The sequence below is a fragment of the Poromitra crassiceps genome, assembly GCF_964638095.1.
Source record: "Poromitra crassiceps genome assembly, chromosome: 1".
In the NCBI taxonomy this organism is placed as follows: domain Eukaryota; kingdom Metazoa; phylum Chordata; class Actinopteri; order Beryciformes; family Melamphaidae; genus Poromitra; species Poromitra crassiceps.
In genome coordinates this window covers 81,718,439-81,862,617 of record NC_139623.1, presented here as the reverse complement: position 1 = coordinate 81,862,617, position 144,179 = coordinate 81,718,439, and the positions used below count along the sequence as shown (strand labels likewise).

Here is a 144,179-nt window from a genome sequence, read left to right as displayed (position 1 = left end):
CTCCTTGGTCTGTCCCCCCCCTACCCTTTGTCACTTGCTGCAAAAAGCATCTGCGGCCTACAACACCCGCTCTGCAAACCTTATTCTGTTGAAAGCTCCGAAAACAAATACTGCACTTGGTCTGTTGTCTTTCCGGTCTGCCGCAGCCAATGACTGGAACAATCTGCAAAAAACACTGAAACTGGACAAATTGATTCCCAAATTAGCTTTTAAGCAATTGATTGTGGACATTCTTGATGATACATGCAGCTGTTTCCCGACCCACTAATATCCCAGATCCCTGGTTGTAGTTTGTTTGCATTTTTGTTCTTGCCTTGCTTTGCTGTGGCTGTTTTGCTTTTTGCCTGTTTGTCTTGCTGCTTGCTGCGACTCTGTTGCCCGATGTTGGTCTGCTAGCTAGTTTTCTGTTGCGTGTGTGCTAGATTGTATAATGTTTCTTATGTAATGTCTCCTGTCACTCATAATACCTGTAAACGAATGGATGTGTTGGATATGTGCTGTTGTCCTTTTAAATGTTTTTTTTTTATTTCTTTTAGTCCCTACCCCTCTCCCTCAAGAGGCTTGCCTTTTGTCAGGTCGCCATTGTAAATAAGAATTTGTTCTTAATGACTTGCCTGGTTAAATAAAGGTTAAAAAAAAAAAGGGAAAAAGACAGCAATATAAATTAAGCACAAACCGTGTTTTACACAGCGCTAGCCATACCATCATCATGATTTAGCCACTATCATCTAGGTTTTTATGAATAACATGATCTGTAAATAATCACAGATCGTAATGCCGATATAATAAAAAAAATAAAAAAAATAAAAAAATAATTGGCATCCAAGACAAACATTACATTAAAAAGTTCTTTAGCTGAATTGTCGATCCCTTAAAGCAGCTACGAGCAACTTTTTCGATTGTTATTAAACAGTATAAATTTAATATCAATGCATCACATCTTACCTCTAATAGTCGACGATACCAACGCAGAGTAGTCTCGCTTGAACCCCGAGTGAATCGGCCAGTGTTAGTGTGTCTGTAGCCAGGGCAGATCAGGAATTGAAATGAAACGGTTTGCAGCAGCCACTTCGGCCATAACCACAAAATAACTTCCAAAAAACCTGTTAGAATATAACGAGAGATGTTCCCGCGAGTATGCGTGGCGTTCACATTGTTTATGTTATGTTGCTAGGCAGCGCAAATGGCGTAAAAAGGCAGCTGCGTTTCACTTCCTGGTTTCACTTCCGCGTTTCACTTCCGGGTTACCCGGTCCGGTCGCTCTAGAGAGCCCCCTGTTGGCGCGAGTTTAGACAGACTATAGACTTAATAATCACCTAAGGGAGCAATCTCAGATACACATGGCTTTGGTCTCGTCGACTATTAGAGGTAAGATGTGATGCATTGATATTAAATTTATACTGTTTAATAACAATCGAAAAAGTTGCTCGTAGCTGCTTTAACAGTTTAAATCAAACATATCAGAACAGATCACAACATGCAAATGGTTATATATAGCCATCTACAAAAACCAAGTCTGTATCGGAGAATGCTGTAAAGCTGAACACATTTTCACACACTTTTGTTAGCTACACTTGAAAGTAGCTAACAAGTGTTATGCATCTGAGAACATAACTGTGTTCAATAGGAGAATGTTTGCCTGATAAATGGCTCTAGGTAAATGGCTGGTTACATCAGACAACATCTTAACCATACATCAACTCAACAGTCATGGCACTCCAGTAATTAGACTACTTTGCTTGGGCTTGGATCATCCGTTTGAAGTCTTCATGTAATCATAGTCGCACAAAAAATCTGGGCGATAACGTATTAAAACGGCTTTATACATGGCAGTAGGTCTTCTAACCTTGAACTACGTAAACAGATGTAACGTAAAATACCTTCCTGGACTGTAGTTCAAATTTATCTGGTAACACTTTATAATAACGTTCAGTCGAAAGTCATTTATAGGCCTTTAGTTAGTTTTTTGGGGGCGTGATTGACAGGTTGCTTTTCCACTGATCACACATCACAGACCAATAGCAGGCCGTGCTCTGTGGGAAACCCCTGGAATTGTGTCGAGATCCAAGATGGCAATGGCCAAAATGCCATACGTGAGACATCAAAAAACAGAAGTCCACAGACCAATGGGTCGCCCCCTGCAGGTCATTTGAAACAGTGCAGGTTTAAGTGCACTTGCACATTGGCTTCAATTTTGACAGAGCTAGCTACCCCCTTGTATGAATGGTTTACACTTTAGATTAGGGGATGCAGAAAGCCTTGAAAATTAATTGTAAATGATTTACACATAATTTATAACAGGTGAGGAACACTTAATTTACTAAAAGTTTATAGATGACTTACAACGCATTTGTGATATGTTAACATAGAATTTATTAATAATCTAAAAATGTATATTCACGTTTTGTAAATGATTAGTTCATCATTAACTAAAGGCTTATAAATGACTTACGACTGAACGTTATTATAAAGTATTACCATTTATCTTTTCAACATGTGTCCCATCCCCCTGAAGATTTGACTATGGGATGGGGATCGAGACCCAGTATCGATAGGTATCGATTGATAATTTCTCAAAACCTGAAAATCAATAAGGTCCAAGCTTATCAAAACTATGCTATCAAGATAGCTGTATAACGTAACGTTATGTCTCGAGAGACATAAGCAATAAAACATAAGCAAGAAAAGCAAAACCAGTTCCGTTAAGAATTTATTGATGTCTCGTCTTTCCACCAAATAATAGATAAGTATCGATAGTGCTATTGATCGCATCGTTAAGCAGTCTTGAAAATGGTATCAATATCAATAAAAATAAAAATAAAAATTTACGATCCTCATCCCTAGATTTGACACTGTAGATTTTGCACAAATTAAATTCTCATGGATGGTCAATGGCAAGGCACTTTCTCGAAAAGTCAAATCGTTTACGTACCATTCCCAATTTTAAGCTGTGCAGCCGCTTCTATATTACATCTGTGTCCGTTTGTAGCATGAGATGTCTGCTTGTAGCATGAGGGGGTGTGGTTAGTGAAGAGGGGCCATAGCTAGGTATTGATCTTTTTCACAGCAGCCATTTTGTTTCCAAAAGGTAGGATGTAACACAGGTGCAAGTAAAACATTAATGAGGGTTTACAACTTCCAATCCATTTGGTGTTCCAGTGCCCGGGCCCTCGTTAATGTTTTGGTTGCACTTTCGTGCCTTTGAGAAACAAAAAGGCTGCTGTGAAAAAGGCAAATAGGAGGTGGTAGAGAGTCGGGATTCGAGGGGTGGGTAGGGGGGAGTGACTAGGAGGATGTGAGTGGTGGGGGGACATGGAGGAGGGGCTTTCTTAGGAATAGAAGGTCGTAGAGGTCACACTTTTTGTACAGGTAAACAATATATATGAGAAATAATCTGATCGCTTCCACAAAGCATTTTCTCAGACGACTGTTCCTAAATCTGCACCACTTACTGAAACACCTGGGTGTGATTTTTTTATCATTCGTTTTTCTGACTCAACATTTCATACCACGTTTGGTGTTTGCCGTTAATTAGTTAGTGGAGATTTCTTGTCTTTCCCCAGGAAACCAATGGGCGCACTCCACATAAAATCATTGCTTCAAGTGCACGTCTTGCAAACTGCAAGCAGCATGGTCACGTTTACCAACCAACTGCTCTGTGATGCTTTATATCACAGGATACCAAGGATCTAATGTCAGTTAATACACTTTTCTCTGGACGGAGCACTCACTCACTCACTGCTGCCTCAGAGCCATTTTTGTATCTCACTCTTAAATTTCAATTTGTCATTTACTATGGCAGAGAAGTGTCCATACCCGACACTGGAACCACATTTAGGCAATTAGTGTGGATGGGACACTCTACTCTAGTCCCACTTTGTGGTTTAGACCAGCGGTTCTCAAAGTGGGGTCCAGGTACGCCCAGGGGTCCTTGCGGGGGTCCCCAGCCAAAAGGGGACTAATTTATTTTCACTATAATTCCATCCATAAGTAATGCAATGACAATGTATGACTATTTTGGCCATGGGTTGCATAGACTTTCTGTATGAAACCCTGCTGGGGGGACCCTGGGAGAAAATCTATCAAATGGTGGGTCCGGTCTAATTTGTGAGAGTTTAGAGGTCCTTGACGTGAACAAGTTTGAGAACCACTGGTTTAGACTGATAGGATGGCTGTGTTTTATATACAAATCTTTCCTTATGGATCTTTAAGTTAATGTCTGAATCCAACCCACCCAGAGAGTAAAAGACTGAAATGTAACAAGAAAAAAACAACAACAAAAGCTACCTGCAAAGAATCCCACCACCCCTCAACAGCACATCATTGATTTGAAAACAATGATTTGACAATATGAGCCGGCGGAAAAGCTTGTGACCCCGGGTCCTGTGAAAGAGCAGACGCTGGAGGTGTTGGGTGAGTTGAGACGGATGTAAGGGAGAGATTGAGGTGAATGCGGGTGGAGGGCAACAGCCATGTTGGGTGAAGCCATTGTAACCTAAATGCAGGGGAAGTGGCCGTGACACAGCGGGCCAGTGTACGGTTACCATATAGACCGGGTCTCACCATCTCTCGTTAACAGCATTTGCAGAGAGAGAGAGAGAGAGGGAGAGAGAGAGCTGCTTCATTCACGGGGTGGACAACAAGAAGACCCGCAGTAACCCGAGCATCTGACACCCCTTCTCTTCTCTACTTCAGGGTGCTCTCATCTTTCTGCCGGCGCGTCCTGACTTGAGGTGAGCGCACGGTGCCTGTGTGCTAGGGTTGTCTCAATATTATTTCACCTTGCTATCATGCCTCGTGTGAAAAGAGAACGGGGTGAATGACAGTAAAAGGGTGGAAAAGGACTGCTAATGCTCATTGCAGAGAGAAAACACATTTGTAATGAATAGACTCTGGTCCACATTTACTAGAGGGTTGCATTAGTCTGGGCACCTTTCACCCTGCTTTTTGTCATGGGGGTGTAAACCACAGAACCAGAATGAACACCGGAAGGAAGTGCGCCAAAAAACGTATTTGTTGCCGCTAGCTTGACGTCTCTTTCCTCGATTAATTGTCTGATGTAAAGCTTCTGTATTGGCTTATAATATGTGAGATTGTGAATCCACAATGTTTCTACAAGAACTTCTTCAAAAACTTCGTTCGGTACGTCCATCTTTTGTTTTGTTGTTTGCCGTTCTGATACTTGTCAAATTGTCAAGTTAACGTAAAAGTTGACGAGCTAGAAACGCTGCCCTTCCTGTCTAGGGCGGGCTCTAGGCCGGAACCAGGTAGGGTGACAAAATCAATTGTGAACGGAAGCCAGGCTCTTTCTTGCCGAGAAGAGCCTGGTGACGCGAGGTTAGGGTTGCATAGAGAAGAGCACCTTCAGCATCTTTCACCAAGACAAAAACTCTTGATTTGGGATTTGGGGTTTTGGTATTCAGTTCAAGAATTTGAAAATGCTATAGGGTTAAAGAGAAGCATAGAGTAGATCCAATAGGCCTGAAAGCTGTGCACCATGTTTCCACTTACATGATAGGCTTTTATTAATTAGAATTTTATATGGACTTGCATCATTGGATTGTTTGTTCATTAAGTGTGAAATAGGCTTAATGAACTCTTAATGAACTCTGTGCTCTTAGCTCAAGCAACTGAGGCACAATGCAACCTTAGCTAATCTGGACCTGTGTTAAAGTGTAAAGTATGTGCACATATACAAAGCAACCTATAAAGAAGGAAGAGACATTACATCATAGCAACGTTCTATAGGTCCAGACTTTAGGGCCAGTTCTATTGAAGCCTATGAGGGCAATGCATGGAGGGGCACACCAACACTACCAGTTGAAAGAACACTTTCGTTTAGTTGCTTTTGGCTCCAAATAGTATCCAAACATGATTATAGACATACCTTACAGAATCAACAGCAAATAAACAAATGACTTATTCCTGTAGGCTCCTGCACACAATAAGGGTGTGCCATATCATATCATTCACGACATCGGTCAATTCATATTCATATTGTAAAATAATTAATATTGTGATGAATGAATGAATGGATTCATTTGTGACAGTTGTTTAAAATACACAATGAACTGATAAAAACCCATACACCAGTATTAAAATGGTCCCGGAATTACAACACAATAAAGTCCATTGTGGTCCTCATTTCTAAATAATGATAATAGCAATAATGGCAATATTCCGACTTGTTGATGTAATGTCACACCGTTATGCAGCCTGAACCCCCCCCACCCCCCATTCTTATCCCCCATTAGTGCGAATTACATTTATTTATCCTGGGAGAGCCGAAACTGACTCCATGCTTCCTCCGAGACATGGGCAGTAACCAGCCGCTTCTTTTCACCTGACAGGGGAAGCTTCACCGGTAGGACATAGCACGTGGGAGGGTCACGCTATTCCAACGAGTTCCCCTCCCTCCGAACAGGCGCCCCGAACGACCAGAGGAGGCACCACTTCAGCGACCAGGATATTGCATGTTTTTTGGTGAGGGGTTCCTATATGAAGGAAACCCCCAGGGGGCACGGGGAGAACATGCAAACTCCACACAGAAAGGCACTTTTGACGAACCCACCCGGGCGGTGGGCACTCGAGGACATACGGACGGGTACGCGCTCCTTCATCGCTCACAGCGTCCCAGGTGGGAATCGAACCCAGGACCTTCTAGCTGTGAGGCGACAGTGCTACCAGTGCGCCACCAATATTTTTCAACAATATCGTTATCGCAGAAATACGCTGAAATATCGCCCACCCCTGGTGCACCTTAGGAAGAAACTGTCAGTTCTCTGAAGTGTGTTCTTTCATTTGGTAGAGGTATTTCTTCATCAAAGGTTAGACAACATAGATATAGAATAGAATTGGCCCCACAGAACATTGGTATGATGTAATGTCTTCATAGATTCCTTGACTTATACTACACACTGTATAAACTTGACTTATACTACTCACTGTATAAACTTGACTTATACTACAGTACACACTGTATAAACTTGACTTATACTACACACTGTATAAACTTGTTCAATGTGGTGGAGGTTTCTGACCAACATCTTTACATTCAAGGCTGATGAAATATCACCTTTTTATGATATAAAAAGGTTCAACACGAAAGCTTAGTATCCAGTGGGTGTTCATTCTCTAAAATTCCTGAGGTCCCTTTCCCCCCCATTCCACCAAGCCTGTTGACTCAAAACTCTGAGGAGCTGCAGTGATGTTTGAGTTTGGGCACGACTAGTATCTCGTCACCGTCCCGGATGCTGTAGGAATGGAGGGCTCGACAGCCGTACTTCATCTCTTCGGGCCCCAGGACCGAGCACATCTCCCGGTTGATGTAGAAGAGCCTGGTCCCATTGGAGGGAAGCTGCAGCAGGGCTTTGAGCCGTTTCCTCAGCTCTCCCACCGTCTGCTCCAGACGCAGGTTGACCGCCTCCACCCGCTCGCCCCAGCGGACATCCACCGTGGCACTGCGGGGGCTCAGGTCCACCTCCGCCAGCGGGGCCAGATGGCCGTACTTCGATACGAGGATGTGGTACCTGGGAGAAAGCAGGGCTCATGTCTCGTCACAGGTTTATGCGGTGCAGAGGAGCACTAAACAACAAGGGGAAGGATAACAATATGTTGTAAATGATTATTAAAGGACTATGCGTGCTCATTTGAGTGTAGGGGTAAATGTGTGTACGTGTATGTGTGCGAGTGTTTGCGAGGGAGCGAAACACCGAGTTCTCGGCCCCTCGCTTGCCGTGAGAAAGCTCTCTGCCACCTCGGGGGAATGCGTGCTAGAGATAAGGGCCGAGGAACGATTAAATAAAATGGAGGAGAAAAGGCCTGTGCTTTCAAAGCTACTGTAACAGCTGGGCCAATCAAAGCAATTTCCCTTCCCTCCCCAAAAGCTCCCCCACAAAGCAAATCCCCTGGCCTGGGGTTTCAGGCCAAAACTCCCGCCCCACCCTGGGAATTCTCCTCTAAGGCCACAGTGCACAAAGACGTGCCATTCTATGAGCGGCCATTTAGCTAAAAGGCCTCATTTCACCTGGTAAGCATGGTGATAACAAGCACACATTCCAAATAGCTTTCCCAAAATCTTTGGTAATTGAGGCAAAAGGTAGCAGCGCCAAATGCCGAAAGTATTGCGGCTAATACAGATGCTATCTAGCCCAGGTCTTTGCCAGCTTCTCCTCTGGCGTTTCATCCTATCTCATTCTCTCATTTCCTGCTCTCCACTTCTCCAGGTGAAAGTTGTTTATTTCCCCATCCCACCCACACACACTTTGCCCTCAACATCCACCTTTTCCAGGCCCACTCCCCTGTCAGTCCCTCTCTACTCATTCTAAGGCTACTCCAACTCTCAGATTTCTATTCCAAGCCAGTCTTCTCTTTCACTCACTCTTTCCTTGCAACTAATCCCTCCTTTCCAGCAAACCCATTTCTTTAATTGTCTTCTGTTTCTTTATTGAAAATACTGGCAACTTGTCCCTCAAGATGTTTTGAATACAGCTAACCCCCCTACCCCATTGCCCTACATGTATATCCACTGATCTAGCTCCGACCATTTTGGAAAGTGCTTTAGACATGTCCCATGTCTGCAGTCCGAGTGGCGGTTTAAGGCTGAGTTTATGGTTACTCAAAGCCAGGCTGTGTCAGATCTCTGTGTGTTCACCTGAGAGGCTGTGACCCACCCTGCAGGCTCTGATCTCTGGGGGTAGTCAGGCCACGGCCCCATCCGAATCGAAAGGGGATAGCAGTGTGTCCACTGCTTAGCGACCGTGTCCGACACCCCCCATAACACCCACACGCAGTCACGCCGATCCCTAACCCAGGATCTACACTGAGAAACTGGCTGGGGACCAAGGCCATGAATATGCCATTTATAAGGAAGAAGCGATGAAACGAACAGGAAGAGAAAGTTAAACGTGAAGACAAGTAAATGCCTGGAGGGCTTTGGATGGTTGCAGTGCAGAAAAAGATTCACAAAAAAATGAATTTCCCGCCTCGTATAGACGGTTTTCACGGAATCGTGTTGAGAACAGTTGGAAACTGAGCTTATTTCCTCTCAACTATTGTATTCGCAAACGCAACAGGAAATAAGCTAGGGACTATTTAGAATGTTTATGCTTGTCAAGTTAAAACCGTCTATACATATACAGTACTTGGCCCCCTTGTCTTTCACATCCAAACGAGCACTTTGTCATAATTAGGTAGACAATTTGTGATGAAGCAGAGCTATGCCAGCTTCAATGACATCAGGAAACACATCAATCTGTCAACTCAAGGTTTGGAGTTGACAGAGGAGGTGTATACATACATACAAAAAAATCAACCCGCTACCTTGTGTATCGGTTTTCCAATCAGAGAATTCCCGGCACAAAGGACTCATTGAGTGGGGAGAGACTGGTGGCATTGTCTCCCAAAGGTTAGTTTCCCCCAGTCAGGGACCGCACCTTCCTTCAGAAATCCCTCCCCCACATTCTGCCCAGGTTAAGTGGAATGCAGCAGGGGGAGAGTGCGGGCAATTATTTTGCCGCACCAGGGCCGTAAAGCAGGCCTTTCCAAAAATGATATCATATAAATATATTGAAGACATGGGTTCTTGCCATTGTTCCAGGTATGACTTGGCAGGTATTCACAGAGCAGTCTTCTACTGTATACAGTAGTAATTGGGGAGGGAGTGCGCAATGTTTTAAATGGTAAATGGACTGCATTTATATAGCGCTTTTATCCAAAGTGCTTTACATTGTGCCTATGTTCACCCATCCACACACCGAAGGCGGCCAGCTGCCACGCAGGGTGCTGGCACAGCCATCGGGAGCAATTCGGGGTTCAGTGTCTTGCCCAAGGACACTTCGACATGCGAACTGGAGGAGCCGGGGATCGAACCACCGACCTTCTGATTAGTGGACGACCCGCCCTACCTCCTGAGCCACAGCCGTTTTACTGTATCTTCCACTCCAAGTTCTGATATATTCCACTAATATTGCATATGATATGGGGTTTTGAAAATCAATAGCAATATTTGTAGATTGAAGCTGCGATAGATGATATTCTGTGGCAAAAATGACAAAATTTTCATGGCAAACACTAAAGAATTACAAGTATTCGGCGTTTCCTAATGCCCGAATTTTACCGGCAGGATGGAGAGCTTCTGAAGCTCTCCACAGACACCCAGCAAGCAGCAATTACCTAAACTAACTAACTATACAATTATAAAATTCCGTGGCTACTGTAGGGAAGTTGTGTTGAGTTACGCTGGATCCGTTAGGTAGGAACTGTCTTTCAAGCTTTATTGAAATATCACAGGCAGATGTAAGGCAGAAGCAACAGATAAAGAGAGGTAAGATAGCATAGCAGAACATCGCTTTTTATACAATACACATTCGAGGTATGACATCATTGATGACCTCACAGGGGCAAGTCTGACATCCTCACCGATGATGTCACCGCAGTGACATATGTCCGTTTTGCTATGTCACCAATTAATACAATACAATTGTGATTCAACCTATATTAATTTTTTTTAAATGCTTTTACTCCCGAACCCCCCCCCATTCTCAACACTGATGCGTAGATCTTTCCTTCAACCTATACTCCCTTCAGGAAATTATGTTAGTCACTACAACCTATTTTATTTCTCTCTCTGTCTCCTGGACTCAATGAGCTCACTGTTATACTGCATTGACAATAGAAACTTGGGTACAATGGCGGGTAACAGGAAGAGAAAACAGACTGGTGACTTGTGAAGGTTACTGGAACGGCTGGGAAAGAAATCTGCGTAGGGAACGTGAATGAGTGATGCTCTTCTATTCTTCGTCGGCAACTACTGTCAGCTAAGTGTCCTTTAAATGCTAAGAAACCTTACCTGGGTGAGTAAAGATAAAATAAAACAAAAAACTACTTAACGGGATGTCCCAAAATGTTCTATAGCTCGAACAAGGACAAAATTGAGGCGCATGTCCAGATCAAAGCACTAAGAAGGTAAATTTCTGCTCTCACTTGGCTTAACAAGGGCAAATTCGGCCCAGGACCACGTGCGTCGTGTGGCAACCGCGGGGTCAGGCATCCCTAGGTTGTGGCTAGATGGAGTACAGCCACGGATGGAGTGACGCAAAATCATGGCAACTATTATTCCATTTAATGTGTGTTCCTTCTTGTGTAGTGTCAAAGATGCAACAGGGTGAGATAAAGGATACATCCCCCCAATATTCAAGTAGCCGATGATAGTGTGTGTGTGTGTGTGTGTGTGTGTGTGTGTGTATGTGTGTGTCATCAGTAGGGCTGGATTAAAAAAATCGATTCTCAGATTTTGAATCGGTTTTTATTTTAATCCTTTGATATCGATTCTTATGTCCAGAGATAGATTTTTTTATTTTCGTCCGTGAACGCACCACCAGCCGCCGCTTGTTCTTCGTGCGTGTGCAAAGCGATCTCAGTGAAGTCAAAACAAGCAACATGGTGGACGCCGGCAAAACTAAAGGCAGATATGTCTGGAACAATTTCGGATTCAAAGGCAAAAACGAGCTTGACAAATGCAAAGCGATTTGCAAGATCAGCCGGCCCAACCGGGTCCGTGTGTGAAGTGTTGCGGAAATACAACAAATATCCAAAACCACCTGTGACCTGATGACAATGAGACATCACCCAGTGAGCCAGTTCTCTTGCTATCTGAAGACAAGTCGTCCAGACTGAAACAAAATCAACTGAAGGATTCATTAGAATTACCAGCCAACTCTCCACGTGCCCAAAAAATAACCAAAGCTACAGTATAGCAACTTTGGTATGCAAAGATATACGCCGGTATTCCGTTGTGAAAAATTAAGGCTTCAAAAGGCTCCTGAAGATACCCGAACGTGAACTAACGCTACGTTAACTATGTTATGGTGCAACTCAAGCATCTGACTGTAGACATAACCCTAAACATGTATAAATCTGTGAAACAAAGCATCAAAATGAAACTGCAGTCAGCAGAGGGAGTCGGCGGCATCACCTATGACACCTCGACATCCAATGGAATCGTACATGACTGTTACCTCTCACTATATAAACAATGACGAGTGGAGCCTCATCTCGTTTTGATATCGAGTAGTGACTGACTGCATTACTAAAGAAAGCACTGGTGGTGGTCAGTCATGCTGACTGGAGAGTCTGCACAACTTGCAGCACTACAGTATTGTGTTGTTCAGGGCTGTAGTTTACACTGCAACACGTGTTGATTGTGGGCCAAATGGTCATGACAAAAATAAATTAAAAAGTACATTTGTATTTTGTAACTGCTTTGGGCGAATTCTTGATGTAATATTTTTTAATGATGCACCAGGTTCCTAGTACAATTTACAGCTTTTGTTCTGAGAATCTTTTTCATATCCAAGCAAAATCTTTATTTTAACTTAAAGCAGCTACGAGCAACTTTTTCGATTGTTATTAAACAGTCTAAATTTAATATCAATGCATCACATCTTACCTCTAATAGTAGACGAGACCAACGCAGAGTAGTCTCGCTTGAACCCCGAGTGAATCGGCCAGTGTTAGTCTGTCTGTGGCCAGGGCAGATCAGGAAGTGAAATGAAACTGTTTGCAGCAGCCACTTCGGCCATAACCACAAAATAACTTCCAAAAAACCTGTTAGAATATAACGAGAGATGTTCGCGAGAGTATGCATGGCGTTCACATTGTTTATGCTATGTTGCTAGGCAGCGCGAACGGGGTAGGCAGGCAGCTGCGTTTCACTTCCGGGTTTCACTTCCGCGTTTATCCGGTCCGGCGGTAATAAGGAGAGAGAGAGAGAGAGCCCCCTGTTGACGCGAGTTTAGACAGACACAGACTTAATAATCATCTAAGGGAGCAATCTCCGATTCACACGGCTTTGGTCTCAGCTACTATTATGGGTAAGATGTGATGCATCAATATGGTAATTATACTGTTTAATAACAATACGACAAAAATAGCGCTGCTCGGTGAACCATTTCCACGCCGAATTTAATAGAAGGCTCGGATAACTTGAAATCAATTGACTTACTTGTATATCCATGCTGTCTGTAGTGGAACCGCTGCAGCCGAGACAGTTTTCTGACATTGCAAAAAGCCCAGTATCGCGCAGCGCAGCACAAGGCTCCCGCAACTCGAAACTCGTTTTGGGTCCTAATCCAATGCAACGACTGTCTGGCTTGTGAACACTTACTGATTGATAAAAAAGTAAATAAAAATAAGGGGGAAATATAATATGCTGCTACTGTCTCAGTAAATGTCGTAAATCCTTCCTGTCAGGTCATCACAGGCAGTGGATTTCACTTCCTACTTGATTCAGCGTGAGAGACCAGTGGATAATACAATGTCAATCAATGTCAGCAATCTATCCAACCAACAACCAATTAGATTTCACCTGGTTTCACCAGGCTAAGGGCGTGCTCCCTTCCAGCTCAATCTGATTGGTTGGAAAACACATCACTCTCACGTGTTCTCTGTGAATTGCAAGTGTTTTTCAACCAATCATATTTTTTCATTAGATAAATTACCAAATAAATAAACGCCCACAGGGCGAATGTTTTTTTATCTGCCTACCCCACGCTGGGACCAGGGCCAGAGTGACTCGTCTGCATGGAGCTCTCCTTTCCATCAGTGCCCTACACAGGTCACTGTTGTTGAAGCATTTTAAGAATATAATGAATGAAAAAATGAGCGCCTGTACATAAGAAAAAACACATTTGATTGATATTTTATTATTAAAAAAAAAATGAAAAATGAAAAATGAAAAATGAAAAAAAAAAAAAAAAAAAAAAAAAAAAGATTTTTTTTTAATATAAAATCCCCAATCTAATAGAGGAGGACCATCCTCCTATGCCTCACTGGAAAAACCTCCTCTGATATATATATATATATATATACATATATATATATATATATATATATACACACACACACAAGGGCATTCACAGACTAGTCGACTAGTAAAACCACTAGTCGACACTGTGCTTAGTAGTCGACTAGTCGTTTTAGCAAAAAGAAAGAAAAAAAGTTTCTTTTTTCTTTTTCTTTTTTTATCTTTAAGAAAGAACATGAGGTATTTACACGACATACATGGACTATCATATCCCATATCCCATATCCCCCACAAAGGACATCAAAACACAACAAAACAAAACAAGAAAATACACAATAATAAGATACACAATAATCCAAGAACAAACAAGACTATTGGACAAACAACCAAACAAAAACAATGCATTCAAAGTAAATACATAGATCTTGCCCTGTTGGCAGCTAGGAAATGCATAGCTTTAAATTGGAAAGCATCCAATCCCCCAGCTGTAGTTCACTGGTGGAATAAACTCTCAAGCTACCATACGTTGGATAACATTTACTACAAGAGCAAAGGCAGATTCTTAGACATCCCCAAAATATGGCAGCCACATACAGAGTTTGACTTTAAGAACTTTTTACCCCAGTGTCTTATCAGGATATAAGGATAGGATCTGAATGCATTGTTTTTGTTTGGTTGTTTGTCCAATAGTCTTGTTTGTTCTTGGATTATTGTGTATCTTATGCAGTTTTCTTGTTTTGTTGTGTTGTATTTTGATGTTCTTTGTGGGGGATATGGGATATGGGATATGATCCCTCATGTTCTTTCTTGAAGATAAAATCAAAACAATTTTTTTTTTTTTTTTTTGCTAAAACGACTAGTCGACTACCTTTAGGTATGACTAGTCAACTAGTAAAATCTGCTAGTCGTGAATGGCCTAACACACACATGTATATATATATATATATTACATACATGCACGTACAGTAAGGAACGTACGTGAGTCCACGTGACCATAATTTATTTCAATGTCCGCTAGCAAGAGCAGTTGGTTAATGAAATCACTGGGCTGGACGCAGAGTGTTTGTGGTGTGGGAGATTTGAGCTGTCAAAAGGGAACAAAAGGCTCGCTCCTGGCCAATCCCGGCGCTTGACTGCTGCGTAGACGGGCGCAAGGTGTGGTCTGCCCAAAACCATGGTGGGTTCCATAATAACGCCTCAGTGACTGCGGGCCCTCATACAGTCAAAAAATACTCAGAGCTAATGGAGCGGTTGTGTGTTAACGCAACACTGTATAATAATGTTTACTTTTGTTTCTATGTGAACCTCTCAAAGGCAGTGGTGGAACGTAACTAAGTGTATTTACTCAAGTAGTTTACTTGCCGTAAGTACCAGGCCACCCGAGTGGACACTGGCTGAAAATGTACTTTCTTTACGGTTCAGGACCTGACATTCCCCCCTTACATGCTTCACATAAGGGGGAATTATACACTTTGGGGGGCGGGGTGTACTACGTGTGTGGTGGTTCTCAACATGGGGTCCGATGACCACCAGGCGACCACCACTCCATTTCAGCAGCTCCTACCTTGAGTTCCTCCCTAGTCTCGCTAGCCAGACTCTCTCCCTACAATGGGGAAGAGTCTGCCTGCTAATACCTCCACTCTAGTATAGGGAAAAAGGCTATGTTTACCTTTACAACCATCCACCGAAAGTATCAAGCAGGCCTGCTTTATTGCACAATCCAGATCCAAACATTTTCAGCATGTAGCAACGAGCTAGCATTGTTGATGTTGGTGTTTCACAATGGCACACGCATTTGAGATAGACAGATTCGTCACGGCACCCAAAAGTGTCTTCATACATTATTCTAGGTGCTCTGGTTCAAAAGTCAATTTTTCAAGATGTCGCCAGTGGCCATCTTGGATTTGGCCATCTGGCAAAAAAATTCCAGGATTTTTGGGAGGGACCTGGGGGCTATTTCATCAAAAGGTCTATATAAGTCAAATCACCCATCAAAACATCTTAGCCAGAGAATGGTCATGGCTTTGAAGTTATAGCATCGGTTATCATATACTGTCATTTCCTTCTCAAGTCATCGAATTCACCATTGATTAGTCACTTTAACAGTTTATGATGTTCTATATGGTATCATTGTAATCCTTGACCATGAAAACGTTGGGATACCTTTTCTGTGTTATCATGTGTGGTTTAGGAGATATGATGCAAACTACATAATTTTTGCAATGGCTCAATTTCTGAAAATGTTCAGGGCCCTAAACTATAAGCGTACCAAGTTTCATGCTTTTACAAAAAAGGGAACATAATTTTCACATATCATCTGGACTAATACACAGAAATCAGGGTTTTGTCATTTATATGGGAGTAGGATTGTTTACAGTGATAACTATCAATAAACTACCAGATTGGCAGGGTTATCATACCAAAATATAAACTAGAGACATGTAGGAAGACAAAAATACAAAAATTGTGTGGTCCCCTTAGGTGGTACCAATTTCACCATTGGCCCATGCACTATGGCGGGTGTAGTTCGGTCAAAAGAAAATAGTTCCTCCATGAAACTGCTCATAACAAGGTCTGTGGATTATCTTGAGTAACGGGGTCATGATTTCTGGAAAGAGACATTGCTGTTGAGTTTATCAAATGTATTTCTTTGGCACAGTTCCATTGTATTGGAGAGAAGGCAGAAACTCTGCGGCCGATATCTCCAAAACTCAGGCAACTAACACGAAACGATATAGATGGATAAATAGCACAACAGGTATTTTGGATTTTAGGGTGAGCTGTTCTTTTAATTATAATTTTTAACTCACCCTGTTTTTTTTATATATTGATGCACCACAAAGCTTTATGCGCTGAACAGCGGCCTGGAAACCACGAATACGGGGTATGTACAGTGTAATGTGTGTATTAAATACGTCCTGTAAATAGCTTATTTTCTGACACGCAGCGGGTCATATCCTTATTATATCATAGCGACAATGGGAATTTCCTGCATTATAAGTGCTAGATTTGCAGGAATTGATGAAATTATGCACAATACTCGCAATCCCGTGCTGAAATTCAAGCCCTGCAGTTAATTACTTTAAATTGTCTTTTCATTGTGTCCAACGGAACCCAACCCTGCACTCACTCACTTTCTGAGTGTAGAGCAGCATTAGAATTGTCCGATTCAAAAGTAAAAATCACACCCAGGTGTTGAAGTAAGCGGTGCAGGTTTACGCAAGTCGGACTCTTCTCCCCCACCCCACTCTCTCTGGCACTGTGTGTGCACAGGCGTGTGCTTCAGCGGCTGTCTCGCCATCACGAGATTGCCCATGAGGAAGTGAATTCTCCTTTCATTTCCAGACGTTTCTTAAACTATGCGTGCATGCGTGTGTGCATGTGTGTGTGTTTCACCGGCTTTGAGCTGCTATCAACCTCGAGATGCTCTCTCTCTCTGTCGCCCGGAAAGCCGGGGGAGGGGCATAGGCTACAAATCTCATGCTCATTCCGACATCCCGTGCTACAAACGGACACACAAAGTCACTTATAGAAGCAGCTGCACCGCTTAAGAATAGACTTAAAAATCCACGACGTGGCCCTTTTTACCCAAAGTAGAGGCTAGTCATGTGTCTGAGTAAAATAATATCAGAACTAATAACTGAAATAAGTCAGTCCAGTTTGAACACAGTGCCAGCTGTGCGCATTTGGCAATCTGAGTGCATTTGACGAGCTGAGTGCCGGCTGGTTCAAAATTTGTGTGGAGTGCCGATAATGGAGCTATAGCGTTTTACAATTTAAGAGTGAATCACTTGGCGTAATTTCCTAATCGAGACATTATTGATTTCCCTCTGATCAAGTTTGTAGGTGTGACTTGCGTCCTACGTCATATGGTTAGCAATACGCACAGACAAATATAACCAGCCTATGTAGCCGTATATCTAGTCACTCCACCACGGTATAGTTGCCTACACTAACACATGCAAGTTTGGAGAAATTGTTTTCAGAACGGGAGATGGACTGTCAGGTTGGGTACAGAGCTACTGGATCACCAAATGACAGAAATGATGTGATGCGCACATCAGACGCATTACAGAGCATTTAGAACAATTTCTATACAGTGATTAACTGTTTATGTCATAGTGGGCATAGTCTCGCTTGCCGGACTCTCTCCCTACAACGGGAGAGAGTCTGGCTGTACTGGCTGGCACTCTGGTATATCGGGGGGGAAATGCTCCGTTTACCTTTACAAGCAAACACCGAAAGTGCACATTCTGGTTCCAATCGTTTTCAGCGTGTAGCAACCATGGTAGCAACGAGCTAGCATTGTTGATGATGTTGTTTCACAGCGGCACAGGCATTTGAGATCGACAGATTTGACACGCACAGTAGCAGAAGCATTTGAGATAGACAGATTTGACACGCACAGTAGCAGAAGCATTTGAGATAGACAGATTCGTCAAGGAGGGAGCGGAAAGGAAATGGTTGGAGCCGGTCAGGCAAAGCGGGTCGGAGCCAATGGCAGAGACTGCAGGGAGAGGAAAGGGATTTCCTTCCGCTGCCGACTGAAATGGTCGGGACCAATGGCAGAGCTTGTACCAGCAGCCTGTTTCCATGCAGCCAGACTTCACAGTGTATGTATTGGAAACAATGGCACAACAATCTACTGGTTTATTTCAGAATAAGAGCGTTATGGAACGTGGTCAGTGCGTCTGCTGCCTGGTGACAGTCAGTTCATCTGCTGAAACACAAGCTCCGGGGAACAGCTGTCCCGGGTCAAGAGGCAAAGTGCAAAGAGTCAATCGCCTATTTTTAGCGGGTTTACCCGTTTAGAAAACCTGCATACACATGCTAATTTAGGAAAAAGTAAGTCATGTAAAAAGGGTATGAGTTGATTGGTTGACTCTCTACTACACACTACAAACCAACCATGTTCTCATTGGCCCATTTGAGAAGCAACATTTTTATAAATACAACTCTGGCAAAACTACAAATAGTACAATTGTAACATTTGTACTGTGAACAAGAACAATAATTATTAGAGAATCCATTTCTAAAGACCCTTCCCACACACGCACGCACGCACGCACGCACGCACGCACGCACACACACACACACACACACACACACGCCTTTAAAATAAGTGTATGTGTATTGTAAAAGATGTGCACGTGTTGGAGTACCTCTCAGGAAGCTCCTCTTCCGGGCCGTGCTGGTAGTGTCTGATGAAAAACCTCTCGGCATCCTCTCTCTCTCCAGCCGTCACAACACTCCCGTTCAACACCGACACTGATGGCAGCCTGCATGGAGGGGCAGCAGTCAAATGCTGTGTGTTTATGTGTAAATGTGATGATGATGCAAATAAATGTACATTCAAGTATATGAATGCATGTATGGGGGATCATGTTTAACGTGTATGTGCAGACTCACTGTGCTACAGTGAGGCTACGTCTCTCCTGGTTGGTGTAGGGCTGCAGTAAGGGAATCCCCATTGCCTTGACCTCCTCCAGCTTAGGGAGGAAATTCAGCCTCCCAATATCCTCCCATTTGCTCAGCCCTGAATCACAGATACAACTCCATAAGTATTCAGTCGCTCCAGGATTTTGCAAGTTTTTTGTGTGCGATTGTTGTGATCAGAAATACTGATTTTGCAGAGGCTTAAATTGCAATGCAATTTGCAAAGTTTTATGTGATTTTTTTGGCGGTCAAATTGCTGGAACTATACTAGACACCAGCTAATCCAATTTAAAGTCGTTCACCGTCTTCACTATTTTAAGCATAAGTTGCATAATATTGACCCTTCTGTCTCACCACTGTGTGACAGGTGTCAGAGGGCACTCTGCCCCATGCCTTCCGGTTCTGTCCGTCACTGATGGGATTCTGGGCCAAAATATTTGATGGGCACTCAAAGGCCTACAAAATAACCCTTTAGCCGGAGGCAGAACTCGCCATCTTCGGCTGCTCGGAGTCCTCTCTGAACTTCAGCTGTGCAACGGTCTCTGACACAGGGGACAACTGTTGCCAAAAAAACTCATTCTGATGGAATGGAAGTCCCCCTCTTCACCTTCATTTCAACTGTGGTTGACGGACATGATCTCTGTTATACGGATGGAGAGACTCAGGTTCCTGAGGACCAACTCACTTGAAAAAAATTCAACTATTTGGGACCCGTTTCTAGCCTACCTCGATGAGGTTAGCGGCGATGGATGACACCGCCGACTGGTTTCTCATAGACCCCTTGCGTGGGATCCCATGATGCACAACATCTCTTACAAGCACATATTAGCACCTTATGCGGCTGGTCGCACTACGTTGTAATATTGAATGTTGATGATGTATGCTTTTTGCTTATTTTATTTTCCTGTGTCTGAGCCTGTTCGTTGAATTTTGAAAAATTACGCTATAAAATAATATGTTACAAGGCAAAAAAAGGAGCTATTTGGAGTTTTGAAAAGAATGTATTATTTAATGAGAAGTAATTGTATCTGCGTACTGCAAAGAGTTACAAACCAGAATACATCTTCAATTTGATACGGGCAAACACAAAAACGCAACGCAGCGTTTCAACCGTTGGTCTTCGTCAGGCTGTGGTTTGTAACTCTTTGCAGTACGCAGATACAATTACTTCTCATAAAATAATATATTCTTTTCAAAACTCCTTTTTTTGCCTTGTATTCTATTTTGCCTGCTGAGGTGCTTTGGTCCACATTTTTTGTGCTTCGCTATAAAATATGTTACATGAATAAAAATACAATAATGAAAAAAAAACAATAATAATAATACTTAAGTTGAAGTAGTTTTCTTATTTTGCCCAGTGAATGTGTAAATTTTGAAAAGCATTGCATTTATGTCTGCATCTGCCAGTGGGCCATCACGATAAGAGTAGACATAATAATGTGTTAATTCCACTACAGGAGAGACCTGATGTTCTCTGAAATTAGGTGGAAAAAAGGCGTGCATATATCGGTATCAGCAATCAGCCAAAAGAGTTGGGCATGTCCAATAGGTTGAGGGGATGTCTCGTCATAGACGCTGGGTTAGCTGACTCAGCCTGGTTGGGGGCGTGGTCAGGGTGGGGTCCCGTTCTATCCGTTCAGCAAAGTTAGAATTTAGCTGAAAGCCCAGCCCAGGCAGACACGATCGGGGATTTAACCACTGCAGTAAACGCACATCTGAGCATACATCTTGTGTTCTGCTCTAGAACCCCCAAACCTGTAGTTTAGAGCCGCAGCACCGTCCTTTGGTGAGTCAGCCCATTGAGATACTGTACATCGGCGGTTTTACCCCACTCGCGCGACAGCCGTATAACATTTTGTGGGCGTTCCCACACATGCCGACTGTCTCTATATCCAAATCCAATATGGTGCATTCCTATTCAAATTGTTCTAACAGTGTGAACATCTAGACCTGTGGCATGGATGAGCCACTAGAGGGTTTCTGGGGTCATGTAAAAAAAGAAAAAAGAAACAAATCTCAATCGCTCTCTCTTCAGTTGTTTCTACTCATCCTACTGTAGCTGCTATTATGCCTTTATCAACAGTACACAAAAGCAGGGCAAAGCTCAGACCTGAGTTGTTGAGGTTGATGCTGCGCAGGTTGGGGAAGAGGTGCGGCAGTGTTTCCTGAGTGTCGTCCACAGACCTCAGGCTGTTTCTGGCCAGCACCAGTGTGTCCAGACTGGGGTACATCCATCCAAACTTCCTGACATCTGCCCAGTCCTGGAGCTGGTTGTCTGTAATCTGTAGCAGGCGTAGGGATGGGCAGGACATCCGGGACTCCAACACAGTGTTGTAGCTGTTCAGGCACAGGAAGAGCTCCTCCAGCCTGTAAGGTGAGGTGGGGCTGAGTTAGGAAGGTTTGACCAATATGGGTGTTTGAGGGCCAATACATGGTACAGCTGGGCGATTTGGACAAAATCAAATATCACAATATCTTTGACCAAATACCTAATATTGATATTGCAAGCAGAATATTGAGGATATTGAGCAACAGCGGCAGCAGTCTGGGTCCGGCTCAACTAGGCTTATCACGCATGCATTTTTCAACAATCGGGAGTCAGTCAGTCAGTAAGCCCCTGAGATGTTTCTTGGCCGGCCCGTTCCGGGTCCAGTAAAAAAGATGGCGACAGTCAAAATGCCCAACTTGAGGCTTCAAAACAGGAGTCCACAAACCACTGAGTCCTGCACCGGGTCGGGGTTCCGCGAAGCCCCGCCAGGTACCCGCAAAAAAACACGGGCGTGGGTCAAAAATACACTTCTGTAATTTACTGGGTTGGGCCGTGGGTAAAAATTAATTAAATGTGGGCGGGGGGCAGGTAACAACATAGAGCCATGTATGTTTTTCTGTTGCATGAGGCAGGGGGTGTGTCTGGCAGCTGGTCTGACTCTGATGCAGGCAGAGGGAAGAGGAGAAATGTTTCTGATGCACATTTTCCACTTTGTTTACATAACCGGCATCGTTTCAAATATGTGCATACCATGCATTGTGTGACGCTATATGGACTGCACAAAACCGCAGTCGGACAGATACTGTAGTAGGCTAACGTTAGCCTCCACTACAACCATACACACTGGCTGTTTTCATAGCAACAGGCAATATGGATACAAGTGGAGAGTTTGTGAAGTTGTAAAAGTGGATTTACGTTACTGCAACAGCGATCATAAAGGCAGTATGGATTGTACCGGACATATTAGAAATAGCTGGTAAGTCACTTTGCTTGCTGTACAACTGACTCTGTAGTGTCTGATAGCAGAGCTATCCAGCTGGTTAAGTCAGCTAGCAGCTGCTAAAAGCTAATTAACGTACATCAGCTGAGAGTCTCGGCCAGAAAGACTGCTGTTCCCCTCCCGTGTGAAACGGTGGCAGGTTCGTTAGGGTCACTACAAAATGTTTGCACTGCAGATTAACGGTTATTATATATATGCGGTTCCCGGGTCGGGGCGCGGGTCTCATGTTTGCGGGGCGGGTTGTGGTACCGAGTGGTCATATGTGCGGGTTTGCGGAGCAGGGTTTGGTATTGCACGTCGCGGGGCTGGGCGGGGCCGGGTCTTGAAAATCAGACCCGCGCAGGACTCTGCGGTGGCTACGTCCATATTTGTATCTAACCTACTGAACACTACATGCGACGATGTAAGTGAGGAGGAGGATAACAACACCACATATCATTTTCATCACTTACTCCAGTGTGCATTGCGTGAGCATGTGCACGGTGTCCCAGCTGACGTGTGTGTTGATGAGGACGAGTCGCCGAACCCTGGAGAAAACCTGGGCCAGGCTGGGCTCCAGCTCCACACCGCGCAGAGGGTTCATGCTCAGATTGAGGAAGTCCAGGTGGGGGATGTTGGAGACGATAGTGCAGATCTAGCAACCCAAAAACAAGTGGAAAGGAAAACTAAAAAAGGCTTTCATTTCTTCTTTTTTTACCTATCCCTGGTATGTTGTTTTGGCATGTATGTTGTTCAGTGTTGCAAAACCAAATCTGGGAGAAATCAACGCAAACATATGCTAATTAAACCAACTGCCAGAGCCCCCCCGCCTGCAGTCGATGGAGCAGAGAACAGAAGCAGAGAGAACAGAAGCAGCGTGGCGAAATGACAGCAAAACGGGTTTTTTTTCTTATTGTATGTAAATTGCCACATGCATGTAAACACAATGGGCAACTATCGAGATCAGAAAAGAGTGAAAAGAGTGCCGTTAACTCTGGAAGGAGTTAACGCTGCTCACTGTACGTTCAGTTGAGTTGCAAGCGACTGCGTTCAGCGTTCACCAAAATATGAGCTTGTTCAATGAACAGCCCTCTTTTAGTGCGTCCATGCACACTGTAGAATAATAATAATAATAATAATGTAAATAAATGATAGATATATATATATAGTATGAATAGTATGAATAAAGGACTGAGAGGTTGATATGTTGCTTATTTCCTTTAGTTTAGTAGTAGTCGTTTAGTTACTTCTCCCATTGCATGCATTGTGCATTTTCTTTTCAAAATAAAAGCCCCGGGATGCAGACACTAAAATAACAGCAGTTCAAAGCTCACGCCAAGGTACAATGTGCACTGCAGTAAGCAAAGCAGTTGGACCTGGCAGCAGGGCAGACTGTGCAAAAAAGGGGGAAAAAGCTATTCGATATTGTGAAAAAATATTGCTGCAAATATCACAATATTCCATATTATCGAAAATCGGCCCAAGGCACCCCCTGAAAACTGTGTTATGGTTATAGCAGATCATTACAAGTGCACATTCAAAAACAATCCAGCACCCTACAGACTTTAGATTGTTTGCCATGTAAAAAGTTACTGCAACCATACTTTCAAATTATTTAAGCAATAATAAATGCCTTTCTCATCCAGCAAGTAACATAAGCTTGAAAGAAAATAAAAGGCAACAACAGTTGGAGGTTGAAACAATGTGATTTATCATACTAGGCTCAATTCCTGCAGCTCGCATACGCAGCTCGGCTGCCTACTTTGCTTCACTGATGACATCACTCACTGATGACATCACAATGATGTCACAATGTCGGACGATGTCACAATGCCTATGGCATCATCAGTCATGTCGTCAATAATGATGCCACTGATGACATGACGACCATGATGATGTCATAGACATTGTGACATCAGTGGGACAAAAATTGAAACTGAGGGGCCCTTTACACAAGGACAGTTTCTGAAAGAAACGACACAATAGCGTTTCCTTCACACCTTTTCCTTCACACCTTCTCCCTGTTTACATGAGCGCTGTTGAATTTTTAAAACGCCGTGATGTACATGCCAGGTCGCTAGGTGGCAGTGTGATCACCTTATTCTTTGCCCATACAAGGACGTTCTGCATGACGTAATTTCGTAATCGTCTTTCCTGTTTTAAACGCGGAAGTAGAGTAGGCTTTCCGCAGTCATTTAGACTTGCCAAAAAGCTTTTTTCAAGCAAAAAAAAAACCCAAACTGTTTTAAAGTTTTAATATTTGTCGGGTGAGAACGTAACATGTATGTGACCAGTTTATCAGAATATCGCCTATTGGAAATCTTTAATGAGCAGCGAGGACCGGGAGCGCAGACTCTGCTGACACCGGTCGGAGTGTCAAACCCTACTGTAGTTAGGCTACTGGCAGTGAGAAAACACTGTCGATGTGCTTTTGTAACTAACGTTAAATGCCGACCGGGTACAGCCATCGGCTCCTCGCAGCAGTAACGTTATGAACATGTAACTGAAGTTGGCCGCAGTGTAGCTTAATTCTGAATGTTGCCAAACTTCATTCACACTGACGTTTTATTTGGTTGTCAACTCGTGCACAGCTATGGCGTATCGCGTGTGTCGCGTGCAGAGTTGGGGGTAACGCGTTACAAAGTAACGCGTTACTGTAATCACATTACTTTTGTCGGTAACGAGTAGTGTAAGGCACTACTGTACCTAAGTGCAGTAATGACATTACAGTTACTAATCAAACGCTTACCTCGTTACATGCATACTAGCAAGATAAGTATAGAGAGAAAATATCTCCGTTTTAATAGCAGATCTTGTGTCCCATCAGACGGGTCATTTAACTGCACAGCAGAATCACTCATGGTGCCAACATTTCAACTTTGTATTAGCATGCAGAACAGCACTATTAGTCGACACATAGCTTATCAGATAACTAACATCATGCATATAGAACAATAAATCATTTTAACCTCCAAAACACATTGACAAACAAACAATTGACACAAAAACACAGTACCCCAAGGGCATGCTGGGAACTCCGCCCACTTTCCTCTTCCACGGGTCAAAATTTCCCAGAAGGCTTTGCATAACTTTTTACACTCTGTTTTACAATTAAATCAGGCTAAAGAGTGTTAGATATAAATAATATGTATTTTAACACAACATGCAATTCTGGAATATCTGAATATTGGACAAAATTAAATTAAATTAAATGTAAACGTAAACCATAAGTGAAACCCACATACAGCGATGGGGTCTGTAAATACCCCTTGTAAATACAACGTGTTCTAGGGAAGTGGGCGCAGTGCGTATGTTCCGTAATACTCTGCCAGCAATCTGCCAAAAAGCGCTGTCTTCTACAACAAGTTTTTGTTGCGCGGAAGGACAAGAATGTGAAACTGCAAACGCCCTGGACAGAAGCAGCTAGCTACGGTAGCCTACGACATAAACCTCTCAAAGCATCTGCAGTGGAAACATGCTAACACAAAGCTGGTTGCAGACCCAAGCTGAGTCGCCTGCCTCGACTCCAAGCAAGCAGCAAAAGCTTTCTTTTCACCAGGTAACATCAAAATCAGAGATGGACAGGCTTGTTGCCTCCTCCTACATGGTAGAGGAAATGTTGCCAGTTTCAACAGTAGAATGAAATCACCATTTTTCAGAAACATATTGAGCAAAATACAGATGGCAGGGAACGGACAGCCACCATCAGACAGGAAAAGTTTTGCAACCTACCTTATTACAATAGAGATTTGTGCTAATATATGGGCATATATGTAAGGATTAATGTTGTATTGTTAACTGGCAAATTACGTGACAATGCATCTCAGGCGATGTTACGGAGTAACGCAAAAGTAATGTAACGAGTAGTGTAACGAATTACTTTCTCCAGGGAGTAATCAAGTAAAGTAAGGCATTACTTTTTTTGAAAGTAATGTGTAATGTGTAATATATTACTTTTTTGAGTAACGGACCCCAACTCTGGTCGCGTGTGCAGGCACGTCAGAGTTTCTGAAATGTGCCGTTCCAAAGTGATTACATGGAGCCCTCAGCCCCGCTCAGCGGGAAGCGTCTCTAAACAATTCCACTCTGGAGGGTGGTTTTAAAATGTGTCGTTTCCTAAGCGCGAATTCGCCGTCGCCGTCTTAACGGGAGGCACTAACGATAAAATAATTCCCCGTTTCCATAGGAAACCGTCCTCGTGTAAAGTGCCCCTAACAGTGCCCACTTGAAACAGACAGTGCCCACTAGCTCCCTTTTATATAACTAGCGGACCCCCACCCCCCATTTTGCTTAAAGCAATCATATAGCTAGCTTGTGACAAAGGTGTAGGTGTGATTTTAACATTGGTAGGGACACATCCCTAGGCATTTATGATAGATTTCTGACCGCCACTTCATGTCATCTAGAGCCATAATTTATACATAGTTAAAGGATGGCTTTACCGGTTTTCAACCAGATTTGTATCCTTACAATGTCAATAGTATGAGTAGATGGGCAGCCTTTACCTCCCCTCACTCAACCCTCTTGGCTGTACTCCCTTTTCATTCCCATTCACAATGCACCGCTCGGACGCGTTTTACGTCACGACCGCGTCAGCGGTGCATTACACATGCGGAAGGAAGGGCTGTAGATTATTTAGAACTACAACTCTTTTGTGTGTGTGTGTGCCCGCCTCTAGGGGGCCTCCACGGGCAGCGTCACAGCTCCGAAATCAAAACACTCCATCAGCCATCTTTTCTGCCTGCATCGGTCTGCTAGCTAACTTAGCTCACACTGCTAAAGCAAAGCTACTACTATGACTGAACCATGGCTGAAAGAAATATTCCTGATGAAATTGAAGTTTGATATGGATGAAGACGATTTCCAAAGTGTGCTAATAAACTCTGACATTCAGGGCTACTTAACGCCATATGAGTCAGAATACAGTGCAGAGGAATTGCGCCGTATGGAAGCAGGAGAGGCAGTTGAGCAGGCCGCCGGAGAGCCCGGCCCCGAGGCTCCCCGTGCCGGGGACAAACTGTCTGACTGCCTAATGTGTGGTGTGCAAATTAAATCCCCGACCCCATCAGTAAAGTTTTTATGCCGTTTGCCGACATGCCTGGGAGCGGATGCTTCCTTTTCCTTGTGCCTGAAATGTGCAACTCTACCAATAGTCTAGCAGCAAGTCCTCAAAAAAGGCTTTAGTTTTCGAGATACCCCTACCCGAGGTAGAACAAATGACAACAATAATTTTTCTTATCTTTAGGGTCTCCCATTAATGAAATTGATTCTTGGCAAACAAAAAAATTTGGGGAAAAAATGTTTTTTTGGTTGTTCTTTAGAACTACCCCAATCCCTGAAAAAGAGCCAAATTAGGCCAGTCCGAATAGGGTAAAGGTGACAAAAAGCCCATAACTTGAGAATGCTCACTCTTTTCCTCACCAGATTTGCTGAGGTATGAACCAGGTGGCTGCCCTACATCACCAAATAGTCAGAAAATTATTTACCTAAAAAGATCATGAATTATAGTCCTGTAAATATAGCTTTAGTTTAGGCGGAAATTGTACTTTGTGGTGATAGGAACATAGGACTCCATCACTTTTCTCTCATTTATCAGAAAAACAGAAATCCCTGGAAAATATACCATTACTGAATTGTCTAGGGTGCTATTGAACCCTGACCAGTAGTTGTATGGAGATATCTGGTACAGTTCTATTGCAAATGAGATTTCTTTAGACATAGACCTACTACCTCTTCTCTGAAACTGTCAAATTAGGTCATTCTGAATGGGGGATAAGTGAAGTGGCATAATAGCCTATAAGTTAAGAATGCTCACTCTGATGGTCATCATATTTGGAGAGGGAAATACCAGGTGGCTGAACTACATCACCAAATAGTCAGAATGTGGGTAAACCAATGAAATAAAGCTGATCTAAATTACAAACCACCTGGAGCGGCTGTAGCTCAGGAGGTAGAGCAGGTCGTCCACTAATCGCTTTGGATAAAAGAGGTCGGTGGTTCGATTTCCACCTCCTCCAGTCTGCATGTCGAAGTGTCCTTGGGCAAGATACTGAACCCCAATTGCTCCGGATGGTGTGCCAGCACCCTGCGTGGCAGCCTGCCGCCATCGGTGTATGAATGGATGAATGTACCTACTGATTGTAAAGCACTATATAAATGCAGGCCATTTACCATTTACCATAAAACATAGAAATACAAGGTGTAAATATTGGAAGTTTTATTGAAACTGGAACATTAATCCAAGTATAATAGTAATCATAATACACAATCACAAAAACAGACTAGAAAAACGGATTAGAAAGCAAAATAACCAAGGCAAAAATAAAACAGAACAGAGAAATAAAAAGTGACTGCTTTTTTGTCCAGGTATATGGACACTTTTTTCACAGCCAAAGTATCAGGCCTTTGTTGCGTATTATGACCCAACCAGATTATTGTGCCAGTGTTTGGGAGTCTGGGGCACATTCACAACCTTATCCTCCATGGACTGCAATTGTAAGGATTGCAAAAGAGTGATGCAAACAAAACTGTCTAAATATTGTTCAGTCTGGAGGCAGCCTGTCTATCTGGAGACGATAATGTTTAATATACTGTATCCTTAGTATCATTGTCCATTTGTCAGATTAAGCTATCACAATGTTACATTCTTCCCTCTTCTGTGTATCATATTGTAACCTTTTTCCAAAGTATTTGGATCTTGCATTGTTGCTGCACGTACTATATATAAGATGTTGGAAGGGCAACAGAGAGGCACTGGCCCTTTCCACTCTCTCCACAGTTTGCATCTTTGCAAGTAAGTAATGTCTCTCACTTCTGTAGGTGCTGGGGGTTTCCTAAATAGAGCTGGTCAAATGGCTCCATCTCTGACAATCCATCCCTTGACGACAGGACTCCATAACAGGGGTTTGGACATGTGACTGTGACACCATATCACTGTCTGATACATTGCTCTTGCTGTCTACCAGCATGTCATGCACTCACTGACTGTGACACAACAAGTAGTTTGTACAGAATAGGAAAGACAACAGCATTCACCAAACTCAAGACCCATCTCAGTGAGCTCAAAGATCTGGCCCATTTTGGACTCTTCCAGCTTGGAAGTCTTTGCCAGTCGCAAGAGAATTTGCGCTTCTGCTTTACGGAAAAAATAAAAAGGAAAATGGACTGATGTGCACAAACTTGGATGAACTGAGGTTCATAATTGCATCAACAACATATGCAGCCTCTGCAAACCTGCCACCAACAGAGGATAAATTTGCACAACATGTGCAAAGAGCAATGTACTGTATCAGACAGCGATATGGTGTCACAGTCACATGCCCAAACCCCTTTTATGGAGTCCTATCAGAAAGGGATGGATTGGCAGAGATGGAGCCATTAAACCAGTCCTATTTAAGAAACCCCCAGCACCGACAGAAGTGAGAGACATTACTTACTTGTATTGCAAAGATCCAAACTGTGGAGAGAGTGGAAAGTGCCAGTGCCTCTCTGTTGGCCTCCCCTGTACGGAGTTCTGTACCTGGTGTGTAGAATGTCAAAATGTGTCCCCAAACGTCTCTGAGGAACCTGACATTTGACATTCTAGTATCTATATACTTGACCTCTCACTGAAACACATCTTATGTACACGCAGCAACAATGAAAGATCCAAATACTTGGGAAAAAGGTTACAATATGATACACAGAAGAGGAAAACATTTAACATTGTGATAGCTTAATTTGACAAATGGACAATGATACTAAGGATATATTAAACATGATTGTCTCCAGATAGACCGGCTGCCTACAGACTGAACAATATTTACACAGTTTTGTTTGCATCAGTCTTTTGCAAGCCTAACAATTGCAGTCCATGGAGTATAAGCTTGTGAATGTGCCCCAGACTCCCAAACACTGGCACAATAATCTGGTAGGGTCATAATACGTTCAACAAAGGGCTGATACTGTATTTCATATTTGGATATTTGGACTTTGGCTGTGAAACAAGTGTCCATATACCAGGGCAAACGAGCAGTCACTTTTTATTCCTCTGTTCTGTTTTATTTTTGCCTTGGTTATTTTGTTTTCTAGTCTGTTCTCCTGTTTTTGTTTATGAAATTAAATGAAGCACTGAGATTTGGGGCTACCATAAAACAAATGTATTATTATTACTATTATACTTGTATTATTTCATCATGTCAAGACAGGAGATACTACTGATTTATTATAGTTTGGATTAATGTTCCAGTTTCCAGCAAACTTCCAATATTTACACCTTGTATTTCTATGTTTTAGAGGCTTGTAATTTTGATAAACTTTATTTATTGGGTTACCCACATTCTGACTATTTGGTGATGTAGTTCAGCCACCTGGTATTTCCCTCTCCAAATATGATGACCATCAGAATGGGCATTCTTAACTTATGGGCCACAGTACCCATCTGACCTGAACCACTACTGTCCCAACTCCAACCTCCCCTTCATCTCCAAAACTCTTGAGAGGGTGGTTGCCGCCCAACTCCAATCCCACCTCGACTCAAACAACCTCCACAAACCATTTCAATATGGTTTCCGCCCTAATCACAGCACTGAAACAGCCCTGGTAAAAATAACTAACGACCTCCTCCGTGCAGCTGACTCTGGACTCCTCACCATCCTCATCCTCCTTGACCTCTCCACTGCTTTCGATACCATCTCCCACCCACTACTTCTGGAGCACCTGGCGAACATTGGAATCACTGGTGTTGCAATTCCCTGGTTTGCATCCTACCTCACCGACAGACAACAGTTTGTCCAACTAGGGAACCACACGTCCGGGTGTTCTGCCGTTTGACCCAGGGGTCAGTATTGGGCCGACTCCTATTCATCACCTACCTCCTCCCCCTGGGTAAAATCCTCCGACACCATGGTGTCCGGTTTCACTGCTACTCCGATGATACCCAGGTCTATATCTCCACCAAACCCACCACCACTCTTCCTCCCACCTCCCTCACTGCCTGCCTCCAGGACATCATGAGCTGGATGAGCAGGAAGTTCCTGAAGTTAAACGCCAGTAAAACCGAGGCCTTGCTCATCGGCTCCAAAAACACCCTCTCAAAAGCTCATAACACCACCACCCCAAACATCATCATTGACAGCTTCCCTGTTCCCTTCTCCACCCAAGTCAACAGCCTCAGCGTCATTCTGGACAGCACCTTTTCCTTTGCACCCCACATAAAAAACATCACCCAGTCTGCTTTCTTCCACATCCGCAACATCTCCAGACTCCGCCCATCCCTGTCCCAATACAGCACCAAAGTCCTCATCCACACATTTCTTACATCCCAGATTGATTACTGCAACTCTCTTCTCTCTGGCCTACCCACCAAATTGCTCAACAGACTCCAAATGCCTGGATCATCACCCGCACTAAATCATCTGACCACCCTGTTCTCATTCAACTCCACTGGCTTCCCATTCACTACCGGATTGACTTTAAAAAACCTTCTGCTCACTTACAAAGCCCTACACAACCTATACTAGCACCCACCCATCTCTCTGACCTCCAGGAATACACCCCTTCCCGCTCCCTATGCTCTTCCTCAGCTGGCCTCCTGACCGTCCCCACCTCTCGCCTCAGTACCATGGGTGCTAGGGCCTTCAGCTGCTCTGCACCCAGACTCTGGAACTCCTTGCCCCCACACATCCAACAGTCTGACTTCATCATCACATTCAAATCCCACCTCAAAACCCACCTGTACAAATTGGCCTACTCACTTTAATCATATACAGCTCTTAATCTGTTATTCGCCTGCCGTGTTTATCTCCTGTCTTTTCTTATATGTACGCTCGTCATATTTTAATGATGCTGGTGTTTGCCATGCCTGTTGTTTTTATGTATGATCTTTTAGAATGTTATGTCTCTTATGCACTGTACAATGACCTTGGGTGTTTTGAAAGGTGTCATCAAATAAAATTATTATTATTAGAAGTATACCACTTATCCCCCCATTCAGAATTTTGACTGTTTCAGAGAAAAGGCAGGGCTATGTCTAAAGAAATCTCATTTGCAATAGAACGGTACCAGATATCTCCATACAACTACTGGTTAGTGTTCAATAGCACCCTAGACAATTCAGTAATGGTATATTTTTCAGGGATTTCTGTTTTTCTGATAAATGAGAGAAAAGTGATGGAGTCCTGTTCCTATCACCACAAAGTACAATTTCCGCCTAAACTAAAGCTATATTTACAGGACTATAATTCATGATCTTTTTAGGGAAATAATTTTCTGACTATTTGGTGATGTAGGGCAGCCACCTGGTTCATACCTCAGCAAATCTGATGAGGAAAAGAGTGAGCATTCTCAAGGTATGAGCTTTTTTGTCACCTTTACCCTATTCGGACTGGCCTAATTTGGCTCTTTTTCAGGGATTGGGGTAGTTGTAAAGAACAGGCAAAAAAAACATTTTTTCCCCAAAAATAAAATTTGCCAAGAATCAATTTCATTAATGGGAGACCCTAAAGATAAGAAAAAACATTGTTGGCATTTGTTCTACCTCGGGTAGGGGTATCTCAAAATCTGAGGGCCCTTTCTGCTAGACTACAAAGACACAAGACTGGCGAGATGGATCACAGCATATAGCTACTTCCATCAGTAGACACTTTCCTATTTTTCTTCTCTGCGCCACTCTGAAACACTTCTTCTCCCTGTACTGGTAGTGTGACAGTGCTAACTGCTCCTCGCAAAAAATAAAAAATAAAATGCTCTGGTCTGCGAGGCCCTCTAGTGGACGAGGCCCCAGGCGACCCCCGGTTCTGCCTAATAGCACAAAATTCTGCTCACTCACTCACTCACACGGACACTTCTCTAATCTTATTATAATTCGAGAAGTGTCTGTGTGCGTGCGTGCGAGCAGAATTTCGTCCGGCCGCGGCTGTGCCGCTTTTGGGCTGAAACTTTCAGGGGTTGTAAAGAGCACTGACAGAGGTGACCTGACAGAGCCAGATTTTTTAATTAGGTGATTGCCCTGATTACCTAATGATGTGATGTCATCAGTGATGTCAGTGATGATGTCATTCTTCCTGGCTCAGGCTAATTAGTTCAGTGATGATGTCATCAGTGATGTTTTTAGTGATGATGTCATGCTCCAGACCAGGGAGGCCTAACTCACAGCGGGGTCCCCACAGGTCCACTAGTTATAATAAGAATCCTAGGCTCAGCTGCTGCATGGCCTCGCCCGCCCTGCAGCTCAACCGATGTTCAGGCTCACATGCTCTTATGGTGTCACTGATGATGTCACAACTTCGCATCACTGATGACATCACAATTGTTCTTATGACATCACTGATGATGTCAATGCCTATGACGATGACATCACTTCCAGTTGGGTGACATCACTTCCGGGGCACAAATCGCAGACAGAGCCCACTTGCTCCCTTTTATAGATATAAGATACTAACTGAAATAATCAAATCTATCAGGGTTCAACAATAAGAATTCTCTGCATGTCTCAGATGACTACTTTCATTAATTAGAAACCTGAAAGGCGTTTGAACAGGTAATAAAAACTGTCTACCTGCTCAAAAATACTTGATGTTGAGCCATGATTACTCTGCAGTTATTTGTGTTTAACTCATTGAGTGCCAGCCACTTTTGGAAAACGGATGCTCCCAGTGCCAGCCCTTTCAGAGCGTTTTCAGTGATTTCTCGAGGCCCACAGAATATTGTGTGATATTACTATGTAAACACCGAACACGCCCAAAGAACGATGAGACTCTATTGTATCATCAGCAAAAAAAGGTTTATTGATATCATTTTCCGTTCTTTAGTTATCAGCAGTAGAAGATAGGTTGTTTTCACCAAAAACAGACGTTTCAAACTAGAAGCTGAGATAATGAGCCTTTTGTGAAATGAAGCATTTCAAGCACATCACTGACTCTGAAGCTAATATTTTCTGATGTAGTGACACCTCAAAAATAATTTCCTTCAATAAAACAGCGAAAACAAAGGAATTTTGTTTGGCAAAATAATATTTTTTAGCTGCAACCAGCAGCGCTGGCCCCTGCGTGCGCAGACCCTACACCTTCTTGCTGGTCTTGATTTACTGCTGGTGGGCATCAGATATTCTAGCTTGTGTTTGCCAATCTGTCCATCGAGCCTGCTGTCTGGGTCGGTGTTGTATGCTGCCCTGCGTGCCCCACCCCCCTCAACTGCAAACCCCTCCTCCATGGGAGTGTCTCTGGTGGCTCTCTGCTGCGTTTGCTCTGCACTGAAAAGTGCGCTACACCCAGCTTTTTCACAGCATTCCGCCGTTTTTGTCGCCGGCTCCCAGCGCTTCCAGCTGAGAATAATGTAACCTTTTCTGGCAACTAATCATGTGGAGGGGCTATCGCAGCGGAGACGGAGGGGCTCAATTGTGGGAGCAGATTGGCTGCTGCAGGCACAGCTAACGTTATGCTTCATGCATATCGATGCATACCGATGCGGTTTCCGTTTCCCCATGACTTCTTCTCTGTTTTTTCCTCACCTTTCTCTAATCTGGAGAGCACTGTCGCCACCTAATGGGTCCGTAAAATAGCTTATATACCTTCAACATCCCCCATATTTTTACAGGAGATGCATCAGGCTTTGATCCACGTCCCACCGTCAAAAAAACGCAATTGACGTCTTTAGACGTCATTGGCACTCTACGTTACTATTTGAATTGACGTCTTTAGACGTCATTGGCACTCAATGAGTTAACTGCTCATTCATTCACACAATTAGAATAAACAATCTTATTTTCAGTCTAACATCTTTGAGGCCACCCACCTCCCCCCAGTCTTTAAGTTGATTGTAGGACAGGTCCAGTTCTACCACATGGGCACAGACAGTGGCCACCTCTGCCCTGTCACCGGCTCTGCTGATTCCACAGTCATTCAGCACCAGCACGCTGGGCAGGAACAGACGATCTGCAAACAAGGAAACTCCTGTTAGTTCTATGAGAGACCTTTAATAGATAGATAGAGACACTCTAAGGCGGCATTCACATTTGCTTTTTTCAGTAAGAACGCTATGGAAATCATGTTGAGAGCGCTTCCATTCACACGGACGGTAGCCAGCTGGTTTTGTCTGTTTGATGTTGTTGACTGTCAACATGAAAGCCAGATTATTGCCAATTCTGGGAGCAGGGAGGTTGAGGATCCCTCTGGGAGGAGAAGAGGTAGGATGAGTGAAAAGACGAGCAGGGCGCTTTTCCTCCAAATGTTTAACTTTTTTCAGCTTAAAACGCCCAGAGCACCCTGCCAAAAAAACTAGACGCCACCTGCGTTTAAACGGCAGGTGCGTTCCTTGAAAGAGGAGCGCGCTTAGCGCGTCCTTACAGTACATAGAGAATGAATTGCAGAAAGATGCTGGCAGCTCAAATGATCGCGTTGTGTGTGAACGCCGCCTATGGCAGTGTTCTCAACTGTTCTAGCCTCACAACCCACATGTCTTAGGTCTTCTAGTTTCATATGGTACCAGTATCTTCTGGCTGTGGACACGAGCATCCTCAATGAGTGGAACGTTTTTTCACATGCACACATCCGCGACCCGCTCAAAACGGCCCTGCGACCCACCAGTTGAGAAATACTGCTCTAAGGCCTACAAAATAACCCTACAGCCGGAGGTAGAACGTGCCATCTTCGGCTGCTTGGAGTCCTCTCTGAACTTCCCTACAGCTGTGCAACAATCTCTGACACTGGGGACAACTGTCGCCAAAAGACTCATTCTGAAGGAATGGAAGTCCTCCTCTTCACCTTCTTTTCAGTTGTGGCTGATGGACATGATCTCTGTTATACAGATGGAGAGACTCAGGTCCCTGAGAACCAACTCGCTTAAAAGGTTCTCGGTTATATGGGACCCGTTTTTGGCCTACTTCGACGAGGTTAAGAATGACTAGAGACTGAGGTTAGGGGTGACAGACGGCTCGTCCGGCGCAGGGATCGCGGAACCGCCCGGGCCACCCGGGCCGCGGCCCGGGTACTTTTCAGTTCCCAATTTTTTGTTTTTTGTTTTTTTTGTTTTTTTTGTTTTTTTTACAATTAAACCTCATTTACTTATTACACTCGACTGGTTGTTTTTCAGATGTGATGTGAATCTAAAGTGAACTAAACAAGTCAGATCCACTATAAATGTTTTTCAGTAGATGCTGTGATGTAGCCACAAGAAAGGTGCAATATTAATGTTTTTCAGGAGATGGCGATGTTGCTAGCTATAGGTTCTAAACAAGAAATGTGGTTCAAATGTTTACAGTAGTTTTCCTTTCTTGCTGCACTACAATGTTACAATGCTGTGAGACAGGCCCGGCGTTGGAGGGGGGCCTGGCCGGGCCCCCCCATTCCCTAAACTGGCCCCCCCATTCAATTTTTTTTTTTTTTTTTTTTGTGTGTGCTAAAAACGTTTTTCCGTTTTTCTGTTTTAAAGTTTAAAACGGAATCTGGCTGTCATTAGGCATTGATTAACTGAATGCTATTGCTAACTGTTACTTTGAACCTCCATTTGCAATGATTCTGGCTGGATATTAATTAACTATTGTAAATTTGTCACAATGAATGCAATTTGTGCACAATGTGTAAATACATTTAATATTAATTGTTTAGGCCTATTTGTAAAGTCACAACACATTAGAGATGTGTGTAGTTCCTCATAGATTTAGCCTCTTCCTTTTGCTCTCAAATGCACCAGTTTGACGAATTTTACTTTAAAATGTACAAAATCTTCTTCCGGGGGAGAATCCCCCCCCGGACCCCCCTTGGCCCCCCCAAGCTAGGGGCAGGCTCCCTCTGTAATTTGGTTCTGGAGCCGGGCCTGCTGTGAGACGGAGCTAAACACAAAAGATGCAATATTAATAGTTTTTCATGAGATACTCAGTATTTAATATTAATACTAATACTAATAATAGAAAAGGAGAAGATACTGAATAATGACATCACAACAGTATAATCCTAATCCTAATCCTAATAATCCTAAATCCAAAAAACATAAAATTTTCTTCGGCGCTGCCGAGATTCGGGGGGGACTCGCCCCCACGCCCCCCGGCCCCCCCAAGTTCAGATGCGTTCCGCTATCCCTGGTCCGGCGGGTATCTAATGGACCCCTTGCATGGGATCCCATACTGTAAATACTATCTCTTACAAACACATAAGCACCTTACACGGCTGGTAGCACCACGTTGTAATGTTGGATATCGATGGTATGTTTTTTTTCTTTCTTTTCCTGTGCCTCAGCCTGTTTGTCTTGTTCGTTTGTTGTTTTATAAAAACAGAAAATAAAATATAGAAAAAAATATATAGACACACCCAAACTTCCAATCACTTCCTGTATCTGTGCTGGTCAGTCAATCAAGTTTCATACCAACGACAGACAGCCAATCACAAGCTGATAACCATGCCCATTTAGGAGACCGGAAGAGTAACATTTCTTACAATTAGCGGCGCCTGGAGAGGGGGTGTCTCTATATCTAATAGTAAAGGTCTCTGGTTCTACCCTTTAATTAGAAGAAACCGGACGGAAAAGAGCCTGTCTTTATTTCATCACAAACGACACACCACGCATGCACACACAGCGCCGTGAAATGTGTCCTCTGCGTTTGACCCATCCTGGCTCGTCCTCCTCCATGGTTCAGGCCAGGAGCTGTGGGCAACTGCAGTGAAGCACCCGGGCACCAACTTCTTCCAACCGCTGCTCGTCAGACGACAATCTTCTGCATGCTTTGAGTGGGGGTCCATATTGATGTTAGATGGAGGAAACCCCAAGGCAGCATGAAGAGAACATGCAAACTCCACACAGAATGGCCCTTTCCACCAGATAGCTCACCTGGGCACCAGGAACCGAAGGCATGGGGGAGACATACCACCAGTGCCAACAGCGTCCCAGGCTGGAATTGAACCCAGAACCTTCTCGCTGTGAGGTGAGAGTGCGAGGCAAGAATGCTACCACTGTGCCAACATGCCCCTTCGCCACCGTGCCACTTTGCTTTCAAGCCAAAATGTTTGTCAACACACATAACAAGTACGGATGTGTCGAATGCCACTAGCAGAAAACAGTGACAAGTGACAGAGAGATTTCTGTCCACTGGGCTGTTTTTGGAACATTAACATGGTGGATAGGCAGAAACACAGCAGCATATTTGCTCATAAGAGAGCTACTTCAGCAGCATACTAAAGCAAGGAATCTGTATGTGTGCGTCCTTCACATATCTCGAGAAGCGTTCTGATCTACTTCAAACTTGGTGGGTGTGTTGTGTTACATGCAGCTGCTCTACTTCACACTTGGGTGTGTTGTGTTACATGTGTTACATGCAGCTGCTCTACTTCACACTTGGGTGTGTTGTGTTACATGCAGCTGCTCTACTTCACACTTGGTGGGTGTGTTGTGTTACATGCAGCTGATCTACTTCACACTTGGTGGGTGTGTTGTGTTACATGCAGCTGCTCTACTTCACACTTGGTGGGTGTGTTGTGTTACATGCAGCTGATCTACTTCACACTTGGTGGGTGTGTTGTGTTACATGCAGCTGCTCTACTTCACACTTGGTGGGTGTGTTGTGTTACATGCAGCTGCCCTACTTCACACTTGGTGGGTGTGTTGTGTTACATGCAGCTGCTCTACTTCACACTTGGTGGGTGTGTTGTGTTACATGCAGAGAAGTCTGATCTACTTCACACTTGGTGGGTGTGTTGTGTTACATGCAGCTGCTCTACTTCACACTTGGTGGGTGTGTTGTGTTACATGCAGAGAAGTCTGATCTACTTCACACTTGGTGGGTGTGCTGTGTTACATGCAGAGAAGTCTGATCTACTTCACACTTGGTGGGTGTGTTGTGTTATATGCAGACGTCTGATCTACTTCACACTTGGTGGGTGTGTTGTGTTACATGCAGAAGTCATGTGCTTGTAAATGGATGAAACGGACATCCATTTTCAATGTTTTCAAAAGTTTTCTCAGTGATACAAAGTGATTCACTGTATCTCCCGTTTGTTTCACTATGGAGCATAATGGAGGGACATCATCATTTCCAGTAACTTGACAAAGGGGCGTAGGTTTATTAGCGGCCGTACTCGCCGCCGTTCAAGCAACTATTTTTGACAAGGAGGTCGCAGACAATTACGTGGTACGTGGAGATCTCCCATAGACCCTTCTCACGGGGGCCATTTTGTGTCGAAGAGGCAGGATAAACACAGGTGCAAGCAAAACACTAATGAGGGTTTCCAACTTCCAATCATGGAAGAAGGAAACCCTCATTAGTGTTGTGCTTGCACCTGTGTTTATCCTGCCTCTTCGACACAAAATGGCCCCCGTGAGAAGGGTCTATTGTCTGGGAGCAGAGACTAGACCTAAATGATCTCTCACCTTTGGTGGGTGATCCTGGAGGGCTGGGCAGCACCACTACCCCCATGCCTTGGCCACGGCAGTAGGGGAAGTTCTCCGGGTCGTACTTCTCGGCGATCGCTTGGACGAAGGTGCGCACCTCCTCTTCATCGGAGGACAAATCCATTGTTCCAGCCCTAAGCACTTCTGCAAAAGAAAAGCAGTCACACCAGTTCAATGCTGGTCCATCTTACTGCTGAACTCTCCAGGTCTGCTTTGAAGCACTCTAAAGTTTAAGTTTGTCACTTCATGTGTGGAGAACATTTCTGACCAGTGACCATATCCACCAGAATTTAATTTGGGCAAATAGGGCAAATGGCATCTCAAATTATGTAAATACAATTAATCTAGCTTGATTGCTGAGCCTGTCAGCCAAAAAAACAAATACAATGTCACCACATCAGCGACCAGGATATTGCATGTTTTGGTGTGGGGTTCCTATATGAAGGAAACCCCCAGGGGGCATGGGGAGAACATGCAAACTCCACACAGAAAGGCCCTTTTGACGACCTCACCCGGGCGGTGGGCGCTCGAGGACATGCGGACGGGCACGCACTCCTTCAGCTCTCATGGCGTCCCAGGTGGGAATCGAACCCAGGACCTTCTAGCTGTGAGGCGACAGCGGTACTTACCACTGCGCCACCGTGCCCCCCCCAGTAGAACCAGTTTGATCATTTTCTTAAAAACGTGTGGGTTCTGCACTTTCTTGGTTTCAAGGGCAGCTTGGTCCACTCTGATGCACCGGAATAAGTAAAAGAGTCCTTACCCATCGTGGTTCTGAATCTGTGAAAGTTCAGGTTAGCAACCCTGGCTCTAGTGTTGTGATTATGGACTTCATCTGTCTTTTTAAAATAATTATTAAAATAAATGAAATAATATGCCATAAAGGTTTATTGAAACTTTGGGGAGAGCAGGAAAAAAAATCTAAAAGAATCTAAAAAAAAAGAAATCTAAAAAAACACACAAAAAAAACACTGCAGGGAAACACTGCAAACCAAGGACCAGTTTTAATGCCTCTTTTCCAGGTGTACATGCTCACAGGTACCTTAAGCCTTTACTGCGGCAGTGGGAAGAAGGCTAGGCCCTGCCAACTCTCCACGGCGCTGGCCAGGCAGTGGGGTATCCAAGGTGGCAGTGCCAGGGACCGGTAGTCTATGGCCCTGATGGTTTATAGAGGAGAGAGGGACAAGTGTCACATTGACCACAAAAGTGACACTGTAATCCAAGCACAATATGACGTCAACTGACTGAAACAACAATGACCCAAGAGAGGAACGCTTTGATTCACTGAACCTACCTGGGTTTACAGTTTATTCTACATTAGACAGCCTTTGTTTCAGACCGCACGGCGCACATTGTGCTGATAAGCTGAATATATATAAACTGTAACTCCAGTCCAGCGGTATCACTCCTATACATATACATATATATATATATATATATATATATATATATATACATAACACGTAACACGCACATCCTATATTCCTGCTCTCAGGTTCTTTTGTAAAAGTATTACTTGTAAAATTTAAGGCATGTATGAAATGCATTGTGACCTACATGAGTCAAATGCCCAGTATGTGGAAACTTACTTGGCCTACTACTAAAATAAAATAAAATACATATGGATCCCTGGGGAGGGGGAATAAATCATATTATATGGGGGTCAATGATCATGTGCGTTTATTTGGACATCTGTGACATAAACATGTTTGAGAACCCCTGACGTACAACACTGCAATGCAATTATCGTCTCATGCTGGTGTTAGACAGACTGCTGGGTGTGCCCCCCAGAGGAGGCGTGAAGGAACTGCAAGGTATGTGGTTGAAAAGATGGGGGGAGAGACAAAAGGCCAAAGCTTCTAAGCAGCTTTGTGGTACAACCCGGGGGCTTAAAAACTAACACTATAATGACACTCAGGTGGTGAGACAAGGAGAAAGGTTTTGTGGGACTTCATGCATCTGGCATGACAATAAATACTAGATTGATACGGCATACATCAAATAAGATTATCAGCCATTCTACAGCAGAGCGAAGACTACACAGGTAGTCAAATAATAACAATATCAAGATTTACAATGCAAGCTGGTCTATTTTTATGTGACTGAGTCAAAATCTAATTTAAGACCAATTCCCCACCCAAATAAGTCTAAAAAGGAACAGCAGTATTTGAATGCAATGTGAAATACATCGAATATTTACTGATTATTATGCTATTTTTTCATGTTAATTACACATGCCTTAGATGAGCACTTTTCAGGAAAATGATAATCTCTAGCTTAATTATTTAATCAATATTAATGTCCACCAGCTACAATAGAGTGGAGCATCTCTCTCTCTCTCACTCACACTTTACTTTACTTTTATTTCACTTGGCAGACGCTTTTATCCAAAGCGACATACAACAGAGATAAAAAAACAATACACGCAATATACAGTATACACAGTACCAGAATAATCTAAAACAGTCAAATATAAGGTGCTATTGGACGTGCAATCAGTGCATTGAAAAAGTGCCTGTGTGATGAATTTGTGCAAGTGCGTCACTGCGGAAGTGGACCTGAAATAACTGAGTCTTAAGTCTCTTTTTGAATGTAGTAAGGGAGTCAGCGGTACGGACAGAGTTAGGTAGTTCGTTCCACCACCGGGGAACAACAGAGGAGAAGAGCCTGGTGAGTGAATTGGGTGGTGGGAAGTGTCAGATATCTTTCAGTAGCGGAACGTAGTGGACGGAAGGGGGCATAGGGTTGGATGAGGGAGTTTAGGTAGGTTGGGGCTGTATTTGTCAGGGTTTTGTATGCACGGGTGTTAGGGCCTTGAACTGGATTCGGGCGGCCACTAGGAGCCAGTGGAGGGAGATGAGGAGGGGTGTGACGTGGGTTCTGTTTGGCTGGTTGAAGATGGTGCGTGCTGCTGCGTTCCACACACACACACACACACACACACACACACACACACACACACACACACACACACACACACACACACACACACACACACACACACACACACACACACACACACACACACACACACACACACACACACCATATATCAGCTATTTATCAATGGATAATGAATTTGACTTGTGTCTGGCTAACGGCTTTGTTGTAATGTTATCATGGTCAGTTTGCTTATCCATGATAGTAGTAGTGTCATTAATGCTGGTTGCTATCCCGTGACTTTGAATGGTCAATTTTCAGTCATTCTCCACATTTTTACAATAACAAAAGAGAATGTTTTATGACATTTGTAGTATAGTACATTGTTGTGATGACATCATTCAGACATGTCAAAACAGATGTAGGCTATAACCCCTCCCTACACACAACACCCAGGGTCTCAGATCTCTTGACCGCTGATCAGCCCTATCAGTTTCAGACAGCCAGAGGGGGTGTCATCATGTTGACCCATCACTACATGAGGTGGTTGGCTTGGCTTGTCAAATGGCTGGACACTCTCTGTCTGGACCCTGTCAAAGACAGTTTCCCATTTCACAGATAACCTGGTTCTTACCTCTGATGTAACAGAGACCAAAGGAAAGTCCTTTTCAACAACACATCAGATCAAATGCCTCGTTTTCCTGCGAGAGAAAATGTTGATGAGCACTCTGGTGAAGCAGGGAGAGAACTAGGGGTGGGCAATATTATCAATATTATATCGATATTGTGATGTGAGACTAGATCGTGTAAGATGTTGGATATCGTGACATGGCATAAGTGTTGTCTTTTCCTGGTTTTAAAGGCTGGAGTACAGTAAAGTGATGTCATTTTCTGAACTTACCACACTGTTCTAGCTGTTCTATTATTGGCCTTTACCCACTTGGTCATTATATCCACTACTGATGATTATTTATAAAAGTCATTGTGTAAATATTTTGTGAAAGCAGTCAAAGCACCAATAGTTATAACTACAATATTGCTGCAATGTCGATATTGGGGTATTTGGTGAACAATATTGTGACATTTGATTTTGTCCATATCACCCAGCCGTAGAGAACCTATAAGAATGCTCCTATAGGTGAGAGTCTCGAAAGTGCATTTGGGGCAAACTCTAGGGAAAAATAAGTGACTACACAGAAAGACAAAAGCACCGAGACTTCAAGTACAAAGAAAGGTACATGTAGTGACAGCTGGGTTCCCTGGCAGGCAGGAAAACAACTGACACAAGATGGAGGTATAGCTGTGAGGGGGGGGGGGGGATCAGCCCACAGCTGCTATGACAACATGTTTGTTTAAAAGCCATTCCTTAACAGTTGAAAAAGAGGGATGATTCAACGATATTGAACGATTCCATTGTTGCAGAACAGCACATAGAGAACAAACGGCCACATAACGTTCTCTTTTGAAAGGAGAGAAAGTTCCTCCTCAGATACTCTCATTCACATTGCATGTACAATACTGTATGTACTTTTAGGCACTTTTACAAATCAGTAGCAGGAGGCATTCAATACACTAAGCAGCAACTGCCAACTTTTAAAACTGAACACTGCTCTCTATCGCCCTCTGTGTATTTATTCTGTTGAAAGAAATGTGGCAATAGGAACCATTTGACTGAGAATTGGTGTATTTGGTATGCTGAGCGGTCTGAAGTCATACTACCTGCTGTATGTAGGCTACACTTGCCGCCGATAAGCAAAGCAACAAACTACATAAACTATAGATTTCTGAATTGACTTTTCCTTCGTGCCAGAGAGACGGGGCTGTTTGTGCCAGAGAGGCCTAACTTTATGGCACTCAGAAACGAAAAACCAAGAGACTAACGTGAATTAATAATAAGCTAAAGACTTTGGACAGAAGTATTGTAATAATGGCTTCGGCCAGGTCTGAGCCAGGCCAATTTACCAAAGTATTGACATTTCGTGGAAAAAAGTGTCACCCACTCACGTTAATTTGTGTTTGAAGTAATGTAACAGGTTGTCGGGAGTGTAACGACGTTACCTTTGGATCGGTAGCTAACAGATTGTTTTCAATGTCAAGAAAGACTTCCTAAAGTCACAAATTAAGATAATGAGAAAATGTTCATGCAGAGGTGCACAAAGTTTATACGAGTGAGACTTCTGCACTCACCATACCCCCGGAACCTCCTGGGCTTATCTGTTTGTTTTTGTTGTCCTTCGGTTAGGTGACAAGAAGACCTGCCCCCTTTGCCGGAAGTTACGTCTTTAAAAATTAGATTTGAGATTTCCGCTTGTCGCCTTCAAAATAAAGCGCCTACCTCGTCTGATTATCAAAACGTCTGAAGAACCAGATTACAGATAGCCTAGATTATATATCAAAACAGTGTACCGTGTCCTAGTTCTGCTAAGATTAACTATAATAATCACACAACCATGCAACATCATTCCAGGCCTGTATGTGGTTAGCACTTTGTGACACTGAATCAATTCACTTTTCATCAGCAACATAAATATGATATCATGTGATATTTTTAAAGTGGGTCCCCAGAAAAAAAGGTTTGGGAAACACTGCTCTAGTGGACACAGAATTAAAGGGGGATTACACATCTGTATGCTTCTCAGTGCTTTTATATTTAGTCGTCAGATGAGCTCCTCCATAATGTCACTTACACTAATTGAACACAATATCCCACTGTCCCTCTAGGAATGAAATATTAGTGAAATTGAACTATTCTTCCCTTTGGGCCCCTGGAGACCCTTCAAAGACCGCCATGTTGTGTTGGCGAGCGATCATTTAACATCATCATCATCATCATCACTTTATTTGTCAGACACAAGGTCCATTAAAAAACACACAATACATATAAAACAGGTAACAACACAACAAGAGCACTTAACAATTCTACAGTAAGGCACTGTACCAGTGTTTCCAGATGGAAGACATGTATCTCGTGTCACTGAGATTGGGTTGAGACAGCAACATAATGAGCATATTCTGAGACATATTCAGACGACAGATAAACTTATACATCAGGTTTCTCAACAGGGCATGAAAGGTGTTAACTCCTGCTCCACAAAACATTTCACTGGCGCTGCTACACCTTGGCTTCCTAAGAAGGATCCTCAGGCAGTCATTATAAGCAACCTGGAGCTTTTGAATGTTAGCCTGCTTAAACTTGACCCACAGGGGGGCAGTATACAGAGGAGTACAGTAGGCTCTAAACAGGTTTACCTTTACATCATCTGAGCAAAAATAAAACTTCTTCCTCAGCATGTTAGGTTGAGCATACAGTACACACCAGAGATGGGGACTTGAGACTTGGACTTGAGTCAATTTGAGTCCCTGTTTTGATCACTTGTGACTTGACTTGACAAAAACTGAATGACTTGAGACTTGACTTGGACTTGGAAGTTAAAGACTCGGGACTTGACTTGACTTGAGACGTGATGACTTGGAGGACTTGTTTGTGTTCATCAGTTTAAATATTAAATAATAAATATTAACTTGTTCAACGTGTTCAAGTGCCCATGAGAACCCATTCTCATTCAAAAATCTTCAAGGGAGGTCAAGGGACGTCTTTGAGAATGGCAATGCAATTTTTTTCCCTCGCCAACATTTTGCCTATAACTAAGTTTATTTTCTTTCTTTTTTTCCTTCTTTTTTTCTTTTTGTTTATTTGTTTCTTTCTTTCTTTCTTTCTTTTTTTCTTTTTCTTACACTTTCATGTACAGCATGAAGAAAGCAGAGCTAACAGACTTAACCTTGTTGTTCAGTGCAGTGACCCTCCTTATCTGTAACATACAGTGTTCACTGTGGGAAAGTTGTCAGTCAGCAAGTTAATGAATTGTGAATTGTAAACTAATAAATGAAATGTGTTGACATCAGACGATATGATGATCTGATTCTTATCTCTGATCACAAGATCCTTGTGCTGATGGCACGGTGACTCAGTGGTTTACACTGTTGCCTCACAGCAAGAAGGTCCTGGGTTCGAACCCCGGTTCATCCCAGGTCATTTCTGTGTGGAGTTTGCATGTTCTCCCCATGCTTGTGTGGGTTTCCTCCCACCATCAAAGACATGTATGTTAGGGTTAATACTCCTGTCAGTGCCCCTGACTAAGACAATGGTAAAAGAACTGGAGTTGGTTCCCGGGCGCTGCACTGTGGCGCCCACTGCTCCTAGATCTAGAAAGGTTCCTAGTAGAGGAAGGGTCAAATGCAGAGGATGAATTTCTCCATGGGGTTAAATAAAGGATAACTTAACTTAAAGGCCGGCTTTACCGTGGGGAATATGAATATATATTAATTCTTAAAAAATCTTAAATTTTGAATCCGTTGAAATTTTTGAAATTGCTTGTTCACAGCCAGAGAAAAAAAAAAAAAAAAAAATTGGGCCAGGTGACGCGTTTCGCGTCGAAACGCGTCACCTGGCCCATTTTTTTTTTTTTTTTTTTTTTTTCATTTTTTTTTCTCTGGCTGTGAACAAGCAATTTCAAAAATTTCAACGGATTCGAAATTTAAGATTTTTTAAGAATTAATATATATTCATATTCCCCACGGTAAAGCCGGCCTTTAAGCACCAACATACTAATACTAATAATACTACCGTAATTATTATTTTGCATAGCCAGCATGAAGGAGTTCATACACTATCTAATCTCATGTCAGGGTGCCCTGCCAGCAGTAACCATATAACCATCAGACAAAGCCAAATACTGTAGGTAGCACTTTACAAATTAGCATGACGGTTGTTACCAATGGATGCATTTGGTCCGGTCTTCTAGTTTCATAGTTTCAGTATATTATTATTATATTATTATAAATGAGTCTGCTACAGTCTCTGAAAGAGTCATGTCGGCCGCAAAAAGGGCACTTCTCAGTCAGAGGTTAAAAGGGCAGCAGTTTTGGCACCACCTGGGGGTCTACCTGTGCAGATCCCTGTGCGAGTGCAAGCTGGAATTGGCATCGTCATGATTGGATGACTCAATCATGCTCCTCCTTATGGCATTGTCATGATTGGATGACTGGCTGTCAGTCACACGCCTCTCACTGGATTTTTTTTTCATGGAGAAGGCACTTACATTAGTAGTTATTTAAGCATACAGTTATTTGACTTTTGTTTGGTTTGATTTCATTTATTTAATTATAATACAAATTAATTCATTTGTCATACTTTTTGAACAGGTTAGATAAATTGGTCAATAATATCACCACAGTATTAGACAGTTAGGTGACTAATACTGTGCCTTGTCTTTTCTCTGTATAAAGGAAGGTAAGACTGTAGTATCTTGGGCGGGGGGGGGGGGTGACTTGAGACTTGGGACTTGACTTGCCTTAACTAAGGACTCGACTTGATATAACCTGTGACTTGACTTGACTTGCAAAAAACAAAATGACTTGGGACTTGCTTGAGACTTGGACCAAATGACTTGGGACTTACTTGAGACTTGGACCAAAGTGACTTGGTCCCATGTCTGGTACACACCTCTGTCTGTACATGTCATCATCATCACTCATTTGATCAGTTATAATATGACCCAAATATTTAGTTCGACAGCAAACTGCCAGCACCATTTAAGAAGTGAGCTAAGCAGACTTGGTTCAAAACATGTTTATTTTATTTTTTCTTGACGAGAAGAAACCAAAGAAGAGCAGACTTGGGCTTTTGGTGGAAAGGTTTTATTAGTTTTTCAATCTTCAACATGATACAGTTAATATATTACAATTACAAACCTTCCATACTTCCGCTTCACTATTGATCATCATATACAACATTAAAACAAAAACAAATGTACACTTCATATACACAACTATAATGTGGTTCTCTATTGTAATCCTAACCCAGTGTTACAAACAGCTATAGGTTAGGACATTCTGCATCTCAAGGTGCTGCTGACTCTAGTCAAAAATTCACATTTCTGTCTGGAAGACGCATTTTTGAAATTATTATTATTATTTCTCTTTCAAAGTAAGCATTCAAATTAAAGTTGTATAAGGCTGAAAGACCAAAGGAAACTTACAACAATTTGAAACTTAAATCTACACTGACCTTTTGGGAGTTCAATCCATTGGTCTCCTTAATATGTGTAGATTCAACCTGGTCTCATGGCAGAATAGTCACGAAATTGTAATCTAATCACAAAAAAACTACAAAAATAAAATAAAAAAAGAATTAGGCCCCCCAGATCCAAGGCCCGGGACAACTGTACGGGTTGAACCCCCAAACGCCCAGCCACTAAGCGCCCCCTCCCCCCCCTCACACACCCCCACCATCCCTGATGCCAGGCGGTGACCAATAGGCTAAACTCCCAAAAAGTTGGGGCAGTCTTTTAAAGCAAAATCTATTCTTGAAGGTCTTCTATTCTTATGCCTTACCCAAAGATAGTTGGATATTAAAGAACCGTTTCCTGCCTCTTTAGACTACATGCGAATACAACTGTCACTGGAGGTGCTGCCTGCCTGTCAGCATGGCGTCTTTTCCATTATGCCAATATGTCACTGTTATGCAGTATGTCATCACGTTACAATGCATGACAAGTCAACATCAACTTTTCCCATGTTCATATGCAGTACTGCATATGAACATTGTCAACACAATGATGCTACTATGCCATTATGTGCAATATGGCAACATGCAGGGCAAGGAAAATCAAGATATGGACTTGCACTATGTCAATATGCAGTTAAGAGGATATGTGCAATATATTTGTTATACATATTGTGTATGGGTGTTTATTGCTGACACGCAGTGATTCTCAACCTTCTTCTTATCAGGGACCCCTAATTTAGTCCACATTACGGACCCCCATTTGCTGAGATTTTGTCTCTCAAACGCAAATATGAGAATATATTTATTGTTAGATGTGATTTTGTCCAGAATACCCTGACTATCTGCATTATATGTAGATAGATAACGGAGAAACTATGGCCAAAAAAGTCATTATTATACATTCTCTAATTGTATTAACTTATTGTAAATGAAATTATGTTGAAGTTTAACGATTGATAAATGTTATGGGGACCTACTAGAACTCCCTCAAGGACCCCACGTTGAGAATCACTGGCCTACAGTGCCAAATGTTGGATTATACGGGAGGCAACTTGTTTAAAAAAAAATCTGAGCAATAATCCACTATTTTCTTATGTTGTGCATTGTGTCTCAGATATATGTTGCTGCTGCTGCGACAATTCAGTTTAAGTACTTATCTATTTATCTATATTATCTCCAAAGCAGGCATGACACATAACAACCAAGCTTTAACATTTGTCATTTTCTATTCTCTCATCAAAGTGTAGGCGATTAATAATCACTGATTATGCCTATTCGCCTATTCTGTAGTGGTTCATTGTCCAGAGGAAACAGCCAACTAGTAAACTGATTTAGTTGAAGGCAGGCTGCAAGGTAATGCCTTTTTCCATGCTGAGCTCATTCATTGAACAGACGTGTGTTGTGAAACCTCCAGTGGTGAGCAACAGTTTGACACTCAGGAGGATCCTCCATCTTAAAAAGTAATACACCAACCGATCAATACACATTTAAACAATTAAAGATTAAATTACATTCCAAAAAAGAAAAATACATAACACCTACATGGTTTAAAGTAAAAATCTGCAACTTTTTCCATATTAAATGTCTGTCTATCACTGAGTGTGTTTACATGCATACAATAATCCGATAACTGGGATAATGGCAATAATCTGATTGAGGCATTTACATGCACTTGAGTAAGTAGCGGGAATGCGCCTCAAAGTCCGTGAGTGTGGACATTGAACTTGGGCCATGCACTGAATAATACATAAGAGTTAGCAAAAAGCTAGTGTGTTTATCGGATTTCTCCTTAATCCCATAATGGCCTTTATCCAATAAAGCATATTGGACTATGCTGTTTACATGGCCACTTGAATAATCTGGTAACTCCATAAATCAGATGATTGCTTTATTAGTGTGCATGTAAACGCACTCATTGATTGATAACACAATAGTCATTCAACCAATAGCCAGTTGATGAAAGCTCTTACTTTGTTATTGTTTCTGATTAGTTTGGATTAAATAGAAGAAACACTGGCTGGTGAGCATGAGCAGTGATAGCCACATTGGCTGAACAAAAAGAGAGAAAAGAGAGGGGGGGTTGGAAAAAAGGCAACAACAACAACAACAACCACCACAACAAAAAACGCCTTTTTCCGTTTTCCAATTTATCTATTTATTTCCTCCGAATCAAATGTTTTATGGCCACAATTCATCTTGTAGCTGGAGGGCCTGGTTTCAGCCTTAAAACTCTTTATAAGGGTTTTCTGAAACGTCAATGGAGGAACAAATGGGAAATTCACTTCCTAGAGCCCCGAAAAAGTGGGCGGTAACTGTAGAGCTCTATTCTGACATCAGGTTGAGAGTTAATGAGCTCACTAAAATTCCATCCACAGTGCACACAAAGTCAATTTCAGTGAGCCTCAGTCAGCTTGTACATACAGGAGCGTGACCCCCATTGCATTAATTTTTGCCCAACTTTCCAGAGCTACTACTGTATGAGTAACAGCATGCATTGTGCTGAGAAATAACTTGACCAATCAACATCATCATTGGTAAGTAGCAAAATAGAGCTAAGCTTTAAAAAATGTGAACTATCCCTTTAACACTTGGAGACAGTAAATAATTATTGAGCGTGGGCCTGAAACTACCGTAAATTCCGGACTATAAGCCGCGGCTTTTTTCCCGTTTTTTGGCCCCTGCGGCTTATATAACGGTGCGTCTTATCTATGGATTTTTTCAGAAAAAAAAAAAAAAAAAAAAAAAAATCTCTCTTTTTTAGCACTCTTTCTAACTATAAATCCACTTCTGTTTTAATTTCCTCTCTTGCCCTCTTTTCACCACACCGCGGACACTGTGTGCACTGTAAAAATAAACAACGGTGGTGTTGTGTTATGTTGTTTTGTTGAAATGTTGTAATACGGTAAATGGGAGCTTCCTCAAACAGCCATCTCTTCCCGACAATCCCCTCTGTGCGTGACCACTTACATATGGTAATTACGGTAAGCAAACGGCCACTCGGGCAACAACTCCCTCCCCCGACTACCAGGAGAAAATCACAAACTTCGGCGAATTCACACAAAGGAAGATCAAGGAATATTCACAACAAGACGAGCAGTAGAAGCAACACTCTCACTTACCATGGGGAAGGTACGCAGAAATTCACACGAGGCAGCTTTCAAGTTGAAAGCAGTCAATCTCGCATTAAAAGAGAGCAGCCGCCGATCAAACAGAGCAGCCGCGCGTAACCTGGGCAAAAGGGACTGTCCGTCCGGGGGAGAACTACTGAACAACTCCCTCCCGACTATCAGGAGAAAATCACAAACTTCGGCGAATTCACACAAAGGAAGATCACGGAATATTATAGGAGTGTGAAAACATCCACAATTACCAACGGGTTCCAAAACGCTGGACTGCTGCGGGATGAAGAGGATCACCGCCACGGGGACTGCCCCCTAGTCCGATACCTCACGAGTCCGATACCTCACGAGTCCGACACCTCATGGTTTTGGGTTAGGGTCTGGGGGAGGTTAGGTTTAGGCGTGGGGGTGGGAGAGGTTAGGTTTTGGGTTAGGGTCTGGGGGATGTTAGGTTTAGGCGTGGGGGTGGGAGAGGTTAGGTTTTGGGTTAGGGTCTGGGGGAAGTTAGCCTCTTTTTTCGGACTCGTGAGGTGTCGGACTCGTGAGGTATCGGACTCGTGCCATGGCACCTGAAGGAGAGAGGAGAGTGGTTGAAGCCACCCTGAACCTGTTCGTTTCCGACACTGAAGATGAGGACTTTGGTGGTTTCAGTACGCAGGAAGAAGAGGAAGACGAGGATTAGTGACTTGACTTCTCTGGTTACAGGTTTGCTGCACATATACGGTAGCCTATTGTTGTGTGATTTTGTCTGGGGATTAGTGACCTGACTTTTGTTTTGTTTTGTTGAAATGTTAATAAATGGGAGCTTCCCCAAACAGCGATCTCTTTCCCGACATTCCTCTCTGTGCACGAACCCTTTCATATGGTAATTAAACATCAAAACACCCGCGGCTTATAGTCCGGTGCGGCTTATAGAAGAAAAAAATAGTCAATTTTGGTCCCGCGGCTTATACACCGGTGCGTCTTATAGTCCGGAATTTACGGTACTGGATCGCACACTTTTCCCCTTATTTGCCGCTATCTCACCGCTTCCCTTTAACTAAGGATGCACCATGATATCGACACGTCATCGGTATCGGCCAATAAAGGCTTTCAAATGAAATATCGTCATCGGCTTGAAAGAAACATTTCTGCTGATGTGACAAGCAGATAAAATGGAGCTTTACTTATGCCCAAATGCTCGATGCTTGACTAAAAGCTCGACGGCATCTGGCGCTCCAGCATGCTTTTTGCTTTACATAAGCTAAATTGAAGTAGTTTTCTTATTTTGCCCAGTGAATGTGTACATTTTGATAAGCATTGCATTTATGTCTGCATCTCAGTGGGCCATCACTAACATACATCTCAAACTCATCACATACAAACTGACAGAGGACAACATGTAGTCTAATAATCTTGTGCTATCAAAAAATTTACATATTTACTGAGAGCTGTATGACTGATATATACTGTATCTCTACACCCCTAGGAGTGTGACTTGTGCAGAAAACACCTTCTGTTTAATTTAGTTTGCATGTTCAGTGATCTTATGTGTACAAAAATAACCTTACACCAACCCGCTCACTAACCCATCAGGATACTTATGTAATATATTAATATACTGAAGGTATTTCAATGGCTTACTATGCTCTAGTAGATGTAGTTATTAGATCGTCACTACCACACTGGAAATATCTACTTGGTTTTGCAGCTATGTTTAAGGTATTCTCTTTGTGGAGCGTCAACACCCACACGTTAATGCACTGCTACAAGCTGGAAGACAACCTGTGCTGAACTATGCTGGAGGATGACCCCCCCCCCCCACCCCCAAAAAAAAATAAAAAAATAAAAAATCAAGTACCGGTATATAAATAATAATAATAATAATAACATTATAGGTAATAATAATAATAATAATAATAATAATAAAGAAAATCACAAAGGCAAATCAAAGAGAATGTGGAAAATAAGATTTGGTTTGGTGGGGCGTCGGGGTAGTGCAGTGGTAGATTCCCTGCACTACCCCGACGCCCCACCAAAAATAATAAAACATGAGGTCAAGGTTCGAGCCCCCATGTTACCTCCGGCTTGCTCGGGCGTCCATACAGGCACAATTGGCCATGTCTGCAGGTGGGAAGCCGGATTAAGGGTATGTGTCCTGGTCACTGCACTAATGTCTCCTCTGTCCGGGGGGGAGGGGAGCATGGGGGGCATAGCATGATCCTCCCACACGTTATGTCCTGTCGGTGAAACTCCTCGCTGAAATATTATAAAACAATTGTCAGCATACGAGACTGGAACCAGCGGAGCATCGGTTCCAGTCTTCAGAAACAAAAAATATATACAAACACATACAATGTTAAAAAGCAGAGCTATACAAGGGATGTACTTACAACTGGCCATTATGTCTGGATTGACTGTTGAAAATAAAATAACTGATACAAAATATAATAATAATAATAATAATAATAATAATAATAATAATAATAATAATAATAATAATAACAACAACAACAACAACAACAATAATAAATACAATAAAATAAAACATCTGCTTTTGGGGGGGGGGCAGCTTTTACAAAACAAAGAATTCATAAGCTGGCCCTTGCACTTCATGGTTTATTGTTGGTCTTCCCTCCATCTGAACATCACCAATGTAAGACTTGAGTGATGTTTGACTCCAGATCTGAGAGCACAGATAGATTGAAAGAGGGAGGGAAGAGAGGTTAGGGGCACCAAGGGAACGTGAAACTGCAATGAAACATAATATAAAACATTTTTTTGTCCAGACTTTTTCATATCAAGGACCCCTAAACTGACACAAATTAGACCAGGGTCCCCCATCTGATAAGATTTTAGCTTTTGTGAAGACCATCCCTCTCCTGTCTTGCAGATGCCTGGTGTAGGGATTGTTAGGCTGATTGGGTGCACCTGGGCATGGTGAACTCATTGGGCTTAAGAAGACCTTCAGACCATTGAGGCCATGTCCACACGGAGACGGAAGCGATCTTTTTTTTTTTTTTCGTTTAAGAAAAGTTTTCCATAAATACGGAATCGTTTCAAGAAATGTGTGTATCCACATGAAACCACTGAAACCGCTGTAGAATATATGCCAGGCCGGTAAGTGGCGCTGTAAAGCTGCCACAAAGTACACCAAAAACAGAGAATAAGACAATCTCGTCAATAATGGCATTCAACCACTAGGGGCGCACAGTCTATAATGTGTATCTCACTGTAGCGAGCAGCCCTTGGCTTTGCGGGGAGGTTTGCCATGTCGATGAATAAATGCAGAGCTGTTCAGCAGGGCTGATAGTCTCCCTGTAGCCTACAATATAGAACGTTAACTATCGGTGACGTTCCTGATATCATCCACTTCCATGATCTTTAGACATATGTTGCAAACACATCCCAGCGTATTGGCCGCTCCTGCACATCACAGCACAGGCTAAATGATGCAACATAAATATACATTATATAAACTTATGGCATAAATGTGTTTTTATTGAAAAAGTGGCATCAAGTAAGCTAAAGTCTTGTTGGAGTGGACACGAGCGGACATCACAGTGCAACCGTGTGGTCGTCAAACCTCTCACTTCCCTATTCACGTTGTATTTACGAGGGCTATATATAGGGCAACCCGAGTATGTCGGTTACACTCAGGGTTTACATTTCATTTCATTTTGTCCAATATTAAAATATTCCAGAATTGCATGTTGTATTAAAAATAAATATTATTCCTATCTAACACGTTAAGCCTGATTTTGTTTGTGTTATTGTAAAAACTTAGCCGCCGCTAAGCCTTCTGGGAAATATCCGATGAAGGGAGGGGAGGGGTGGATGGGAAGAGGCAGCTGTGGAGCCCTGAGGATGTTGTACGCTGTTCTTCGTGTCCACTTGTTGCTGACGGTGGTAATAGAGGAGCATTATATTTTGCTGCAAGAGCCCTAACAGGCTCAGTAGCTGCTGTAGCACAAAGCTAGTGCACTGTAAGCCACCATGATTGTTATTGCTGGCGGAGAGAGGTGGGGCTATGGCGTCATCGGTTCAGGAAAGATGCGTATGCTTTGTAAACACGGAAATGCAAGGGTGGCGTCTTCAGATTTATTCACTCTGCGACCCGGTTTCAAAAATTAGCGTATACTCCCAGAAGGTATACTCCCAGAACGCTGGTTCCATCTGGACGAAACGTCTATACGAGAAAAAACTTTAGCGGATACACCTAAACTCGTCTTCGTGTGGACATGGCCTCAGTCTCTCTCCCTCCTCACTGATGCACCTTTTATTCAGCCTAATGACCCCACACCAGGCTCATGCAAGATAGGGCCAGGAGAGTGGGAGGGTCATCACACTTTTAGATATTTTATTACAGAAACATGACCAAATAGTCAAACATTCTGGAACCACTGCCTGGACCAGAAAACATATTTTCTCTCTGACCCTGTATTTATGAGTCAATCAAAAGGTTTCAAGGGTCCTGGTACAACTATTCAAGTAATACATTTCCATTCATGTAATAAACAATGAATAACAATCAGTAATTAATAGTGTAATAATGCTGTTAACATAGTACATTTCCTATAAAAAAATAATTACCTAATATTAAAGTAATGAATGTCTTTCTGTTAACGTAATTGCATTACTGGGTTTAGTTACATTACAGTTACATTAACACAGGGGTTCCCAACCTTTTTTGGCTCGTGACCCTATTTTGACGTCGCAAAAATCTAGGGACCCACGACATTCAAATTCCGGTACACCATCGATAATGTCATCAGTGACATCATCACATAGTATGCTTCTTTTCCCCTGCAGAATTCTGACTTTAATCTGAGAATTCTGACTTTAATCTCAAAACTCTGACTTTATTCTCAGAATCCTGATTTAAAGTGTAACTTAGTCCCAAAACACTTTTTTTCAGCTTTTAACAAATGACTTTGGGGGTGGTGTGTGAAGAATTCTGGTCAGAATTTCCACATTTAAGACCATACTGTTACCATTGTACCATTTGTATCATTTTCAGCCGCATAATTGCCCTCTATGGGTTCATCCCTGCTTTTTTTTTGCCCTCAAAACTGCACAAAATGTGGTACAACCTGATGTCACGATGAACCAAAGACTATGGGATTTCAAGATAGTACCGGTAACTCCCATACTCCCCCGTACCCGTTCCCGGCTCCTCACATCCAAGCCTATTCCCATGATGTCACAAGCATTTTCCTACCAATATGATGCTACAATACACACAGCTCATACGAGGGATCAGCGTGACGTCACTTGCCACCCAGAAATGCGGAACCTCGCGGCAGTTAATAGTATGAGTTGTGTCAAACAAACGTTAATATCTCAAAAACTATACATCACATCGCTTATATTTTGACATTCTAAGTGAGAGCAGAAGTAGCTCAAGAGTTGGATGTATATGCATGTCGTGTTAAAGTTGTGTGAACTGTCGCAGTTTTTAAAATGTAAACAGAGTTAACTGGCTAGAGTCAGACACTCACGCCTCGTGCCACTTGTGCTCCATAGGGTTCCATTGCCGTTGCCACCCAGTGAAGCGGTTTGTTTACCAAAATGCTGCTCGGCTGATCCCTCGTATAGGCTGTTTGTGTCACTTGACCTGTTAATCACCTGTAAATTGATTACAATCACCTGTTATTTTCCTACCAAGATGGCCATGTGGTGATGTAACAGAATACTATCAATAAAAGCCACTATAATCATAAATAGAAATAAAAGGAAGGAAATGGCATTGTGTTGCTGTAAATCATTCCCAACCTTTTTCATATTAAGGACCCCTAATTTAGTTCACATTGGGGCAATGGACCCCCATATGATGAGATGGTCTCTCAGATGCAAATCTGTTTTTTTTAGGTTTTTTTAGCCTAGATATGATTTTGTCCAGAATTCCATATATATTAGGTTGAGAGATAACAGAGAATCCTGGAATCCTCTCAAGGACCACTGGTGGTCCCCGGACCCCACATTGAGAACCACTCAAACACTTTGATTGTGCAGAGAGAGAGAGAGAGGAGGGAGGGGGGAGAATGTTGTTTGTACTGCGGCCAGCTGCAGCTACTCCCCTCTGGTCGTGCGCCCGAGAGGAAAAAGCAGAGGGTGATTCTTTCATGGCGCACTGCACCTTTTGAAATGAATCACGAAAACTAAAAACGGAGTTCATGGCGGACTAGAGGACAAGTTTGACAAGTTAATAACGTGCAGAAATCTCCCATTGTGATTACATTAGAGCATGTTCAGAGCGGGGGGTTTGTCCTGGGTTTGTGTGCTACTGCGGCCGCCGGCGATAACCTCGCGTTAACGATCGTTACATGGGAGTCAATGGCAATAAAGTAGTTTGCCACTGAATGACCAAATTTATATAACTTTCAACCATTTTGAGCAACGCTGTTTCCATACAGGCCACCAGCGTTGGCTAGTTGTTGATATTTATAAAGATTATGTAGCTCTCATATAACTTTTTTAGGCGGTGGGCAAACTGTCATGGCGTCGATTTCCGGTAAAAAATTCCTGTTTGAGCACAGCCAAAGAGTATAGTGAGAGAAGAGGAGACATTCATATCTTGGTTTTTCCCATAGGTTTTTTCAAATAAGCAGCATGCCGTTTTGTCACATATCTGGGGGGGTAAGTCCCCCTTTAAAGTTATAATCTCAAAGATTTGCATCTAAAAGAATAAATAAAAATAAGAGTCACTGAACAATGTTGATTGAGGCTATGGTCCATTGATGGAAGCCTTTGCAGTATATAGTGACATTATGTGACATTAATAATGTCACATAATGCAACACTGTGTGGATTGCACCTGCAATTACCACTCATTGCCATAGGTGTCACCCAAGAGAACAAAGCTGAAATCTTAGAAATTATCACTTTAAACTCAGAACTAAAGTATTGAATTGGGTCTGGTGGAATTTCCTTTTTTTTTTTTACCCTATTCGAATTCCAGGCGACCCCACTTAGGGTCGTGACCCTAAGTTTGGGAACAGGATAGTGGACATTTACAATAATCACCAAAGACATAGTGATTTGTTCCAGTGGTAGCACCATAGTTATTAAGCAAATATGTGAATATCTGTGTATTAAAAAAATTAAATTAATTTATCATTACATTTTTGAAAACTGAACATATCTCAACCTTCCCGTTAATAAAAAGGAAAATAAATGTATTACATTCATGGTAAATTGTCATGTAGAATGTCAACAGGATTATTACATGATTATTACATTATTACATGAGGAGCTGAAGGTTCAAATCTCTTAAAAAATGTAGGCAACCTAACATTTTTTGGGGTATGATGTAAATGCTGTGTAGAATGGAGATATATGTACTTGCCTATACGATATTTCCATAAAAGAGATGTGGGTAAATTAAACTGTAATAAAGGACATGATTGATTAACCAGCTTAGATATTTTTCTGATACCAATTGATTACATTATTTTATTACAGACAAGATGAATGTAGTTTTTCCAATTCAGTTTCTCATCAATCAGAATTCTGAAGAATCTAGTAAATGAGACCTAAATGAGTTCATTCCCATTGACTACAATTTTGGCACTATTACTAAAATATTTCTTGTTATTTCCAGTGAATATCATGAAGTTAGATTTATTTTTTATATTTAAACACAGTTCGTTAAGCTGAAACCATTCTGCATTTTTTCCCCCATGCCCTTGTTTACTTCTGATATAAGAGTTCAGCGCTTACATGAGGCCAGCTCTACCAATGTGAAGGTAGGTAGCTGTAGCCGGGGGCCCCCTGGGGCCGGTATGTGGGTACAGTCACTGGAGGCCCTCCAATGTGCTGGCTGTGCTGGGGCGTGGTCAGCAGGGTGCCTGGGTACCACACACAGAAACACAGGGGGTCAAGTGTCATCACCTATGACCTGTGTGAAGAGCCGAACATGGGGGGCCTGTCTAATTCTCAAGTGAACGAGCAATATAGGTGGCATTTCTAGGTAATTAGGCTGTCTGAAACCAGTTTGATACATAAGTTCACTGAATTTGCAACCTTTCTAGGTACCTGGTTATGGATAATTTTCGAGGAACCATACCATGCACACTTTGGTGGGTTAGGATATCCCATAATACCTTGCACCCCTTCCAAAACGACGAAGAAGAACGAAGCGAGCCCGAGCGAGCTCCTAATGGCGACGCCCACAAAGCTGACCGCATCAGAAAAAAGTGAAACAACGTTGGCTAAATAACAATAAAATAATCTGTCACTTTCTTTTCATTTTTATTCTAGAATAGTCAATAACGTCAACCTTTACTTAATTTCAGTGCAGTCAGATGTTTGTACAGTGTCAGGAAAGTCACTTTTGAACAATAGTATGAAGCATCTTACCTGACTCTGTTGTGGACAGCAGCCGGCTAGTTAGGTTGCTAACGTTAACGTTAGTTTAGAAAACCCGCTCCGCGTGCCCCAAAGCAGGACTACACTGTACAGCCAGGAGGATAGCAGCATGGCAGACCTTCAAGTGTAAGTGGAGTTCGTTTTAACCGTGCTTTATTAAATGACAAGCTGTCATTGCTTAATGTCCCTGGAAACCAGAAATATTTCTTTATTATTTAGCATTTTGAGTTCATCACATCACAGGACCCTATGTTAATAAGCCACCAGCCAAATTTGAACGATGATGAACGTCGCAAAGTATATAAATTTAGGTTTGACAGTCGTGGCAAAACTCATCAGAATCAATTATTTTTTAGAGTGTATTTTCTCCCGCGGACTGTGTGGGCGTGTCCCGTCTGCAGCAGGTTTTCCGAGAGAGAGAGAGCGCGAGACAGAGGGGGGGAGGGAAACGGAGAAAGAGATCGAGTGGTGTGTGTGTGTGTGTGTGTGTGGGTGGTAGAGAGAGAGAGAGAGAGAGAGAGAGAGAGAGAGAGAGAGAGGCACAGAGTGGGAGGCAGACAGAGAGACACTGAGGGAGCGCTGTCACTGGGGGCAAAGAACGGACAAAAGGAGGGTGGGTGCGGATTGCGCGCGTGTACAAAGGTTATATAGAGCTTATGACGTCATAAGCTCCTGCGTTTTAGCACCTTGCGCACTGCTGTCTTCAATGAGGAAGTACTTTGTAGAATCTTGTAGAAAAGTGTCGATTTTAAGGCTTTGGGTTGAAAGTAATGTATAATAATTTCGGAGGCACAAAATTACTAACATAAGACCCTAAATAACATAGTTAGAACGTTTTTGTGGATTTTGGTTTCCAGGGACTTTAAGTAACGTTACCAATTTGTTGGTGAAATGCAATGTTCTCGTTAGCTTGGTTTCACGCTTTTAATTTGAAGGCCGAAACGGGAAATGGTGTGATCGTAGATTGAATTAGGCTCGTTTGAGATGAGCAAATTCTGCGCAGATTCGACCAGCGCCTTGCTTGCCCCGTTGCATGATGGTTAGAAAGTTGTCCGACTTGCTCCGTCCTGCCCGACTGCGTGAGTCACGTGACTCTCGCGAGAGCGAGGCGGGCGCAGATTTGGAGCGAGGCGCCGCAGTTGCTCCCCACCAACTGCGTCCGACTGTGGATGACAGAGGATGACGAGAAACGCATCAAGCTGAGCGCCCATTGGTTCAAAACAGGTGCATCACAGACCCACAGTGAAGTGTAGAAACTTAAATTTTATATCTATTCCAAGCTGTCACTCCATATTTTACATAAATACCACCTGGAATGCCTACATTAAAATTAAAATAAGGAATCTGAAGGGCTGTGTTATTTGAGCAGTGAGTGTGGGTGGTGCTAATGCATGTTTTAATTTGTTTACAAACCGCTGTTAAACAAAACTGTAGAAGAAGAAAAGCAGCAGGAAGTGTGCCGTCGGGGGTGTTCGACTTGTTGACGCCTCGCCTGACTGTGCTCGCCTGCTCTCGTCTGCTTTCCAGGCGAGGCGGCAGTCATCTCAAACGAGCCTATTGACACTGGTCTGTCAATTCTATCATTTCACACGTACCATTTCCCTTCTTCGCCTTCAAATTAAAAGTGTAAAAACAATGAAACGTTCGCCTGTGAAGCCTCGACCTGTTTGGATTATAATAACGTTAGAGAAAACAGCCATCAGCCATGCAGTTGTATCCTAATTTGTTGCCAAATGCTTTGGGAAACAACTTCATCAAGCTTGGTCAGAAAAGGTCTGTCTATTCAATGGAAACAGCACCAGTGCGACCTGTCGTGTGCGATGCTACCTTCAAGAATGAGGACGTCTGAAACAAGTTATTTTTTAATCACCTATATTAAAATGAGATACCTAATTAAACAATCATCTAGTTAGGTAACTAGATGATATTAAGCTTCCTTGCATTACAGACACAACCGGGGTTTCTGGGTGCATGACGTGCAGTACAGACACCAGAGTCGGGAACTGTAACCAGGAAGTAGCAGCGACCTCTTGCGGTCTTTAAAGCAACGACTGATCTTGAAATAGCTCGCTGACAATTGAGGGTGAAGGGGTGGGATTGGCAGACCGGTAACGTCCTCGTCTTTCAACTTCCTCGTTGTGAGAGAGCCGGTTTGCCTCCTGACGTGTTCCGTTTTGAACAGTAACCCAAACCCAAACCACAACACTAACCTTATCCAAGTTGTTTTAGTTGCCTAAACATAACAGACGTTTAAACATAACAAACATGATGTTTTCAAATTAACAGACATCACGTGTCCCACGCGAGGTGTATCACCTGCACGCACGCTTTCACTCACATTATTTATTTTGGGAGTGGTTACTGATTTGATAAATGTTTTGTTACCTTCGTGATACTAGCTAACTAGCATGCTAATAATTGCTAACTATTTACAACTCAGCACACCATGGCGAAATTCTCAAATTTGTGCGTTGAGATTACATATAAAGTCGATGCAAACACACGAGCAGATGCCGTTTTGCCTCAGGCGGTGTGAATGAGGCGGATGAAGCAAAATCTCATGGCGCGAATGGCACCAAATTCCCGAATAAGTGGCGCAGTCAAACTCGAGTGAGTGAAGCTTTTTTTCACCTTGGTGTGAGACAAAGGGGGGGGGGGGGGTGACATTATCAGGTTATGCAATATACAACAGATGACAAAAATCTGACAATGTGATGGATTTACAACATAGATACAGTAGAGGATGTGCAAAGCATGTGTCATAGCATCCATTATAACTAGATTATTAACTGCCATTAATCCAAGTATCTGTGGATTTCAGTGTTGACTGTAATGAACCCGCTCACCAGCAGACATGGCCATGGTGGTGCCGGTCACCATGCCCAGGGCCATGGCGTTAGACCGGGGCCCCGCAGTCTGCAGCGGGGTCGGGTACAGAGCCGACGGGATGCTGTTAGGTTGTACTACGGTGGTGTGGTGGATGACGTGAGGCTGCGCTGCGTACATCGGCTGTGTGTAGTACGCACCCTGAGAAGGGGATAGAGGGACGGATGTATAATTAGGGACAGATGACAGGTAGAGACAGAGAGGGAAGCGGATTGAGTGGAGAGCACAAGAGAGAGATTGCTTTTTTGTCACAAGGAAATGTCATTGTCATTAAACGAGGTCTCTGCTACATGTAAGCTGTCATTGCAGGGTGCAAAATGTGTGGCTCAGCAATTTGAACTTTTCTTCTACAGTTAACATTATCACTGCCTTAGCTCCTGTGCAAGTTCAATGGACTGCATGCTAGATCCGCCATGGCAGATTTATTAACATTATTAACACATTTATTAATCACTTTCACATGTTTAAAAAGACAATGATGCCACCCTATGACACAATCAATCTAGCCTAGGTAAACCCAGCCCCCACGTGACCTGCTCTCTCAGTTCCCAGTCACATAGTGACTGAGAACAGGTCTGAGAGCAGGTCACGTGGGGGATGGGTTTACCCAGGCTACAATCAATCCCCCATATTTCCACACATTGGAGGCCCCAATAGGCAGCGATAACGTGTTGAATTTTGTGAACTTGAATACATCAGTAAATGCACACAGCACTCACATGTTCACCAATCCTGCCTCCTGGAGAGTGGTGGTCTTCCTGATATGTAACATTACCTGAGGTAGCCTAAAATGCCTACAACTTTAGCTCTGGTAGGCTCAGCAATTGATGTTAGCTTGCTAAGCTATACCTATTTTATCCCATCCAAACAGCTGCAGCCACTTACTAGCTGCTAAGTAGCTTGTAAAGCAGAATATCAAGTTTACATTTTCCGTAGATATGGATTATATTTGGGCAAAATGAAATGAAAACCCCTGCATGTGGAATATTTACCTCAATACTCAATATTGTCAAATTAATTCACCAAATGCTAACCTCACTGCAGCCTGGGTTTGCCTGTAAACAAGGCTAACAGTCATTTCTGGACTTTCAGCATTTTTCTGTTCTCTTGTAAAAATGCTTGCTCAATTGCTAATTACTACAAATGCCATTTGCCTCAAGTTTATTCCAGTTCCTTTAATCAGTTTGCATTATGACACTTCTTTGTCAGCTCTTCTGCAGACACATTTGTCTCTGCAGTTTGCAGAGTGGTGAACAAATGCAGTGGAGACTGAGTTGATGTAAAAAACTACTCAAGGTGTCGGCAAAGTCATCAAGTTTCACGTACTACTGTAGTAGCTTTAGGTAAATGGTCAAATACAAAATGGGTCCCCATAAGTAATGCTAAACAAACTGAGAATTCACACATACCCCCAAAACAAAGCCAGATAAAGTGGTTATGCTTGGTCGACCTCTTCTATTAGTGATGCATTCTCAATGTATTGTGGACAAAATGCAGAATCAGGAGGATGTCTCACCTGGGCATAAAGCTTCTGTTGTGGGTAGACACTCCTGATGGGGTACATACCTGGGCATAAAGCTTCTGTTGTGGGTAGACACTCCTGATGGGGTACATAACTGGGCATAAAGCTTCTGTTGTGGGTAGACACTCCTGATGGGGTACATACCTGGGCATAAAGCTTCTGTTGTGGGTAAACACTCCTGATGGGGTACATATCTGGGCATAAAGCTTCTGTTGTGGGTAGACACTCCTGATGGGGTACATACCTGGGCATAAAGCTTCTGTTGTGGGTAGACACTCCTGATGGGGTACATACCTGGGCATAAAGCTTCTGTTGTGGGTAGACACTCCTGATGGGGTACATACCTGGGTATAAAGGTTCTGTTGTAGGTAGACATTCCCGATGGGGTACATACCTGGGCATAAAGCTTCTGTTGTGGGTAGACACTCCTGATGGGGTACATACCTGGGCTTAAAGCTTCTGTTGTGGGTAGACACTCCTGATGGGGTACATACCGGGGCATAAAGCTTCTGTTGTAGGTAGACACTCCTGATGGGGTACATACCTGGGCATAAAGCTTCTGTTATGGGTAGACACTCCTGATGGGGTACATACCTGGGCATAAAGCTTCTGTTGTGGGTAGACACTCCTGATGGGGTACATACCTGGGCATAAAGCTTCTGTTGTGGGTAGACACTCCTGATGGGGTACATACCTGGGCATAAAGGTTCTGTTGTAGGTAGACATTCCTGATGGGGTACATACCTGGGCATAAAGCTTCTGTTGTGGGTAGACACTCCTGATGGGGTACATACCTGGGCATAAAGCTTCTGTTGTGGGTAGACACTCCTGATGGGGTACATACCTGGGCTTAAAGCTTCTGTTGTGGGTAGACACTCCTGATGGGGTACATACCTGGGCATAAAGGTTATGTTGTGGGGAGACACTCCTGATGGGGTACATACCTGGGCATAAAGCTTCTGTTGTGGGTAGACACTCCTGATGGGGTACATACCAGGGCATAAAGCTTCTGTTGTGGGTAGACACTCCTGATGGGGTACATACCTGGGCATAAAGCTTCTGTTGTGGGTAGACACTCCTGATGGGGTACATACCTGGGCTTAAAGCTTCTGTTGTGGGTAGACACTCCTGATGGGGTACATACCTGGGCTTAAAGCTTCTGTTGTGGGTAGACACTCCTGATGGGGTACATACCTGGGCATAAAGGTTATGTTGTGGGGAGACACTCCTGATGGGGTACATACCTGGGCATAAAGGTTCTGTTGTGGGTAGACACTCCTGATGGGGTACATGGCTGCAGGGTACGGGGTAGTGGATGGGGAGTAGGGTGGGGGTGCCCCATTGGACTGGGTAGGGGGAACCTTGTAAGAGCTCCCAGCTGTATATCCTATAGGACAGAGAGAGCAGAAACTTTATGGGCCCTATCGTCGTACGGCGCTATCATTTGCGCTGCCGTTTGCGCGCCTCTTATTGCTATCTTCCCTGCGTCTTAAGCTATCGTCTGCCTCTACCATCCAGTTTTGCGCTGGGATCTAAGCGCAGACAGGGTGCGAACTACGGGGGAGCTGGGGGGGCTTTGGCTCCCCTTAAAGAAGTAGTAGACCCCCTGAAAGGCTGACTTGTGAAATTTGGGGGGGGTCTCTAAATTATTGACTAATATATATTACCCCATGTATTTTCTATTTCTTTTTCTGTACCTTCATAGTGAATAATGCGTAAAATTACGCTATTTTAATCGTATGATTCAGAGTGTGCTCAATCACTGTCAAATTCACTGTAAGCCCCTATACCGACATGCATGTTATTCTTATCATCACCACATCGAAGCGTGGCGGCGCAGGTGCAAATCAAACGTCACTCACGCGGGCAGGTCAGATTTAAAACAACAGCAAGATGTCAAAAAGAAAACAAGGCAGTTTGACAAACTTTACATTCACGAAGAAATGGAAGCAGCCGTCAGTTGAACAGCAACAAGTCGCTTCTACTTCAAACGCAGATGTGGAAAAAGTGACGACGAGGTGAAGCTGGAATAGCCTACCTCTGAGTCCTCCCGCATATGGAGGACTGTTTGTGAGATGGAATGCGTCAGGAACTTCACAGTGAGTGGGACATGTGCGTTATGGAGTGGATAAAAGTGTTGGGCAGAGATATCATGTTCTTGTGAATGTGGATGCAGTGTATATGGAGAGCAGTGCGCCCGTTTCGCCTTTCTGTGCTCTCTCACCCTCCCTCCCTCTCTGTGTGCGCAGCGCGCTTTTCTCTCTTGGAGAGAAAAGTGGAACAGACAAGAGCTGTATCCGTGTCTTTGAGCGTGCTGATTTAAAATGAGTTATACCCTTAAATTGGCCTTCAAATTGCCTCAAATTTCTGTAGTGTCTGTAGTGCCCTTTTATGAATTTGAGCCCGTCAAAAGTCGGCTCCCCCGAAAGCCACAGTATAGTTCGCACACTGAGCGCAGACACAGGTGTAGGCGTGGCCCAGGCGTGTCCGTGGGCCTCTAGCCTATCATCTCCCTCCTGCAAGTGTCATTTTGCACTCTGGCGAAGATACCGTCGCTATGTTCCGAGCGTAAACAGAGGTTTGGGCGTTCCCTGTGCCAAAATAGGCGTTCCAGCACAAAGGCCTTGGGTGCTCTCAATTTTAACGCCACCAAATAGCTGGTCTTAGCGGAAAAAAATCCTCTACGCCAGGCATATGCCTGAGCGCAGACAGTATTCTCCGCGCAGTGCAGGAAATCCTCGCTTGGATAGGCCCATTACACACGGCTTGTGCGCTGACACACTTCCCTCCTCAGAATGCCACGTTGATTTTCAACTAACCTACACTGCAGAAAAAAACACACCTTGATTTAAAAATGAGAATTCGTTTGTCATGGTTTTGTGCGTTTTGAATTGGATTACCAGGGGAACGAGGGTCTGGTGGGTCGGGAGTCTGTGTGTAGTGCGGGGAGGGGTGCTTTTGTTTTTGCTGGTTCTGCAGCTGTACAGCCGCGGAGAGGAAGGCGCTCCAGAGAGTCGTCAACACCGCCCAGAAGATCGTCGGCTGCCCCCTCCCCCCCCTGGCTGACCTGTACAGCTCCTGCTGTCTCAGGAAAGCCCACAGCATCCTCAAATACCCATCCCACCCCGGGCACTGCCACTTTGAACTGCTGCCCTCGGGCAGACGCTACAGAGCAATGAGGGCACGAACGAGCGGGTTCAGAGACAGTTTATTTCCAAGAGCCATAGCTGCGCTCAACATGCGCTAACACAGTTATCTTAGATATACTGTATGTAGACTGTATACAGTATATAGAATAAATATATACATATATATAGATATATATAGAATATATAGAATAATAATAAGAATATGTACATAGAATGTTCAAAAATGCACACACAGAACCAAGTTCAATGTCGATGCTTAATGTATATAGGACTGCGCAAGACGCTAAGGGGAATGTAATTGCTAAGGGGAATGTAAGTGGAATGTATATAGAGTGTACACAGAACAAACCTGACACTAGACACTTTTTACTTTTTATTTTATTACCTCATACTGTGATACACTAGACACTTTTACCCTTTATTACCTTGTTACTTTTATACCATTATCTTTATTACCTAACTTATTGTCTAAACGCACCTAGGGGATTGCTTCAATTTCGTTGTTCTTAAAACTTTTTTTGTGACAATGACAAATAAAGCTCATTCATTCATTCATTCATTCATTTTAAGTGTTCGGCTAGTGTGCCGGTTCCTGGAGGGGGGTCTCCCTGGAGAAGGTGTGAGCTGGGCCGGGTAGGCAGGCAGCGTGGGTCGGTGCACAGGGTGGGTAGAGGCACTGAGGCAGTGCTGTGCGCGGTCCCGCGGATCGAAATCAGTTTCTGGCAGCAAATCACTTTTTGACACAACACCGGCCAGTAGGCTATACAGTAACCGCTCTCCCTGCACCATTGCCCCATGCAACAATAGCTTAACCCGAGTCGACAATTCTGGTATAGGCTATTGAAATAGGCTAGAATTAAAATCTCACACATCCCTACCCTATTAAAGAAACTAATATTTTTAAATGTGTATGTTATAGCCTATATGAGCGAAACGAATAATTAATAGGCTACTAATTACAAAAGCATCAATTTTCGTTACAGCCGAACTGGTTCATCCTCCAATTCTCTCTTCCTTCTCTCATTCTCTCCCCCCTCTCTCTCTCTCTCTGACTCTCTCCCTCTCTCTTTTCTCTCTCTCTCTCTCACTCTGTCACTCTGCTTGCACTGAGCAAGAAAGAAGCTGCTGTGACAGACGTGATGGCGGCTGTGGCTTTTAAGGGGAGTGATCTCACCTTGTGAATCCTGTTATGGGCATAAATACGCCTATGGAGGTTTGCGCCGAGATGACGTGAAGCGCAACGCCAAAACGGGCGCTAACGCAAAATTACCGCCGTTGCGAAGATAGGGCCCTATAACTCTCAAGAATGTACAAATGTAATGTAAGAAAACTGATGCCTACTACCTTCATATCCGATCTTCGTATACCTTTGATATAGGGGTGGGAATCACCAGATGCCCACGATACGATACTGAAACGATACTTGAGTCACGATACGATAGTATTGCGATACTGCGATATTTTCGATATTGCGATATAGCGATATATTGAATATTGCGATATTTCGATATATTGCGATTTCTTACTTTTTCAACTGCAAATGATGTCCCCAAAGGAAAACTTTGTCAACATCTGGTTTATATAAGAACAATTTTTCAGTCTGTACATCTGACTTCAACCATTTTATTGCAGCAATATTGTCAAGTAGACAGACCAACAACTTTCATAAAGTCATGTCATAGTTGCATGCACCTGACAAACTGAACTGTTTGTTACAGTCTACTTACAGTCCACCTTAACTGGATGTGTGTGTGGACTACTGTACGTATGTAGTTTTTGCAACTTCACTTCACTTACACAAAACATTTTGTGCAGCCCATTCAGTAACTGGGGAATTTGTAAATGACTGTCTGTTATGACAAAACTGTTACTGTTAAAACAAAATGAAAATATGCTACCGTTTGTTTACTGCTGGCCTTGGAACTAAAGTTTATAGTAGCCCGGTGGCCTGGCATGGCCTGCAAAAAAAAAAAAAAAAAAAAATTTTTTTTTTTTTTTTTTTTTTTTTTTTTGCAATATCGATATTTGGCGTCCAAATATCGATACGATATCGTCAGGCAAAATATCGCGATACTGTGGTGTATCGATTTTTTCCCCCACCCCTACTTTGATAACACACCTACTGAACAGAATCTGTGTATGTGCGTGCTTGTATGTGCACACATTAGGGATGAGGATGATTTAGTAGTTTTACCTTAAATTAGAGCATAACTATACATTTGGTCTTAACTATCATCTTTTGGTCATAATGTTATTTGTGTATTATATTACTGTGAGTAGTAATAATTATTGAGTTATCTTTAATTTATTAATTCATCCTCATTTCAGAACCACTGTGACTGCTCCTTTTGAGCAATCTCCACTATGACTGCTCATTCTGAGCAATGTAACATTGAATGTAACATTGAATGCACTGCAGTTTCCAATAATTTCCCAACATCTATTCTAGGAGCAGTACTTCTAAGAAAGTGTCATCTAGCCTGCTGACCAGTAGGGGCAATAGCCACAACATCCAAAAGCAATGGAAGTAAGTACACTGCTGCACAATACTGTAAATCTAATATGTATGTGAGTAGTTAGGGGTTCCAGCCCTATTGTATTTGCTATGTTTGTATCTATCTATCTATCTATCTATCTATCTATCTATCTATCTATCTATCTATCTATCTATCTATCTATCTATCTATCTATCTATCTATCTTTCTTTCTTATTATTCTTTCTTATTATTTTCCTTCCGTAAAACCGTGTATATCTCAGAAACCCTAAGGCTCACAGTAACCAAAGTTTGCACATAGGCTCGGAAACCCACCCACTACTCAGAAACAAAAAAAAAATACCAATCTTGGCAATATAACCAACACCTAATTTCCTGTTTTTCTAACCATCCATACCACTGGGCCAATCCCTGAAATCTGGCCCAATGACAGATATGACAGATATTCAAGCCCCTTTGGGAGTAATAGGCTTGAACCCCTGGTATTGCCGTTTGCGGCTATATTTTACTTTGCATTTGCTTTCATTGGTATTAATTAAATTATGTAATTAATTAGTTCAATTAACATAAATGAAAAGGTTTGTGTGTATGGGGTGAAGCTGATTATACAGTAGTATTGATGGTTCAGTGTGTGTGTGTGTGTGTGTGTGTGTGTGTGTGTGTGTGTGTGTGTGTGTGTGTGTGTGTGTGTGTGTGTGATGGGTAGACATTTACTGAATGTTGCGGCTGAGGCCTGGTACTGTCGACCCTCTGAGCCCACGTCCATGGCCGGGTCATAGGAGGCCTCTTGGGCCCCTGCCACCTCCATCGACGCCTGGGGCCAGCCCTGCTTCATCAGCAGCACTGACACACACACACACACACACACACACACACACACACACACACACACACACGCACACACACGCACACGCACACACACACACACAGACACACACACATAACGAACACATAAACAAATGCATAATTAGCTTATTCTCTTGACAATTTCCTCTTCTGTCTGTCAGATTTTTTAGATGGATATTTAATATCCAGATATATCTGTCTTTTTTGTCTTCCCCCCTTATTTGTTCATGCTTGTGGCACATCAGACACCACTGATCAGATTTGGACACAATTCAGGCCAATGATTATTCCGGAATGTCTTGTCCCCCACAATGCAAATGTGGTGCTCAAATCCAGCTATCCTTCCAGGAACAATGGGCTGCCTGGAACCACAATTTTGAGTTTTGTTTTTCCTTTTAAGATTGTCTTCTTTTAGTTGTACCAATGTACAGTATAAATGGGGCACCACAAATGCCAAAAAGAAGAGACTAGCAGACAATTCAAGCCACCCTATAAAATGTCTGACTTGACATTTTGAAACTTATTTCACATTTGTTGAAGTTGTTACTGCTCTATTGGCTCAAAGGTGGACTGCCTAATCTGTGGGGGACACCATGTTTAATGTTGCCTTACCGTTACCGTCACACAATTACTAATATGCCATTGCCCTCTACTATTGCTTCCCTCCTGAGTGATCTCTCCATCATACTGTACATAGACACATGCCAACCAACCACTATCTATCCGCACTATCCAGCGACCTTACAGATATCCTATCCATTTCCATGTCTGCGTAAGGATGTAAGATAACACACAGGATTATCTCATTGCTGTGAAATGACACCTGCTGTTCCACCAGTGGGCGCTAAATAGACATGTAGGTCAGCAACTAGAAAGGCTGAACAGGCAAAATGTCAGAGATAATGTAAATGTATTTTACTGGACAGGAACTCTAGAAATTCTATGTTATAAAGAATATTCCATTACAGCATGTACACAGCCTTGAAGAGGTTGCTCTGGGGAGCGAGTGTGTGCGCGCACGCGTGTGTGCGCTTGTGCGCATGTGTGTGTGTGTGTTAGGGATGCACCGATTGTGAAATTTTGGGCCGATATCAGTAGGCTCTTTCACACCGGCCTTGAAAGCCGAAAAATGCACGGAAAATAGGATTCGCGCCTCCGATGTGAAAGTCGTGAATGCGCTTTGGTGGACAATTGTTTTACGCCTTTTGTCCCGCGACGGGAGGTAGTAACAGCGCCGGGTTACCTGGCAACCCGCCTCCACTTGAAAGGTCGTCGCAGCGAGCCGGAAAAGGTGGGAATGGTCAGCTCATTCATAAAAAAATTACAGGGGAAATCACCTCATGTGATCAAGAAAAGTGCAGGAGTGAAAGTAAAAAAAGTAGCCTATACAATCATGACTGCAGGGACGCCAGGAGGAATGCTCCGTGCGGTTAGGCTTTATGCTCAAACGATGTTGACATTAGTAGGTAGGCTACAATTAACGGATATAATAATAAGCTTCAGAGGGCTATAGCTGTCTGTGGCGAGTTGGTCTGACTCAGACCAGGTTATTCCCTCTCGAAATCAGCTCTGTGCATTCCCTTACAAAAACTACTAACGTTATTAGTCGCATTTATAGCCCATACTATTCCCCCGACGAACGTTATGCAGACTGCAGCTGTTTGATATGCGGGCGGTCGTGTATCGTTTCAATTTTAGTAGGACACCATATCGATCTGCCCGCCCACCTTGCGAGTGCGGCGGCGGAGCCCGTTTTGGCGAGTCCGCCCACCATGCAAGTGCACCTATCCTCTCCCAGCTCAGCGGACTAGGAGAAGGAGGGAGGGAAGTATTGTTGTTGAATTAATTCGTTCATCATACAGTAGCCTAGGCTACACTAACCTATGAAAATATTTATTTGGGCTAGGAGGAGCTGGAAATCCCTCCGCTCGCCTTTCAATCCAGGAGCAGGGGATTTCACCTGAAAGTACACCACAGCACGGGAAAGTGGCCGTGCTGCTTGGCGCTGTGTGAAAGCAATTTCTGTGGCGAGGGTGCGAGCTTTGCGGGACTCCTAAACGGCAATTTTTGCGCGATCTGTGTGTGAAAGAGCCTAATGTTTAAAATAACAATTTGTCCGTTAACCGATGCCCATGTTTTTGTTTGTTTGTTTTTGTTGTTATTTATTTCCGCTTTTGTGACAGGGAAACAAAGATATCTTCATAAAAAAGAATAAAAAATGACACTGAACTTTTTTAAAGTCTTTCAGCCCTTCAACATTCTAAATTCCCCAAAGCTTACTTCCTGTTACAGTGTTTGCTGGTACAATAACTGACACGACATATTAAGCTAGGTTTCAAACTGTTCCCTAGCAACACAATTTCATGAAAACCGTCTATAGCAGTGTTTCTCTTTATTTTTAATATTTTTTCCCAGATTTTTTATCCCCCATTAGTGCTAATTTTAATTTATTTATCCTGATTGCTACTCCACCCTCTGCCGATCTGGGGAGAGCCGAAACTGGCTCCATGCTTCCTCCGAGACATGGGCAATAGCCAGCCGCTTCTTTTCAACTGACAGGGGAAGCTTCACCGGTAGGAAATAGCACATGGGAGGATCACGCTATTCCAACGAGTTCCCCTCCCTCCGAACAGGCGCCCCTAACGACCAGAGGAGGCACCACTTCAGCGACCAGGATACTGCATGCTTTGGTGTGGGGTTCCTAACTGAAGGAAACCCCCAGAAGGCACGGGGAGAACATGCAAACTCCACACAGAAAGGCCCTTTTTGACGACCCCACCCGGTCGGTGGGCACTCGAGGACATGCGGACGGGCACGCACTCCTTCAGCGCTCACAGCGTCCCAGGTGGGAATCGAACCCAGGACCTTCTAGCTGTGAGGCCACAGCGCTTACCACTGCGCCACCGTGCCCCTATAGCAGTGTTTCTCAATTGGTGGATCGGGACCCAAAAGTGGGTCACGGGCTCGGCTCGTTTTGAGTGGGTCACGGATGTGTGGATGAGAAAAAGAAATCCACTCATTGAGGATGCTGGCGTCCACGGCCAACATTACTGTCTTTCAGACTCTGTAGCAGGCTCATTTTTAAAGCCAGAGTGAAGATACTGGTACCATATGAAACTAGAAGACCTAAGGCATTCATTGGTACCAACATGCCATGCTAGCTTGTTGCGAAGGGGTCTAAATGATGCTACAAAGTTAGGCTAAATTCTGAAAATTGGGTCACGACGTAATGACTAAGGAAAAATGTGGGCTGTGAGGCTAGACCAGTTGAGAACCACTGGTCTATAGAACTACCTACTTGCAACAAATAAACATCGGCCACTGCCATCGGTCAATGTCATCTCAAAGGCGAATATCAGCCCATACCGATGTACAGCTGATAAATCGGTACATCCCTAGTGTGTGTGTGTGTGTGTGTGTGTGTGTGTGCGTGCATGTGTGCGCGTGCGTGTGAGTGTGTGAGCTGCTCTTACCTTGGGGATAGCCCGGGCTGCCAGTCTGGTATAGGCTTGGTGTGTAGGTAGGAGCTGCAGCAGTGGTATAGCCTGTGGGGTAGCCTGAGGACAGAGGGAAGAGATACATCAGTGCTGTTGGATGAAGAATTCATCTCTCCAATTGTCAGTTCATCTAAATCACGAGTACATTCATTTTGAGACATGATTATCATTCCTGTAAGAACATTGACAGCCTCTGACACTGCATTTTACAGTACATTAGGGCTTTTCACACAGCACACTACAGTAGCTTAGCCTAGGGTTAGCTTCACCCTGGGCTAACAGTTGGTCAAGGGTTGGCTTAACCTATTTTCACCCATGGCTAACACTTGCATTCTTCTTTGCCCAGTCGTCTATCCCTTCTCACACAGACAACAGAGATAACCCTTTTAGCATTTTAGCATAGCTTTTTTTTACCTGGGCTAAAGTCGGCGTTATCCCAGAGACTAGCTAGCCCAAGGCTAAGGGAGCCGATAACGCTAAAGTGTTGTGTGAAACTGCTGCAGCACAAAGGGGGATCGCTTAGTGGCAGATGGTGGACAGAGTTAAAGGCTGGTGGAAAAATCCCTTTCAACATATTTGAGAAACGCCAGCACTAACAATACCAGAAGTTACCAATCGTCTTGACCATGCTCTCATCTGTTTATCAGGCATGTGCAGAGGATGTTAGAGGGGCGGGGGCTCAAATTCATAAAAGGGCATGTCGGCGATCTTTGCAAATAAATATATGCGTGGGAATAAATATATACCACAGGGCAGGGATGTCATGCAAGCCAAAATTCAGAGGGGGCAGCATTCATTTTCTCATTGTCTCTATGATAAGGATATGAGCCGGTCCGTGGCAGAAAATAAGCTATTTACAGGACATGCTTAGCCTACGGCCTCTGTTCCAGGTCGTTGCGCGAGCCGTTCTAGCTCTATAAGCGGCTGGTCAGACAGGACGTGTGTATTTCAGATGAGAACTCTTTGGAAATCATGCCCCGAGCGCTTCCAACGCGCTCAGGCCACAGGCACGGAGCATTTTTTGTGTTTTGTTTTGTTTTTTCCCTGCTGTCGCGCGCAGTAGGCCTACGGGTCAGGACACAATGGTGACAGGGACGGAGTTTCATCTGTTTGTTGTTGATTGTTCGCACTGTAAACATGAAAGCCAGATTATTGGCAATTCTGGCAGCAGCGGAGGTTGAAGATCCCCCTGGCAGGAAAAGAGGTAGGAGGAGTGACATGACGAGCAGTGCGCTTTTCCTCCAAATGTTGAACTTTTTTCAGCTTGAGACACCCAGAGCGCTCCACCCAAAAACACTAGCCGTCAAAGGTGCTTAAACGCCAGGGGCCCTATCGCTGTACAGGCGCTATCATTTGCGCAGCAGTTTGCGCACCTCTTATGCCATCTTCCCTGCGTCTTAAGCTATCGTCTGCCTCCACCATCCAGTTTTCTTTGCGCAGACACAGGTGTAGGCGTGGCCGAGGCATGTCTGTGCTAAATACTGGCCTTTGCACGCCGCAAATGCTATCGTCTGCCTCCCGCAAGTGTCATTTTGCACTCTGGCCAAGATACCAGCGCCAGGTTCTGAGCGTAAACACAGGTTTGGGCGTCGCCCATGCTAAACCAGGGTTTCTGTGCTAAATGTTAGGAAAAATGTCCTGGCATACGCGTAATTCTAAGACCACCTAATAGCAGGTCTTAGTGCTAAAAACCCCACTGCGCCTGAGCGCACGCAATATTCTCCGCGCAGTGCAGGAAATCCTCGCTTGGATACATGGATGTCCCTCGCTCTCCAAACCTCGCGCGCACCCCCCCCCCCTCTTCAGAATGCCACATTGATTTTCAACTACATTGCAGAAAAAACACACCTTGATTTAAAAATGAGAATTCGTTTGTCATGGTTTTATTAGGCTACATACGGTAATTCCTGACCATACAGGTCTGTGGTGTTAGGTGTATAACAGTAGATTACTTTTGAGAAAGTTGTGCCGGCCAGTACAGTAACCTCTTTTCCTGCAATTGCACGCATGCAAGACCAGCTTCTCCACAGCGCGGATGGCGTGACCGCAGTCAATAGCTTAACCCGAGTGGACAATTCTGATATAGGCTATTGAAATAGGCTAGAATTAAATTCTCACACATTCATACCCTATTAAAGAAACAAATATTTTTACATGTGTATGTAGCCTATATGAACGAAAAGTCTAATTGCAGTAAGCGCACGCTTTGGGACATAATAACACCATGGGGTTATTCACTGCGTAACTGCACGGCAGCCCTTTGATGTGTTTCAAATGGAATATCGTTTATCTACTGTATATTGAATCCGAAGTAGTTCATCCTTGCTTTTTTTTACTTGCCCAGAATTGCCTTCCCCCAGATGGATTTTTTTCACTGTCATAGCATTGTCCTTTAGGAAACTATTGGCCTGCTCGTCATGTATCAAGTCTGCCTTTCTTATCTTTAATTCCCCTTGCCCTATGTCTCAGTAAAAGCACCCTGCACTCAGCGTGTTGGAAGCTGCGTCTCATCCGCCAGGCTGTCACAGACGTGACACTGTGGCTTTTAAGGGGGATGGACATGATCACACCTGTGAATACTTTTGGGCATAAACACGCCTATATGGAGATTTGCACCGAGATGACGCCAAGCGCAGCGGGCCGACACGCCCACAATTAGGGCTTTGCGCTGCGCTATTCGGGCGCAAACGCTAAATTACCGCCTTTGTGACAAGAGCCCCAGGTGTGGTCCACAGGTGCGGTCAATACACACACGTCCTGTCTGAACAGCCCATAATGCTTCATTTTCAGAAAATTCTGTTCAGGGTGATTTTTAAAACATAAATCCAGCTGGAATAAGGTCCAGATTGTAAAAAAAACAGAATTCTCCTTTAAATCTATCAATGATAAGACTGATTTTATCTCTTGAAGCCTATTCCATTCAACCGCTGCCATGTACAAAAAGATATTTTGCCCAGAACAGGTCTTAAAGTGCCATGTAGATTTAAGATCTAATATGTTACCCTGCCTCTAGTTGAATAGCCATGAGAGTCCCCAACGCGCATAAAATAATTCTTAAAATACATAATTGGCCCATTACTTTGCAGGATCTAATATGTGTAAGTCTCAATTTCAGCTGCCTTAGTCTATATCCTACCACCAACCATTTTAATTCCTTAAATTCAGAAGGGCCCACGTGAGTCCAAGAGAAATCAGAGAGAAATCATTGGATGAGAAGAGCAGGTGGAGAAGGATGGAATGCAGCAACAAACAGAGAAGATGGTTGATCTTACAGAGTTAGTGAGATGGGATACAGGATGAGGATACACCACAAACGGCTGACTTTTTTTTGCACATCGCCACCCCACGTTTTCTAACCTGTTATCTAGCCTGGTATCACGGATCCGGATGGTTTTAACCAGGCTAGTTTTCTATCCCTATCGCCAGAATAATGCACTGAAGGCGGAGTGGAGAATTGCTTTCTGAAATATATCTCTGGTGTAGTCGACATTGAAAAATGTAATTAAAAGTGTGTCTCGCATTAAGTTAAACACCGCGATTCCTGCAGCATGTGACATCCCCCCGCCAACTCTCTACTCTCTACACCGGAGATTTTGCTCATGTGTGGAAACAACAATGCCTCTTGTCTGGAAGTACCCGAAATACCCGGACCTGATTCGGGGGATATAGTCCAGAGTTCATGTTTAGCAATGTCTATAGAGTCTACTGCCTGGTGATCACAAAATAACAAAAGCCGCAGCAGGCTAAGGTCGGGAGTAAAACTGATGACGCGCACAGCAAATATTCAAGTCCACTAGTTGCTCCGCACTCTCTTTATTCCATATCACAGGCAGCGCGACCAAATCCAATAAATGGCTGCTTCCAAGCGCCTTGCAAAGTTAGGAGTGAAACGTATAAATAAACTCAGACATAAATAATCCATAGCAAGCGACTGCGGTCAACAGAAAATTTCACCCTGGCCCCATTGACAAAACCAACACCAATGAACCAGGTGAGTACATTTACTTGAAAACCACCAAGTGCACGCCCAGAGCGACACTCCCACCACCCAAATGCCAATGCAGTGTGCCAACCAAACCAAACACATGAATATGCAAGATTACGTACTTATGGCCTCATATGGCTTTACCCATTAAATACCAATATGGCTCCTACCGAGTCTGCTATAGACCAAATCAGCGGGGATGTTTACATTTACTTCCGGTTACCCCTGGGTCCACACATTATAATGGCGGTGAACGGCACAAACTGACGTGTTGAAGACAAAAACAGACAAAGAAGACAGAAATGATTTGTTCGTGTTGTGTTGTTGTTTAATATCATTCATAACAACACTTTCACTAACGTTAGTGGAGACCAGACTAGCTAATTTACCTGTTGGACCAGACCAGACCAGAGTAGACTTGAAGCTCAATTAAATTAACGTGGCGTCAGTAGCTCTGTCTGTAACGAGTCTGCAAAAAAACAGCGAGTTTGACAGTTGTAAACAAACGTTATTAGCTAGCTAACACTACATAAAACAAACAGAAGAAAGGCTACTGTAGATACGTCGGACAAGCATGTTTACCAACCGTTTGAACATTTAAATTGAAAGTAGTCGGCCGAAAACAACGAGAGGGTTTGACAGCATTTATTTGACAACACGCACATCCCCAAGGGGATAAATAAAGGATAACTTAACTTAACTTAACTTAACTTAACTTAACTTAACTTAACTTATTTAAACCTGCCGCCTTCCCCATGTGGTACGCAGAAGTAATGTTGTTTACATGGTGACGTCACGGTGATTTGGTCTATTGAAATAGCGCAGTGGCCAGTAAGGGTGTTGTGGACTGGTCGGGGAGGATGGAGGGCGTATGCACTTGCCTTTCACACCGGAGGGCTGTATTCAGCACGGTTTCTAATGTCTACTTAAGTCACATTAGACATTTCTGTTACTAGAGTCGATCTCTCGGGAGAAGACTCTCCCTTTGTCCACTTTGACACTTCTTGTCTTTTTCTTTCCCATCTCCATCCACCTAGTGTTAATTTCGTTGACGAAAACTATGACGAAAAATGTTAGTCGACTACCTTTTTCCCCAAGACTAAGACTAGACTAAAATGTTCAGACTTTTAGTTTCATTGACTAAGACGAGACTAAAATACTCAAACTTTTAGTCGACTAAAACTTGACTAAACAAAAAGAGGATGGGGTTGACTAAATATGATAAAAACTAACAAGGACATTTGACACAGGACTAAGACTACGACTAAATTTAAAAATAGACGACAAAATTAACATTAATTATAGACTGTTTCCCCCCCTCAATGCAGCAGTTCAGGTGTGCAGCATCATAAATGTAGCTGACATGTAGCTGTCTTAAAAACATTTACAGTAGTTACAACAGAACCCACCCAGTCTTAGCTAAGGGTCTTATCTATATGTGTATGAGGCATTGTGTTCCCAAAATGTACAGCTACTTGCTTGTCTACATTATATCCAGAGAAGTCCAAGTGCTTTCCGCACAGCCAGGCTCCCTCCATTCTCCCCTCAGCTGCGGGCTGAGCAGGGACTGTAATTGTCGTTGCTACCGCTGCACGCCGACACTGGCCTGGGTGGGCAGAGTCACCATTAGCTACTTTCCCTGGGAAAGAGTTGCCAACACTGCTTCGAATTACAATTACTAGTACAAGCGCATCAGCAGATTCAACAGTTTTCATTGACTAAAACTAGACTAAAATGTGAACAGTTTTTGTTGACTAAAACTAGACTAAAATACTTATGGCTTTATTTGACTAAGCGGAGACTAAAATGCTCAAACTTTTAGTCGACTAAAGCTTGACTAAATAAAAACAGGATGAGGTTGACTAAATATGATACAGACTAACAAGGACATTTAACACATTGACTGCCAGCCGTTTTTTTCTTGCTGTAGGTAGCTTCTGCCAAGCCGTTTTTTGAGGATTGTGGCTCATTTTACAAGAGCCGAGGATTCTTTTCTGCTTGGAGTTTGTGAACATACAATATCTCAAAAGTACTAATAGAATGTGTACTTTCTCTGTCTAAAAGAGTTAGTTTGTAGAGTTAGTAGTTATGTAAGCATTAGCAGTTGAATACAGCATGGTTTTAGCGTCAGAAAAAATATTCAGAGATAAACGGCTTTTTGTGAAATTCGATATAACAGTCACTTTAACCATTCATTTTTGGCTCTCTCTCTCTCTCTCTCCCTCCCCCTCTCGCTCTCTCTCTCTCTCTCTCTCTCTCCCTTCCTCTCGCTCTCCCTCCCTCTCTCTCTCTCTCTCTCTCTCTCTCCCTCCCTCTCGCTCTCCCTCCCTCTCTCTCTCTCTCCCTCCCTCTCGGGAGGGAGACGCACTAGGTTTAATCCTAGTGAGAGGGGGAGAGGGAGAGAGAGAGAGAGAGAGAGAGAGGGAGGGAGGGAGAGAGAGAGAGCGAGAGAGAGAGAGAGAGAGAGAGAGGGAGAGAGCGAGAGGGAGAGTTGCTTCAACTCCTCCCTCCGTGGGCGTTCTTCTTGGCTGCAGCGGCCGTCACAAGCTTGTCACCAGTCTGACTGCTTTGCTGCTGTCCTGTGCCTGTCTGCACGGCCGCTGTTTGAGGAAGTCAGCATGGACTCGCTCGCTTCTTGGAGTTTTGGTTGAGAGAAGCTTTTGCGATTCTGGTCATATTTATGCTGCGTGTTTCAAAGTGTGTTCCACCAATCTATTATGTAAATTTGCAATCCCGCATCGCCAGCAATCAGCAGGAAAACGAAAGCGTTTTCCCCCATCCATTTTCATGAGAATGGCTGGGGTGAGAATGGCGTGACAAGTTAAAAAAATGCTTGCCTTCCTCTAGTGAGGAGAGCACTGTTGCCACTTAGTGGGTCGGTGGAATGGGTTGTAAACGTTCGGTGGCTCCAATAATTATATAAGAGATGTAAAAGGGTTAGATGCACATCCCACGGTCAAAAAAAAAAAAATCATTTTTTTGACGAGTCAAGTCGTCGCTGGCAGTGAACAGCTGGATTGTGTTTGACGACTACACTCGTCGTTGGCAGTCAAGGTGTTAACACGGGACTAAGACTAAGACTAAATAAAAAAATAGCCGACAAAATTAACACTACATCCACCTCCTTCTTCTTCTCTCCTCCTCCCTCATCTCTTTTCCATCCAAAAATCTTGACCGCCCTCCGTACATACTGGCCACCCACCCAGCCTCCACTTAGCCATCACTACTGAGTGACATCATAGTTGTCATAGCCAACTTTTGTCCTATATCACTGGACGTCCACGCTACACGCGCGAGACCTCTAGGCCCACCCACCCACGCAGCCATCACAACTGTCTGATGACATCAATGAGGCCCACCCACTTACGGCTCTGGCATACCATGAAACGCTCGGTGGCATGCAGAGCGTGAAAGCCTCTTTGACGCTGCATCTTGATAGGCTGTCTTGCTCTATTTCCGCATCTGATTGGTCCATTTCAACCTCGCGCCCCCTGCCGCAGGAACCGCCCAGCGTTTCGCTGTCGCAGACTAGAGGCGGCTTGTCTCCGAGCGGCTTCACGCTCGCGGGGCGGGACTAGGGCGGGACCTTTCGTTAAAGCTACCCAATGACAGCTCTTCCTACACATTTCGTCCAACCACCCTTCTGTGTACATCTACCTGAAAACATTTCTACAGGCTACAGCTCCAAGCTGGAAGCTGGTTTCCACACCCACAAAACGCTGCGTCACAGCGGAAAAGCGATTTTGCCATTGTAGATGTGCACGAGGCGTTAGCCATCACAACTGTCTGACATCCCTCCTCTCCTCTCCTTCCTCCTCCTCTCCTCTTAATTTTGGCTGGGTTTAACTTTAATCCATCAATCTTGATTTTGGCTGGGTTTAATCCATCAACCCCAGCCAAAGAAGTGGCCGCCTGCCGGACGTCGGATTCATTCTCAAATACACTACTGCCGCATGCGCTAGGACGTGTCATCAGTGATGTTATCTGGGGTCGTTAGGTGTTTCGGGTCTGTCAACATCATACACCCTCGCCCAGTAGACCCAGCCGAGGCCAATTAAGACCCCGACTCACGTCCCAGAAGCCGCTACAGATCAGCCTTACTACTCTATCTGCAACGTTGCCCGCGGGAGGGGTAAAAGAGAACCCAATCCGCTGCAATAGAGCTAGTGCTACGCCGCAGTATTGGCCCTTCGGTGCATGGAGGATCTAGGCTCTGTGGGTTTCTCCCGGCCGTGCTCCTCCTTCGTCTCACCAGACCCCCCTCATGACAAAGGCAATCCAGAGGCTGAAGGGATGCCTCAAGGACGCCTCAAGAGGGCCTGTGCGCTGCACGTCATTTACCTGCGTCGAGCACCTCGCTCTAGCCTGGAGGACCCCAGGCCGCGCCGATCTTGCGCAGATTTTCAGGAGGCTAATCCGTAGCGTTTGTGGATTTCTCCCTCACGAGAGAGCCAAGATGGGGTGCTAATCCCATCCCGTACCGGGTTGCCGTCTCTCCGGCCGTCAACTGTCTCTCCAGCTCGTCACCAAACTATACTTGGTTGTCACCTAGTCTTTCCTAAGTGTCACTGGCCAGAGGCAAGCCAGGGTTCTACATTCTCAAATACACTACTGCCGCATGCGCTAGGACGTGTCATCAGTGATGTTATCTGGGGTCGTTAGGTGTTTCGGGTCTGTCAACATCATACACCCTCGCCCAGTAGACCCAGCCGAGGCCAATTAAGACCCCGACTCACGTCCCAGAAGCCGCTACAGATCAGCCTTACTACTCTATCTGCAACGTTGCCCGCGGGAGGGGTAAAAGAGAACCCAATCCGCTGCAATAGAGCTAGTGCTACGCCGCAGTATTGGCCCTTCGGTGCATGGAGGATCTAGGCTCTGTGGGTTTCTCCCGGCCGTGCTCCTCCTTCGTCTCACCAGACCCCCCTCATGACAAAGGCAATCCAGAGGCTGAAGGGATGCCTCAAGGACGCCTCAAGAGGGCCTGTGCGCTGCACGTCATTTACCTGCGTCGAGCACCTCGCTCTAGCCTGGAGGACCCCAGGCCGCGCCGATCTTGCGCAGATTTTCAGGAGGCTAATCCGTAGCGTTTGTGGATTTCTCCCTCACGAGAGAGCCAAGATGGGGTGCTAATCCCATCCCGTACCGGGTTGCCGTCTCTCCGGCCGTCAACTGTCTCTCCAGCTCGTCACCAAACTATACTTGGTTGTCACCTAGTCTTTCCTAAGTGTCACTGGCCAGAGGCAAGCCAGGGTTCTACATTCTCAAATACACTACTGCCGCATGCGCTAGGACGTGTCATCAGTGATGTTATCTGGGGTCGTTAGGTGTTTCGGGTCTGTCAACATCATACACCCTCGCCCAGTAGACCCAGCCGAGGCCAATTAAGACCCCGACTCACGTCCCAGAAGCCGCTACAGATCAGCCTTACTACTCTATCTGCAACGTTGCCCGCGGGAGGGGTAAAAGAGAACCCAATCCGCTGCAATAGAGCTAGTGCTACGCCGCAGTATTGGCCCTTCGGTGCATGGAGGATCTAGGCTCTGTGGGTTTCTCCCGGCCGTGCTCCTCCTTCGTCTCACCAGACCCCCCTCATGACAAAGGCAATCCAGAGGCTGAAGGGATGCCTCAAGGACGCCTCAAGAGGGCCTGTGCGCTGCACGTCATTTACCTGCGTCGAGCACCTCGCTCTAGCCTGGAGGACCCCAGGCCGCGCCGATCTTGCGCAGATTTTCAGGAGGCTAATCCGTAGCGTTTGTGGATTTCTCCCTCACGAGAGAGCCAAGATGGGGTGCTAATCCCATCCCGTACCGGGTTGCCGTCTCTCCGGCCGTCAACTGTCTCTCCAGCTCGTCACCAAACTATACTTGGTTGTCACCTAGTCTTTCCTAAGTGTCACTGGCCAGAGGCAAGCCAGGGTTCTACATTCTCAAATACACTACTGCCGCATGCGCTAGGACGTGTCATCAGTGATGTTATCTGGGGTCGTTAGGTGTTTCGGGTCTGTCAACATCATACACCCTCGCCCAGTAGACCCAGCCGAGGCCAATTAAGACCCCGACTCACGTCCCAGAAGCCGCTACAGATCAGCCTTACTACTCTATCTGCAACGTTGCCCGCGGGAGGGGTAAAAGAGAACCCAATCCGCTGCAATAGAGCTAGTGCTACGCCGCAGTATTGGCCCTTCGGTGCATGGAGGATCTAGGCTCTGTGGGTTTCTCCCGGCCGTGCTCCTCCTTCGTCTCACCAGACCCCCCTCATGACAAAGGCAATCCAGAGGCTGAAGGGATGCCTCAAGGACGCCTCAAGAGGGCCTGTGCGCTGCACGTCATTTACCTGCGTCGAGCACCTCGCTCTAGCCTGGAGGACCCCAGGCCGCGCCGATCTTGCGCAGATTTTCAGGAGGCTAATCCGTAGCGTTTGTGGATTTCTCCCTCACGAGAGAGCCAAGATGGGGTGCTAATCCCATCCCGTACCGGGTTGCCGTCTCTCCGGCCGTCAACTGTCTCTCCAGCTCGTCACCAAACTATACTTGGTTGTCACCTAGTCTTTCCTAAGTGTCACTGGCCAGAGGCAAGCCAGGGTTCTACATTCTCAAATACACTACTGCCGCATGCGCTAGGACGTGTCATCAGTGATGTTATCTGGGGTCGTTAGGTGTTTCGGGTCTGTCAACATCATACACCCTCGCCCAGTAGACCCAGCCGAGGCCAATTAAGACCCCGACTCACGTCCCAGAAGCCGCTACAGATCAGCCTTACTACTCTATCTGCAACGTTGCCCGCGGGAGGGGTAAAAGAGAACCCAATCCGCTGCAATAGAGCTAGTGCTACGCCGCAGTATTGGCCCTTCGGTGCATGGAGGATCTAGGCTCTGTGGGTTTCTCCCGGCCGTGCTCCTCCTTCGTCTCACCAGACCCCCCTCATGACAAAGGCAATCCAGAGGCTGAAGGGATGCCTCAAGGACGCCTCAAGAGGGCCTGTGCGCTGCACGTCATTTACCTGCGTCGAGCACCTCGCTCTAGCCTGGAGGACCCCAGGCCGCGCCGATCTTGCGCAGATTTTCAGGAGGCTAATCCGTAGCGTTTGTGGATTTCTCCCTCACGAGAGAGCCAAGATGGGGTGCTAATCCCATCCCGTACCGGGTTGCCGTCTCTCCGGCCGTCAACTGTCTCTCCAGCTCGTCACCAAACTATACTTGGTTGTCACCTAGTCTTTCCTAAGTGTCACTGGCCAGAGGCAAGCCAGGGTTCTACATTCTCAAATACACTACTGCCGCATGCGCTAGGACGTGTCATCAGTGATGTTATCTGGGGTCGTTAGGTGTTTCGGGTCTGTCAACATCATACACCCTCGCCCAGTAGACCCAGCCGAGGCCAATTAAGACCCCGACTCACGTCCCAGAAGCCGCTACAGATCAGCCTTACTACTCTATCTGCAACGTTGCCCGCGGGAGGGGTAAAAGAGAACCCAATCCGCTGCAATAGAGCTAGTGCTACGCCGCAGTATTGGCCCTTCGGTGCATGGAGGATCTAGGCTCTGTGGGTTTCTCCCGGCCGTGCTCCTCCTTCGTCTCACCAGACCCCCCTCATGACAAAGGCAATCCAGAGGCTGAAGGGATGCCTCAAGGACGCCTCAAGAGGGCCTGTGCGCTGCACGTCATTTACCTGCGTCGAGCACCTCGCTCTAGCCTGGAGGACCCCAGGCCGCGCCGATCTTGCGCAGATTTTCAGGAGGCTAATCCGTAGCGTTTGTGGATTTCTCCCTCACGAGAGAGCCAAGATGGGGTGCTAATCCCATCCCGTACCGGGTTGCCGTCTCTCCGGCCGTCAACTGTCTCTCCAGCTCGTCACCAAACTATACTTGGTTGTCACCTAGTCTTTCCTAAGTGTCACTGGCCAGAGGCAAGCCAGGGTTCTACATTCTCAAATACACTACTGCCGCATGCGCTAGGACGTGTCATCAGTGATGTTATCTGGGGTCGTTAGGTGTTTCGGGTCTGTCAACATCATACACCCTCGCCCAGTAGACCCAGCCGAGGCCAATTAAGACCCCGACTCACGTCCCAGAAGCCGCTACAGATCAGCCTTACTACTCTATCTGCAACGTTGCCCGCGGGAGGGGTAAAAGAGAACCCAATCCGCTGCAATAGAGCTAGTGCTACGCCGCAGTATTGGCCCTTCGGTGCATGGAGGATCTAGGCTCTGTGGGTTTCTCCCGGCCGTGCTCCTCCTTCGTCTCACCAGACCCCCCTCATGACAAAGGCAATCCAGAGGCTGAAGGGATGCCTCAAGGACGCCTCAAGAGGGCCTGTGCGCTGCACGTCATTTACCTGCGTCGAGCACCTCGCTCTAGCCTGGAGGACCCCAGGCCGCGCCGATCTTGCGCAGATTTTCAGGAGGCTAATCCGTAGCGTTTGTGGATTTCTCCCTCACGAGAGAGCCAAGATGGGGTGCTAATCCCATCCCGTACCGGGTTGCCGTCTCTCCGGCCGTCAACTGTCTCTCCAGCTCGTCACCAAACTATACTTGGTTGTCACCTAGTCTTTCCTAAGTGTCACTGGCCAGAGGCAAGCCAGGGTTCTACATTCTCAAATACACTACTGCCGCATGCGCTAGGACGTGTCATCAGTGATGTTATCTGGGGTCGTTAGGTGTTTCGGGTCTGTCAACATCATACACCCTCGCCCAGTAGACCCAGCCGAGGCCAATTAAGACCCCGACTCACGTCCCAGAAGCCGCTACAGATCAGCCTTACTACTCTATCTGCAACGTTGCCCGCGGGAGGGGTAAAAGAGAACCCAATCCGCTGCAATAGAGCTAGTGCTACGCCGCAGTATTGGCCCTTCGGTGCATGGAGGATCTAGGCTCTGTGGGTTTCTCCCGGCCGTGCTCCTCCTTCGTCTCACCAGACCCCCCTCATGACAAAGGCAATCCAGAGGCTGAAGGGATGCCTCAAGGACGCCTCAAGAGGGCCTGTGCGCTGCACGTCATTTACCTGCGTCGAGCACCTCGCTCTAGCCTGGAGGACCCCAGGCCGCGCCGATCTTGCGCAGATTTTCAGGAGGCTAATCCGTAGCGTTTGTGGATTTCTCCCTCACGAGAGAGCCAAGATGGGGTGCTAATCCCATCCCGTACCGGGTTGCCGTCTCTCCGGCCGTCAACTGTCTCTCCAGCTCGTCACCAAACTATACTTGGTTGTCACCTAGTCTTTCCTAAGTGTCACTGGCCAGAGGCAAGCCAGGGTTCTACATTCTCAAATACACTACTGCCGCATGCGCTAGGACGTGTCATCAGTGATGTTATCTGGGGTCGTTAGGTGTTTCGGGTCTGTCAACATCATACACCCTCGCCCAGTAGACCCAGCCGAGGCCAATTAAGACCCCGACTCACGTCCCAGAAGCCGCTACAGATCAGCCTTACTACTCTATCTGCAACGTTGCCCGCGGGAGGGGTAAAAGAGAACCCAATCCGCTGCAATAGAGCTAGTGCTACGCCGCAGTATTGGCCCTTCGGTGCATGGAGGATCTAGGCTCTGTGGGTTTCTCCCGGCCGTGCTCCTCCTTCGTCTCACCAGACCCCCCTCATGACAAAGGCAATCCAGAGGCTGAAGGGATGCCTCAAGGACGCCTCAAGAGGGCCTGTGCGCTGCACGTCATTTACCTGCGTCGAGCACCTCGCTCTAGCCTGGAGGACCCCAGGCCGCGCCGATCTTGCGCAGATTTTCAGGAGGCTAATCCGTAGCGTTTGTGGATTTCTCCCTCACGAGAGAGCCAAGATGGGGTGCTAATCCCATCCCGTACCGGGTTGCCGTCTCTCCGGCCGTCAACTGTCTCTCCAGCTCGTCACCAAACTATACTTGGTTGTCACCTAGTCTTTCCTAAGTGTCACTGGCCAGAGGCAAGCCAGGGTTCTACATTCTCAAATACACTACTGCCGCATGCGCTAGGACGTGTCATCAGTGATGTTATCTGGGGTCGTTAGGTGTTTCGGGTCTGTCAACATCATACACCCTCGCCCAGTAGACCCAGCCGAGGCCAATTAAGACCCCGACTCACGTCCCAGAAGCCGCTACAGATCAGCCTTACTACTCTATCTGCAACGTTGCCCGCGGGAGGGGTAAAAGAGAACCCAATCCGCTGCAATAGAGCTAGTGCTACGCCGCAGTATTGGCCCTTCGGTGCATGGAGGATCTAGGCTCTGTGGGTTTCTCCCGGCCGTGCTCCTCCTTCGTCTCACCAGACCCCCCTCATGACAAAGGCAATCCAGAGGCTGAAGGGATGCCTCAAGGACGCCTCAAGAGGGCCTGTGCGCTGCACGTCATTTACCTGCGTCGAGCACCTCGCTCTAGCCTGGAGGACCCCAGGCCGCGCCGATCTTGCGCAGATTTTCAGGAGGCTAATCCGTAGCGTTTGTGGATTTCTCCCTCACGAGAGAGCCAAGATGGGGTGCTAATCCCATCCCGTACCGGGTTGCCGTCTCTCCGGCCGTCAACTGTCTCTCCAGCTCGTCACCAAACTATACTTGGTTGTCACCTAGTCTTTCCTAAGTGTCACTGGCCAGAGGCAAGCCAGGGTTCTACATTCTCAAATACACTACTGCCGCATGCGCTAGGACGTGTCATCAGTGATGTTATCTGGGGTCGTTAGGTGTTTCGGGTCTGTCAACATCATACACCCTCGCCCAGTAGACCCAGCCGAGGCCAATTAAGACCCCGACTCACGTCCCAGAAGCCGCTACAGATCAGCCTTACTACTCTATCTGCAACGTTGCCCGCGGGAGGGGTAAAAGAGAACCCAATCCGCTGCAATAGAGCTAGTGCTACGCCGCAGTATTGGCCCTTCGGTGCATGGAGGATCTAGGCTCTGTGGGTTTCTCCCGGCCGTGCTCCTCCTTCGTCTCACCAGACCCCCCTCATGACAAAGGCAATCCAGAGGCTGAAGGGATGCCTCAAGGACGCCTCAAGAGGGCCTGTGCGCTGCACGTCATTTACCTGCGTCGAGCACCTCGCTCTAGCCTGGAGGACCCCAGGCCGCGCCGATCTTGCGCAGATTTTCAGGAGGCTAATCCGTAGCGTTTGTGGATTTCTCCCTCACGAGAGAGCCAAGATGGGGTGCTAATCCCATCCCGTACCGGGTTGCCGTCTCTCCGGCCGTCAACTGTCTCTCCAGCTCGTCACCAAACTATACTTGGTTGTCACCTAGTCTTTCCTAAGTGTCACTGGCCAGAGGCAAGCCAGGGTTCTACATTCTCAAATACACTACTGCCGCATGCGCTAGGACGTGTCATCAGTGATGTTATCTGGGGTCGTTAGGTGTTTCGGGTCTGTCAACATCATACACCCTCGCCCAGTAGACCCAGCCGAGGCCAATTAAGACCCCGACTCACGTCCCAGAAGCCGCTACAGACATCCACTACAATTTTATTGTAGATTTAAGCCTAACCTAAACCATAATCCTAAGCAAGTTGTTTTACTCACCTACACATAAACCAAAGTTGTTTTACTTGCCTACATAACCAAAATTCTTAAAGTTATTAATGCCTTTAATGTTGGAAAGGTAGTGATGTTTTCAAAATAACCGCTGATTTGTAAAAAATTGACATTGACATTGTACGTATCTGGGATTGCAGAAACATACAAAACCGACAATTTGTTCTGGTGATTGGGTTGGCTGAGGGGTGGCTTCAAACCCGTTTACATGGACACTACTACTACTAGTTTTATGCACGTGTTATTGAAAACATACACACGTTAAATACTTTATAAATGAGACCAAATACATTTATTTAGAATAGAATAGAATAGAATAGAATAGAATAGAATAGAATAGAATAGAATAGAATAGAATAGACTTTATTGTCCAGCCAAGGCATGAGATTTGTCATTGGTCTCACGACTCTCACTCAATGACACAATACAAACATGTTTACAAAAAGGAACATCAACAGAAAGACCTTGTTTTTCCAGGCCTTTTTTTTTTTTATTGCGGTGTCGGGCTGGGGCATACAGCTGGCATGTGTCTCCTAGTCTACTTGATTAACTTCAGTAGGAAGAATCCGATGAAGATGGCTGCTATGAGGATGAGGATGGAGGGCAGGGAGGTGGTGCTGCGCTCTCGGCTGCTCGAGTTCGATGTCATGCGGTCTGAGCAGGGCGCCTTTTTCATTCTAATAGCATCTTCCTTCAGTTGCCGATTCTCCTCGGCAATCTTGCTGATCTCGGTCTGCAGCCTCTTGCACTCCTCCAGCACTTTCTTCATCTCTGTATCATCCAGGGCGGCACTGGCATCCAGGGAGATGATCCCCCATCCCTCTTCTTCTTCGATTAAGTCCACCTCATAGTCATCCAAACGACATGGTGGACAACCTCCTTCTATGTTGTATTCCCTGTCAGGGGTAAGCACTGCTACCTGGTTCGTCGAAGGACCAAAATGTTCTGGAGATCCGGCAAGGCTTGCTGCTTGTAAGGCAGACATCCAGTTCAAAGGACCAGACTGTTCTGGAGGCACTGTAAAGGACTGTTTCTGTTGATTCTCAGTAGTTCTCAGTAGAGTATTCTCAGTAGAGTCACTGCGGGCTGGTAGGCTGATGCTCGGTATCGTGCACTCGGATGTTCATACTCACACTGATCCAGCTGTCTATTGGTCCTATTCATACCACCAGCAGGGTAGGATTTATGGCATCACCGATGATGTCACTATGCATTTTAGGACATCGCTGATGATGTCATTTGGAGATGACATCACTGATGATGTCATTTGGAGATGACATCACTGATGATGTCACCGGTGCTCTATGACATCACTGATGATGTCAGAAGGTCAACAACATCATCAGTGGTCATCAGTGGTAATTGTGACATCATGATGCCGGGAGGTCCATCCCATCATTGCATTGGTGCTCCACGACATCACCGATTATGTCACTGTTCACGGCAGCACCAAGGACCCTCATAGTTATGGGACCCTTGGCAATTGCCCCATAGGAATAGGCACATAACTGGAACCTTTCTAATAAGTCAGAATCGCCTATTGAAATAGTGCCGTGGCCAGTAAGGTTGTTGCCGACAGTTGATCAATTGCAGAGAGGAGAGGAGGAAGGCCGGAGATCGGCGAGTCTGGACAGACAAGGGAGATGGGAACAAAGAAGAAGAAGCGACTGATGACAGGGGAAGAAGAAGAAGATTTGGATCAGGCAGGAGAAGAAGAGAACGGGTGTGGCATAGAGGATACGGGAGGTCTTTCAGTCATGTACCAGTATTTAGGGGAGCTACTCACACAAGATGAATAATGAGAGGAGGAGAAGGATGCATAGAACTCACTCACCTATACCAGGATATAGACGAGGAGAGGAAAGACGAGGAATGAGAAGTGAGAAGAAGAGCCGATGGCTGATGGGAAGACGAAGAAGATTTGGAGCAGAGGAGGGAGGATACGAGAGGAATGACAGGATCGCAGGTAGGAGAGGAGGAGAATGGGGGTGACGTGGAGGATGCGAGAGGCCTTGGTAGCAAGGATGGGGAAAGGAAATGGAAGGATGTGAGTGATTCTGATGATTCAGTGGGAAGAAATTAGTCTTTTATGGTTGGAACGGTCCAGGGTAATGGAGCGTGGGAGGGGGCTTTTAACAATCCACATGAGGTTGGGAAGTTTATTGGAAGAAAAGTCGGAGGTGTTCACTCGATTAGGATCACTAGAAGAGGTATGGTTGTGATTGGGTGTGTGTCTGAGAGTCTTCAGGATTGTTTGAGAATTGCGCTGAGATGTTTCCTGCTCGGGTCAGGAGTCCGAAAGAAAGGAGTGATAAGTGACGTGCCAAGGTCGGTAGATGCCAAAACATTTATGGGGGTGGATGGTGTGTGTGAGGCGAGGAGAATGATGAGATTTCAGGAAGGGGTGAAAGAGGAGTATAAATCTGTGTGTTTAACTTTTGAAGGAGAATTGCCACCGAGAGTGATGCTTGATTATGCGTGTTATAAAGTGAGGCCCTTTGAGAGAGCTCCTCTCAGGTGTTTCTGCTGTCAGGAGTTTGGGCATGTGGCTGCTGTGTGTACTAAAAGCAGGAGATGTAGGAGATGTGGGAAGACTGACTGTGTGGTAACGAGGGGTAGTAAGTTAGAAATGTGCGAGAAGGAGTAAGCCAAGTGCCTACACTGTGGGGGGAATCATGATGCGGGGTCTGCTCAGTGTCCACGAGGAAAGAAGGAAGTGAACAAGATTAGAGAATAATGGAAGGTATCATTCTGAGGCTGTAAGGATGGAAGTGCGTAAGGCTCCGGAGAGGAAGGAGGACGGACATAGTCGGAGTAACGTATGGACAAGAAGCAATTCAAGACCTTCATGGTTATAAACTGTGCTGCTGGTTAGAGTGGGAAGATGGAGAGGAATGGGATCGGGATTGGCGCTGTTAACACATTGACTGCCAGCCGTTTTTTTCTTGCTGTAGGTAGCTTCTGCCAAGCCGTTTTTTGAGGATTGTGGCTCATTTTACAAGCGCCGAGGATTATTTTCTGCTTGGAGTTTGTGAACATACAATATCTCAAAAGTACTAATAGAATGTGTACTTTCTCTGTCTAAAAGAGTTAGTTTGTAGAGTTAGTAGTTATGTAAGCATTATCAGTTGAATACAGCATGGTTTTAGCATGAGAAAAAATATTCAGAGATAAACGGCTTTTTGTGAAATTCGATAGAGCTGTCACTTTAACCATTCATTTTTGGCTCTCTCTCTCTCTCTCTCTCCCTCCCCCTCTCGCTCTCTCTCTCTCTCTCTCTCTCTCTCCCTTCCCCTCGCTCTCCCTCCCTCTCTCTCTCTCTCTCTCTCTCTCTCCCTCCCTCTCGCTCTCCCTCCCTCTCTCTCTCTCTCCCTCCCTCTCGGGAGGGAGACGCACTAGGTTTAATCCTAGTGAGAGGGGGAGAGGGAGAGAGAGAGAGAGAGAGAGAGAGAGGGAGGGAGGGAGAGAGAGAGAGCGAGAGAGAGAGAGAGAGAGAGAGGGAGAGAGCGAGAGGCTTCAACTCCTCCCTCTTCTTGGCTGCCGCGGCCGTCACAGTCTCAGTGCTTTTGCTGCTCTCCTGTGCCTGTCTGCAGGCTGCTGTTTGAGGAAGTCGGCATGGACTCGCTCGCTTCTTGGGAGTTTTGGTTGAGAGAAGCTTTTGCGATTCTGGTCATATTTATGCTGCGTGTTTCAAAGTGTGTTCCACCTGTAATGTATTATGTAAATTTGCAATCCCGCATCGCCAGCAATCAGTGCGAAAACGAGAGCGTTTTCCCCCAACCATTTTCATGAGAATGTAATACTGTAAAATCGCCTCGCCATTTCCTTGAATGGCTTTGCTCCCTTTTTCTTTGATTTCGCTCGTCTGGGGGAGCACTGTCAACACTTAGTGGGTCGGTAAAATAGATTATACACATTCAATACCTCCAATAATTGTACAGGAGACGTAAAAGGGATTGATCAACGCCCCACCGTCAAAAAAAAAAAAACGTTTTTTTTGACGTATCCATACGTCGCTGGCAGTCAAGCGCTGGATTTTTTTTGACGTATGCATACGTCGCTGGCAGTTAACGTGTTAAGGGGTTACTGGATGAGGTGGGCATATCTGAAGCAGAGATAATTCAATTCAATTCAATTGTATTTGTTCGATAGGGGACAGGTGTACATTTTGAAAAAAAATGTAAATTCACAACAATTGCAGTCATAAGACTGATTTCCATTGTTAGTCCCCCTGCCAGATGATACAGGCTTAGAGTCCTGATAGAGGTAAAAAATAACATAGTGCAACAAATGCATGATTAAAATGGCGTCCTATTTCTAAACACATGTGCAAAGTACAAGTATACAGGAATATACAATCAGATACTAAAACCTGAGTTTGGGATCTACATACAGCTAAAATGTAAGATCTACATAGAAGACTTACTCAACAGATATAAGAGAAAAAAATAAAAATACAGAGAACACACATATCCATACAGTATAAGCATACTGTTCTATACCCTTAGTGATGTGTACAGAGTTGAGTGGACTTCAGCCATCTCTTCATTTGACCCTTAAACATGCCTAGTGTTGGGCATTCCCTTATGGCGGATGGAATTGTGTTCCAGAGTTTGCCACCCTTGACAGACAGAACTGTCTGGCCAAAGGTGGTGCACCTGTATGGGATAACACAGTCGCCTCTAGTTGAGGCTCTGGTGGTTCTGGATGTGGATCCAGATACAGGTCTCTGATTGATGTACTCATTTAGCGGGGGAGGGGCAAGGCCATTCAGTACCTTGAAAACGGTGCATGCATATTTAAAAGAAATGAAGTTATTGAAACTTAGGAAGTTGTGTTTAACCAGGATGTTACAATAGTGGTAGGAGCTGGGTTTTTTGTCAAATACTTTCAGAGCTCTCTTGTAGAGTGTCTCAAGTGGTTTGAGTGTGGACGTGCATGTGAGAGACCAGCTGGTCACACAGTAGTCCAGGTGAGAAAATATCATAGCATGTAAAAATGTCCTAGCAGAATCTACAGACATGCTATGTCTAATGTGTTTGAAGTTGAGCAGGTTGAATTTCACAGAGTTTACAACCTTTTTATAGGTTTTTATAGATAGATGAAGCGCTGGGATGCGTCGTCTGTTGTCAGTTGTCTGAGGCAAACTCAGACAATTGTGTCTGGGTGAGAAGAGGAAGAGTATAAAACAAGAAGAAGAAGAAGAAGAAGAAGATGGATGGATCCAGAAGGCGGTAATGCAACATAAAGGATGCCAACTGCCATAAAACACCAAAAAAGAAGAAGGTTGTTGCCTTTCATACCGGAGGGCCATGTTCGATCCCCAGGGTTTCCTACGTCTACATTTCAACTGTAAGTCACATTGAATGTTTTTGTTATTTAAAGTGATCATACGGAAGATAATACAGAAGATTTGACATTTGTGAGTTAACACAATGCTGATTGAGCCAATCGCCCATTGATGAAAGCCCTTGCATCTCTCTGTATTGCAACATTTATGAACTTGTGTCTGTGGCGACCGACACTTTCCCCGCCCCCAAACTAAAAAAACAGAAAGATATCACAAGCGGCGCACAGTTCTTGACGGGTTTCGCATCACCCAGCACCCGCCAGCGAGGGTAGGCGGAGTCGAAGCAAGTTGCTATTGTTTCCGGGTTATTATGATCCCACTGGAGATTTGGGCAGAACACATGCCTTTCGTTACCTTTTGACAGCTCAAATCTCCCACACACACACACACACACTAGGGCTGCACGATTTATCGTATTTTCATCGCCATCGCGATATGAAAATGCGCGATGAACACATCGCAAAAGTCACGTGTTATCGCAAAAAAAAAAAAAAAAAAATTACAGTGCACCTGAACGCAACATGCAAGATACCGGCTGAATAAGTGTCCAAATGTTCATGTCATTCTGGCCAATACTCCACTTCTGTTATAACATTTCAGTCTGGAATATGGAATATCTTTCAATACTCGTTATGACTAAAAGGCTAAAAGTAATCTCATGTGGAAGAAATGACTGTTCTACATTGAAGTAAAAATGTAAATAATTAACTTGTTGGTTTTGGATTTTTTTTTGTTTCAAGAGTGCATTTTTGTTCGTATGACCCTCAACACAGGCTTTGAGAATCCCGTGCCACTTACTGATACGTATGCTTAAATTAACACACTCATATTGCAAAATGAATTTAGGCCCTCACTGTAATACTTCAGAAGTTGAATTTGAAGTTCAGCATTAATACATTTGTCATTTTTTGTCTTAGATTTACCTTTGTGTGTTATTGCAATATAAAACTACATAATTGAGAATCGATTCTAGATTCTGGAATCGAGAATCGTTGGAATCGAGAATCGATTCTGGAATCGGATCGTGACCCCAGGAATCGGAATCGGATCGGATCGTGGCTTAGCCACCCCTACCCATTAATATTTTTGTTTATAGCTTTTTTTTTTTTATCGCAGGTCATATCGTCATCGCAATATTGAACAGTGTTATCGCACATCGCAGCTTTTCCTCATATCGTGCAGCCCTAACACACACACACACACCGCCCAGCCACCCATGTGTCATAGTGATCTTCTTCTTTTGAGATGTGTGCGCGGTTCGCGTCCAAGCGTTGCATTACTGCCCCCACTGGCCAACTTGAATGTATTAAGAAGAAGAAGAAGAAAAACCTTCACGTCACATATGCGCCACTGTGTGGATCTCATTTGCAATTACTGCTCATGGCCATAATAGGTGTTGTCAGAGACAAGAAAACTGAAATCTTCCGTATTATCACTTTAAGCCTAACCCAAACCATAATGCCAAACCATAATCCTAACCTTAACCAAGTTGTTTTACTTTCCTAAACATAACCAAAGTTATTAAGTTTAACGTTTAATGTTGGCAGCAATGTTTTCAAATGAACTGTTTTCTTTCAAATTTACGTTGAGATTGTAAGTTTACAGAATCATAAAATGCCACGGTTTAGAAACGTAAAAAGGCAGATGGACGGTTTGTTCCAAATGTAGTTTGAGATTGTACGTATCTGTGAATTGCAGAAACGTGCAATGCAACATTGTATTCTGCCGATTGGATTGGCACTGAAGGAGCCTGGAATGAGAGGGGTACGGTGGTGCAGTGGTAAGCGCTGTCGCCTCACAGCTCGAAGGTCCTGGGTTCGATTCCCACCTGGGACGCTGTGAACGCTGAAGGAATGCGTGCCCGTCCGCATGTCCTCGAGTGCCCACCGCCCGGGTGGGGTCGTCAAAAGGGCCTTTCTGTGTGGAGTTTGCATGTTCTCCCCATGCCTCCCGGGGGTTTCCTTCATACGTATAGGAACCCCCTTCACCAAAACATGCAATATCCTGGTTGCTAATGTGGTTCCTCCTCTGGTCGTTAACTCATTCATGGCCAGTTTAGGACTGCCAATATTTAGCACAGGCCAAAGATTTTCATAATTGTTGGTCATCTTTCAAGACCCACAGTAAATTATCTATTAGCACCAAAGTGATTTGCAATACCTCAAAATGAAGATGTACGTCTCTGGGTTCACCAGGAAAAAAAAAGTTAGCTTTTAGCATGTTCTGTACTCTACTTATAGCCATTTATATACACCCTGTTTTCACCCAAAAGGTCTCCCTGAGAAAATAAACAGGAGAAAAGGCAATTTGTGTAAAGGGCCCAATCTCAGGCAGAACTCGCTCTCAATTCTTTTATTTTGAACTGTATTGACATCAGACATGTAAATATTATTCGTTATGAGACAAATGACAAAAAAAAATATATATATATATATATATATATATATATATATATATACACACACATGAAGTGCTTTTTTTTACATTCAACAATACAGTTTACTCGGTGTGAGTGAGTGTGCAGACAGACACACAGACAGACAGACAGACAGACAGACACACCGACAGACAGACAGACAGACAGACACACACACACACACACACACACACACACACACACACACACACACACACACACACACACACACACACACACACATGATCGCCCTTTTATCTTCGTTGCGTGATTTCTAACCCCACATAGGATAAGCAATAACCACGCCCTGTGGCGCCGGGATTGGCCAGGAGCAACACTGGAGGGCACGCAGCCCAGCGATTTCATGAACCAACTGAATAGCTCTTGAGAACGGACAGCGGGCTGCTGTGACTGCCGCTTCTGCCTTGTTAGCTGTTGTGTCCATGTCTCCCTGTCCTATCAGTATCCTCCCTGCTATTTGATCGTTCCCGTTTTCCCCTCGGCTATTCAACACGTCCTCACCGCCCTCTGGAGTCTGGATTACCCGTCAAACTGATCGATCATTTCCTCATTCCTCCGATGATCAAACACATCTCTCTGGATTACTTTCTCCCGTTTTCTCCCGGCTGGCACAGAGGAAGGCGACCAGCTCGTGCAGCGCGCCGTGGGGCGTTTCAATGGCGTTTCTCCTGTCTGCAGAAGGAAGCGTTTATCCGTTTTCTGATTTTCCTCCTGCTCAATTTCAAAACAACAGCTGCGGTATGTGTTTGTTCATGTGTTGTCTTAGATGCTAGGGACCTGATACTATGTCACAGGCTGGGTAAGTGTTTGAACCTCGCGCTGCACTAATAAAACCAAAAACACGTCAAACACGTCTTTGGCGTGGATGGCTATTTCTGATAACACGTCAAAGACGTCTTTGGCGGTGAATGAGTTAAGGGCGCCTGTTCAGAGGGAGGGGAACTGGTTGGAATAGCGTGAACCTCCCACATGCTATGTCCTACCGGTGAAGCTTCCCCCGTCAGGTGAAAAGAAGCGGCTGGCTAACTGCCCATGTCTCGGAGGAAGCATGGAGCCAGTTTCGGCTCTCCCCAGATCGGCAGAGGGTGGAGCAGCAACCAGGATAAAAAAAGAAAAAAAAGGAGCCTGGAATCAAACCACCTCCGACTTTCCTTTTATCCAATAATGATTAGTGGACAACCCGCTCTATCTCCTGAGCCACAGCCGACAATCTCTTCTGCAATCTTTGAATGCTCCATAGACAATCTGTAGGTTTACCCATTCAAATGTGTAAACACATGTAAACATATCTGAGGCAGGTGATTGGGGAAATGAGCAGGAAAAAATTGGGGAAATGTCCCGCCTTGAGCGGACGTCCCCGATTAAGGCAATACATACTTTTTGACCAACTTTCCCCTCCATGAAGACATAGTTGGGACTCGGGAGCATTTGCAAATTGCCGGAGCCAATGCGTCTGTTTTAAGGGACTACACAGACAGAATTGGCCGTGTCTGCGTGTGGGAAGCGTGTGGTATGTGTCCTGGTCGCTGCACTATTGCCTCCTCTGGTCTGTCGGGGCACCTGATCGGGGGGAGGAGGGGAAATGGGGGCAATAGCATGATCTCCCCACGTGCTATGTCCTGCCGGTGAAACTCCTCACTGTCAGGTGAAAATAAGTGGCTGGCAATTGCACATGTACCAGAGGAAGCATGTGCTAGTCTACAACACCCTCTCTGCCGATCGACCGGGACAGCAGGGGGAATTGGCTTCCCAAGTACAATTGGGAAGAAAATGGGAGAAAAACCGAAAAAACGCAATAAATAAAATCTCCCCAACGGGTTGACCAATAAATCTGAAACTGTACATGGCATTGCACATTGGCATTCTGACTGACAAAGAGGATTTTTTAATTTCCCCAAATTTAAGCGGTTTATTAGCATTTCTGGCAATTCTGCGTGTAGTTGTGGCATGCGCCTCCCCGGGTATGGACTAGTATTGATCCTCCCTCTGGCCCCGGCTGATGGCCCACCTCCCCCCCCCTCATCCTCCAGGCCATACCCCGTCTCCCAGTGACGAGGTCACACCCCCCCTCCCCCCCCCCGATGGGCCTCAGAGCTGATGATGCCACCCCCCCCCCACCCACGCTGACCATCACAGCTGACCAGGTGAAGAATCAGCTGTTGAGACTACACACAAGGAAAGCAGCCGGCCCGGATGGCGTCAGTCCCATGGTGCTCAAAGCCTGTGCCCCCCAGCTGTGTGATGTACTATAGCTGATCTTCAACAAGAGCCTGAGTCTCCAAAAGGTCCCGTGATGTGGAAAATGTCCTGTATAGTTCCTGTACCGAAAAAGCCAAGACCCAGTGGCTCCAATGACTACAGGCCGGTAGCTTTGACGTCCCACATCATGAAGACCCTGGAGAAACTCGTCCTGGAGCAGCTCAGGCCTATGGTCAAACCTTCCCTTGACCCCCTCCAGTTCGCCTACCAGCCCCGACTGGGAGTGGAGGATGCGGTCATCTACCTTACCAACTGCGCCTACGCCCACCTTGACAACCCGGCCAGCACTGTGAGAGTCATGTTCTTTGACTTCTCCAGTGCTTTCAACACCATCAGGCCGGCTCTACTGGGTGAGAAGCTGACAGCGATGCGAGTGGATGCCCCCCTGGTGGCCTGGATTGTGGACTACCTGTCTGGCAGACCACAGTATGTGCGCCTGAAGAACTGTGTGTCAGACAGAGTGGTCAGCAATACGGGAGCACCACAGGGGACGGTCTTCTCTCCCTTCCTCTTCACCATCTACACCACGGACTTCACCTACCAGACAGAGTCTTGCCACCTTCAGAAGTTCTCTGATGACTCTGCGATAGTGGGATGTATCAAAGATGGTGACGATGATGAGTATCGGGATGTGGTGGCCAACTTTGTCACTTGGTGTGAGCTGAACCACCTGCAGCTCAACGTGTCAAAGACAAAGGAGCTGGTGGTGGACCTGAGGAGGGTCAAGGCTGCGGTGACCCCTGTCTCAATCCACGGGGTCAGTGTTGACATAGTGGAGGATTACAAGTACCTTGGAGTGTACATTGACAATAAACTAGACTGGGCTAAGAACTCTGATGCACTCTACAAGAAGGGGCAAAGCCGTCTCTACTTCCTGAGACGGCTGAGGTCCTTCAACGTCTGCCGGACCATGCTGAGGATGTTCTACGAGTCGGTAGTGGCTAGTGCCTTCCTGTATGCTATTGTGTGCTGGGGCAGCAGGCTGAAGGCAGCAGATGCCAACAGACTCAACAAACTGATCCGTAAGGCCAGGGACATTGTGGGGCTGGATCTGGGCTCTCTGACTGCGGTGTCAGAGAAGAGAACGTTGTCCAGGCTATGCTCCATCATGAACAATGACTCGCACCCACTACACGACGTGCTAGTCAAACACAGGAGCACGTTCAGTGAGAGACTGATTCCACCTAGATGCAGTACGGAGAGGCACAGGAAATCATTCCTGCCTGTGGCCATTGGTCTATTTAATGCCTCTCTTAAAAGAGCACCTCGGAGACGCTCAGTCTCCCTGAGACTGAGCCAGCCGATAGGTTAACTGTGCCTGGCTGAGCCACGTGTAACGTATAGGGCAAGCCGACTTAATATAAATCACGTGCAATATGTGCAATATGTCACAGGCAATAATGATAATTGACACGGAATGTATACTATACTTACTCTACGTATTGGTATTTTGCTACTTAGACATTCTACTTATTTTGTGCTTTTGCTTCTATCGCATTTACTAGTTATTCTATGCTATGTTGTGTTTTTCTGCCTATTGCTTAATATTGCATTTACTACGGTTTATTTTTATTTTATTTTATGCTATGTGTGTTCTGTGAGCGAGCTACTGTAACTTGTCCCAATTTCCCCCCGGGGATCATTAAAGTCTTTCTGATTCTGATTCTGATTCTGATTCTGATGTGAAACATCAAACACACCCATCTTTGCCCCTTCAAGCTGAACAGTGGGGAAAACCCTCATACCAGTCATACCAATGCCAAGTGATAGTATGTAGTGAGGCTCACCTGTATATGTTATGTTCTTAGGGTTTCCATAGGGAGCCGCAGGCTGGACAGGACTGTAGAGAGGGTTCATAATGGAGGACACTCTACCCTTACTGGAGGATACAGAGAGAGAGAGACAGAGAGAAAGAGAGGTTATGATGGTATCATGGTTGATGATACTACAGTAGGTGAGGAAATGTTCCTGATGCGTCCATCTTAAAAGGAAGAATCCACTCTCAGATACTCTGCCAGTAAATCGATAGAGGATAGTAACGCGATATTTTGTGTGGCAATATATCTTATGCCAAGTATCGCAATATTTCATTATATAAATGTAATTGTTAGGTGCATGCAGCATTTTTACGGCAGTGTTGGTCAGTCTGTATACTATAAAAATGGTTGAAGTGAGATCAACAGACTGGAAACTTTATCTTGGATAAAACAGATGTTGACAAAGTTTTCCTTGGGCACATCATTGTGCTGCCACTGCCCATCAGTGGAAAAAAGGCAATACATCGCGAAATATCGCAATAATCAATTCAATATATTGCAATACTAGCATATCGCAATACCACAATAGTATATTGTACTGTGACTTAAGTATTGTGATAGTACTAGGGATGGGCATTTCTAGCAAAAACACTATTCGAAATTCGCTGGCCAAAGTCGACTTTTAATCGAAATTCGAAAAAAAAAAAAAAAAATGTAATTTATTTTTTATTTTTTATTATTATTTCTTTATTTTTTATGTGAGTGAAATGTTGCATTGTCTCCCCTGATTCTAAGTATAGTCGAATCGCTTGGTTTGAGCAAGTAAAACAATTTTTATAAGCATTTTAAGCAAGGTTTATGGAAAAATGAATGGCGGATGAAATCCCATGAAGAGGGAGAGGTTGCTTATAAAAATTGTTTTACTTGCTCAAACCAAGTGATTCGACTATTCTTAGAATCAGGGGAGACAATGCAACTTGTTCCTGAAACCTGGTACCTCCTTAGCCTTCACAAGTTCATCACATTGTTTTTGAAGGACTTCTCAGTGCCATTTTGACATTTAGCAAAGTCATCCTGGGGCCGGATTGGACCCTTTAGCGGGCCGGTTCAGGTGTATGTATAAGGTATAAGGTATAAACACAATGATCATTTTGTGATGAAATGCTATACTTTTTTAGGGTTGAAAAGTTCCAGAAGAAAATCTGCACCGTACGGTTCGAGGTCCACGCTTCAGGTGTACCTGTCCAATCATTTATCAGAATTACATGTCAATACGATATCACAGCTGGAGAGCATTACGAACACTTGCGAGCTTGGGGCAAATTGTGGAATGTTAAGATTCACTTTTGTTTTCACAAAGGGATACTGTTGGTGGATTCACTAAAATGCTGATAATCTGTGCATCGCCAAATTAAAAACTTGACATGATGTGCATATTAGGTAACCTGACGCTGCCAGATGGACGGTATAGCTCCACATAGGTTTCACTAAACCAGTCGATCTGGGTTTGAAGTCACCAGACCCGCTGACGGAGGCGGGCACTTTGTCCAAGCTACTTGGCAGGTGATTGGATGACCCATCTGTCTATCACCGCTGGTGGGTGTTAACTTCAACCAATCAGATCGCGGAAGGTGCCTGTGGATGATCTCCGTGGTATTCATTGATTGAGTCCTCGCGGTCGTAAAGTCACCTTCGAAGCATTTAGTTAGATTATAACAAACTAGTTGTGTGGCTTAGCCTTCCCAAATGTTGAGGGTCGTTTTTTAGAATTTAATACATAGAATTGGGAACGTTACATTCAATTTCATTCACTGCCTTTCACTTCCGCGGCGGCAGCCATGTTGACGAGTGAAAAGAACTACAAAGACCATGTACCCACTACTTGCCCAGACGAGCCAGAGCCCGCCTACGGCCGCCGCTGATTGGTCGAGCCGGCATGGCTCGACCAATCATCTTAACTGCCTGTGCAGGTCCAGACCGTCACGGAGAACCAAATGCAATGTGAGTTCACGTGACGGGCGGTTCACCAGGCTACATATTAGGTGCATTGCAGATGGATTGCAGATTGGTCAGGAGATGGCATTTTGGCATCAGTCATTCATTCATTCACTCACGACAGTCAGTCAGTCATAATGTCACAGAAAGGACGCTTATTTCTGGGTCGTTTGGTGAGATTCCCTCTTGTTTCCCAACGGGGTGGTGTTTCAATCTTGCTGCTAAATGTTCACCCCCGCCCACTTGTGGCGCTGCCTGTACTACGACGAGCGCACCTAGACACACACACACACACACACACACACACACACACACACTCTTTATCGCGGCCGTACCAGCCTCCACGGTTCGGTTTGGCACACCCCCAGGCGCTGCACAGTGGCTGCCCACTGCTCCTAGTTCTAGGAAGGTTCCTAGTAGAGGATGGGTCAAATGCAGAGGATGAATTTCCCCAAGGGGATAAATAAAGGATAACTTAACTTAACTTAACTTAACTTAACTTAACTTAACTTAACTTAACTTATAACTTAACTTATGCGAACGGCGGATTAATTGCACGTTTAACCATGAGTGATACAGTTACTGCCGCTGCAGAGTATGCAGAGGATGCAGAGAAGCAGTGATCCATGCAGAGTTGCAGTGAAGAAGTGCATTACTTTAGAATGGGAGGGGGGAAAAGACCGAACAACTGATTAAAGCCGTCCTCTCCCCTCAAGTAAGTGACTGTGACTTCGGGCATTTTCAGTGGGGGAACTCAGCTTTGTCATCATTGAAATAGATCACAAGCTTGTGAACTTTATGCAGCTTATGGCGCGATAATGCCAGTCTCGTCTGCCTTGAAGCCCCTTTCATAATGACACTATACAAGAAGTATCGCAAATTGAATGGAATAACAATTGTCACGATTTGGCGTCACTCCATCCGTGGCTGTACCCCATTTAGCCACATCCCAGGTAAGCCTGGCCCCGTGGATGCTACACAACGCACGTGGTCCTGGGCCGAATTTGCCCTTGTTATACATTGACCAACTTTTGATTGTGTGGCTTCCATGGCATCACACACAAAACAAATCACCAAAGCCACGCGCTCTTCCTGCAGTTTATAATCAAACTCTGGCCCAATCCAATTGTCCACCGTCCGGACTTGTGGAATGGGCCCTCGTGGACTTCAGTCGTATGTACCCATGACGTGTTCAACGTCATCACATCAAGCCTGCGAGGGTGAAAGACTGCAAGGCTATAAATAAGCCACCGATTGATAGACAGGCGTAAAGACTACAATAATAACATGCATTTGGCTTACCTCTATGACCTGTACGTCTATATTCTGTTTCATGATCACTTGATCAGTGTTGGGGGTTACTGTAATCACAATACATTTGTCGGTAATGACTAACGAGTAGTGTAAGGCATTACGGTTCCTAAACCAGTAATCACATTACAATTAATAATCAAACACTTAAGTCGTTACTTGCTTAAGTTCTTCAATTTTCAGCAGGATCAGGGTTGAATGAATCTGCAGAATTATGGGGAAAACAACATCAAATGTGCTTTCATTCACTCGAGTGCGCAACACAACAGCTGACTGTAAAGAGACGTCTTTGTGTGGCTAGAATGGATGGGCTGGGGGGAGGGGAGGAGTGACGATTGGTTAGGTTTTAGGCATGAGAAGTGACGATTCATTGATTCGTCCCTCCAGCCCATCCATTGTAGCATAACTTCCTGAAACTACAGTGTCCGTAATGGCTCAACATAGACCACTGTATGTAAGACTCATAAAATAAATAATGATATGGTTTATTTTCAAGAAATGGCAAGCGATCCCCAATTGGAATCGAACAAAACAGACAACATACTGCAAATATGGGCATCAAAAGGACTAAAAGTATATCTTCAAATGTTGACAAATAATACGATAAAATCATTTAAAATCACTAACTCTAAGTACGATCTGGCACAACGTAATTCCTTTAAATACCTACAAGTAAGGACCTATTAAAAAAAAAAAAAAATCAAGTTGATAAAGAAACACCCTTTAATTGGTTTTCTAATCAAAAATCATAACAAGGTAATCAAAAATGCCCTGTCAAAATACTGTATATAAAACTCTTCAAGACAATATAGACACCCAGAATAGTATTCAACAAAAATGGACAGCGGAAATAGGACATCAATTAAATGAACAGGGTTGGAAGCAAGTGTGCAGAGAGATTCACAAAACAATAAATTCCCAATGTGTAAACATCGGCGCGGCCTGGGGTCCTCCAGGCTAGAGCGAGGTGCTCGGCGCAGCCGGATGACGTGCAGCGCACAGGCCTTCTTGAGGCATCAATTTTTCCATTGGATGCCTGACAACCAGGTACAGACTAGCTGCCTGTGTTGTTGGGAGAGGGCCCGGTAAGACGAAGGAGGAGAGCGGCTGGGAGACAACCCACAATGCCTTAGCCTCCATGCACCGAAGGGTCTTTCAATGCTGCGACGTAGCACTGGCTCTATTGCAGCGGATTGGGAGTGATCAACCCTTCCGCGGGCAACGTTGCAGACAGAGTAGGAAGGCTGATCCGTAGCGGCTGCTTCCGGGACGCGGGTCGGGGTCTTAATCGGCCTCGGCCGGGTCTACTGGGCGAGGGTGTATGATGTTGGAATGACCCGAAACACCTTGCGACCCCAGTCAACATCACTGATGATGCGTCCCAGCGCATGCTGAAGTATGTATATTTGAACGTAGAACCCTGGTTTCCCTGGCCAGTGACGCTTAGGAATAGACTAGGTGACAACCAAGGAATAGATTGGTAACAAACTGGAGAGACAGTTGACGGTCGGAGAGACGGCAACCCGGTACGGGATGGGTTAGCAACCCAGACTGGCTCTCTCGTGAGGGAGAAATCCACAAACGCTACGGATTAGTCTCCTGAAAATCTGTGTAAACATCGGCGCGGCCTGGGGTCCTCCAGGCTAGAGCGAGGTGCTCGGCGCAGCCGGATGACGTGCAGCGCACAGGCCTTCTTGAGGCATCTATTTTTCCATTGGATGCCTGACAACCAGGTACAGACTAGCTGCCTGTGTTGTTGGGAGAGGGCCCGGTAAGACGAAGGAGGAGAGCGGCTGGGAGACAACCCACAATGCCTTAGCCTCCATGCACCGAAGGGTCTTTCAATGCTGCGACGTAGCACTGGCTCTATTGCAGCGGATTGGGAGTGATCAACCCTTCCGCGGGCAACGTTGCAGACAGAGTAGGAAGGCTGATCCGTAGCGGCTGCTTCCGGGACGCGGGTCGGGGTCTTAATCGGCCTCGGCCGGGTCTACTGGGCGAGGGTGTATGATGTTGGAATGACCCGAAACACCTTGCGACCCCAGTCAACATCACTGATGACGCGTCCCACCGCATGCTGAAGTATGTATATTTGAACAAATACTGGAGAGAATTTGCATGGAAATTATACACAAGATTCTTTCTTACCCCAAACGTGCTCTCTAAAATTAATACATCAATGAAAGCAGACTGCTGGAGAAAATGTGGTGAAGGAAAGGCTAACCACTCACACGTCTTCTTTTTCTATCCTGTACTAGAATCCTTCTGGCACTCAATCATAAGGGATATCATGAATATATTTAAGTTGAAATCAACAATTGAACCTTTCCATATCATTCTTGGAAAAACTCCAGCAGAGCTAGTGAAGGAAACAGATCGGTATTTGTATAGAATACTCAGGATCGCACCTCTGAGGCAAATAATCCTGGTTAGACCCCGCAAATCAGTCCAAAAATGGAAAGAAACAATACAGGAAATCTTAGAGATGGAAAGGATAACTTATAAGATTAGAAACACAGTGACAGAATATGAAAGACGATGGAACAAATGGATGCGATATGAGGCCGTAAACTAATGGGTTTTGTTATATATGTACGTATGTCTTAGAGGTGGAGTAGATACAGACACACTCATTGATGGCGTCATAGGTCTGTGGCGACGCGGACGTGGTGCCGCGTCGGCGTAGGTGTGGCGTCATCAGTCGCCATTGACCAATACCTACCAGTGGTAGTGATGATGTCAACCTGGCTGACCACAACACGGCAGCATGACGCCATCGGTGAGTGTAATCCCCCTTTCCCTCCTCATCCCTCCCCACCTCCTATCCCCATCCCTTTATTTGGTATGTTACATACAATTGGCTAAATTATTAGTTAATTCAGAGTTAGATGATATTGGAGAAGCCAGCCATTTTATTTTTTTAGCCGGAAGTTTTGATACGGCCACACAACCGGGTCAAATGGGCGTGGCTACATAAGGTGAATAGCATTTCAGTCTGGAATATGGAATATCTTTCAATAATCTACGATTTAGCTGCTAAATTGTCAAATACCGCCGTCTGCTTGCTACCCAGGCACTTATGTATGTACTTAACTAACTTAACCTAACTAACTATCCGGTGTGCACAACATTGTCAGACTAAACTCCGGCTGACAATCTGCTACAGAAAAATGTATATTGTTTGTTTATTAACTGGCCCCTGGCCTTCTATCATTTCACGAAAGTGGCCCCCGGGCAAAGCAAGTTGAGTATCCCTGCTGTATGTGATGACACGAGCAGAGAGTGACACATTCACACACACACACACACACACACACACACACACACACATACACACACACACACATACAACGATGTTCTTCAGTTCCCAGATGCGTCAGCCTATTTTCTCTCCGTCTCTTCTTTCTACATGCCTGTACTGTCTCCCCCCACTCTCTCTCTAACTGCTGGGGGCAGACAGTCCATTGAAATGAAAGATGACGTTGGTCCTTGTGATTAATGAGGAATACGTTTGCCACTGGCTGTAATTCAGTCAGCGTACATGTCATGAGAATGGAATCTGATCATGGAGTAGCCTATCTGCAGCTGGGACAAGTGAGATCTGGATGAGGGGGGCTGGGATAATGTCGGTTCAGCATATTGTTTTTTTTTGGGGGGGTATTGCCTCTCCAGATATTCTACTGCAAAGTGGCACAGGTACTGGAGCTCCATAGTGGACCAGTTGCCTGCAATTGGCTCAAGGTCATGATGATGTTGTACTACTTCAATATCCTTTTCAGATGTGCCGCAGTGTTTGTTGCCAGGTCTCTATAGCAGTGGTTTTCAATCATGTGCTATCATGACCCTAACCTTGCGAAGCAGCTGGATTCACGAGATCACGATAGGTCGATGTCCTTATTCGTGGGGGCTTTCAGGCCTCATTGAAGAGGCGGGGATAGGGGGGATGTGATTAAGTCGGGCCTCGTTGAAGCGGCAGATGGCAGTTGGGACGAAGCTGTCTTGCCTTGTGACGAGAGGTTCTGGTCATGCTAGACCTCATTCTCCTGCCAAGGGGGAGGACCTCAAAAAGTTTGTGGCCTCAAACTCAACATTGTTGTAATCTACCGCCCGCCTGGTCAGCTTGGTGACTTCCTTGACGAGCTGGACACCCTTCTCTCCGTCCTTCCTGAGGATGGTACGCCACTCATTCTTCTGGGCGACTTCAACATCCAGCCGGCAACCTTGCAATCTCTGCCTTTCCTTAACTTCTTCTCATCCTTCGACCTCTACCTCTCTCAATCTCATCCAACTCACAAAGCAGGGAACATGCTTGACCTGGTCTTCACCAGATCCTGCTCCACCTCCAACCTCACTGTGACCCTCAAAAGCAAAAATCTCCTTCTTCATCTTTGAAATCCAGTCCTCTGCGTCCAAACTCCAGCAAACTATTTTCCACCTTCTCCACCCTCCTCAAGACCTCTCCATCTCCATTGACAATACCACTGTGCTTCCCTCCCAAACAGCTAAGAACCTTGGGGTGATCATTGACAACCAGCTGTCTTGCTCGGCCTACATTGCTGTGACAGCACGCTCCTGTAGGTTCTCCTTGTACAACATCCGCAAGATCCGCCCGTTTCTCACCAGGGAAGCGACACAACTCCTGGTCTAGTCACTTATCATCTCCCGCCTGGACTACTGCAACATGCTTCTGGCCGGCCTTCCTGCCGCTGACATCCGACCGCTTCAGCTCATTCAGAACGCTGCAGCCCGTCTGGTGTTCAACTAACCCAAATTCTCTCATGAGGCTCCCCTCTTCCGGGACCGTCACTGGCTTCCCATCTCGGTAGAGTTGCGCGAACTTGACCTCAGTCAGATCGTCCAATCGCCACCCTTTGACATGGCCAATGCACGATGTCATCGCAAGACACCCCCTTCCTGTGGTCAGAAAGTGTGTGTGTGTGTGTGTGTGTGTGTGTGTGTGAGTGTGTGTCAGTGGATGCTGATGATGGCAACTTGCAGAGATATGTGTGGCGCAGCAGTGAGTGTGTGTTGTTAGAACTATTTGTCAGTGAATGGATGCTGCTGCTGTATATTTGGACATGTTTCTGGTGTCCGCGGTGAGCCTCGTTAGTAAGGTCTGATTGCAGCCCTGTTTGCCGGTGCTTGCCCTTTGATCTGCGTCTCAGTCCATCTCTTTTCTTTTTTCACTCTCGTTCTCCACTGCCTTGCCTGCTCACCATCGGCTCGGAGTAACGTTGATAAGATAAGATACTAATATGTTAAACTGAACATGAGATGCAGTGATATTGTCGCACCAAAGCACATAGACACACGTAGCCTACAGACTTTTAAAAGTGAGCCTCCAACCACACAGCGACTTTCATCCCCACCGACATCTCCGCAAACAAATCTCATGGCAGTTTAATATAGCAAACGTAAAATATAATGCTATACTATAGCAAGACTGTGAAAACGTGACAATGCTCTTCAAAACACATCAGCTACTATAATATATTTCCCTGCATCTCATACTGGGATTAGATCGGCATTAAGTTTGGACAGACTGGAATGGATTGCTTTCATCCTTCCGCAGCACTGCATGACAGACAGGTAGGACGATTAATTACAGCCTCTGACTGACAGCGGCCAAAACTACGGTATAACAACTTTGTATTCATCGGTCATTGTGCCTGCCTACATCTACATATAACGTTACTCTTATGGAGCTGAGCACAGAGTAGTTTTGCATGGTAGGCGGCGCGGCATGTGGAGACGAGATGAGATGGCTCGGGGCACGGGCGACGGGCAGGGATCGAGATCGGCTAGGAAAAATCAATCATCATTTCAGCCATTGAGTTGGCAATATAGGTAAAGGTAAAGTCCCACTGATTGTCACACACCTGAGTGTGCGAAATTTGTTCTCCACATTTGACCCATCCCCTGGGGGAGCGGTGAGCGGCAGCAGTGCTGTGCTCGGGAATCATATGGTGATCTAACCCCCCAATTCCAACCCTTTGATGCTGAGTGCCAAGCAGGGAGGCAAATGGGTCCCATTTTTATAGTCTTTGGTATGACTCGGCCGGGGATCGAACTCACAACCTCCCAGTCTCAGGGCGGACACTCAAACCACAAGGCCACTGAGCTTGATCCGATCGCCAATCGGCACAACCTTACATCTCGGCACGCATTAAATTCAAGACACTGGTTCTGGCCTACAGGGCAGTACACCAGACAGCCCCACTTACAATCTATGGTCAGGCTCCAAATCTCTCACCGTTCCCTCCGCTCCTCCACCAGTGCAGGATGCCTCCCCCCTCCTCCGCTACGGGGGCTCAAAAGTCGCTCATCCCGTTCGCGACTCTTCTCGTCCCTGGCACCTCAATGGTGGAACGAGCTTCCACCTTCGGTCAGGATGGCCGAATCACTGCCGATCTTTCGGCAAAGACTAAAGACACACCTTTTCAGGCTCCATCTGGGCCCTTCTTGAACTAACATCTTTCTCTCTCTCTCTCTCGCTCTCAAAAAACAAAAACAAATAAACTAACTAAACTTTACCACTATTCGTTCAGAAGTTGTAGCTGTCATAGACTGTGTTGCATAGTTGATTTCTCTATTGCTGACAAAAATGTGTTATTGTAAGTCGCTTTGGATAAAAGCGTCTGCCAAATGATGTAATGTAATGTAATGTAATGGCCTGGGTGGGAGGGGTCGGCCATGATTTTCCGAGACCGAGAGACGGTGTGCAGCTCCGTTTCAGCACAGCAGATGATGCGCTGCAGTCTGCAGATGTCCTTGAGGGCAGCAGCCGCATACCAGATGGTCATGGAGGAGGTGAGGATGGACTCGACGGTGGAGGTGTAGAAGAGCACCATCATTGCTTTTGGCATTTGAATTTCTTCAGCTGCCGCAGGAAGTACATCCTCTGTTGTCCATTTCATGTCCCGGCTGATGATAGACCACAGGAAGACTCCACAGTGTTAACTGTGGGGAGCTACACAGGGTGACGGGGGAAGGTTCCTCCTGCATTCCTCTGCATACATGTAATTTTGGGAGTCAGTGGAAATATACCTATTCTGTTGTTTCGGGATGAGGGCATGTTGACTAGGAGGCCATTTACACCTGGCATTAACATAGGCCTGGGCGATATGGCATTTTTTTTTATCACGATATGGTTTCTTATATCGATCGATGTCGATATTTATCACGATATAAATCTATCAATAATACTAATTGCACATAAAAAGCACATGAAGAATTTTAGGGGCACAATTAAAATTCAATGCAGAGCGATATAGAATGTATAAGATACGACTCTATTAATCTCTGACCGGTTACAATTAAGTTGAATTCAATTCAAAGTATTCTCATGAGAGAGGCTCAATGCAGCTCAATGGCTATTGTTGTCATTAAATGATAACCCTTTATTTAGTCATCTGTTTGTCCATACTATTCACTTATGGCTTTTTAATGTAACTTGATCCATTTGCATTTTCATCTTATTATAATTGTTCTATGCTTGTTACTTGTTTTCCCTTATACCACTGGTCTTTGGTGTGCTTATTCTGTTGTGTGTATTGCATTATGTTGTTTTAATCATTAAAACAACATAATGCAACGTTACGTTCATTGCATTAATTACGTTCATTGCATTAAATTAATGCAATGAAGGTCTTGGTCCAAGGCTAGGTGTTGATTATGCAGCTATAGTTAGCTGCTGTTGGTTTGATAAAGGAAGCAAAGACTGTTTAAACCATAGATGTGTAATGTTATTCGGATAGCTGCTATAGATGGTCTAACAGATAGCATAACGTTAGCAAGATTGTCAAGTATGAAGATATTAACGTTAGCGCGTAAGCTAACGTTAGCGTTAGCTAACGCGATGTAGATGCTAATTTGATAGCATTCATGACAGCCAGCTACCGCTACCCATAACCAGAACTACTGTCTGCTGCAGCTTTATCTCCCGTGTACAAATCAATTCCATCTGTTTATGTTACTCTTGCCAGGCCAGGCTCTAACTGGTTAGTAACAGCAACTCAACTCAGCCAGCCGACTGCGAGGCTCTGAGCAGAAGGGATTCTTCCGCAAAAGCGTGCATCACATGGTTTATTTTCCATTGATGCCATTGGTTCCACTCAGTGTTGCCTTCAAATACCCCCCAAAAACGACACGTTATTCACAATAAGCATTGCTGTGCTAAGCTGCGGTCATGTTTCTGAGGGGTTTTGAACGCAACACTGAAAATATTTTTTATCGAAATTACAGCTCATAAATTTATCATCGTTATCGTGGCCGTTTTTTTCGTGAAAATTTTCGACATCGTTTTATCGCCCAGCCCTACATTAACATGCGTTTTCTGTCATCAGATTGCAATCAGATTGTGCTTGACCACTTGAAAGTGCTTGCGTTTCAAATGGGATATTGTTCCATCAGCACCAATTTTCGTTAGTTTCTAATGCTTTATCTGAATCCGAACTGGTTCATCCTCCAATTCTCTCCCCCCCTCTCTCGCTCTCCCAATATCTCTCTTTTCTCTCTCGTCCTCTCTCTTTCTCTGTCTCTCACTCTGTCCCTCTGCTTGCCCACGACACTCAGCAAGAAAGAAGCTGCTGTCACAGACGTGACGCTGTGGGGGGTGGACGTTATCTCACATGTGTGAATACTGTTTTGGGCATAAATACGCCTATATGGAGGTTTGCACGAGATGACGCCAAGCACAGCGGGCCGACACGCCCACAATTAGGGCTTTGCGCGGCGCTATTCCAGCACAAAACGGGTAACGCAAAATTACCGCCTTTGCAACGATAGAGCAAAGTGCACCCCTACTTGCTCACATAATGTCACCCACTCTGGCTAGTGTCAGCTAAATAACAAAAAAAAAGCTTACCACCTGTTCAGTAATCACACATCTCTGTCATCCTCTTCTCCCTGGAGGGTAACGATCAACCGAATAGTTGTGTGTTATTATGAGCCCTGTCACCTCTCATTGGCCGAGTTGGGTAGCCATTTGCCGTAGATGTCCTCTGTGTTCAAGTGTTATGTATGCAGACGACGTCATTACTGATGAGAAATGTATTTGACAGTGAATAGACTAAATGTAACAGTCAAGATCAGAGCTGCCTAATGTCGTTATCTTCGCATGTCTAATTGAACAACCTGAACAACCTCAGAAATCAACACCAAGCTATTTTCTTTTGGCAAGTTATTTAAAACCAGTTACCTGAGTAATGCAGAACACTAGTACAACGCTGAAAGAAAAGATAGAACCCAGGAGGAGTCACCGGTAAAGCTACCAGTGTATTAATAGAGGAGAAACAGCTGCAGAGGACAGAGCCTCCAGGAAGATGAGATGACGAGGAATAATTAGACAAGAAAGGACAGAGCAGATCGATAGTTGTGCAGGGGAGGCATTAGAGTAGGGATGGTAATCGACAATTACGAATTTGATCGAACAAACATTACCGTACATTGATAATGCAATATTTACTTATTTTTCAATTTTTTGCTGAATGATTTACCACCACACAAGGAATTTAACTTTCACCGCCTATACAGAGGAAAAAGAGAGCCAAGCAAGCGGGCAAAAATTCCAGTGGAGGATCATTACACCCAAAAAAACAACAGTAGTAATTTGTAAACATTAACAATGTTGAAATATACCTTGTTGAGTAGGCCCAAAGACAGGTGTAAAAACCCACATTTTGTATTTTCTTTGTTATTCCATTTTTTACATAATGATTAATCGATTAATTCATTATTGACATGACTGATCGTCAATAAGGAAATTGATAAAAAAAAATTGCATCCCTAATCACGAATCAATCAAGGTTATGAAAATAACCCCGGTTTTAAAGTCGAACTGAACCTGTTCGTCACGTGCATAATGAGTCAGTTTCAGACTGAAAACATAGTTTGTCTAAGATGACAGGTTGAGAGGCGGGTCATAGTATCATGTTGATGATTTTATTTGACAATTCTGGGGACTGGATTGGGCTTTGGCCAATCATGGCGTGTTCCACCCCCAAATCGAGTGGGATTCAGCATGTTGTCGTGCTACGCGAATGGGATCCGCGGAGTACCAGGCAGCCAGCTGCTTCGTGCGGAGGGAGCGGACAATCCGATGAATGGGTGCTGCCCGCCCGCTAGGGCTGTGAATCTTCACTGGCCTCCCGATTCGATTCGATTACGATTCATCTGTCAACGATTCGATTCGATTCGATTAAACGATGCATCACGATGCATCGCGATGCATCTTAAATCGATGCATCACTTTTTCCGCAATACATGATTTATTTTTTCTCACTTTCTTTTTTCTCACTGTGTGGCTACTTTTAAAATAAAAGTGCATTTGGAATTGCATTGTATTATGATCCATAATTAAAATAAACAACTGCATGTACTTACATTCTATTTTATTTGATTATAATTTTTTTTTTTTTTTAATAATCGATTTTTGATATTTGTTATTCGATGCAGAATCGTGCACGTCCGCATCGCGATGCATCGTATAATCGATTATTTTTGACACCCCTACCGCCCGCCTGGAATCTCCGAGGGGAGACCCCTGACAACCACGCTCTCAAGCGCGCGCCTTTTACGCTATTTCTGTAAATACGATATCCCTGGAATGCGCGTTTTAACGAGCCAGTTACATTTCTTTGCATTCTTAGAGATTATAGTTTTTGTTTGTTGTTCATGTGTCTAACAATTGGCCAAGTTAGTAGTTAGTTTATGGGATAGGAATTCTGCCAGATGACAGGCACTAGGCGCCATTTTCTACTTCATTTGGAAGAGAAAATTATCCAGAAATGAAGATTTGATTGACAGCTGCATGTCGTGATATGATTGATTGAAATGGGGTAGAAATTTGATAGTACTAGGTGACGTCAGCAAACTGTACATTACTGTTATCAATGAAATCTTGAAAAATGAACTTTTGATGTGAAAAAGTGTGAAAAACTAAAGAAATTAGATTGTTGTGATTTTGTTTGCATACATTATTAAATAGGTACACTGCATACCCAGGTATTTGAACTAAAAGAAAAGAAAAGTCATTTTTGGGTTCAGCTCGACTTTAAGAATAATGTGACCAGATCCTCTCTGGGCACAGACAGAAGTATAATAAAAATAAAAAATAAATCGTGATCGGAGCATCCCTAAATTCTGCATTTGGCTTCTTTCATTTTGAAACAACCTGAGGGTCATAAAACTCGCTCCACACAAAAATGACGATGTAGACTAGACGTTCAATTCAGATAAGAAAAAGAAAAATAACAATACTGCAGTTGTGTGGTTTCTGCCCGACAGCGGCAATGAGGTGCTGATGAGCAAAGTCAGAGCAGGCTGTGTGGCGAGGAAATACTGCGTAAGCGTTTCTTTTTCCAAGTGCAACAGTCCAGTGGATCGATCCGTGCACGCGCTGTTTTGGCTAATAAGGCATTCCTCTATGAACTGCCATGACAGTGAAATCCAAAGACTCAGCAGAGTGCAACTCAAGCCGAGGCCTAAAAGAAAGCATTGTATTTCGCCTGAAAAATGACATTTCCTTCTTTCTTTCTTTCTTTCTTTCTTTCTTTCTTTCTTTCTTTCTTTCTTTCTTTCTTTTTTTCTTTCTTTCTTTCTTTTTTTCTTTCTTTCCTTTTTTGGAAGGGGGGGGCGGTCATGTACATCTTAGTAAACAAAAACTTCACATTATATGGTCCACACATCTTTACTTCACAGAAAACAGATCGAAGATGAAATATGAGTTGATATCATGCTTTCATTGAAAGCATGATATTGTAGCGTTCCAGGTAATCCAGGTATTACCTGTAATGTGATGTGCAATAGAAGTGTCTAGATTGCAGCTAGGAACTAATGTGTGTGGGTGTGTTCCTAGGGGGAAGGGGGTATATAGGACCAGCGGCCGCGGGGCCGGATGTCAGTCTAGTTCTGCGAGCAGGCTAGAGCGGGTGTCGTGTGTGGAGCTAGCTGAGAAGCTAGCTGCTAGGAGCTGAATGAGCCTGTCAATAAAGAAGCCTGTACCAACACAAGTCTCCGGTTCCTTGGTGTATTAACGATCCGTTACATTGGTGTCAGCAAGTGAAGCGGTAGCGCCTCTGATTCGGTCGAGAGGGGAGAGAGTGAGGAGGAACGGCGGAGGAAAAGTTGGAGATCAAAGGCTCGAGCGACCTAGCGGTAGCAAGCTAGCTGCGTGTGCTAGCTGCTACGGGCGCCACGTGTGATGGTGCGCGAGGAAGAATGGCCATCGGTGAACGGGAGAAAAGAGGAGCTGACGACGGGGATCAGCTCGGTGCTGGCGGGCATGGAAGCTCGCTTGATGCAGGAGATCAGACGGCTGTTGGAGGCGACGCCAGCCTGGGCAGAGGGGCTTATGGAGCTGCTACGAGAGGTCGCGCAGCACGGAGAGAAGCGGACGGAGGAGCCGCAAAGACTGTGTTGGACCTGTGGAGAACCGGGCCACGTGGCGAGGTGGTGCCGAGACGGTTCCGGGAGACGGACCGGGCATGCGGAGCAAAGGTACTGGGGACAGCAGGCAGCCTGCTGGGCATGCGGTGGATCGGGACACATAGCTAGAGAGTGTCAAGAAGCTGTCGGGGACTGGAGAACAGCGGGAGAGGAGAGACGTGCAGGCGGCGGACAGGTGAGACTTTGTTGGACGTGCCGGTCGCCTGAGCATTTAGCTAGAGACTGCACTAAGAGTGTGAACGTGGGAAGAGACACACAGCCGGGGGAGCAGCCGGAGCAACAGGCAGAGGAGCAGAGGAGCAGCGGAGTAGCGGAGCAGTGGAGCAGCCTGAGCTACAAGCAGCGGCGCAACGGAGCAGTGCAGAGCCGGTTGTTCTGGGCAGGAGAGTGACGTTTGAGCCGGCCCAGGCTAGCTGCTCTGCATACCAGCCAGTAGTGGGGGAGATCACCATCAGCGACGAGACCATCAGGATAATGGGAATTGTGTTGAACAGCCAGAAGGAAGAGGGAGACGTCATCTGCAGAGCTGTTACAGTCGGGGGAGCGGCACTCGTGTCTCCGGGTGAGCCTGGGGGGTTACCGCCGGGGGAACCGGCCCAGCCTAGCCGCTACACACCCCCCACGGTTGCACTGCAGAAAGCCGAGGTGGAGATCGACGCCGATGGTGTTCGCCCTGCTGGCCTCAACACGCCGCCCCCTGGGGGAGCGGGACGGGAGGACGAGCGAGTGCAAGAGGTGGAGCCGACAGACGAGGACAGGGTCATCTGGGATGTCGACGTGGGTGAGTGGATACGCAGACAGAAGGAGGACGCGGATATCGGTCCGGTGTTCGCGTGGGTAGTGGCCGGACGCCGGCCCCCTGTGGAGGAGATTCACCTGTGTTCCGGTGCCACGAAGGGACTGTGGAACATGTTTTCGGACCTGCATCTGAGGGGAGATGGGGTTTTGGTGAGAAAGGGGCACGGGAAAAGCGGGACCCAGTGGGTTGTACCTAGTTGCCTGCGAGAATTGGCACTGAGGATGGCGCACGTGGGCACAGGATCCAGTCATTTTGGGACTGAAGAGACACTAAGCCACATCCGTAGAGTTTACTACTGGGGCAAACAAAAGGAGGACGTGCGGAGATACTGCAGTGCGTGTGAGGACTGTAGAGCACAGAAAAGGGACCGAAAAGAGTCACCTTGCGAAGGACTAACCCCACTGGGGGTGGAGAAGGACTAGAGTGCTTCAGGTGGGACAGAAGCTTTGAAAGGGGGGAGGTAAATGATGGTGGTTTAAATGAATGTGTAAAGAAGAAAAGAGAAATAAGGTAAATGTTGGGGTCAAATGTTGAACTGAAATGATATGTGGGTTGAATTGAAAATGAGTGTAAAGAAAAGAGGGAAAACGTAAATGGGTTTGAGTTCAATTGAAATGTGTGTAAAAAGAGAATTGAAATGTGGGGTGAATTTAAAGGAATGGGAAAAGAGGGAAGAAATGAAAAGAAATGCAAATGGTGGCGGTGGAACGAAAATTAAGAAGTGGTAAAAAGATAAGAGACTATGTGGGGAAATTGATGTGGTGATGGAAAAATGTTGTGGGGTGTTGTGTTTTGGTACAGGGGGATATGTGTGGGTTGTGGGTGTCAACGTGGGCGTTGACCTATTGTTGGGCGGGGAGTATGTAGCGTTCCAGGTAATCCAGGTATTACCTGTAATGTGATGTGCAATAGAAGTGTCTAGATTGCAGCTAGGAACTAATGTGTGTGGGTGTGTTCCTAGGGGGAAGGGGGTATATAGGACCAGCGGCCGCGGGGCCAGATGTCAGTCTAGTTCTGCGAGCGGGCTAGAGCGGGTGTCGTGTGTGGAGCTAGCTGAGAAGCTAGCTGCTAGGAGCTGAATGAGCCTGTCAATAAAGAAGCCTGTACCAACACAAGTCTCCGGTTCCTTGGCGTATTAACGATCCGTTACAATATCAACTCATATTAAATATTTTGAAGCCAGCAGAAAGACAATGGATGTCTAGGATCAACAGATTCAACACATTAGGGGTCGGAGAGTTCAAACACAACATTTTTCTACACTGACCTCTTCAGGTTCTGAGCACTTTCGGGTTGGTACAAGAAAGTGAATTGGTCGGCGTGGAGCCCGCTCGCCATAGTCACTAGCAATGCTAGTGAGGAAATGGCAACGTAAGTCTATGAAATTAAAGAGCAAAGGAAATTTTAACTGCAATGTTGCAGCAGATAGCAAAAAAGCAGGCAAATGTGATTGTAGCATAAACCGAAAAAGAGACAAAGAGAGAGCAAAAGAGCAGTTGGAGCAAAGCAAAGGAAGGTGATAACACAGGCATAAACACACGGTGACAGCACAGAGCGTGACACCAGTACAAATTAAAGCAGGACTAAACCCCCCGCATTTCTGGCAGAATGGTATTCTACTTGATTTGAAAACTCTGCAGGCAAGATGGCCGCCTATACTCGCTTCTGTCCTCCTGGCAGAATAAACTATCATAACTTAGCCAATAAGTATGTAAGATACAAAATAAAACAAAGTGTAATGTCTTTATTTGTTGTAGAATGCAGAGGACAAGTAACTGTTTAGTTAAACTCGCATTCCAGGAATATTGTATTTACTGCGCTGCTCTAAACATAACGTAGTTGGCTCGAGCCTGTTTCATCCTGGAACCCACTCGCTTTGCGCCAGAACACAATCGATTTGGGGGTGGAACACGCCAGGATTGGCCAACGCCAACACCAGTGCCCAGAACTGTCAAATCAAATCATCGACAGAGACGCTATGGCCCGCCTCCCAGTATTTTCAGTGTATCAGAGATAGAGAACGATAAATGATGAATATAGCCACATTATAAACAACAAACTAACGCTGGTGATCCGTATGGAAACAGTGTTACTCGAAATGGTTAAAAGTTATATCAATTTGGTCATTCAGTGGCGTTTTACTGCCATGTAACATAACTAGCTAGCCGCTAACATTAGCCACAGTAGGCGATTACACCATGATGCATTGCTCTTACAGGGCTCGCCCGCGTGAACTACAGTAATAATCACATGAAGAAAACATGAGTGGGGCACCGCAAATACCACCGTGACATAACGATGTACCAAATCGCCCATTAATTTGAGGGCACAAAAAAAAGCAGGGTTGAACCCATAGAGGGCACTTACTGTATGCTGCTGAAATAATAGGGGTTTGTAAAATTGTAACAGATTGGTCTCAAATGTGGAGATTTTGACCAGAATCCTTCACATACCACCCCAAAAGCCATTGGTTAAAAGCAGAAAAAAAGTGTTTTGGGGTTTAGTGCTGCTTTAAGAATTGTTGGTGGAGGCAGAAGCAATGCATTCAAGCTAGCTGACACACATGGGTAGTCTCTGGTCCAAATCATGTGCATTTTGTGTTCAGTTCATTGAGGTGCAGTTTTGGTAACCTGTCATCCCACTAGGTTAGAGATGTGGGACCCTATCTTCGCAAAAGCGGTAATTTAACGCCGCATGCAATGCAAATTGGGGGCATGGACAAGCGCATGCCTGTTATAATTGTACTGGACATAGGCGTGGACCATGCCGGACTAGGCGTTTCAGCGCAAAATGTGGGGATAGATGGCATTCGTCAGCAGCGCGCAATTACTTTGCGCTAAGAGCTTTTAAATGCACCTCTTAGTACGTGCTAAATACCCCGTTGCGCTTGAGCGCACCATTATCCCCGTGCAGCACACAGCGCAGTGCAGAGTAAAATTCCTTTTGGATGTCATTACGCACAGCCTTGCCACGCCAGGAGGACATCAAATTCTGCTGCTAAAAGTGGGTATTAGCAGATAATTCAGTGAGGCAATCAACTATAACTCACTGAGAAACTTTTATCACATCGCAAAGAAGGAAATTAATTGAGAAAACTTGTTGGACAATGGACATAGGCTATTCACCTTCATAACCCGGAGGGTCGTTGGCACCACAGACTATGTGTCAATAAGCTCTCACCATCTCTCTCTGTCCTCGGCATGAGTGAGTCCACTCTATTACGCATGGAGAGAATGACAGCATATTGCATGCCTCACGCAAACAGCGATTGCGAGAGGGAATCTTTGTTGTTGTTTGATTTGTTTTTATTGATGTAACGCCCAGGCATTGCCTGGCCACACCTGTGAATAATTCTGGTACTTAAGACCACCCAAATCCTGTTTGCGCTGGCATTTAGGGGGCGCAGATGATTTGGCACGGCTCTAACTTGCGCCTGCGGCACGTGCCATGAACGTTTCAGCATCCCCGCCGAGAATTGCATCCCCAACATATTTCGGGGCTGTTTTAACTTAGAAATCAGCGAGGTCACGTCTACCCAGGCAATTATATCACTTTTACAGTTACATTTCTGTATAAATCATTACAATAATATGCTCCCGTGAGGTGGGGATGTGTTTAGGTGCAAAACTCGGCATAACACCTGGACAAATGCGCAAGGCCGACCGATATATCTTCCCTGCCTTAAGGCACGCGCAAACAGGTGCGCAAGCGCAAATAGGGGATATCGATGGGCTCTATCATCCCACTGGCCTTAAATTAGCGCCAGGTGCAGCCTATATTAGTGGGCATGGACCGGCGCAGTGCCTATTCTCGTGTCGGCGCTACACGCGGCCTTAAGCATTATAACCACGCCTTTTAAGCGTAGAATTATTCACACTGTTCTCATTGGAGAAGTGCAGTAAACGAATCACAATGTCCCTTTCATGTTCCATTCCACGGAGCGATCCAATCCGGTCAGAAAAGCCCGACCAAAGCGCTCTGAGCTCCCCCCCTCCCTCTTTCATCCCCGTCTGTCTCCATATATATTATTCCATATTATTATGCTTCTCAAACCAATCTCACTGCAGTTTAAATACAGCAAGCATGTAAATACGCTACACTATAGCAAAATCAAAGTGAAAAGAATGTTCTAAAGCATCGGCTAGAAAAATATAGCCTATCCCTGGATGTCATGATGAGATTAGATTGGTGAAAGTTTGGGCAGAATTATATCGTTTTCTCTCGCTACCTTTTCTTCTCCCCCACTGCACAGGTAGGATGACGCAACAGCCTCTGAATGACAGGGGCTCAAAACTACGGTATAACAACTTTTTTTCCATCTGTCATTGTGCCTGTCTGACGCGTGAGAGAGAGGGAGTGAGATAGAGAGAGGGGGGGAGAGAGTGTGAGATCGGCAGAGGAGAGCTGCGCGTAATCACGCACAATAATATCCGCGGCGCACTGAATAAGGCCTGGTTTTGAAAAGCGCTAAGCGCTAAATTAACGCCAGGGGGTAAGATAGCGTTAGGCCGGTATTTAAGGCCGAAACGCCCATTCTGGCCTATTCTGGCACTGCGCCATGCCTCTTCTAAAAACATGATGCTATCTTCCCGAGTCAGCGCGTTTTTTTGCGTTTAACGCCAGTTTTTGCGCCTAAGGCCAGTGGGAAGATAGGGGGCATAATCTCCTAGGCTAACAAATAATTCTCTACCAGTAATGTAGGTCCGAAACCAGCTTAAAACAAAATCAGATAGACCGACCCACTTCTCAAGACGGTGAATTAATATGTTATGATCGATTGTGTCGATTGCATGGGATTGGTCTCTTTCTGTCTCTCTGAGCTAAGCTGAACACGAATCGAAGGAAATGAGCAAGGCAAAGGAACCAAAGCTCTATCTTTGTAGAGTTGGGTCTTAGCAGCCTTCTTCACTCTCGGTCTGGAGAACTGAAGAGGCTTGAAACTCTTCTCTGTATTGAAAATCCTCCCCCAGTTAGCCAACTTCTCTCCTCAGTCAGGGCATACACACAACGCAATGTGTGTGTCCTCTGCCTAAGGCTGGCCCAGGGCAGGGACAACTGGGGTGAGAGATAGTTCACATTCCCTCATACATGGCTTTGCCAGATCATGAAGACTCCAGTCAGGCACTTTCCTCTGACCATGTCCTTTGATCATTGGATAGCCGTAGTTCACTCTCAAACTCTGGTCACAGGTCACAGGTCAAATACACTATGGCCCCATTTACAGGACAACGCTCCCTGCAGAAAACGGCAAACTTTTGTTGCGTTTGGGCCTTCTGTTTACATGACAACAGCGTTATTGGGGCCTGAAAATACAAAAAAGTTAAAGAGCATGGTGCAGGTTAAAAAAAATCTGAATTGACATTTTGGGCTCATGATTACAGTGAAAACACTCCAAAAAGACAAAGATCCCCCCGCCCCCCACAGGCCCCCAGGGTATAAATATTAGGGGTGTCAAAAATAATCGATTATAAGATGCATCGCGATGCGGACGTGCACGATTCTGCATCGATTAACAAATATCAAAAATCGATTATTACATTTTTTATTTTTTTTTATAATCAAATAAAATAGAATGTAAGTACATGCAGTTGTTTATTTTAATTATGGATCATAATACAATGCAATTCCAAATGCACTTTTATTTTAAAAGTAGCCACACAGTGAGAAAAAAGAAAGTGAGAAAAAATAAATCATGTATTGCGGAAAAAGTGATGCATCGTTTAATCGAATCGAATCGTTGACAGATGAATCGTAATCGAATCGAATCGTGAGGCCAGTGAAGATTCACAGCCCTAATAAATATGGAGGAAAAGGTGGCATTTTATGAATGGGCGTGTGACATAACAACAGGAGTGACATCACAAGAGGAGAATGTTCTGCTGGGGCTGACACAGGGATGCAAAGTCATGGAGAGTGAAAAAAGGTGACAGATACCAGGGCAGACATAAAACCACTCAGAAATCCTCATATTTTGGGCTGAAAAATGTGACTGTCATCTAAAGGTGACTATTTTGCATCCCTGTGACATCACAAAAGGTAGTTCCATGAAATGGACCAGTGCCCCCTGCTGGTTACAAAAACTAGTCTAAACGCAGCTATGTGTGATTGAAAAAAAGTTGTTTTCCCCCAAATCCCATTGCTATATACCCCTTCCACATATTAATGCAATGTGGTCTCCAACCTGCACCATGCCCTAACCAGGTTCCACAGTGAAATTCTCTGATAGCTTCACCCTCAGCGTTTCCATGTAAAGTGGCAATACACAATTCTTCTGAAAACTCTGACGACATGGCCGCACTTCTCTCATGGAAGACAATAGTCTGAGCATTCAATTAGCCTATCAATATAGCCTTAATAGCACACAGTGAATCACATTGGCATTTAACAACCTATCATGACATCACAGTTAGGGATGCTGGCGAATAGTCGGTTAAACGTTTAAACGCCCACTCCCTCACTGGTCGGCACGGGGAAATACCAGTCGGTTAAAGGAATAATTCAATTATCATAATAATAAACAATGCGGACGGGAGCTGTTGCGTCTTTACCAGCCACTACTGTAGGCAATATTTTTTTCCGGATTATGGCGAAGGCTAGGCGAAGGCATAACCCGCCCCTCTCTGCCTCTGATTGGCCTAGCGTCAAACGTTCATCCAAACACATTCGCTTGGCTATCCTGCATCTCTTTCTACAGTCTGTGGTCAGTTAGTCTCACTAGCCAGCCTCTCTTCCCTTCCTTCAGAGAGTCTGGCGCCATGGAAACAGGCAACAGGGATCAGCCCGCCCCTGCTCTAAAGCTGCTCTCCCATCACATCAATGACACTCTGTCATTGGCTCCGACCATGTCAATCAGAGCGGCTTCCGCTCCCATGTGTGTCGCTGTAATGCTCCCGCCGAACGCTAACTAGCTAGCGTAGAAAGCTAACGGCAGAAACCTACAGGCTAACTCGTTGCTACACGCTGAAAATGGCAAGTTTTGAAGAAAATTTGGATTGTGCAATAAAGAAGGCCTGCTCGGCACAAGTTCCACCCCGAAACTATTTTCCAAAGGCACTAACGCTAAGCACCACCCAAGACGAGGATGATTGGCTAACCCAAACAGAGCATTTTTTTTCGCAATCCCACAATGGAAACCTGCGGCGCCAGACTCTCTGACGGAAGGGAAGAGAGGCTGGCTAGCGAGACTAGTGGTCAGTAGGTCTGACAGACAGCAGTTTCGCTTGCTAGCCTGCATGAAAGACGCCACTGTGTGTTTATGGTTTTAATATAGTCTTTATCTATGGTTTATAACGCTGCCGCTACTCTTGGCAGTGCACATTATGTAGCCTATAGACAAAGAATTGATCAAGGGTGATATAAAAACAGGGTCAATGCACATTTACAGTGAACTAATTAAGCTCATTACACAAGAATGACATGTATTTGAATTTAAATATTAATCAGAGGAAACAAGGTGATGAAATTTAGAATGACAAGAAAAAATACACATTCATATGCCTGTGCAATAGGCTAAGTAGGCCTAAATAACGTTTAATATAATAAAGTAAGATCTCACACATAAGCTTTTGATTCTATATGCTGCCATCTGCCATATCATGCTTGTTGATTTAATGATTGTTTTGCACCTGCTGCTCATGTTATGAACAACTGCTTAGATGACCCTTATAGCCTCAGCTGGAACTAACTGACTGACTGTATAGTCATTTTAATAAAGTATGAATGTTAGCTGTCAGCAAACACACCACTAATAGCCTATCTAGTTATAGTAATAATGCTTGGAAGTAGCCTACTTTCCCCCCCGCTGCATCGTGACATTGAATGAAAGTATATAGGATGAATCAGCGTGACGTCACTTGACACCCAGAAATGCGGAACCCCGCAGCAGTTGTATGAGTTGTGCCAAACAAACGTTAATATCTCAAAAACTAAGGCTACATGACATCGCTTATAATTTTGACATTCTGAGTGAGAGCAGAAGTAGCTCAAGAGTTTGATGATGTATAATATATGTGTGTTAAAGTTGTGTGAACTGTCGCAGTTTTTAAAATGTAAACAGAGTTAACTGGCTAGAGTCAGACATTCAAGCCTCGCGCCACTTGGGCTCCATAGGGTTCCATTGCCATTGCCACCCAGTGACGCGGTTTGTTTACCAAAGTGCTGCTCGGCTGATCGCTCGTATTAGGCTCATTTGAGATTACTTCTGGCTGGGAAGCAGACGAGCGCAGCCAGCCAAGTGCAGTCAGCCAATCAGAGGCAGAGAGGGGCGAGTCATGCCTTCGCCTAGCCTTCACCATCATGGGAAAAAAAATATTGCCTACTGTTATGGTAGCCCCCCTCCTCTAATTCCCGGATGTAAACAAACCAGGCATGTGTTAGTGGGAGTGGAGCATTGGCTGTAATGTAGTGGAAAGGAGCGGGAGGGAGATGGCATCTCATAAATCCAGCGCAATTTGGCAGTATTTTGATCCAGTAAATGAAAATAAGGTTGTATGTAGACTGTGTCAGATAAAACTGGCATATAACGTTAACCACTCGACCGACATTCAGCACAGGCATGTGGATGCAAGGACATGTGGACGCTATGGCATTGCTAACACGTTAGCCAGACAAGCTAACCCATTAGCCATACAAGATAACGCAGATAACACAATTAATAGTCATTCACAAGATGGTTCCACTCAACTTTGTTGAACGCAAAGGCTTCCGAAAGTTAAATGGACCCTATTTGGGGACTGCCCCCTAGTCCGACACCTCACGAGTCTGAAAAATTACCCATTGGACAGACATCTCATTAGTCCGACATCTCGTTAACCCGACAACGAAAATCTCACTAATCCGACAGTTCGTTAATCCGAAAATAATGGGCTCTGACTGGGGGGGGGGCAGGGGGATCTCGCCAGCTGGGCGAATTAAGTTTTAACTCAGCTGTCTCTCGTTGTCGGGTTAAGGAGATGTCGGACTAATGAGATGTTTGTCCAATGCGTCATTTTTAGGACTCGTGAGGTGTCGGACTAGTGCCCTATATTTAGCCTGAATACACAGCGCTGGGGTGAGTTGTTTATGTTTTCTGATGTGCAATGTTCATAAACAGTGCAAGATGTTGTGAATATTGATGATTATGATGAACGTAATTAACTGTTTCAAATGGCTTAAATACACACACTATTTTTTCGGACGTTTTAACTTTATAGATTAAATTGCGCTCAGTTTTGGCTGTTTTTTGAGTGTTTTCTTACTTATAGACTAGTTGACTAGTCACCATTCAAATTTCCGTTAAACTTTAACGTCCTTGCATAATACACATATTAATTGTTTGTGCATATCAATTAATTAAATGACACTCCAACTCATGGCCAGATGCATCGATTTCCTCAAGTGCCAAGTGCTGCAAAGAAGACAAGACAGGTCTTTCTATATATATATTCATTTTACTGGGTTTTTATTCTGTAATGCAAACAATCAATGCAACAGTGTCTCACCATTACTGACTTCTGTGTCACTGGATAATTAATTTAAAGTTTAGTCCTATAAAGCTACATCAATCCTGCTAGAAATAGACACAATACCGGAAGCTACGTGCTTTTACCTTCAAAATAAAACCATTAATTTATTACTTGGTTAAAAAAAAACGAACAGTCAAGTCAACTCACTACGGGTTAAATTGACTTTTCATAGTCGGCAGATATTCCTCCAATTTGTGTTCTAATGGGTTCTGTGTATTTCGGATCACACACAAAACGTTGCAACGTGCATCAATAAGGCTATTACTTTAATTAATTGCCATTATTATGAAGGTTCTAACCGGAAGTTTCCTTTTTATTCTGGCTGACTTGATACTGCTCGGAGTTGGTGCGGCTCTGCTCTGCACGTGAATCGTTATCACAAACGCTGTGTATAAATGCAGAACCAAAGTCCAGGACGCAACAACAGTTTCCCATTTTATGGAGAGAGCGTTGTCATCTAAACATGGCTTATGTGCATATCCATATCAGCATCCATGCATACTGGATGTAGACTACGACTTAGAGTGGCAGCAGAGCTTGGTTTTTAAGTTTGAACCACTAATATGGGTTTTCAATGGCTGGTACTTCAAATAAGAACATATTCAGGCCAACATAATTCCAGAAAATGACAAGTACTTAGTGTTTTATTCTGGGAAGGGAAGAAAAGCCTCTGAAGCAAAAGTGTAGTTTTGATCAATTATATAATACATTTTATCAATCAACCGTATCATGTTGGATGATATATCCGTCTAACCCCACTAACAGAGTTCCATTCACAGCAAACAGTTCACTAACTGTGGAACGTCCTTCCATTGGACTTAAGATCTGCGTTCTCTGTTTACACATAAAAGCAGTTAAAACTAGGGATGCACCGATATGAAAATTTTGGCCGATGCCGATAACCGATATTAAGATTGCTGTTATGGCCGATAACTGATATTTACCAATGTCGATATGATCTGTATAAAAACACATTTCTATGATAATAAAATTTTGTACATACTGAAAAACACATTGTAAACACTGAATTTGAAAAAGTTATACGTTTCTTTATTTCAAAAACATTTGTAAAAGCCTATAAATCATAGATTTACTGCATTATTTCATCTCAATGTGAAGAATTTGGCTGATACCGATAACCGATATTAACATTGCAACATCGGACCATGTTAAAAAATGACTAACATCGGCCGATACGATATGATTGCCAATATATCGTGCATCCCTAGTTAAAACTCTGGGTTCGGACTAGCCTTTGTCTAGCCCCCTGTGTCTGTATTTCTGTGTGTTTTTGTGTCCTTGTCTTTATGTTTTGTTTCTTACTATTGTCTTGTTTTAACCATGTTGCTCCTTTGGAGCACTCTGTGACTGTGACTCTGCTCTGTGAAAGGTCCTATATAAATAAACCTTACTATGCCGATTTAAAGCTCCATTCATGATTCAAGGTTGGAGTGTTGGGAGTTGGAGGAGTGAGGTGTGCATCATTTTTGGGACCTGGTTGCTAAATGCCCAGCAGCAGCAGCAGTAGTGACTAGTTCCAGTATTACTGTAATCACAGCTGTGATTTGCCGGAAGCAGTGGCTGCTTATTTAAGTAGTGTGTTTGCTAATCTACGATAAAGGCAAACTGAGAGAGCTTTGTGTGCACGTTGTCTTGGAAGTGAGCCACTATAGCAGGTCCTCAGGCTACCTCAAGCAGAAACGTCATCTAACCATCATCTTAAGGCATGCATCATCTCCTTGAGGTATCTTATAAATGGGTATGAAAATTGCTTGACGATTGAAAATGAAACTGAACTGGGTCTATAATCGTAGCAATAAGTGAGGTAAGATGGCCGTGAATAGTTACGCTCCAACAAAGGGGGACTTGAAATAGAAGACGGGCCTAGATTACTGGCTTCCCGTCTCGGCACGCATCAAATTCAATACACTGGTACTCGCATACAGGGCAGTACACCGTATCTGCAATCTATGGTCAGGTTCCAAACCTCACATCGCTCCCTCCGCTCCTCCACATTTGCAGACCGCCTCGCCCCTCCATCACTACCAGTGTCGCCCCTCCATCACTACCAGTGTTGGGCAAGTTACTTTCAAAATGTAATATACTACATATTACTAGTTACTTTCATTTGAAAGTAATAAGTTACTTTCCAATATTACTTTCTGTGTAGAGTAACTTGTTACTTATTACACTACTTTTGCATTACATTCACCAAAACAGTAGCAGCAGAATGACATCGCCGCCCTGGGACCATCCCGAAAAATCATTTCAGCCGCCTTGAAACCGCCAGTGTAAACAATCCAAGATTCTAAATGTTATTATTTTCCTTTGTTATTGTCATCTATAGTGGCTATTTGCATAAAAACACAGTTTGATTAGGAAATGATTTATCTTTTTTTAAATATGTGCTTTGATTTAATAAAATGTAACTCAACTTGTAACTTGAGTTACTTGACAAAGTAACTGGTATAATATTACTGAAATCCTATATAAGTAATAAGTTATATTACTGAGTTACTGCTAAAAGTAATATATTACATGTCATATGTTACTTTTGTAATGAGTTACCCCCAACACTGATCACTACATGGGCTCTCATCCCAATTGCGACTCTTCACATCCCTGGTGCCACAATGGTGGAATGAGCCCCCCCCCCTTCTGTCAGGATGGCCGAATCACTGCCCATCTTTTCAGCCAGGCTACACCTCAGACCTGGACCCTTCTTGAACTGACCATCCTTCTATTTAAAAAAAACTGATGCTGCTTATTCCTTCAAATATTGACAAATGCTGTGTATTCCTTTTTAAAAGGTCTTGGTTGATGTAGACCAGGGCTATTCAACTAAATTGTTCAGGGGGCCACATTGTCAGAAACCTAAGGGGCCGGGGGCCGGACCGTTCCCTGAGCTATTAATCCCATTATATGTACATTTGACACAACGCGCCACCACATTTTCAAAACTTTTATTTCACTAAATTCCAAAAGTATATTAATTTTCGTTTAAAAGTGCTTAATTTCTGCGCAACAAATACTGTGTTAAAGCCCCAAAAGTAAACACATATTTGAAACGAATCTAAGCATTCTACAACACGTCAGCCATTTGAAATATAATTTGTCAATTCTGACATCCCTTAGCTACACCACAGCATTGTAAACATTTATAGTGCATCAGGAAAGGAAAACTGTAAACATTCTTTCTTGTTTAGAACCTAGCAGTGTTAAATACTGAGTATCTCATGAAAAACTATTAATATTGCATCTTTTGTGTTTAGCTACTGTAGTACGTCACATCATTGTAACATTGTAGTGCAGCAAGAAAGGAAAACTACTTGTAGTGGCAATTTGATCCAATAAACCTTGTGAGCCACCTGGTTGCATGACTAGTTTGTCTGTGGTTTTGACGCATCTCTTATCCCTTGCATTTCACTGTATACTATCCACTTGAAGTTATAGAGAGGTTACTCACAGATCCACACGGAGTCAGAAAAATAACTTTAACCGTTTGCTGGTTTCTCCAAGCAGGTGTGAATCCTTTCTTTTACAGCAAGAATGAAAAGGTCCAAAGCAAAAACAACTTTCTGTAGAAATAATCCAAATGAGTGTCCAAGAAAACACTATTTCACAGAACAGTAGTCCAAAAGTATTCCAGGTTAAACGATGATGGTCAAAAAAGTATCGAGCCAAACTTGTGCAGCAACCTCCTTCTTTCACCAACTACTGACTAACGAGATTGATTAGCTGATTTCCACTTGTGCCACTAGGCAAAGTACTTCAGCAATAAACGCTCAGTAAGCTACACATCAGAACTAACAACACAAAAATATACAATAAATCACCAACTATCATGTGTTAACAAAAACAAATATGTCATGGCAATTTTGGCTCCACTACTGTAAACATTTTTAACCATATTTCTTGTTTAGAACCTAGCTACATCACACATCTCCTGAAAAACCATTTATAATGCATCTTTCTTGATTCGCTACATCACAGCACCATCTCCTGAAAAAACATTAATGTTGCACCTTTCTTGTGGCTACATCACAGCATCTCCTGAAAAACATTCATAGTGCCTCTGACTTGTTTAGCTCACTTTAGCTACATCACATCTGAAAAACAACCATTCGGGTGTAATAAGTAAATGGATAAAAGTGTCTGCTAAATGATGCAATGTAATGTAATTAGTTGTGGGCTTGTGGCTGATCGGTGAAAGGGCCTGCCATGGCTTAGTGAGATCAATGTAACCCAGCAGGGAAGAAAGCAGAGTCATACAAATGGAATAATGGAGTATACAAGCGGAATAATAGAGCATGATATAAATAAAATCGCAGAAGGGGGAGAAGAGAAAAGGGCTGAGACAGAATCTCCACCTCTCCCACTTGTATCTTTAAAGACAGAGACCAGGGATTTTCTCTGTTGGTCCGTAGCCCTAGGCGTGTTGGCTCATCTCTCTGTCTCTGCTTTTAAACTGCAGAAGGCTAAACCTCTGGAATGCCCAGCTGAAGTTCCTCCAGAGATGTTTTGAAGATGCAAAAGTCAAAATGACTTCCTTATGAATGCATTCACAGTGAATGTTGTTGGCCTTGCTCCTCTCTTCTGAAAGGCCTCAGATGATTTTTCCAAAGACGGTTTAAATATCATTTGAGGTATTCTTATGTATGTATGTTCAAGTGTTAATTTTTCTGACAAGTTTGTTTTTAAGTTATTTTGCTATATAAAAAAGGGGTGATTGACAGCTGTGACAGCCAGTCTCAAGCTGTCACTGGCAGCTGCTCCCATGACAGCCTTGCGTACTTGTGTTCGGGAATAGCAACATAGGATGGGCAGGACGTTACTGTTTATTACACTTTCTGCTACAATTTGATGTGTGATCGGGACCCCAATAAAAAGAGAGAGTGCTTGGAGGAAAGTGCTCGAGGAAGTAACGTTAGGACTGAAGTGATAAGTTCAGAAAAGATGTGTTTTACTCCAGCTAACGTAATCAGCTTGACGTTACTTTGCCAAGTTGGCACTTGTTTCTTAGGGGAATGCTGTATTAGCTTGCACAAGCGCTAACGTTATATTTTCCCGCTCAGCATACAAACGACTGATAACGTTAACATTAGCTGGAATAACGCAATAGCCATATTTTCAGAACTCATCAGGTTGTCCAACTGCTTGCCGATGGCAGGAGATGTGTTTCTTAACTCATTGAGTGCCAATGACGACAATCGTCGTCAATTCAAATACTAACGTAGAGTGCCAATGATGACGATTGTCGTCAATTGCGTTTTTTGACGGTGGGACGTGGATCAAAGCCAGATCCATCTCCTGTGAAAGTATGGTGGATGTTGAATGTGTAAAAGCTATTTTACGGACCCATTAGGTGGCGACAGTGCTCTCCAGATTAGAGAAAGGCGAGGAAAAAAGAGAGAAGTCATGGGGAAACGGAAATCGCATCGGTATGCATCGATATGCATGAAGCATAACGTTAGCTGTGCCTGCAGCAGCCAATCTGCTGCCACAATTGAGCCCCTCCGTGTCCGCTGGGATAGCCCATCCGCATGATTACCGTAAATTCCGCACTATAAGCCGCACCGGAGTATAAGCCGCACCTGCAAAGTTGACTGTTTTTTTACATATATAAGCCGCACCGGACTATAAGCCGCAGGTGTTTTAATGGTATTTTTTTTTTTTTTTTTTGTGTTTTAATGTTTAATTACCATATGTAAGGGTTCATGCACAGAGGGGATTGTCGGGAAAGAGATGGCTGTTTGAGGAAGCTCCCATTTATTAACATTTCAACAAAACAACATAACACAACACCACCTGTGTTGTGTTATGTTATGTTATGTTGTTAAAAGAGGGCAAGAGAGGAAATTAAAACAGAAGTGGATTTATAGTTAGAAAGAGTGCTAAAAAAGAGAGATTTTTTTTTTTTTTTTGAAAAAATCCATAGATAAGCCGCACCGTTATATAAGCCGCAGGGGCCAAAAAAGGCAAAAAAACGGGAAAAAAGCCGCGGCTTATAGTCCGGAATTTACGGTAGTTGTGGAGTTGTTATTATTCTCAACTGGAAGCGATGGGAGCCGGTGAAAAATACACGCGGAACGCTGTAAAAAAGCTGGATGTAGCGCACTTTTCAGTGCAGAGCAAACTCAGCAGAGAGCCACCAGAGACACACCCACGGAGGAGGGGTTTGCAGTTGAGGGGGGGGGGGGGCACGCAGGGCAGCATACAACACCGACCCAGACAGACCCAGACAGCAGGACAGGATTGGCAAACAAGCTAGAATATCTGATGCCCACCAGCAGTAAATCAAGACCAGCAAGAAGCTGCAACCAGCAGCGCACGCAGGGGCCAGCGCTGCTGGTTGCAGCTAAAAAATATTATTTTGCCAAACAAAATTCTGTTGTTTTCACTGTTTTATTGAAGGAAATTATTTTTGAGGTGTCACATCAGAAAATATTAGCTTCAGAGTCAGTCATGTGCTTGAAATGCTTCATTTCACAAAAGGCTAATTATCTCAGCTTCTAATTTGAAACGTCTCTTTTTGGTGAAATCAACCTATCTTCTCCGGCTCATAACTAAAGAACGGAAAATGATATCAATAAACTTTTTGTTGCTGATGATAGAAGAGAGTCTCATCGTTCTTTGGGCGTGTTCGGTGTTTACATAGTAATATCACACAATATTCTGTGGGCCTCGAGATATCACTGAAAACGCTCTGAAACTCTGGCACTGGGAGCGTCCGTTCTCCAAAAGTGGCTGGCACTCAATGAGTTAACATACTCCCAGGTATAACATGGGGCCAAGACAAAAAGGGTAAACATGGGTAAACAAGGGTAAAACATGAGGAGAGTTTTATATGGATATAGTTTATGCAAGCTCAGGGAAGTGCTTTGACTGTGGGGATGTTGTTCACAAGCTCCCGCTCCTCATAGCTGTTGTAACAATATACAGAAGACACCAGGCAGCCTTGAGCCCCAGACTCAGAGACAGTGCTGGGCTGCCCAGTACGCCACGTAGCCTACAGTCAAGGAATTTAATCAACATTAATCAAAATGCTATGCAGAGATTAGCTAATCACCAGAGCTGCAAGGATAATAATTTCCCCCATATGACAACGTTATGTTGCAAAGCTTAGCAACTCGGAGTCTGGCTGCTAGCAGCTGAGATGACCGGCTGACCCCGGTTCCTCAATCTCTGTTCGACAATGAAAATCAGATTTCCATACAGGCGTTGTTTTGATAAATTGACCTCATAGTGGGAATCTACATGGTTACTTTTGACGAGTCAAAAATTTACATAAAGTGCCATATTTACATAGGGCATTGACTATCGGGCTGAAACTTTCAGGGGGTGTAAAGAGCACCCGTGCGGGTGACCTGACGGAGCTGTATTTTTTAATTAGGGCAGATTAATTGCCCTAATTGCCCTAAGGCTGATTGCCCTAAGGCAGTGATGATGACACTGGATGACGATGTCATCAGTGATGTCATCAGTCTGAGGCTCACGAGAGAGACTGAGGGAGAGGGAGAGAAACGGAGGGAGAGGAGGAGAGCGAGAGAGACTGAGGGATAGGGAGAGAGAGGAGAGGGAGAGACTGAGGGAGAGAGAGAGAGGGGGAGAGAGATTAAGGGAGAGAGAGAGGGAGACCTCTGAAGTGACGGAGCTGGATTTTTTAATTAGGGCAGATTAATTGCCCTAAGGCTGATTGCCCTAAGGCTGACGCTATAGTTCAGTGATGATGTCACTGATGACATCACTGATGTCAGATGATGTCATCAGTGATGACGTCATCAGTGATGACGTCATCAGTCTGAGCTGAGGCTCACGAGAGAGACTGAGGGAGAGGGAGAGAGAGGGGAGAGAGACTGAGGGAGAGAGAGGAGAGGGAGAGAAACAGAGGGAGAGGGAGAGAGACTGAAGGAGAGAGATGAGAGGGAGAGAGACTGAGGGAGAGAGAGAGAGGGGGAGAGAGACTGAGGAAGAGAGAGAGAGAGACATTGAGCGCGCGCCAATAGGGCAGGCAAGGCCACCCAGCAGCTGAACTGCGTATGCGAGGTGCAGGGTCAGCTCGTCAAGCTGCTGGACAGGCGAGGCCGCGCAGCGGACGAACCTAGGAATCGAGCGTGCGAGATGCCTAGTAGGCTTAGGCTATATAAATACACTAACGTTACGGAAAGCTGGAACCAGCTAACGTTACATAAAAGGTTCAGGGGGGTAACCAATCATCACTCCCCATGCCTAAACCCACCCAACCATTCATCACTCCTTATGTCCCCCCGACAAATCCATTCTAGCATTGACCTTGGCCACGTTTTACAAAAAATAGGCTATAGCTAGTAGTATCAATGACCAAGCATCACATTTTGATTACATTTCCATGACATCATGACATTTGCTGTTAACAGGCCTTGCGGAAGCTCTTGTGCCACACGGCCAAAAATAGTAATTAGTGCATACAGTTGCTAAAGCGTATTGTGAACAACAGCACTGTTTGTGTGAGTGTATCCATCATTGTCTTCTTCTGACAATCAGCTTGCAGGTGTTGAGTGTGTGTGTTAGAGATGGAAATGGAAATTAAATTAACTGAATGAAAATAAAATCGTCCAAATCTTGGGGGCAATTTTTCCCTCTGCCTTGATCACGGTTTTTAGGGGCATTGTGAGATGTCTTGGGCCATTTTGCCCCTGGCTAATTTCCTACATTGACATCATGCTTTATTGAATAAGACTTGAAACTAGGGACTGAGACCATGAACTCATTAGGAACATGTTTACTGAGGTAATAAATCAAGTATGGTCATTTTCCCATTGACTTATATGCAATCTGCAGTGTTTCCCACAGGATTTTGAGAATTTGTGGTGGGGGACCGCATACCCCTTAGGGATTTTTTTTTTAAACATTTTAAAGTAAAATGCATGAATTTGGTGTACTTTGAGAAAGCTTAAGAGCAAAATTAAAAGGCTAGATCTATGAAGAACATGTCATCATTACTGTGCTGTGGGTTTACAATGACAAACTAAATTTCTCCCTATAGGTCAGGGATACTCAACTTGCTTTGCCACTTTCGTGAAATGATAGAAGGCGAGGGGCCAGTTAATAAAGAAACAATATACATTTTTCTGTAGCGGATTGTAGGTTTTTGGGGTGTCAGCCGGAGTTTAGGCTGACAGTGTTGTGCACACCGGATAGTTAGTTAGGTTAAGTTAGTTAGGTTAAGTACATACATAAGTGCCTGGGTAGCGAGCAGATGGCGGTATTTCACAATTTAGCAGCTAAATCATAGATTATTGAAAGATATTCCATATTCCAGACTGAAATGCTATAACAGAAGTATTGGCCAGAATGACATGAACACTGGACACTTATTCAGCGGATATCTTGCATGTTGCGTTCAGGTGCACTGTAAAAAAAAAAAAAAAAAAAAAATTGGTCAACATCTTATTGTGGCAGTCAAAATATTATTGTGGCGGCCCGCCACAAATTCCTTTATGTATGGGAAACACTGATCTGACTTCTCTTTGCAGCCATACAGTAGACTGTGTAAACATATGAGTTATAAGAATTCACCCCCCCGTACAGTTGTCATGTACATGGTGAAATTAGCTATATAGAGACCAAAACCATTTTTTTTGTACAAGGCTGTAAACATCAATGGCAACATTTTATGAAACAGCTAACTTTGTGCAAGATAATCTTCACAAATGAGGACCAAAATCATGATATAAAAAAATGCATTTACGCTTCGAAAATCATAAAAGTGGTCCTCATTTGTGAAGATTATCTTGCTGAACACAAAGTTCTGTATTTCATAAACTTTTGTAACATCGACCTTATTTCAAGCATTTTTAATTTTTAATTTTTTTCTGATTTCCCCCCCATTTTCACTTTGCCGATTTCCCCCTGCTGTCCCGGTCGCTGCTCCACCCTCTGCTGATCTGGGGAGAGCGGTAGATTAGCGCCATGCTTCCTCCGACACATGCGCAGTTGCCAGCTGCTTCTTTTCACCTGACAGCTGGGCGCTTCACTGGCAGGACGTAGCACATGGGAGGATCATGCGATTCCCACCCCCTTCCACCCCGAACAGCGCCCCGACTGACCAGAGGAGGCGCTAGTTGGAGTACTGTTCCAAAACTTTCGTCTAACTGGATCTTTCCTCACACAAGCTTGATTCAAATGTCCAGCTTGCCAGGCTTGTTAACTCAATCCCCGCCAGAGTTTCAAAGGAAAAGTCGCCAGCCACCACCAGGGTTTCTGATCATTTTCACTAATCTTCCAAGACCCACAGAATATTTTCTTCTATGTAAACATTCGACCTTCACATGCGCGCGGGAGTTCAGTCCGGGCTATACAGAAGATTGGGGCTGCGGCCCTCAACGCAAATGCTGTTAGTTTATACTAGTCTATGTCTTGTTTTGTGACTTTGTTCTGTCCCATCTTCATGGGACCCCCTTTGACCACGTGAGGACTACCTTGGATTCCTCACGCATTCAATCGACCGGAGGACCGGCCGGCATGCATCTGAGACCACGTCAGCTAAAGCTATGTCTGAGTGAGTGCTTGCATCTCAATCGATGAATCAGCCTTTCAGTGTTCATTTCTTTCTCATGTTACAGTTATCAGTGTAGTCAAGTCAAGTCAAGTTTATTTGTATAGCCCTAATTCACAAGCATGTCCCAGAGGGCTTCACAGAAAATATGTCTAGCTAATTCTAGCTGACACAACAATAGCAAATTACAGAATAAAGATAACACATTGAACAATTGATAGAGAAATATAGAAATATAGGAGAGAGCAGAGGAGAGAGCAGGAGAAGGGAGGAGAGCAGGGGGAATGTGAGAGAGTGATGGGGTGGGGAGGGAATGGGAAATGTGTAGTAGTGTAGTAGTATAAACCCCTAGACAACGAACGATGTCAAGTTAATGAATGAAATTGGATGAATTTATACCGAACCTGTAACATAACGTTGGCCCGTCCGGGATTGAGCTAATGAATGTCCCGGCTAGCATTGTAACAGTAGTGTTCACCAAAAACGTCCGTCTGTCCCCAAGAAGCTGAGAAAAATGCATGTTTGTAAATTAAAAGTCATGTTCACGGGTCCTGAACCGAATCACGTCTCTCTCTGTGATGGCGGATATACTGGCCAGTGTTACACCAAACTATTTGAAGCACCATATGATTTGGTTTCCCCTTTCCGTCCAAACATGCCTCTGGTCACAACTTTTACCGTGCCACCGGAGTGAGGGAGAGATTCACCCCGCACTCAGAGAGGGGACATGGGGGTCGCGCTTGCCCTGGGGCTTCTGGTTTTCGATGTCTGGGGCTCATGTCTGACGGCTGAAATCTACACGAATCTACCTGAGAGGAGAAGTGACTTGTGTAGGTTTGCAGCGTCTGGTGAAAAAAAATCCTTCAGCTTTGAGTGACTCTGTCACGAGTCCGCGCGTCACCTCGGTCAAAGCTACTCGGTGCAGCGCTTTGAGCACCAGGATGGAGCTGTTTTATGGAGCTTTTTCTGAGGGAGATTGTTGCTTTTCTCTGCTTCCTGGTTTTGGTGAACAATAAGCGTTGCTTCTGTGCAACTTTGGAAGTGAAGTAGCATTTCATAAGGTGAGTAAGAGAGCCATCTATCACATGACGGTGAAAACACGGATTGATATGATATCACACCAATGGCGGGGAAGCGTCGTCTCATAAATTACGTAAAAACACGTTGATGACGGGGAAAGCGTTAATTGCACTACTCAAGACAAATAAGTTTAATTTATACAGTTTTAAAGAAGGACAATTGTTTTGACCACTGATTAAAAAAGTGGTACTTATGAAGAGGAAAACAGCGCATCAAAACTTAGGCCCTATGATGACATGTTTTTAAAGCACATGTACAAAGTCACAGAAACACTCTACAAACACAGGGGTGACATACAATACTACTTTTCCCAATGCCAAGTGGTCCATTCAGTTTAATATGATAAGCTATGAGCTCTTAAAGGAATACACTAACTAAGGTGTACTTACATAGTCCTGGAGCTAATGGTCTACAGGGGACATTTTATACATGAAACTAGTCTTCCCTATTTTCTTTAGTTGGGAGACTGTCCTTTTTTCAATGGATTGGATTAGTAGACCATCTGCAAGCATCCATCCTGCAGCTGAAGTGCCTTGGAGCAAGGCACTGAATCCCTATCTCTAGGGATGCTGCTCTCTCCCGCTACAGGGCCTATCATAGCACCAGTCTGAGGCTGTTTGAGGTTTCCATTTGCACCAAACAAAACTAAACCAAAACTAGGCTAACACAGATGCTAACTCATTGATAGCACAGTTTGTTTGATAGATTGAATGGAACTGTAACTTAAAATTAATTTACCTTCTGTCCAAACACTTGTGGTACTGTGGTAGCAGTGAGGTTGTAGCTACTATAGTGGCTGTGATTATACTTTTTCATATCCTATGATATCACTAATATTCCTATAGGAAATTATAGTGTCTCTGTCGTACCTAATGTGGTTTTATGATCTTTATACACATAGACACTATACATGTATGTATGTATTTCTTTCTTTCTTTCTTCAATCTGATAGGCTATGGTATATTCCTGTGGGGACTTGCTGTTTTGCTGTGACATTTTGTAGGCTATCTAAAATGTAGACTATTTTAGGATTCCTATTCTTCACTTGCTCTTTCTGATTGCGGTGTAGTGGATATTACAGTAGCCTAATTCACTCGGCATTTCAGTTGCCTTTAAAATGGTCACACACTATGAAAACTACCGACACCATTTTGAAATAGCACGTCTCTTCTGCTGCTGCTGTTGTGGGGAAGTGTTCAGATCCAGACCCTAGCTACTCATGCGTCCAAGGGATTCAGTCGCCTTGTATGTATATTAATGAGCACATCACACCTAACTGTCACGCAATAACCCTGTCCGCATTGGCTGTAACCATACCCACATCCACGGCTGTAGACCTGGGACTGGGACGTCCCTAAACCGTCTGTTCTCTATTTTATTGACGCCAAACACCATTCAAAAATCTGGCCATTTAATGTGACCTTGATTAACGGCAGTATGGACCCGACAATACATGTATTTTTTTTATTAGTGGCTTGCACCATTCATTTCGGCAGACATATAATCCACCAAGAAGCACTTTATTTTAATAAAATTTCAACTTTTTGAATTGGGTGAGCTCTCACTGTTCGGTAGGTACCGCTCAATGGTGTATTTTGGTAGAAGAGATTGTGGGGATAACAGACAAACGTAGCTGACGTTTTATTGAAATAAAATGCTTCGCTATGCTGAATTGAAGAGCTTTTGCCAGCTCCTCAGAAAACGTCAAGTGATATCATATGGGGTAACGTTATGTAGCCGACAGCAAGGGCACATTCAATTGCCAGATTTTAATGCAGTTTGTCATGACGTATCTTCAGGGACGTCCAGTAATGCGAACACATTGTTGTGAGGTCGTCTGTGATTTTCTTTAGCACGTCCGATGACCGGGCTAAATCACTAGCCTACCTATCACAACAGAACATGGATCCGCTGCATTATCTTGTACCTGCATTTGGCCACGTTTTACAAAAAATAGGCTATATAGCTAGTAGTATCAACCCTGTCACCATGGCTTGCTGCGCATCTAACGTAGCGTTAGTAGCCTAACGTTAGACTGGACTCCACTCGGCATGTCCCATCTTTTTTTTCCTTTTCTTTTTTTTGTTTAACATTTGCACTGAAATACATTTGCACCATCCTGTGAGATCTGTTTCCAACACAAGAAACATAACGTGGAAATCACACTCACCCCAATGTGTAAAGGGATGTTGTCGCGTTGCACCGTGTCTAATGATGCTGTATATTCCAAGATCAGTGTAATAATAGACACTATAACGTTATTTCCTTTCGTTCAATGCTGGCGGGGTACCTCCATAGCGTCAAGCCCACCACAATACACACGACAACATCCGCTCATACGTTTACAAACAAGACCATTTTGAAACCCCGTTATAATTGCAATCATATAGCCTAAATTTGAATGATTATTCTAACTATTTTGATGTGATATTCCCCCAATCCTAAATACTAACTTTTGATGTTTGGTGGCATGCGCATTTTTTTCAAGTCAAAATCACTGAACTTCCGGTCTCATTCTAGCTAAATCTAGCTAGCTTGACGCTGCCGTTTTCGCCAAGGTTTCTCAAAGGTTGTGAGCTGAATTAGCTGTTTATCACCTTATTAAGTTTCAGCAACAGTCTTCAGTACGACCAAAGAGTATTGAAGGCTACTTGGCAAGAGACGACATTCTAGTGCTTTTTCCTTGCGCCAATAAACCGCCAATCAGAGGTAAATCAGAAAGTAGCCTAAACAGACTGTGTAGTTCATTTTGGAGAATTGCTATGTAAATAAATACTCAGTGAAAATTTCATTAAAAACAATAGCCTACTTAACTTTTTCTATTACTAAAGACTAAAATCACACTCGATTTCTAGACTAGAGTGGAAACTCTGGGGATGATTCGCCATGGGCGCACTTTTTGAGGGGTTGTGACTAAAGAGACAGTCTGCATGTCTGGGAACGCCCATACAGGCTCTAGGAACGCCCACAATAGACGCTGGGTTAGCTGGCTCAGCCTTACTGGGGGCGGGGTCAGGGTGGGGTAAATTCACCCGTTCTATCCATTCAGCAAAGTTAGAATTTAGCTGATAGCCCAGCCCAGCAGACACAATCAGGGATTTAACCACTGCAGTAAACGCACATCTGAGCAGACGTCTTGTGTTCTGCTCTAGAACCCCCAAACATGTAGTTTAGAGCCGCAGCACCGTCTTTTGGTGAGTCAGCCCATGAGATATATCGGCGGTTTTACCCCACTCGCGCGCCAGCCGTTTAACATGTGGGCGTTCCCAGACATGCGGACTGTCTCTATACGAGGGATCACCGAGCAGCATTTTGGTAAACAAACGGCAATGGGAACCTATAGGAGGAATCGGCGTGACGTCACAACCACCCAGAAATGCGGAACCCCGCGGCAGTTAAGTATGAGTTGTGCCAAACAAACAAAGCCAGCTAGAGTCAGACACTCAAGCTCATAGCTCATGTCATTGCCGTTTCCACCCAGTGACGCGGTTTGTTTACCAAAATGCTGCTCAGCTGATCCCTCGTATGGAGCCAGCTTTGAATGCTCTAGTCCCGGCTGTGCAGTGTAGCTACATTTTTAAAACTATGACAGTTCACACACAACTTTAATGAGACATGCATATATTATACATCAAACTCTTGAGCTATTTCTGCTCTCACTCAGAATGTCAAAATATAAGCAATGTCATGTATAGTTTTTGAGATGTTAACGTTTGTTTGGCACAACTCATACAAGCCTCAACGCGAGACTCATCAGTCATTCTTCCTTCTGAGTCTCGGATGAGCGGCCCCTATATCCACTGCAACGTCGTCAGTGCCAAAGTTTTTAGGTGCTCCACAGCACCACATGTATCGGTTCGGTGCTCAGTGGTTGGGAGGGTGTAGTGCAGTTTACAATTTTGAGCAGCGGCACCTATTGGAAAGTACGCACTATTTGGGAGTGCCAAGGCACCCACATCATGGATAACAACATTGTCTCGGAGGTGGGTACAGTTTTGTTGTGATTGATAATGTGTATATCGCGTGCAGCCATTTAGCTGACGTTGCAGTGGATATAGGGGCAACGCATCCGAGACTCAGAAGGAAGAATGACTGATGAGTCTCACTTTGAGGCTAAACTCATACTAGTTAACTGTTGCGGTTCCGGGTGTTTTGCTGTGATTTGTTGTTGTTGTGACGTCACGCTGATTCCTTGTATATCAGCGTGAGGGATCAGCACCATTTTTGTAAACAAACTGCGTCACTGGGTGGCAACGGCAATGAAACCCTATGGAGCCTGAGTTTGAGCGTCTGACTCTAGCCGGCTGACTGTGTTTACAATTTAAAAACTGCAACAGTTCACACAACTTTAACACAACATGCATATTATACATCAAACTCTTGAGCTAATTTTGCTCTCACTCAGAATGTCAAAATATAAGCGATGTGATGTATACTTTTTGAGATATTAACGTTTGTTTGGCACAACTCATAATACTAGTTAACTGCTGCGGGGTTACGCATTTTTGGGTGGCAGTGACGTCACGCTGATTCGTCCTATAGCTGGGAAGTGGATCAAATCATGATACAAAGCTTGA

At 44.5% G+C, this 144,179-nt stretch overlaps 2 protein-coding genes across 3 annotated transcripts; both read right to left on the bottom strand.

The window, feature by feature from the left end:
- Positions 1 to 2,833: 2,833 nt before the first annotated feature.
- Positions 2,834 to 44,960, bottom strand: LOC310781775 (tubulin-specific chaperone cofactor E-like protein). 2 transcript variants are annotated; one of them, XM_083642401.1, is made up of 9 exons: positions 44,911 to 44,960; positions 40,886 to 41,000; positions 39,823 to 39,987; positions 35,260 to 35,399; positions 22,962 to 23,143; positions 21,351 to 21,607; positions 19,214 to 19,340; positions 18,967 to 19,083; positions 2,834 to 7,529 (listed from the first exon to the last, which is right to left on the bottom strand). In XM_083642401.1, the coding sequence occupies exons 3-9, from the start codon at positions 39,965 to 39,967 to the stop codon at positions 7,184 to 7,186; spliced, it is 1,314 nt and encodes a 437-aa protein (XP_083498527.1). In that variant the 5' UTR covers positions 39,968 to 39,987; positions 40,886 to 41,000; positions 44,911 to 44,960; the 3' UTR covers positions 2,834 to 7,183. The 2 variants fall into 2 exon arrangements, with proteins under 2 accessions (XP_083498527.1, XP_083498528.1); XM_083642402.1 differs by having other exon boundaries at positions 44,728 to 44,918.
- A 14,662-nt stretch (positions 44,961 to 59,622) lies between these two features.
- Positions 59,623 to 119,820, bottom strand: LOC310781802 (protein FAM168A-like; the record flags this gene model as incomplete). The annotated part of the gene is made up of 7 exons (XM_083642431.1): positions 59,623 to 59,738; positions 63,105 to 63,285; positions 65,911 to 66,053; positions 71,025 to 71,153; positions 74,630 to 74,713; positions 101,961 to 102,052; positions 119,750 to 119,820. 7 exons carry the CDS (start codon positions 119,818 to 119,820, stop codon positions 59,623 to 59,625), a joined length of 816 nt encoding a protein of 271 aa, XP_083498557.1.
- Positions 119,821 to 144,179: the final 24,359 nt, after the last annotated feature.

Excerpts from the sequence above, each read along its gene's own strand:
- LOC310781775 (XM_083642401.1), bottom strand. The coding sequence starts at position 39,967 with ATGGATTTGTCCTCCGATGAAGAGGAGGTGCGCACCTTCGTCCAAGCG. Across the intron at positions 35,400-39,822 it reads TCCAGGATCACCCACCAAAG|ATCGTCTGTTCCTGCCCAGC; the intron begins GTGAGAGATCAT and ends CCTTGTTTGCAG. Across the intron at positions 19,084-19,213 it reads CGTAGCCTCACTGTAGCACA|GCTGCCATCAGTGTCGGTGT; the intron begins GTGAGTCTGCAC and ends CCCTCCATGCAG.